The sequence below is a fragment of the Pomacea canaliculata genome, linkage group LG14 (genome assembly GCF_003073045.1).
Source record: "Pomacea canaliculata isolate SZHN2017 linkage group LG14, ASM307304v1, whole genome shotgun sequence".
In the NCBI taxonomy this organism is placed as follows: Eukaryota; Metazoa; Mollusca; class Gastropoda; order Architaenioglossa; family Ampullariidae; genus Pomacea; species Pomacea canaliculata.
The window spans coordinates 9,857,583-9,979,478 of record NC_037603.1 but is presented as its reverse complement, the minus strand read 5'-3'; the positions used below and the strand labels follow the sequence as shown (position 1 = coordinate 9,979,478).

At 44.5% G+C, this 121,896-nt stretch overlaps 10 protein-coding genes across 22 annotated transcripts in view; 7 read left to right on the top strand and 3 right to left on the bottom strand.

Moving 5' to 3' along the window:
* Window positions 1-385: 385 nt before the first annotated feature.
* LOC112555086 (low density lipoprotein receptor adapter protein 1-A-like) lies at window positions 386-6,803 on the top strand. 6 transcript variants are annotated; one of them, XM_025223280.1, is made up of 3 exons: window positions 386-1,324; window positions 2,055-2,171; window positions 5,512-6,803. In XM_025223280.1, exon 3 carries the CDS (start codon window positions 5,564-5,566, stop codon window positions 6,323-6,325), a length of 762 nt encoding a protein of 253 aa, XP_025079065.1. In that variant the 5' UTR covers window positions 386-1,324; window positions 2,055-2,171; window positions 5,512-5,563; the 3' UTR covers window positions 6,326-6,803. The 6 variants fall into 6 exon arrangements, with proteins under 6 accessions (XP_025079065.1, XP_025079066.1, XP_025079064.1 ...); XM_025223279.1 differs by lacking the exons at window positions 386-1,324; window positions 2,055-2,171 and adding exons at window positions 2,221-3,081; window positions 4,570-4,994; XM_025223278.1 differs by lacking the exons at window positions 386-1,324; window positions 2,055-2,171 and adding exons at window positions 3,748-4,071; window positions 4,570-4,994.
* A 1,799-nt stretch (window positions 6,804-8,602) lies between these two features.
* Window positions 8,603-21,887, bottom strand: LOC112555085 (sacsin-like). Its single transcript, XM_025223276.1, has 3 exons — window positions 21,701-21,887; window positions 10,656-19,487; window positions 8,603-10,333 (listed from the first exon to the last, which is right to left on the bottom strand). The coding sequence occupies exons 2-3, from the start codon at window positions 19,455-19,457 to the stop codon at window positions 10,040-10,042; spliced, it is 9,096 nt and encodes a 3,031-aa protein (XP_025079061.1). The 5' UTR covers window positions 19,458-19,487; window positions 21,701-21,887; the 3' UTR covers window positions 8,603-10,039.
* A 3,254-nt stretch (window positions 21,888-25,141) lies between these two features.
* LOC112555275 lies at window positions 25,142-30,009 on the top strand. Of its 3 annotated transcripts, none has more exons than XM_025223606.1 (7): window positions 25,142-25,318; window positions 25,642-25,867; window positions 27,091-27,216; window positions 28,141-28,278; window positions 28,603-28,704; window positions 28,904-28,968; window positions 29,833-30,009. In XM_025223606.1, the coding sequence occupies exons 1-7, from the start codon at window positions 25,168-25,170 to the stop codon at window positions 29,871-29,873; spliced, it is 849 nt and encodes a 282-aa protein (XP_025079391.1). In that variant the 5' UTR covers window positions 25,142-25,167; the 3' UTR covers window positions 29,874-30,009. The 3 variants fall into 3 exon arrangements, with proteins under 3 accessions (XP_025079391.1, XP_025079390.1, XP_025079392.1); XM_025223605.1 differs by having other exon boundaries at window positions 28,883-28,968; XM_025223607.1 differs by lacking the exons at window positions 25,142-25,318; window positions 25,642-25,867 and adding an exon at window positions 25,882-26,306 and having other exon boundaries at window positions 28,883-28,968.
* Window positions 30,010-31,997: 1,988 nt separating this feature from the next.
* Window positions 31,998-43,473, top strand: LOC112555273. Of its 2 annotated transcripts, none has more exons than XM_025223603.1 (6): window positions 31,998-32,147; window positions 40,367-40,786; window positions 41,309-41,366; window positions 41,907-42,023; window positions 42,565-42,758; window positions 42,991-43,473. In XM_025223603.1, exons 2-6 carry the CDS (start codon window positions 40,406-40,408, stop codon window positions 43,231-43,233), a joined length of 993 nt encoding a protein of 330 aa, XP_025079388.1. In that variant the 5' UTR covers window positions 31,998-32,147; window positions 40,367-40,405; the 3' UTR covers window positions 43,234-43,473. The 2 variants fall into 2 exon arrangements, with proteins under 2 accessions (XP_025079388.1, XP_025079387.1); XM_025223602.1 differs by having other exon boundaries at window positions 32,019-32,162.
* Window positions 32,770-34,250, bottom strand: LOC112555274 (alpha-(1,3)-fucosyltransferase C-like; the record flags this gene model as incomplete). Its single annotated transcript, XM_025223604.1, has 2 exons — window positions 32,770-33,244; window positions 33,418-34,250. A coding segment is annotated over one exon (744 nt), but the record flags the coding sequence as incomplete, so codon positions are not given.
* LOC112555272 (alpha-(1,3)-fucosyltransferase C-like) lies at window positions 35,452-39,408 on the bottom strand. Of its 4 annotated transcripts, none has more exons than XM_025223596.1 (5): window positions 39,060-39,408; window positions 38,258-38,456; window positions 37,827-37,975; window positions 36,756-37,320; window positions 35,452-36,381 (listed from the first exon to the last, which is right to left on the bottom strand). In XM_025223596.1, coding segments are annotated over exons 3-5 (1,254 nt in total). In that variant the 5' UTR covers window positions 37,829-37,975; window positions 38,258-38,456; window positions 39,060-39,408; the 3' UTR covers window positions 35,452-35,694. The 4 variants fall into 4 exon arrangements, with proteins under 4 accessions (XP_025079381.1, XP_025079384.1, XP_025079385.1 ...); XM_025223599.1 differs by having other exon boundaries at window positions 38,258-38,356; XM_025223600.1 differs by having other exon boundaries at window positions 38,258-38,356; window positions 39,046-39,064.
* A 2,089-nt stretch (window positions 43,474-45,562) lies between the features above and the next one.
* Window positions 45,563-77,605, top strand: LOC112555603 (myosin-VIIa-like). Its single transcript, XM_025224033.1, has 29 exons — window positions 45,563-46,442; window positions 57,323-57,562; window positions 57,726-58,022; window positions 58,954-59,040; window positions 59,216-59,311; window positions 59,555-59,673; window positions 60,249-60,366; window positions 60,487-60,615; window positions 60,789-60,962; window positions 61,203-61,430; window positions 61,854-62,000; window positions 62,679-62,941; window positions 63,369-63,520; window positions 63,839-64,023; window positions 64,329-64,429; window positions 64,774-64,940; window positions 65,385-65,479; window positions 66,066-66,127; window positions 66,375-66,527; window positions 67,528-67,633; window positions 68,090-68,204; window positions 68,499-68,588; window positions 74,168-74,343; window positions 74,858-74,976; window positions 75,248-75,314; window positions 75,676-75,792; window positions 76,054-76,137; window positions 76,425-76,544; window positions 76,690-77,605. The coding sequence occupies exons 1-29, from the start codon at window positions 46,419-46,421 to the stop codon at window positions 76,795-76,797; spliced, it is 3,939 nt and encodes a 1,312-aa protein (XP_025079818.1). The 5' UTR covers window positions 45,563-46,418; the 3' UTR covers window positions 76,798-77,605.
* Window positions 77,606-89,914: 12,309 nt separating this feature from the next.
* Window positions 89,915-106,928, top strand: LOC112555602. Its single transcript, XM_025224032.1, is given in 9 exon segments — window positions 89,915-90,514; window positions 98,476-99,165; window positions 99,608-99,712; window positions 99,984-100,151; window positions 100,438-100,825; window positions 103,096-103,257; window positions 104,757-104,837; window positions 104,840-104,874; window positions 106,136-106,928. Coding segments are annotated over 9 exon segments (1,842 nt in total). The 5' UTR covers window positions 89,915-90,502; the 3' UTR covers window positions 106,337-106,928.
* Window positions 106,929-113,209: 6,281 nt separating this feature from the next.
* On the top strand, window positions 113,210-117,772 carry LOC112555473. Of its 2 annotated transcripts, XM_025223907.1 has the most exons (5): window positions 113,408-113,439; window positions 113,712-113,843; window positions 115,365-115,575; window positions 115,834-115,856; window positions 117,663-117,772. In XM_025223907.1, the coding sequence occupies exons 2-5, from the start codon at window positions 113,757-113,759 to the stop codon at window positions 117,672-117,674; spliced, it is 333 nt and encodes a 110-aa protein (XP_025079692.1). In that variant the 5' UTR covers window positions 113,408-113,439; window positions 113,712-113,756; the 3' UTR covers window positions 117,675-117,772. The 2 variants fall into 2 exon arrangements, with proteins under 2 accessions (XP_025079691.1, XP_025079692.1); XM_025223906.1 differs by having other exon boundaries at window positions 113,210-113,843.
* A 2,921-nt stretch (window positions 117,773-120,693) lies between these two features.
* Window positions 120,694-121,896, top strand: part of LOC112555601 — a 16,883-nt gene continuing 15,680 nt past the window's right edge. The window contains exons 1-2 of the mRNA XM_025224031.1: window positions 120,694-120,801; window positions 121,222-121,307. The gene's annotated coding sequence lies outside the window, so the exon portion shown is untranslated. The remainder of the gene's footprint in view (window positions 120,802-121,221; window positions 121,308-121,896) is intronic.

The following is a 121,896-nucleotide window of genomic DNA, read 5'->3' as shown; positions in this document are numbered from 1 at the left end:
GGGAAAAAATCAGTGCTGTGACAAAACTGCCAGAAGCACCAAATCAAATCAAACTTTATTGTCTGTGCGAGGAAGTCCAAGACAGAAAATATTTTTGCTGACTAACCCAACCACATACAGACATGATATGAGTTTATGTCTATACACAACTCACTCGGCAGATTTATATATATATACATCCATACAAGACATTCAGCACGCGCCATGAATGTGATGCTTTACTGCCTGTCACTGCCCGAGCACTACTCATCCTTTTTGTCACTCCAAGTCGCCGAGCACGCACTGTACACAGCGAGTCTGACCCCAGTGGCTGACGCCATCTTGCTGACCACTTGTCACGGTTGCCTCCCCTCCCATTCTCTCCCCTTGCACAACACAGTGGTCTCCCCTACAGCTGCAGGACTTGCTTCATCCAGCCAACATGTTTCACTGATCATCGATATTTCTCTAGTGTACTCGAATAACCTGCCAACTGCTGGTTGGAATGTATCAGGGCTTCGTTGGTCAACAAAGTGGAACACTCATAGTGCTGTGCCACATTTACTCATATTATTATTATTGAAAAAGTTTGGAAAGTCATACAACAGAAGTAGAAATCTGTGGCCATGTAACACGACATTCATTTCGCTGTTGGCGTGACCGAGCTCTAGGGAAGGACCAAGATGTATTTTTCATGAAGTTCCCCGGCAACAGATTAGGCGTGCCTCCCTACCGCCAGTCGATAGGACACAGATGGCTGGGCTTGATGAGACACGATCGAGAGGGGTTAAGGTGTTCTTCACACACTCCACCAGTCTCTGACTTCAGCTTTAAGACACACTTCGGTGTCTGGGATTTGAACTTTGACGCTTTGTGCACGGTTTTACTTACTTCAGCTCCTCATCTTCCCTAGTCAACGAGAAAGGGAGATGAACGAAAGATCGAGCTAGAGAAATAACCCGTCCTTTCATCCTCAAACAGTGCAACACCATCTGCCAGTGTGTTGTAGAAAACGTGATGTGCGAATGCCACTTAATGAGAGCTCACGTCCACAACTGTTTCTTTAACTCATGAGCTCGGTAACCTAGTCAGTGGCAGAACACCGGGATATTCTCTCAACTGAATTGTGGGTCGGAGGTTCTCGAAGAGCGAGTGATCTCCTCCTTTCATTGCCCTCGTCACGACGATCAAGCTTCCCCCACACCCACCCATACCATCCCCCACACCCACCCACATTCCACAGGTACGTGCGCCTGAGACGATGGGCTCCAGTCACCTTCTCTTTGCCAGACAAGTGTCACGTGACCATACAGGTGAAAACACTGCCTTGTGAGGACAGCGGGAGGTAAGCAAGCTATGCTCTTCACGTGTGACAAATTATTTATTTGAGATAAGTAGTTTATGTCAGGCAAATGTTCTTTTGATGTGTGGTTCATGTGATGTAAGAGGTTCAGTTGACACAAGTGGTTCATTTGATAGAAGTCGCTGATGTGAGGTAACGGTTCATGGGAAGTAAATTAATAATCGTTAAATGTACAGTCAGTTGCTCGATTGATACAAATGTTAAGTCACTAACAAGTTTAGATGAAGGTCCCTGACCAGTTCACTTCACCAAGCTTCCTGTTGACTCGAGGACTCAGGTCGCGAACATGACACAAGGCCGTTATACAGTGTTCACAGCAAGTCTCCAAGGTGCACCTGGCTCGCGTGCCGTCTCCATGGAAATTCTTCAGACCACAGAGTGTTTACGTTTGAGTTCGATGCCCAACCATCGATGATTGATGTGTTTTTCTCAGATAAAGACTGGTTAAAGCCATTGCCATTACTCGTAGGCTTCGGCTGCTGGCTGTAAACTGTTTTCAGAATGTTGCAACTGTTGACAGAATGTGAACAAAGCCTCATCTACCTGCCTGACAATCAGCAGTTTGAAGTACATCATCTGATGGCACTGTATGACACCTTATATGACACTGTATGACACCTTACATGACACTGTATGACACCTTAGATCACATGACCCTGAAGTTCCATTAACACAGTTCTACTTTCAACGACACAGTTCCACGTGTTTCAAGTTTCAGTTCGTGAGTGTGCATCCATCTGTCATCGTCAGCCACCTACCTGTCGGACCCAACATCTGCACTTTCATTTCAACTGGAAAAATTGATGTTCTGTCATCTGCAACGGTCTAGGTAATGTATGTGTGTAAACTATAACACAATATTCACCTGCCTAATCAGTGTAACAGACGACTAGCCCGGCTAGAACAATTCTCTGCCATGTTAATGCGATGTTTGGAAGGAGAGAGCTGCAAAGCTACTTTCATCAGTCTGTGTGAAGGCCAGATCATCAGTAGAGGAGAAGGACAAGGAAGACATTGTTTCATCAGTCCTTTCTTTTCAACTTGCATCTTTCGGAGTGTGCTTTTTGATGTATAATACGTCTCGAAAACCTTGTTACAGCAACGGGACTTCACCGGTTGTTTTGTCACGTGACGTCCAAAGAGTTGCCACCCTGTGGTGTGACCTACTTGCTACCACGTGGTGAGACCTCGGAGGACAGTGACCTGTGACATTACAGACGCGAGGACTAGGCATGCAGATGACTATACGGTGTGTCTTGTGAATGTTTACCTTGGCAACTTCGTCTGTTGCTGCCCTGATGACTTCCCTCCATCATGTTTCCTGTCAACTTATTGAAGGCATATTTAGAGAGCCTCAGGGCATGGCCACTACTAACCCTGCAACCTCCAGACTGTGTGGACACCAGATGGAGCGTGTTGGCCTCATGAAAACTTTCTCCAGGCCCTGGATAATTGTAGGGTAAACAGGCTGCAGGGAGCACACAGCGGGGTTTCCATGGTTATACAAGGTGATGATGTCTTGCTGTCACTGTCGGTGTGGTGAGAAGGTACTCCGCCTCTTACCCCAACTCACCCCCCTTCGGTCCAGGAGGTGACCACTGAGGTTAGAGCGAGAGGTGTGTTGATGTGCTGATCAGGTAGCAGCCGGTCAGCCGGTCAGCCGGTCAGCCAGTCAGCCAGTGCGCTGGATGAAGATGCGGACTGACGAATGAGGGGCTTGTGGGAACCTGGAGGAACAGGTTTGTAGTTAGAATATATGTCAGAATATTTTATACGATTTTGATGTGAAGGGGTCAATGGTCAAAGGGTTTAATCAACCCACGTAATGTCAGTCAGTTGATTCATTCGGGTTGTCAAGGTGTTGATGAGACATGACAGCAGCCAAAGGGTTAACACGAGGCAAGGCAGCCATCTTTCTTCTCTCGAACTGTTCAGACATTGATGAGACTGGACAAAAGGAAATCATGATTGTTGAAATCGATACCGCAACACGTGTGTGATGTGAGGCAGTCTCACCACCAGGGACTGGAGCAGCTAAAATGTTAATGTTAGCAGGCTTGGGCTGGTGATGTGTCCACGTGACTTGACGAGATTCAAATTAACAGTAGTTTTATATACATATATTATATACAGCACTTTGTCCATCTCGAGGGCGGACTGGGGACGCTTTTACACGCATACAGTCAGACGAACACACTGTTCAGTAGACATCAAATCACCTCACAAACTCATTTCCTATAATTTCAGTCTTAGCTTTCTTCCGTTCTTTCTTTCTCGAGGTCAGAAGCCAAAGGGTTAACGTGACAAAGCTCGTGTCAGCTTTCTTCTCTTGTGTTTTTGAAGTGTTGATGACGAAACCAAAATATGGTCGTTGAGGTTACTAACGAGCTGCGCGTCTCAAGCAAAGTGTATGTGTGTAGGGCGGGTGGCTCGGGGGAGCGAGGGGTGGCTAGTGTACTACGGGGCTTACATTGGCGGGAGTCAAACATCGGCAGCTGCAGAGTGGCAACAGGTGAGGCCTCAGCGTGAGACTCCAGCTGTTGGCTGCTGACTGATCCGTTGTCAGGTAAAAGGTTGGCTGACCAGGTACGACAGGGGGATACGACAGCACCACCAGCTTACACGACTTGGTACCCGTAGTGATGAGCCCTTGTATAATGGGTCGAGAGGTGATGCTGATTACGACGACGATGATGATTAAGTGTCGTTCATCCATCAGTCCATGCATGGTGAGTCTGTGCGGGTGAGACTCGGTACAAAGAGACTGAGGTTATGTAGAAATTCTGTCGATCGACCTGTAACTTGTTTGTGGACCAGTTAATGACGAGCGATGAACTGTTTGGTGTTGTGAATACCAATCTGTGTGTATGTGTGTGTGTGAGAGAGAGAGAAAAAAAGTTGTTGCATGTACACGTAAAAAACTTTTAGCATTTAATTCAAGACAGGAAAGGCACTTTACTACAAATAAATGTAGTTTATAGCTCCAAGAAGTAGCAGAGGAACTCAACATAACCGCGGTTCAAACTGCAGTTTTCGCTCTGTAGGGTGGGTAAACAACTTTATTCTTCTCTCGTCCACTGCCCCACTCCCCGCGACACTTCATTCTTCTCAGGGAAAATGACTTTGTGGAGTCGATTGCATTACCTCCACTGCCCGTAACAAACCGCAGGTCGGAGTGATTGAATGTGGAGGCAGTAAAGTAAACCTTTTGTGGTATGCTCGGTCAGGAAGTTCTCACCTGGTGGCCACAGAGGTGCATTGTTCAGGTGCGGGGTGCAGGTGACACTTTCAGTCATCACACGAGGCACTGGCGTGGGAAAGTCTTGGCGAGGTGCTTGACTGGTGCCCATCAATCGTATGGTTGGAGTATATCACTGAGAGGCGAGTGCACACAAACATCATACTGTGTAGTGACTCTGCAGTGTATATTTTTGATGAGATTCCTTTGTCGCTCATTCAGAAAGATCATTGTGTGCACAGATGTGTGGTGTGTATACTGGAACACAGCTTCGACAGGTATTGTCACGATACGCTGAACTCACAGCGTGTGACATGTGACATATTGGACACACACCCCCTCAGGCTCCTCCTCAACACTACACTCCTATGCTACATCTAAAGCAGACAATGCATTTATAATGATGATAATCAGGTAATTATTTGTACAATTTATGATTTAATAAATGTTAAGTTATGTACTGTAGTTAGTAATTACTTTTAATGATTATGCCCTGAACCTATGGCTTCTAGTGCTGGTAACGAGAGAATTTTCCATAAGACCATAATGTATCTAGAAATACTTATAAAGATAAAGGCTGCTTGCTAGTAATTGCAAAAATATAAAAAACAAGTGCGTGGTGACTTCAAGACGATAAACTGCATCCCATTCTCAGCCTACCCATCCCACCAACCAGTGACTCCCCCCTCGTTCATCTACTCCCTGTCTCACCTTTACCTCATGTTAATTAACGGTAATACGTGTTGATCATGGGCGGAGCATGCAGGCACAGATTAAAAGTCCAGAACTCGCCAGTAAACTTCCACTGGATCTCAAGTCCCAAACCACCCGGCTAAGACAAATTATCTTCTTATTATAAATATTATTTATCTTCTATGTAAAGTGACCGAGAAAGACAAGTGCTCATTTTCACTTTCCTGTTTTGTTCCAGGTCTGACATCAGCAACTTTGACCACAAGCGTAGAAGCTTCTAGCAGGTAGCCATGTTTGGGTGGAGGAAAGATGCAGCCAAGATCTCCGTGAGGTGTCCTCTGTTCCACGTCCGTTACATTGGGTGCACCGAGACCTTTGTAGCCAATGGGAAAGGCTGTTCCTACACCCCGGTTCAGCGGCTGTGGGATAACTCTCCGGGCGAGCGACATCTCAGGAGAGTTACCGTCCAGCTTAGTCAGACTGGCATCAGCATGAGAGACACGGAGAAAAACGATGAGGTGATCACAGACTTCCGAATCGAAGACATTTCCTTTTGTAACACCGACACCCTCGTCAACGAGCGCATCTTCAGCTGGATTTGCCGAGACAGAGACAGCAGCAGCCTGCAGTGCCACGCCGTGCTGTGCAGCACCAAGCAGAAGGCACAGACCATGGCCTTGGTGCTGTCACGTGCCTTCCAGATGGCCTACAGGGACTGGAAGGCCAACAAAAAACACCGAGAGATGGTTAGAAAGCCTCTAGCAGGAGGACAGAACTGGAGGAGCAAAGACCACGTCGACGCCCAAAGTGAAAACAAAGTTCTGTCCCCGGGGACACCACCCAACAGCATAATGACATCCACACTTCATTCTGGACCATCGACAGCAAAAGGTAGTTTCGATAACGATACGACTTCCCTGCCTGACGATGAACCATCCGCGTCTCCTGGATTCGAGAACTGTTGTATTCTGGATCCGGAAGTGGAGGCTGCTCTTGCGGATGTGGCAGATATCAACGACGATTTTGATGAGGCAAGGAGCGAGTTGGAGTGATGTCTCACTGGGAGCATCTTTCATCTCATCGCAAGGAGTATAAAGTATTTCAAAACAACTAAATACATGATGACAACTGTGCAGAATACTAGGACTTGTCTGTTAGAAGGACAAACTTTTGTCAGCTGCAAAGAAAATGTTCTGCTTGCTTTTCTACTTCCATTTTGTAATGTTTTGTTCGCCTGTCATATTCATGTAGCCATGAAACACAAAGGTCAGAACAACGCAGTAAATAAACCGACTGCAGTGTATTTAACAAGAAAAATACCCTGATAAAGGATCTTTACTCAGATAAGAAGCTCGCTTTTCATGCAAAATTTATTTCATTGACATTTTTGTCCCTGGTTTTGAGCTTCTGTAGAGATGTTAGAACTCACTGCGTGACGACTGAACACTTTTCTCTAGCCAAGAGCTGTGTGTGTGTATTTTAATGTGTTTATCCAAGATACATTTCTATTAAACTGTATTGACAATGATAGAAACATTGCTTCTCAGTTGAATACCTTATACACCTTACCCATGAGCATTTAACAGTATTTCTTACCAAGGTAGCCCAATTGGTTGATGTTTTTTTGTGTTTTTTTTCTCTTCTTTTTATACGCAAAGGAAAAGTAAAAATGTAAACAACAAATAGTCAAGTAAATGGTCTGTAACCAACATGATGATAAGTAACCTAAAAACATTGCTGAAAACATTTTAAAAATTTTGTTTTCTTAGCAGCAACCGTTGGTACCGCGGTGAGGGTCGCGAAGGCGGTCATTAAAAAAATGTTCTGATATCTCATATCGGTAGTAGTCAAATTAGTGTGCATTGTAAAATTAAATTATACTAAAACCAAGCATTCCCTTATATTGCTAATTTTGCTAGCAAACGTGGTTCTTTCGACAAATTACCGGGCCTGGGTTCTGTTTACGGACAAACGACAAAAAAACCATTTTGTCAGGAAGATAGATTGGACTGGGTACTGGGGTAGCCCGGCTTTGACTGTCTCTAAACAATTTCCATATTTCAAGACGACAAATCTGGGTTTTTGTATGATTGAATTACATTGACTAGTCAGCTTGTTTCATGTATTTTCACATATGTGGCAATATATCATACATGTGGAGTGTTCGTTTCCTGTTATTTTTAGTTTTCAAGCGACCTCAGAAGGAACATGTCCACTTTCCTTTCGCGGGGCAGTATTGCATTTTGTAAAAACCCTTTTGTTTAATACTTACTCCTATAACTTAAAACTCTTATTAAAACATATTAAAATGATATTTTAGTGTTTACTTTAAGCCTCTACATAGTGAGCTAATTGCATAGCTCCGTTTCCTTAAATTTCTTTCCTCCCAAAATTCACAACAATGTGAGGAGTTTTTTTTATAACTAATAAATGAATCACAGAAATATTCGATCCACATTTTGGTATCACCAGAGAAGTTATCATAGGTTTGTTTAACTGTTTCTGTTATGTGTTTAGTAGAATTTTATAAACTAAAACAACTATTTCAAATCACCCAGAATAATAATAAATGCAAAAGGAGAAGCAAACTATTTTTCTCACGTTTGTAAACTCTCAAAAAACAGAGGATCCTGTAGATGAGCTGTCTCCCTTATTCCTTTCCGTAGAATAATTTCGGTATTTTCCAACTCACAGCTTCTTTCGCTGACACACAACCGTCTTTTCGTATCGACAGGAACATAACCTCCGGGTGGGTAGAGGAGCAAAGGTTCTCGGCGCTTGGTTGGAGATCGCTCTCCGTGACAATGAATACATAAGGGAGGGAACTACTAGACCCTTAAGGAGTTGTTCCACTCTAGATTACTTCCCTTTGACAGCATTTGTCTTTGTTTTTAACGTCGTCTAGCGAGGACTCAGAAGATTAAGAGCTTTGTCAAACGAGCTCAGCTTAAAAAATCAAAACACTAATTAATGAATTTTATAAGCTTTGATTGTCCTCTCGCGTAACGTGTCACTGTAACGTCACATTGTAACATCGTATTGTAACGTCGTGTAGTAACCTTGCACTGGAATGTAGTATGGTTACGTCGTATCGTAACATCATACTGCTATGTCGTACTGTAATGTCACACTGTAACGTCGTACTGTCATCTCGTATTGTGACGTCACACTGTAACGTCACACAGACTGTAACGTACTGTAACGTCGCACGCGTTATTAAGAACAATGAGAACACCATGAAGCCCCATAATCATGTCTACTGCAATAATACTACTTAACTACTCTAAATGAGTCTCAGTCTTACAGTATGAAACACTGAACATGTTACAGATACACGTGTTCTTTTATTTCGATACAGGCTACACGTCCTGAAAACCACACACGTCACACGTCTGTAGCTAAACTACGAAGCGAGTAACATCTACAACTAACACCACGTATAAAGCATAGTTTAAGGAAGACACTATAAACTAAAGGAACTCTAAAGAAAAACACATATACTATAAAATAGTTTGAAGGAAACATTCATGCGGATCAATGTTTTCAGGGTTTTGCCGTTCTGTCACTCAATCGTGAGATGAGTTTTGATATGTAACGGCTTACCTAGAACCAGAAACATAAACGTTGTGAACTAAATTAAACTGGACTAAAATAAACATCAGGAACTACTTGTAACTGGACATTCTATTTCACTTCTTTCTTGTCATAATGGCCTGACGATTGACAGATGAATTTTAATAAACGAAAGTTTATATTTTCAATTAATACTTGAAATATTAGTTTCGATACACTTCATAGAATTGATATAGTTCAAAATGTTTGCTTTACTGTAGTGAAAACCCCACAAATCTGACAATAACATGAGAAAACATTTACAGATAACCAATACAATCGAAACTGAAAGGTTAAGGCAAACCAGAGGAACCAAAAAAAAAAAAACAACAAAAAACAAAAACAAAAACAAAAAAAAAATAAATAAAAGAAGACAATTGTATGCACAGTTACTAATCTACTAATCTATTATTGTAAAAATTAAACGCTGAGTAATGAAGCTTTACCATCGCAACCCACCACCACATAAACTTTTACAAGTAAGAAAACTTTTTGAAAACGAATATAAGCATATAAACGGTTTTATAATTGTCCACATTAATAAAATCGTTTTATGATTTGAGTGATTAAAAATTGAATAAAAATAATAAAAAAACCAGAAAACTATGAACACATGAATCACATTACAAAATTACAGCAAACAAATCTTATTATTTCTGTAAATAACAGTAATAAAAGCTTAGTGGCTAACAGTGTAAAGATAAAATAAAAGGTTTATTTTCAAACATACAGGGAATAAAATAGTAAAAGTAACTGAAAAGTCGGGCGAACTCTTCTAATATCAGTTGTTCATACTCTGATATGATGCAGAAAATTGTATGGTGATTGTTACATCGAAATTATTTCAGAAGTGAATAGTGTATTATTATACGTAAAATAATTCTGTATACTGAAACTTTTAGTTATATTTATATTTGATCAGAAGAAAATGCGTATAACATTAATTGGACATATTCATTTGCTGTCAAAAATACACAAGATATGAGTTATATTCATATTTTATTAGAAGTGAAAACTATAAGTTATTGTGTAGACTTTTACGGATTTTAAAAATGAAATAGATTGTAGTTGTATTTACATATTCGCCCTGTTTTGCTAGTCAGAAACTAAAAATGATTTGCTGTCACACTAATCAAGTCCATCAACTGGGAAGATTATTTGATGAGAGACGCCACCATGGTGAGGATTGTCTCCACTTGACTGTGTGCGGCTCTGGCAGTGTCGGGGGTGTACAGCTGGGCGGGTATCTGTGGTCCCCACTGTACAGACGGGTACAGCATCTTGTGTGCCTCCCCTGTAAGTCCCTCCAAGACCTCAACTGCTCCCATCAACTCCTCGTCGCTCACTGCCATCGCCAGGGTCTTCAGCTCTGCTTTGTCCACAGGATGCAGCAGCTTGTCCTCGGCATCATGGTGGAACAGCACAGCTTTCAGCGCCTTTTCCACTGCCTGGGGAAACAGACAAGTATATTCGAGCATAAAAAGTGTATTCACTGACAGTGACATGACAGTACGAAGACATGCAGGAGAACAAGAGGACGAAAAGATGGTGAGAACGAAATGACAGTAAACTGGCAAAGGGAGGAAAAACAAGGGGTCACAGGTCATGACTGAAACGATATTCTTCCTTACCTTCATGTATGTGACGTACATATATTTATGTGAGGTGCATATTTGACATATATATATATATGTGTGTGATATATTTTTCGTATGCACATATTTTTCCATATCGACCTGTCAAGACATAAGTCACACCAAGCATTCTCACCTGGTGGCACATGAGGCAATGCCAGTTGTTTCCCCCTGAAGTGCTCTTGGCTGTCGTGAGATCTGCGAAAGCTTGACGAAGCCAGCGTCGTGCTTCTCCTGGTTGTGGGTTTTTTCTTTTTTGTTGATCACTAGGGTCTGACTTCTCTCCCATGGAGGCTAGAATCTGTCTGTCATACAACTGGCTCCTATCATGTAGTCGTTGACAGAACGTTGGTGTGGCTTCCAAACTCTTTACAGCCTCAGGACAAACATTCTGGATGTTCAGGCCCAGATGCCACTGCAGACACAGACGCTTCAAAATAACCAACTGTGAACGTCTGTCTCCTAAAAGAGGCCAGGCAACCTCCAGACATCCCTTGACATCACTTACTACAGCCTCATCTGTTGGATCATAAGATGCAGCTTGGCTTGAGGATGTTTCTGTGACAACAGAACTGTCTTCATCGTAATAGGTGGGAATCTTGTACACTCGGATACCCGATGCAATCATAATACGTTCATAACCTATGTCCAGTCGATAGGACAAACAGCATGGAGGACGAACAGTTTGTTCTTCATTGGCATTGACTTTCCCAAGAACCCTTGCATAGACGAAGACCTGCCGCGAGCTCATGGTCTGAACATCGTAGTCACGTTGAGGGTCCTCAAAATGTTTTATCATGTCTTCGTGGTTGACGTTTTCTTCCGGAAGTTCCTGCTTTGAGAATTCCTGTCCTTCACTTGCTCTTAATTTGCTTTCAAAGTCTTTGTTGTCTATCAAAGGGTCGTAGACCTCCACAGCCACGTACTCCCCATCCACATAGACACTGGTGACACTGTTGTTTAGCAAGCAGATGTCATCAGTGTGGACGTAGCAACCAGGTCTGCACGTGTCACTCTGACGGAAGTAGGAAATATTGTGCTGGTCGAGAAGAGCCTGGACATCCTGACATCTCAGCATTTCCTTTAAAAGGGATTTGAACTCACTGAGGTCCTCGTCCAGTGTCTTGATGACGACTTCTGACAGAGTCAGGACAACATCCTGGTCACTGATGCTCGCGCTGCTGTCAACGAACACACGGTGGGCAAACCTCTCGTCCTCGAAAGCTAAGTGCTTAGCTTCGCTACCTGTCACCTCCTGTTTGTCGATGACCAGCACGGTCTGAAAATCTTTAATCTCAAAGATTTCGATGCTTGTCAACATCTTTCCTACCTCTTGACGACTGCGGGGCGCTTGTGGCAAGGCCTTTGTCATGTGTTTGTGGCAGACAAGTCGAGTGATGCCATTCACATAATCTACAGAAGTCAGCTTCCTTTTCAAGGCTTGAGCAAGGGGGCCAATCTCTTTGATCGCCAGACCCCATTCAGGAACTACTTCAGTAGTTATTTCAGACAGCCGGGTCATTTTGTGCCCCTCGGGAAGAAAGGAAATCGTGCGCCAAGGATGGTCACTTTGGATTCCAAGATGCGTTAAGTCGCCAAAAAATCTGTCAGAGCAGCTGTGCAGTCTTTTTTTCAGCAATTCGTCGCTGCTATCGTTGTTACTGAAAATCAGAAACGATGATGGCTTCAGACAGAGCTGTTCATTCGGCAAGTAGATGACCTCTTCATTCAGGTCACGAGAAACCGCAAGGCAGCGAAATAGACATTGGACAGCCTTCTTACAAGCCTGTAACCTGTCGTGGTTCAAGGGAAGGTTCTTCTGTGCCAAATGAAGTTTACTCAGAACTCTGGTGTAGTGATCAGCTGTCACGCTGCAGGCAACTCCAAGAGCTTTAAAAAGGTCATAAAACAGGTCATAGTTCACTGGCGCTCGGAACAGCCAGCCCTCAACAGCTTCTTCTGATCGGAGACCAATAACAACTTGTTCTGGATTCAGAAGACAAGAGTTGTTGCTGTCGAATATCACAGGCATGTTCTTGAAGAAATCGGTATCTGCAAAGTTCTTAGACTGTAAAACTGTAAGAAATTGATAGATTTTGCTAAAGAGCCACTCCACTTGACTTCGACCGTCACTAGAGTGCAGAAGGTCGCAGGGTGATGAGGTCAAAGCCTGACAGATGTTTCGTACATGATTCTTGAATTGTTCTATAGGGACTTTTTGCTCAAACATTAGCTCCCTGACAACGGGCTGAAGCTCTTTTGTCTGAAAATATTTGTCTGGGTCATCATGTGGATGCAAAATGGAGGTCGTACTCCACAGCAACGGCCAGTAACAGGAGGAAAAACTCTCGGAGAAGGACACCAAACGGTTGGTTACAAGTGGAGGACAGATGTTCGCCAATAGTTCATGTCCTTTTGAGTATTCAAAAGACCAAGGTCGTACAAATCGAATATCACGAATGTCATTCAACAGTCCACAAGAACTCAAATCTTTCCTCTCAAACAGATGTTTCACAAGTGTTCGTGATCTTTCCAGCGTTTGCGGGGACAATGTGTTTCTGCCTTCTGCTTCTAGTTTCCTGGCAAACAGGAGGAACATCTGAGCCGTAACCTCCTTCACCATTCCGGATCTCTCCAGGAAATAACTCCACTCAACTTCACAATAGGGTGGAGGTGGAAATCGGCTTCTATCACACATCAGCTTGAAAACGATTTCATGTGGGCTGACAAACTCAGAAGCTTTGCACATTTTATTCGAGTCAACTCTGATGAAGGCTGTTTGTGAAAGAATCTGAAATATATTATCAGCTTCATTTTTCAAGTGATCACGGTATTTTTTTCTTATATATTGGATATGAGGACCAACAGCCTCTTGTGGCAAGCGGTCCAATGTTGTCAGAAGTCTCCTCCAGAAGACCATGTATGGATTAGACGCTTTGTCTAGACGAAGAACCTCATGCAGTTCGTGGGGTAAGAACAGTGGATTGAGGAGAGCTGTCTTTGTTTTTTGAGACCAGACTTCCAAGCCATCTTGTGGAATACCTTCGGGTTGAAGGAGTAGAACCTCAAAAGAATCAAGGGAGATGATGTGACCACTACTGGTGGAGAACATGGGAATCTTAAGTAGATCAGAAGTTTTTATTTCTTTTTTCAAATTATGTGCAAAATAATCCAGCAAGAACTTTGAATCAGATTGGCTAAGTTTAATACTGTCTCTGAAAGCTCTCAGGATATTCAAGATGCTTGTAGGGTTTTTGACGGAGGCTACGAGTTTTTCAGCGAAACTTTGGGAGATAATTAACCTGTCTATGACTGGCAAGGGAAGCTTCTCCAGCACTTTGTTGACTGCTTCATCCTTGTTCTGAGCCGATGTTCTCGAGGACACGTATGGCAAAAACAAAACATTTCCTCTGTCCTGAACTGGATATAGCAGGTTTTCGTTGTCTTTGCCTATTTTGCATGGTATAAGACTCCATTCTTTCAATAAGCGAATAGTATCATTGACAGGATGTTTCTCATCTTCACGGTGAAGACAATTCCGAAGGAAATCCCACAGACGCTGCAGCCACTTGTCATTGGGAAGCAGAGCAGTGTTCAATGAACATGGACGTCCTGTTCTAAAATGTTTGGGATCAAGGCAACAAGACATCCTGTCAGCAAGATCCTTCATGGTAAATTTTCTTAAAACATTTGGAACATCGTCTACTACTCTGACAAAAATTTCCACCAGACTGCCATGAAGGAATTCCTCAGAACGCTTAGGAATCAGGTCGTAGTACGCGGTAACAAAAGTCAGTCGGTCTTTAGAAAAAATGTCCAAGGTGCCGGACTGAAGAAGGCAGAGAGGAAGACCGCCAATCATTGAGGAGAAAGATGGCGACTTGCTAACAAAATCCGCAAGAAGATGAACATGGCTCTCATTGAGTTCAAGATCAGCAAGTGGCTGAGGAAGGTTCTTGAGGCCACAACTGTCAGGTGTTGTTGCCGTACAGGACCTCAGAAACTGAAGGACGGTACTTGGAATGGCCTCTCGCATTTTTGTCTCTCCAAAGCGCCTAAGAGCCTCAAAGACATGGTATGGAGCCTCAACTATTTTCATGTTTATTTGTTTCAATACTTCTTTCAGAGCTGGGTTGGATGCTGTCTGTTCAACAAGCTCCTGTGTCTTCTTGCGCGACTGACCAGGTTGAGTGGGTGGCAAACATACATAGCCAGGGGGTCTTACAAAGTGACCTGCAAAGCCTTTATCTTTCCATGCTGTAGTCCAAGTGATGATGCCTGAACCAGCTCTTGTGACTGGAAACAGCGCCTGATGTCCATTGATGACTTGCTGGTAGATCGCCTCGACCAAGGAGCTCCAGAATATTGAGTCAGGAATGGGAACTTTGGGGAAAAGATCAAAAAAGTTCCTTAGTTTTTCAGCAGTCGTGGCAGGAGAGTCGTTCTCCCTCTGTCTCTGTCCGAACCAAGCAAGCTTGACCTGTTGAAGAGCTTTGACATATGCAGGAGCGATGACCTTAGTACATATTATTCTATTCCAATCCGTCCTGCTGTCTTCCTTTCGATTCCATAAGTCTCTGCGGGACTCGTGTTCAAGAGCGAAATGGCCGTTAATGTGCATCGGTAACTCAGTCTCCACTGGAAGAGGAAGAGTACAGAATACCCGGGAAGGAGTTTTGGGTGGTTCAGGTTGCCTGTAGCTTGTCGCACACTCGGCTGATGGCAAATCTGTTCTTTTCAGTTTCACAGCTACCCCTCCTCGGGGTAGTAAGCGGAAGTGTTCTCTTCTCCAGTCCTCTTGCAGTGTCCACGGCACTTCCGATGGATCCAGAAAACCCGCTCTGCTGACTTGAACCCAGTCCTCTTGAATTCCTTGGCTATCCTTCAGAGTAAAGTTGAGAACAGTTTCCAGAGATTCAACCCCTCGGACATCAGAACCTAAGTTCTCCTCTATCAGCGAATCTCCTTCATTTTTAAGGAATCCGTAATGAGCTTCTTTTTTAAGGGAGTTCTCTCTGTCAATCACCATCTCTACTTCGTACTCTGTCTCAAGAGTACAGCCATCAGTAGAGTATATTCCAATTTTTCGCAAGTTATTTAAGAACAGCAAGCACATGCCTGCGTCTTCCATAAAATCCTTGAGAAGCTTTGAAAGAATGGTTTGTGTCATTTTTTCCTTCTTAATTGCTGATTTCGATGCCATCCGCTGATTTCTCAGAGGCAGTCTGAACAGCGTTGCTGGCTGCGACATGTCGAATGTGTTACCCAGGTAACCATCCACCAAATCAGGGTACTCTTCTTTCAATTTATCGATGTCTTCAAGTTCCATGCCAGGTTGTTGAAAGTCGTTAGGGATGAGTCTGCAAGGGTCACACACGCAGATGACCTGCTCTGTGCCATCTCGTCGGGTCCAGAAGGAGGGGACATCAGTGATGTGGTAGACGGCGTTGAACCCGACTCCAAACTGTCCTGTCTTCATCATTTCCTCCCCCTTGCTGCCCTCCCCCAGGTTCTGAATGCCTTCAATGTCCTTGCTGGTGAAGTCGGCGTTGTTGTACACACACAGTGCTGGGCCCTGCAGGTCCTTGCAGCCGTCCGGCACACTGTCTGTTCCCAACTTTCGGAAATCTTTGATGAAGCGAATCTCTGTCGCCCCAGCATCATCGGCATTCTGTATGAACTCCTTGAAGATGGAAACATCACACGTGTAGCCTTGCAACAGTCGCTTGATGCGGTTAGTCAGCTTTTCTGACTGACCAAAACTCTTGACTTTCATGTGACTCTTGAAAATAGTGTTCTTCTTGGAACTCACTCCAAGAGTCTTTGCTACTTCCGGAGAAAACGTTTCATGGATAAAGAATATGCCAGGCTTCAGCTCCAATTTAGAAGAATCTCGAAGGCAAAGATTTTTCACATGTCGCAGAATGCAGTCTTTGTCAGGCAATGAAACTTGTTGTAGACTGAGAGAGTCAATCTCTGATGACTCCCTGAGTGCGGAGCACAAGAGTTGTGCGCCCCTGCAAAAGAGCTCCACTTGTTCGTCTGATAGCTGCCCATCGCCCACATCATCTTTCATTTCTTCCATCATTCTCAAGATGTCCTGAGGGCCGAACTTCTCCCTAACTCCCAAGAACTGAAAAAGATTCTTGAAAGCAATTCTGTCAACTTCGCTGACCTCCTGCAGGTATGGAGGACATGGTAATCTAACTTTGAATGCCAGCCTTGATGGCTGACAGAAATGCGAACCTGTCCAGATAATCCCTTCACTCTGTAATGTCTCTAAAAGAAGTTTCTCTTCATTTCCAAGTGTATTAGTCTCAATGCACCTCTGGAGAAAGGAATAAACTGCACGGGAAACTTCGTTTATTTTCCCCAGTATGCTCTGGATGTCTTCATGGGATTCCTGGAACTCGGCGACCATTTGTATCTGTTTGACAGCAGCAATCACAGTCTGGTCACGAGCGGCTGTTTCTTGAGTAACGAGCTTTAGAGTGTGAAGGACTTCCCGACGAGACTTTTCAGAGGTCTTTAAACACAGAGGGAGAGGTGGGGCGCTTGCAAATATCTTCTGAGTACAGGCTACGAGGTTTGTCATGTCACTGTGGTACAGATGGCAGGGAGCAGCCAGCTCAGACTGGAGATCATCGTAGAACCATGGGAAAGGCCAGTCATCTGGCTTTGTGAGGATGGGAAGAAACTCGGTCTTGGACAGCTCGTCTATTTCTTCAGAAGAGAACAAGGAGATGCGAGGAGTATTGGTGGAAGACCTGGTGGATGCAAGATAGTCAACAAGAAGGTGAGATCTGGAAAACGACAGATTTTTGTCTTGTTCATGCAGTTCCCTTACAGAACGAGCCCTCGCGAGGACATCTCTTGGCTTGAGGTCGTTGTGCGCCATCCCCATCTGTACCAAACTCTCCAGGCAGTCAGACTGGCAAAAGTCAACAGCTCCATGGTCGTTTCTTGTTTGTGGAAATCGTCCTTCCTCAGGCAAGAACAAAGCAGCCGCCTCGCACTGTGGATGCACAAGTCCACCTGGTGTTCTGAGTTCACGAGAGGCCTGGCAAGGGATGCAGGCGTACATCATCACAAGTTTTTTCACTCGATCTGTCCCCTTTGTTATGGCATGCAGTGTGAGGCTGTCTCTCATCTTCACCTTCTCCGGAGTCTTCCAAAACTCGCTTGTGATGTTAGGAAAGAAAACATCTTCGTAAAACTCGTCTTCAGTCAGACACCTTTTGAGAAAATCCTCTCCCTGTTGCGATTTTTGGAGAATTTGACAGATCTCATAAGGAACATCGCAAAAGAAGTTCCTGTCCTCAGACAACTGCAGGACAACAGGCAGAGCAAGATCCCCAACTGGAGACTGTCGGAAGCTGGGGTCAAAGAATCTTACATCATGAAAAGACAACCAACCTTCCTGACACGGAAACACCTGGAATCGTCCGTTTATCAGACTCGAGTAGAAGCTGTCGAGCAAGGAAAGGATATTGTCAGACCTTGGCCAAAGCTCAAAATAGGATGAGTAGTCGTCACCGACTGTGTCTGTGAGGGACTCAAGCAGGAGGAGGTAAGCACGACAGACAGCATCAGACATGAGAGCAGCATTCCAGTCGCCTCCCTGGTTTTCAGTGCTTTCCTCTGTGTGTATCAGAAGATTTCTCCTGCTGGAATTCAGCGCGAATGTTCCATTCAAATGAACTGGCAGCGAAGGTTGTTCTATCTGCTCTGGGAGGGGCAGGAAGCAAAACAGACGGCCTTGTGTATAAAATCCAAACGGGCAGTTGTTAATATTTAATATTTTGTTGTCATCAAGTGGTACAGCTGCCGCTGCAAGAGGAATGTACCCTTGACCCCTCTTCTTCAAAGCCAGCCTTGCACTTTGATTGGTCCCACTCGCCCACGTGATGCGCCACTCTGTGCTCCATTGACCCTGCTCTACACTACATACTTCTGTAGCCTGGGGCCTGACATCCAGCGATATCAACACAGTCTCAGTCATCTTGATGTCTGGAACACCAGACCCCCTCGTGAAATAGTCCTGAAATTTCGCTGTACACGACTTGAGAATGCTTTCTGTGCGGTCTGGGATGCCCAGAGGAAGGACAGGTGTGGATGTTCTTGTTACTGACATGAGACAAATCATGGAAGTCGGACTTTGTGCTTCTTGTGGCAAGTAAAACACTTCTACTCTCTCAACGTGTTGTGTGAACAGCAGCAGGTTGCCTGCTCTTTCCATCAACATGGCCAAAAGCTTTCTGCGCTTCTCTGGGGAATAATATTCTTGTTTGATGTCACTGGCTGTCGCCTGGGTCTCTGATCGGAATGGCAACCGGAAGAGTGTTGCTGGATATTCTGAAAAAGGCTCTCGTTGTAGTGAGCATCCAAAGACATCTTCGAATGGTTTAAACTGCGATGCCAGTGCCTTAAGACGATTTCGATTTGAAGGTAGACTAAGGTCTATTCTCATTCCAGGATTTCCCCGAGGGAGATGTCTTTGGTGAGGATCGAACAAGGCAATGGCATTCCTGCTGATGAATGAAGGAACGTCTGTAAGGTTGTAGACGGCGTTGAAGCCCAGACCAAACTTCCCCACCTTGGATGCATCTTCTTTTTTTGTGCCTGCTCCAAGCTTGACTAAGTTGGCAAAATCCTGGTCAGAGAATGTTGCATCGTTAAACACCCAGAGTGCAGGCCCCTGAAGGGACGCCATGTTGGGGTGGATGAGATGTTCTCGACAGTCTTCATTCTGTCTTTCATCGAGAAGAAACTTGACCTCCCTGGCGCCAGCATCGTCTGCATTCTGAATGAGTTCTTTCGGGATAGAGAATCCGTCAGTGTAGGAATCTTCTAGAAGGTTGTGGAGGCGTGTAGTGAGTGGTTCAACCTGATGGTAGTGGAAGTCAAAGTCATCTACGTCATCCAGAGAGTTGGCCATCGTTCCTTCAGGCGGAGGGTCAAAGCATTCCTGACAGGCACAGACAGGAACATCATAACAATAGCAGTGCGTGTACAAAATATTGACAATGATACACAAACTTAAAAGATGTAGATATAGAGGGAAGTCAGCCTTGTTCTTATCTGTTGACAGAGTGTGGGACCTGAAATACAGAATTATGTAACAAAGAACACAACAAGACAGGATCAACACAAGCGAGTACACTACACACCTCGACCATCGTCAACATACACAAATAAACTCATAAACCGAAACGAACGGATGATGTTGGACACATGTAGACCTAACACAGCAATGTCGACAATCACTTTTTTATTATACGAGCGTATTGGTTGAAGAAAGCTAAATATACAAACAGCAAATATTAAACCGAAAGTAGTCTACCATTGGCTTTGGATGAAGGTCACGTGTCTGCATCATTCTCCGAAATCGTCCACAAGGGTCAAAGGGCAGTCAGCGACAAATACACGTGTCAATGTGGACCCGCTATACCTTTTTCTGGATGTGACACATATTTACAAGGATAAGACCGTCGGTGGTTTTCGTTGGGTATTCCGGTTTCTTATGTGTGTTTTATGTTGTACTGTGTGTGTAAAACGCTTTGATGGTCTGGCTGCTAATCACCTGTCACTAATAACGACGACTGGAGAGGTGTGCACCTAATCAGTGAACAGAATGACACGTCATGGTGACTGTTAGAAAATCAAACGATGATCACGTGGTTGTCGCCATCTGACCATGGTATACCATGTGACATATGAGTGTCATTGTTTGTAGAGACCACTGGATATTTGCATGCAAAGGAACTACCACATCATTACCATCAATTATTCTCACTGTATCAATAAACATCCGGTTCTAAATTGTTTGTAAATGAACGCATTACATAAACACAACAAGAGTTTTGTCTGGCTTAGAAGTATTTTGAGCTTGAGTACACATCACACTAGGACAAACTTTGTCTATATAATCAATGGAATCTCACTAAATGTGAAGCTTTATGTAATAGTGTGTTTGTGTGTGTGTGTTACAATAAAACAACACGCACAAACATACACACAGGCACACAGAGTGAGAGAGAGAGAGGAAGAGATACTTTGTGAAGTTTTGCCCGAAAAGAAACTGAATACAATTACTAATAATGAAAAGGTACAAACAAATATTGAAATGTTTGAAGAAACGATTTGTCTAGAGAGAGTTGAGAAGCTGTTATGAGATGAAACATACTCAGATGGGTAGCTTGTACTTAAACAATCCTCATTCAATCCTGATACCAGACCTGGAGGGAGGAGGGAAAGGGAGGGGGTCATAAAACATTGTTAGACGAAAGCTGCTAATGACAGTGGCAGCTCTCCTGTGTCACAACAAGGACAGTGACAGCTCTCCTGTGTCACAACAAGGACAGTGACAGCAACACATAAACAACAAACAGACGAGAACGAAAGGGCGGCCGGTCGAGAAAAAAGGGAGAGTAAGAAATGGGAGACAGTGTGAGTCTTTTATAGTGTTATAGACAGTGTTTTCAAGGAGAGACAGGTGAGCTTTGTATAGAAGGTGTTCACAAGGAGAGAGGGGTGGGGTATGTCATAGAAAGTGTTCACAAGGAGAGACAGGTGGGCTTTGTATAGAAAGTGTTCACAAGGAGAGAGGAGTAGGGCTTGTTACCGAAGGTGCTCACAAGGAGAAAGTAGTTGATTGTCTTATAGGCTTTTAGAAGGAGAAAGTGTTTACAAGGAAAGAAGAGTTCTGTTTGTTATAGGAAGTGTTTACAAGACGAAAGTACTGGGGTCTGGTATAGAAGTGTTTACTAGAAGTGAGGTTTCTCACAGATGTCAGATCCACCATCTGTTCCTTCAATGCTCAGAAAGCACTATCTGTTCAGAAGTGGACAAGGAATATGTGGGGCGTGGAAGGACCTCCATGAACTAATCCAACTGATTTAGGGTGTGGCCATAAGTTAGCTAAAATGATTAGGATGTGGACATAAATTAGCTAAAATGATTAGGGTGTGGACATACATTAGCTAAAATGATTAGGGTGTGGACATAAATTAGCTAAAATGATTAGCATATGGACATAAATTAGACGATATGAGTGCAATTTTATCGTGCGCAGCTTTGTAAAATGCTTCGTGATTTTCATAATAAACAGCGCATTATTCCATGTGTGGCAATAAACACTGCTATAGGACTAGCACACGACAGAAATATTGAGTTCCTTACCTTAATCCTCCGTTCTGCTCACCTGGTCAGGTGCGTCTGCTCGTGCGTTGTGCGCGCGGTGTGATCAATCGCTGTATATAAGCCTGACTTCGATTCTCATTCTTCTTGGAAGAGTTTACATGCTTCCACGAAAAAGAAAGTTGAAGTGAGGATTTGTCTTTTCCCCGCGATTTCATTTGCACTTGTCAGCAGTGCAGCTCGAGTTCGATAACCACGCACACACACAGTCTGCTGTGATGAATTAACATATTTTCTAGTTTCGGTTTCTATGATATGTAAAGTAGGCTGCCATGTATCAGCTCACGAGTGGTTAACCAGCGGGAACAAAGATATCGATGATGGCATGGCGACACTGTTTACAGCTTGTAAATAATATTAGAATCACAATAAAACGAACCATTAATGTTAATGTGCTAAGGAAAAGGAGTTCATGGCCGGAGGGATAAAATACAGCTTTGTGCTGATGTGAACTTTGCACTTACAAATTTCTGACAAGAAAAGCTTTAATGATTGTAGTAACAAACCATCGCCACCACCAGCAACAGTAACACGACCTTAATGGTGAGTGTAGTAGTAAGAGTAGAAGAATATTAATGACAATAAAGTAGAGCAATCTCAGTCTACAATCACTTTTTGCTTGTTGCCTTCTAGTTGGGACAGGTGTGACAGGTTTTTCCCTTACGTGTCTTTGTCACGGACTCTCACCAGACCAACACACACCCGACCTCCATACTCGTCCGTTCAACACACACCCGACCTCCACACTCGTTCTTAATGTTCTAGTCTTTGATGTATCCGTTCCCACATATACTGACACACCAACACACCCTAGTTAAGCTTCTCAGTACCTCTTCAAAATACTAGTTGCCTGTAGCTATACTCTAGAGTGGCCGCACTTCACATCTCCAGTCACAATACCAATCACATAAATCACACTTGTCGTCCACTCGAAGCGGTTTCTCCTTCCCCGAGGGGGTACGGACTCTCTGGTCGCCTCGTGTACCAGCTCCGGATGCCACTCCAAGGCAGTACAGTGAGTTCACCATGCTGGCCTTGTCGGGGAGGAGGTTCCCGGGGTCGGCAACGGTACACCACAGTGACGTCACGAGGTCACACACTGCTGGACCGAAGGCGCATCCATCGTGGATGAAGACTACTCTGCTCTACTCTGTAGTCTCACTAGGGAGGTTTACAAATCGTGACTCAGGCACATCTTCCTTCACTGTCTCGAGTCTGAGTCCCGTACCCGTGTGCGGACGTTTCGCCGCCGGACGTTTCGGAGTCGGACGTTTCGCCGCATTATGTCAGAGAGAGAGAGCTTACTTACTTCTCAAAGTAACTACTAGATTACACAATAATTCTTTATTTCAAACAAATTTTACACACAGACTTCACAGACAGTTCACTTTGATTGTCACAGATTATGCGCAACAGCTTTGAGAAAAAACATTGATACAATGACGAGAGAAATGTGTGAGCTAAGGGTTCACATGAGGAGGGATAGTGAGAGAGAGTTCACTGATACATTGATACAATGACGAGAGAAATGTGTGAGCTAAGGGGCGTCACACACTTGACTTCGGCTAAAGGTCCGTGTGAAATGCCGAAATGAAGTGCCCCGCGCCGAAACGTCCGACTCCGAAACGTCCGGCGGCGAAACGTCCGTGTACCTCCCGTACCAGCCTCGGTCCCGCAGAAAATTCTACGGCTGAACAGTTTTCACCAAATAGTCCGTGTCACGGTTAACCCTTTATCCCTCTGACATTCTCATTCACTCTTCATTACATGTTATTTTCCTTTGCAGTTCGTAAGTATGGAAGGGGTTAAAATAACCTACAGACGTGCATGCACGGACAGGTCTGTGACAGTCGGGTGATGTTTCATAGAAACTGAAAGTGAGCGAGCTGGGAAGACCATACTGCTAAACCGAGAGACGATATTCAAAGAGATAAAATTTCGTACACTGAGAGCTGTTGAGACAGGTAATAGTCCAGCTCATTCTTGTCACGTCACAGGAAAAAAAGAGTTCTATGTATAGGGACGACCTCAAAGCATGAAAAAAGTGAAAGAATCTGTGACTAAAAGAAAAAAAAAAGACTTTAAATTAAGAGTTCTACTTTCATTTTGTTTATATACATGTTTAATTCGGTATGTGAACACTTAGACATACAAAAGCAAGCGCAAACGCGTAAAAAAATCATATGAAAACATTCACAAATTGCTGTAGGTCACTGAGCTTGATGAAATACCCTCATTACCTTGGCCTTAATTGTTAATGCTGTGCTGTTTGAATATTAATTGCTTCCCTACAGAGCTGCTCAGTTTATACTTGCCGTCTTGGATTTTAAAAAGTTGTTTTGGAAAGGGTATTGAGTGCAGGTGGTGGCCATGGGTTAGTAAAATGTTGCTTTATATATAGTGCCTTTAATTCCCCACAGAGGGAATACAAGTGATAACGATGGAAACAATTTATGGAACAGGGGACAGGAGAAACACGTTTTATTATGTAAGGTGTGACTGTGAAAATATCAATTAACTGTAAGGTCAGAGACTTAGCTTCAAATTCGGTTGAGACATCAGCTAGTTATCACCTTCACATACTTTTCCAGATAATAGCTCTGGACGTATCACCCGACCAACTTTACGACCGTTACATTGCTCCCGACTCAGAGAATATTAGTCCGGAGCTAGGGCGTAACTTTAGTTCACCCAAGGGGTAGGTGTAGCAACAGACTAGCAAGTGACTAACTAATGAGTGTCCACAGCAACTCAGTTTTGGAGAAGAAGCAAAGGATGACAATGTGATTTTTTTTTCGTAGATGAAAGTTACATCTGTTTTCAAAATGCCTCTTAAACTTGCTGATCGTTCTTGTGAACTACAACAAAATTTACTGCGAAATCGAGCCGCCGGTTCTTCCATTGCCTAAAAGAAACATAACGGTATCTCCTTCTAGATTATATTGGAGTTATAGATTTTGGAGCAGAAAGTATACTGGACATGTTTGGATGTGCTCATATGACGTGTCTCTTCGCTAAAGCTTTTGCATCTATAACACATGCACACCTTTCAAGCCATGTTTTCCCCAAAGAAATATATTAACATAGATTTATATACTAACATGTAAAGTTTTTCTCGTGTATACTGTTCAGCTTTTATGCTAATTTGATCACGGACTATATTAATTGCTGTCTGCCGAGACCAACGGTTAGCCTCTTGCGGAGTTCTCGGCTGTCAGTCTCGGCGAGCCTAAACAAAGACTTGTAGTCTCATCACGAACTTACATCACCGTTCATGATCTCATGCCTTGTTTGAGTTAATTTGAAATGTGAATAAACCGGAAGCTTTGTAGTATGTTTCTTAGCTATTTAATCTCTGTGAACAATGCTTCAGCTTATGAAATAAAGAAATGAAATAAAAGTCGTTTTTTTTACGATCTCGCGTTGTCGAGATTTTACTGTAAACAACAATGGCGGACTTTTTCGGTGACAGTAGTGATGATGAGTTTTTAGCGATAGTTGCTTGTACGATCATTATAATTTCCAGTTCAAAGAGAAAAGCAAAGAGAAAAAAGAGAGCTTCTGTAACCAGAAGACCGTTTGAATCGCACAAATTTCGAGGTATTTGTAAAATTTCGTATTGAAGACTCGCGTCGTAAAAAGGACTAGGAAAATGGTTTTACTAAGTCTTCACCAAATATTGTGTATTCGGTAGTTTGTAAAAGCATTTACTCTACAGAACTCGACCACGAATAGCCATAAAAATCAATCAGTTTGAATACTTGTTCCCTTAGAAATATAGTTTATATAGTATTCGATTTCTCTATTCAAAATTCAGTTTAGTTTTGTTAACTACCAAGCAGTTACGCTAGCTGCGTACGACAGCCACAGCGAACGTTGACCAATGGAGTTTATTATTAAGAGATTTTTTTTCTTTTGAATAGAAAAGCAATTGTCTAGAACTAGTACAAGAACAGAAGTGCAGCCGAATCCTCACAAAATACAGACAAACTCAAAAGAACAGGTGGAGTCCCCCAGTAGCCATGTGTCGGAGACGGAGCAGACTTCCGAACGGGTGTGCATTGCTTCTGAGATTGAGAGATGGAAAGAAGCCAAGACAATCCTTAACATAGATAAAGATGAGCAGTTTGCACACTTATTGATTGACAGGTGGGCAGCATGTTCTTGAGTGCATTCACCAATTGTTTGAAATATAGGGTATTTGAAAGTTTTGCTTAGAGGTATTTTGAGTGTTCTCTTATCTTTTTCGTTAAACTGGTAAATAAAATCAGCATGTTAGTTTCTCCTAAATCACCCCCCACAAAATTTCGTTATTTAGTTTGTCACACGGTCTTCTGGTTCTGTAAAGTTTTTCTCTGGATATCCTCATTATAATTATAGAAAGTCATAGAGGCTAGCAATTTAAAGATGGAAAATGGGAAGGAAGAAATAAATGGATGGATTTAACTGCTCGGATCAACCACAGCCATGAGGCCATCAGACCTCAGCTAGGGTTGTTTTTGTGTGTGGGAACAGATGAGAAAAATGTTTGCTTGCTTAGTTTAATATCTGCAAAAGCAGTGCAGTTGGTTGAGCAACACATCCCATGGTGGGTGCACAGTGGATAGATTCATGCTTCAAGTTTTGGTACAATTTTGCATAATATTTTAATAAAATCATGCAGAAAATCTCAAAAGACTGCAGTAAACCAGTGATAATAATGCAAGGTACCAACCTAAACATGTGACAGCTACAAGAATAAACACAAATGTGATCATCTTATGCCTAAAAGATACAGAAAGCAACAAAGCAAGCTGATCAAAGTTTTGTTATTTTCATCATTATCCCATGGCTTAGTTCAGCGGTTCTCAACCTTTTACTTGTGACGCCCCCCGTACAAAGGTACGTCCGCGCGCCCCCCTTAGCCAGCAATGTAAGCTAATTTCACTGATACCGGTATAAGAAACTTTTAAAAAATGACCACCTTCGCGCCCCCCTTGTAAGCACGTCCCCCCCCAGGGGGGGCGCGCCCCACAGGTTGAGAACCGCTGGCTTAGTTGATAGATGCGTTTGGCGTTTGTTGGTGGTTATATTGACCCTGATGACTAATGGCTGGTGGTGGTGGTGGAAGGGGGATAGGCTGTCATTTGATTTTACACCATGTACATTGAAGCTTTGATTTTGTGCTGAACATGACCTATTACAGCTATAGGTTTTTCTTTTTTTCTTTGAGTGGATGTCTATTTTCAGTAAGATGTTTTATTTTATTGATCAAAGCTGATCCAAGTACTAATTCTGTTTTCAGTTGTGAGGCAACAAACTTAAGCTTTATTATTTTATGTTAAGTTATAAATAAACTTAAGTGTTCTGATTTTCTTCAAAATTTATTTCAGCTTTTATGCTACACGGAGTGCTCAAAGTTCACAGGATGTGCAGTCCATTAGACCAAAAGTACCAGCTGATACAAAAGCACTTTTGCCACAGAACAGGGATGCAAAACTACATTCTACAGTAACTAGGTATGGTGGGGAGTTTGTATCTGTCCTTAGAACTTTAGAATTAAGAGTTTTGACAGTCACTCCAACTTAAAGTGACATTAAGCTCAGAAGATTAATACAGTACCTGCTATTTTCAAAAGGAAGCCCTATTGAAACTGATGTTTAAAACCATTGTTTCATGTTAATATATTTATCATTGAGCAGCTGAAGCCTTTGTGTTTACAGAAGGGAAGGGATCTGTTGCTTACAACATTGATGGTTATTAGACAAAGCAGCACATTGTTTTAAGATGCAGTAAAGAAACAAAAGATGCAACCATTTGTGGTGAAAAAAGAAATTGATTTACTTGTACAGATACAACTGGTTGGTAGATATATCCTAAAGTACTGTAGCTGAGGTTCATTTATTCAGCCTGTGATTTAGCTTTCTTTTCACAGGGTTGGCACTTGCTCTTTCAGAAATGGGAAAATATTTGTGCAAATTAGAGGTGTAATTAGCCTAGTGAAATAATGGCTTCATTTACCTAAAAGTTTTCATGACCCCATTACTACAGGAATTCCCACATTTTGATTATCACTGTGATCATAAATGCGCACATAGTAGTAAAAATCTTCAGCAGGAAAAAACTTTCACAAGCTCACTAAACACATCTAGGAAAAGCAGAAGTTTATGCAAAAATCTTTGTTATATTGTTGCTCAAACTTTATGTAATTTTTTTTTAACATTCTTCTATGGCAAAATGCAATTGGCAGGACAGGCATGTCAAACATGCAGCCCTTTGCAATCATACCTGTGGCCTGCACGAAGGATACATGTATGTGGCCCTCATCACAACGTAAATGTGGCCCATGTGGCCCTCAGGGGACCCTCAGTTTGTCATGCCTGGCCTAGGATATTTATTAATTTATTTGATGTCAGTTATGTTTGTGCATGATGTTTCAACAGGACAGGCGAGCAAATCTTCAAAGTCAAGATAAAGAATGAACCAGTCCAATCAATACAACCAGTCCATGAATTTTATGATGGCGAAGAAATAGTCAGGGTGATCAAGCAAGAGGAGTCAGATTCAGAATCTCTTCCCAGGTAAACAACCAGCAGAGAGAGAAGAGGGGATGCATGTGCTAGAGGGTGGGGAGAATTCTGATGTTGGGATATGAATGACTCTTGCTGTAAAGCTTCAAGCCATCTGTTTGACATTAGTATCTCTGCATGTTTTAAAAGGCACCTCATGTTTTCTCTGCACAAGTGATATTGCTAACAGAGAGACATTCAAAGTAAATTTTTTTTTGTAAACTTGTGTGTTATTTTACCAGCCAGCAATGTTTACTGTAGTCATACAGTGTTCTTGCACTAAGTTACTCATGTCTTGTAGGGAGAAAATTTACATGTCATCTTTGTATTTTGCAGCTACAAAAGTAATGACATAGGAATTGGTATAAAGGAAGAAGCTGATGGTTTTAATCCTTTGGGTGATGAGACAGACATGAAGGCCACAAGTTACTTTCCTAAGTAAGACTAAATGTATATATTGTGAGAGTGTATGTGTGGGTGTGGGTGTGGGTGTGAGGGGTTAATTGAGCTGTCATCATCAAAGCTTTATCGTATGTTTTCTATGGGTAGACTATTTGTAAATCTTCAGATGTCCAGCAGTTATATTAGTGTTTCTTATGGTTGTCTACATTAACAGAATATGTTCCACCTCATCTAGACACCTGCAAGAAACAGATCCAGAACTGGCAAGACCAACATGTAACAGGATTACAAAGTTGAAAGGTAACAGTTATCTAAATCATCTTTTGCAGCATCTAAATCTTCTTCAGGACTTTGCCAACTGTCTTTCTGTCTTTTTTTTCCTGTTTTTCTGCATTTTATTAACTATGTTTCTCTCTCAGATGATCCCATAACTTTGTTACATTTTGCTACCATTGTGTCATTTGTAGAGGATCAAAATTTGATTTTTTATTTACTCTTACTATACAGGGGCGAGGGGGTTTAATGCTCAGCTTCTTTGCTTTGGATTGTGTTACAAAAACTCACTGATCAAATGCAAATGTATTGCAAAAGTGAACTCATATACCAAACTAAAGTAAAATGAGTAAAAATTTATAGTACTAAAAAAAAAAATAAAGCTATAAAATTGAAATATCTTTGACTTAAATATGAATAATTTCTGACATGGTCTAGTGGACTATAAACATTTGACAGGGGAGGTAAAAGGCGACAGGAGTGGTTTGGGGGACTTCCATTTGTCACACCTTTGACATTGTAAACTATTAAAGTTCACAGCCCCTACAGTTGATAGGCTTCTCTTTATCTTTTACGCTTGTTCAGCATGGAATGGACAAGGTCCTTTCTTTTTGAAAATTTGCTTGCTGTTTTACAGAGTTTTAATTTGTACGAATGCTTCGCTCGAAGTAAAAACATATAATTAAAAGAAATCAGTGTGTAATCACACATTTTTATATTTGCTATAATTTCTTAAATTCTTAAAACTGATGAAGTTGGCAACTGTTAGTGATGCTGTAACCTTCAACATTATAATCAGTTGTAGCCAGTTCTGCCACAGTATATCATGCTATTTTATTAGCTTTGAGAATATTTATTTAAATGTCTTACTTGCCCAATTTATATTTGCAGAAGAATACATTCTCCCTGCTTGCGATGCTGGACAGATTTAGGGAGACTGATCAAGGGAAACATGCCGAGAATGCTGAAGTAGCTGAAAACACAGACTAACAGACCAGCAGAGCAGTTGAAATATCTGCAAGGATGCTATCACAATCATGTTATGAATAAATAAAACACTGCCAGGAACGTAAAGTTTGGTTATTTTTCCAGTGTGGAACAGAAAGTATTAAGTTCAGTCAGCCATGAAAGTCTAGAGTAGAAGTAGCATAAAAAAATGCTATGTTATAAATAACATAACAAGATTATCTGATAAGGAGTATAATGATGTAATTAGGGGAGGTGGATTGCTGACTGGTTAGACCATTGGCATCGTAAGTGGGGGCACATTGGTTCAATAGATCAGCAAAGAAAGAAAAATTCACAAACATTTGGTTTGAATACAGAACTTTCTTGCTGAGTGTGCTGATCAGTTGAAGAGTTCACTGAAGAACTTAAACATGTATAATGCACATGCATACATTTTGTGTCAAGATAACTGGAATATTTTTGTGAAGTGTAAGAGTTTGGTTTTTCTCTATAAAGTACTGCTGAATGCCATGAAACAGTATTGAAGCACAGATAGTGAATGCCATCATAAGGCGTCTGCTCTGGAGAGTGACATGCGTGCAGATCTTGAGTCAGATTTTTTTCTTCTTCCTGGCCACCAAGTCTAACTAGTTTCTAGGCACTATTATATCTTTTGCCTCGATGAGGAGCTGATGCCAGTTTAAAGTTATATGAACTTTATTTTGTACTCTGTGTGTGTCGTGTGTGTGTGTGTCTATTGATGCGTGAATCTGTCATTGAACAATCTGAATATTCACATAGGTGTGAGCATTAATAATTTATTACACAACTAGCAACAAGTTGTAGGTTTATTATGTGTACGCCTTTTTAGAGAATCACAAAAGTACAAGTTTTCATAGCCCACAAAAAAAATGCAGGACTTTTCAATCTCATATCACCTCTTTCTTCACTCAACAGTTGTGCAGAGCTTGCAATCATCACAAAAATCATGACTAACATGTTTCTCTGAAACAATTCACATAAATTAGCAGGAGTTCTTTAGCAGCAAAAAGGCTGAGGCAAAGAAATGACACCTGACCTGTTATACTTGTTTGTGTCTGCCTCTAAAGTGATGGACTTATTGCTAAATTCAAAATTCAATAAACTTAGGAGTATTTATCGTAAGTTTACAATAAAGAAAAAATCATATTAACATAAAGTCTGAGGGAAAAAGAAAGTAACATCCATAACAAGACAGGACACATAGAGGCGGAGCAGACACGTATGCTTCTCGTCGACTGCCTGCGACCCGCTTGTCGTGAAATGGATCCGACATCCTGGCTGGGATTTACACGTGTATTAAGATGCTGTGGTGAAACTACTGCTTGACCAAGTGTCACAGACTAGTTTTTAAGTTGATAATTTTGTATGTCCCGCGAATGTTATAACTATGGAGATGGACTTTGGAAGCAATAAAGGCACCCACCTAGAGGTCTAGGACCCATGGTCTGTGGACAATCTCCGACTAAAGCTACTGTCCAGGAAGGTTGACGCCGAGGAGACTAGATGAAGGCAGGAGGCGTGATGGTAGCCACGTGGTCAAGTAAGTGCTTGTTGCTATAGTAACGAGTCAAGGTTCAGATCTCGTCTCGAGACACAGTTGACGCAGCACCAACTGGAAGTGAGGACTTTTTTCCTCACTCTTAACGCATATATCCCTTGAAAATCACCTCCGGGTGGAAGTGCTTTCTCGTCAGGGTTTAACCAGCCATTTAAAAACACGAGGAACAAGGAATATTGAAGAGTGGACAATGAGATGAAGGCAAATTTATTATTTTCATTAAATAATTTATCTGGCAAGCCAGTTCAAGAACATACGAATTCTCTGTTCTATCGAAATTGGTCAATTCCTGTTTTTCAAAAAAAAAAAAAAAAAAATGTTGTTAGCAAGTATTCATCACGCCCGCACACACACACAAAAACACTAAATGATTCATGGTGCAGGCACGAACTAATATATATATACACAGCATATATACGTCCGTGGTGCAAGTAAAGGAAATCTGTCATCTCGAAACCACGCGGTACTTGTCGCCATGGCAACAAGAGAGGTGGATGAGGTCACGAACTAAAAATACACCGGAAACCGAAAGTCGGTGGGTCTCGTGTGTGACTTCAAATCGGGAATTTCCGATTTCCCCGAACACATTTTCCTGTATTTCTGAGAAAGAAAGCAAAGGACAAAATGCTGTAATGGTTCGTCGATCTACAGGTAAACGGTGCGTATCACCTGTGTAAGTACATTGTCTTTCTTGGTTTCTCTTGCTTACGGTAATATGTGATTTAATATGGTGTTTTATATGTTCCACGGATGGCAGTCCGTTGTCAAACCTCCGTTTACTTCAACTTCCCGGTCTCTCACACTTCTCAACAGAGAATGTGCAATATTTTGTTTATTTATTTAAATGATCCACGCGTCAGGCGTTAGAACCAGCTTTTGAATGTCTTTTGCCAGTGATGATTTAACAAGTCAATATGTTGTCCAGTTAGAGAAGCACCTTCACAAGCCTATTTAGTTGATCTAGCTAAGCGTCTGTCTCTCTGTATTATATATATACCGGGTGTGAATGATGCTTCATTATGTAGTAATATTCACATCTCGGGTGGGACTGCGCGACCATCTCCATCTGTTATCGTTTGTGTGAAAACCCAAAGCCTGTTCCCTGTCCCTAGTGTCATTTGTCTGTCGCACGTGTCTGGACCCAATCAATGCGTGAAGATGTAAACTTCCTTTAAACCTATAAACCATGTTTATACGTTAATATTATGTAACCCTAGAAAACTTTGTATTGCCAGATTTCTGAGATTCTTTAATTGAGCAATAGCATCAGAACCTGTATGTTTATTGGATTCATCATGAAACTCTTTTTATTTCTGTCGTGAACCATTATTTGAGCTATCAAACACATAAATAAAAGCAATATTATGATCTCGATCCAAATACGAGGATCGACTGAAAGCCGATGCAGTACTTTATACACAGAGGGAAGAATTGTTCACAACTTCTCTATTTTCGTATAAATTGTCTATCTGGTAGAGAGAAAAATAGAAGAAAAATTTAGGTCGGTGTGAAACAAGGTAATATCTTGAAGCATATTCAAGGTCCTCGAAAAAATAGAATGAGAATTAATATCACCGACAAACCACAATCTTATTGTTGTGTAGAGTTTCAGAAAAATCTTTTAAAAAAAAACTTAGGAAATTATAACGAAACACGTAAGTCAAGGATTATTTGTTCAAGGTAAGAAAAGTTAAACCGCTTCAGTCCTGCGAGAAGCTGCTAAAATTACAGATTATCCGTCTGATAGGTTTGCATTTCTAAGAAACATATTTTCGCTATTAGCCAGAAAAGCAGATCGTCTGCTTGGTAATGTTTGTTAGGTTTCGTAGTTCGAGGATTCTTCTCTCTTAACATCATCGCAATTGCTTTTCTTAGAATAAAAAAAAGCGAAATTAGTTTTATGGTAGCGGTCGAGTTGGATAATGGTTGTCACATGCGTTTACCAGGTGTGTGAATACAAAGTACCGCACACAACACGTGTGTCTGTACCTACAAAGTTGTTATCGCCACAGAGAGGCTATAACTTCTTGGGTGGCCAACATCTCCCCTCGTGGTACCACTCAAAGAGGTCTGGATAGGTCTTGGCATTGTCCTGCAGCCTGTGTAGCTTGTCACACAGCTGGCACCACGAGTAGGTGTAACTGTCATGGTAGATGGCGGTAGTAAAGTGAGCGATCCGCCACAGCATATCAATGTAGGTCCCTTCATCGTTCATGAGCTCTTTCAGGTACTTGCCGAGGTCCTCGGGGCTTCTATAATCGTCGGCGTTGATGAATGTTCCTTCTGGAATATGTTGAGAGTAGTCTAGCCCACCCCGCACAACAGGAACCACATGGACACCCTGGAAAAATGCTCGAGAAAACTTCTCAGTCACGTAATCCTGGCAATAAGAGTTCTCGAAGGAAAGATAGAAGAAGTACTTGGTGGTGAGCATGTCGTCACATTCTTTGGACATTCGAGCGCATTGCATGGTCCCACATCGACCATACACATGCACTGTCAGAATTTTCTGTAGTCTGTTGACGTAGGCTAGTCGTTGAGTTTGGTCCAACTGGCAGTTAGTAACAAACCAAGCTACAGGCGTGTCCTTCCTTTGTACAACTTCGCGGATGACGTTAAGACATGGCAACTGCTTGGAACGTTCCAGAAAGAAATAGGGGACCCAGATATCGGCGTCCTGAGTGTAGGTCCATGTCCAGTTGAAAGCCTGAAAAATGATGATTTGCAGAAGGAAATCCAACGTGTAGAGCTTTACCTGTATTTACGAAGTTTTCAGAATATTTCATATCTTTCTTTGTGGAGAGGGGAGGTTAGTAAAGACACAGTATTTAACTGAGATAACATTGCCTGTACTTGTTACAATGACTGTGGGGGATCGTGGTTTCACCTCTGAGGACGTATACATGCACAGTTATTCTTTCTTTTCGTTTCTCTCTGTCTCTGTGTGTGTGTGTTAGGCAAAAAAAAAGAGAACAAGAAAAATAACACATAATGGTCCAGACTGTTTAGTCATTGCTGCTCAATTGAGACATAGCAACGAGGCTTACCGAGTTCCATGACGTGTTTTGATAATCGGACCCAGCAATCGGTGGCGGTTCTATCATGTGGAACACATACACCTGGTTTCAGAGCAAAATATGTGACTAAGCGAAGTAGAAGACAATACTCGCTTCATATTCCAAGGGAAGTAAACTGGCCATAGTCACGATGAATCGTTATTTCTAGAGTTTTTTCCCTTTGAACAATGCCCACATCATTTTCCCCATGTAAAATGAGTGAAGTAATGAGTGTAGTTTGAAAAGAAATAGAAAAAAGTTCGTGCGCCATCCTTTTGCCCATTTCTTATTAATAGTTTAAAATGTAAAACATTTTCTTTGAAATTCATACTTCAAAACTCTTTCACTCAAACTTTGTAACCAGGTTTAGTTAAGCCATGCATTGCATGATCCGATGAAAAAAAAGGGAACAAAATTCAATAAATTTAGGTAATTACCTCTAGATCTTACTTTTAAATCCCGAGATACTGATAAATTTTTTTTATAACATATGAACTATAAAAGAATAAACAACCGTACTAAACGAAGAATAACATCAAAAAGAGAAAACACAAAAAGGAACCAATAGCAAGAACAAGAGCAGAGAGTAACTGCAAAATGCAGTGTGTGAAAAAGGTCCAAGGAGTGAAGTTTACGAAGATGTGCGTTTTCAATGCACGTTTAGAGGAGAGGTACACAGAGGAAAACACAGAGGTCAAAATCGACACGTCATACGATTTGTAATTAAGATGTATCTATGCATTATCCACACGTTTCTACGCTTGCGCGTTTACGGACCTTGCATCGAGTTTGACACAACCATAATTAACAAAATTGTGCGCTTAATTAGACCTTTGAAATTACTCTTTTTATACTCTCTCTCAACCTCTCTCTCACTCAAGTAATTCATGGTATAAGCAAGCAACAGAAATGTACAACCGTCTAATCTTGCACTTGACATTCACAATCATATTGTTTACTTTGTTTTATTCCACATTTGTCGACAATAGGTGCATCACATGTTTACTGTGATCGGGACGTCACTTGACAATGAAAAGGTCGAGTGTTCCAGCTGCCTGTTGACTCAGAGCAGCCGTCTGAACGAAAAAAAGAAAAAAGTTCTTCCAAAATGGCAAGATCATCCGTGTATGCCACCAACTGTACCAAGCTCTAGAATTCCCTTGGCGGTCGGCATGTCCCATCGTGGTACCATCCAAAGACGTCTGGATACGTCTTGGCATTGTCCTGCAGCCTGTGTAGCTTGTCACACAGCTGGCACCACGAGTAGTAGTATGGGTTTTTGTAAGAGTCCAAGTCGACAAAGTGAGCGATTCGCCACAACATGTCAATGTAGGCGTCTTCGTCGTTCATCAGCTTTTTCAGATACATCCCCAGTTCTTCTGGGCTGCTAAAGTCATCGGCGTTGATAAAAATTCCTTGAGGAAAGTGGTGAGAGTAGTTCAGCCCACCTCGCGCAACAGGAACCACGTACACATCCTTCAAGAAGGCTCGAGAAAACTTCTCTGTCACGTAATCCTGGCAAAAAGAGTTCTCGAAGGAAAGATAGAAAAAGTACTTGGTAAGCATGGTGTCGCATTCTGTGGCCCAGGTTGTGCAGTGCAGAGTCCCACAGTCTCCATATACGTCCACAGGGAGAACTTCCTTCAGTCTCTCAACGTAACGCAGTCGTTGGGCTTGTTCGTAGCAGTTAGAAACAAACCATGCCGCAGGCTTTTCCTTCTTTCGAACTAAATCTTTGAGGAAACTAATACTTGGCAACTGCTTGGAATGTTCCAGATAAAAGTATGTCGTTCTTATATCTGCGTCATGCCTGTAGCCCCATGTCCAGTTAAAAGCCTGCAACAAATATTTTTACAAAGATCTTAGCTGTACAATGATTTAGAGCTCTTTAGAAATGAAAGCCGAGAAATCAGCGAGGCATACAGAAAATTATGTACCATACTCTTCAGAATCAAAATACCTCTATGTCGACCTGGGGGAAAGCGACGACGGTCCTCCAGGGCTTCGTTAAAGGAGGCCGAAGCCGTGGGAAGTGGAAGGAAGAATAGTGACTGACGTGAAGAAGTGGACCTGCTGTCTACTGGGTGGACCTTCTTACGGGTGCGCAAAGGCTCTGCTTAGTGTGAGTTCACCTGTGCTAGGCTCGTACCAGTTACGGTAGGAAAATAAATGAAAGCGATTTTAATACACTATGAAACAAAGAGACTCACTGAGTTCCATGGTGATGTTTTTTGCTCTCCAAACCCAAGTTTCGTCGGCGGTTCTAACATGAAGAAGACGTACACCTGGTCAGGAAAAGCTCGAGGTGGCACTGGTATCTCTAATGGAGCGCCGTGAAACACCACAGCGTCGCCAGCTGCACTATCCGCACTATAGTTTGTGGACAAGTTGCATGTGCTGACTGGACAGTGGCCAAACACCTCAGCATACGACCTTTTCCTAATCCAGTAAGGCATGTTGTACCATACAATCAACTTATTGTTAACAGCAGAGGCTCTACTGTCAGTCCTTACGTCAGAGGAGGATATACTAAGGGGCTTCCCTTGATTATCAAGCGCCAGGTCATGATTTGCAACATCAAGTATAAATATCGAGCGGAAGTGACGTAAGTAATGCGAGGTTGAAAAACTGTGGCTGTGTTGTGGCGCGATTATCATGGGCATTGAACCAAATGTCAGGATGATTAGAGTCACCATGTACAACACAGTCAGGAGTACCAGAAGAACCAAACACATCTTTAGTCTCTGAGTTCTGGTGAACTGCCGAAGGTTCGCCCTGTAAGCACAATTTTTTTAGACAAAATATGTTAATGTTCATTCAGAGATATTTGATCACACACATGAATAGCTAATTATTTTGTTATGGATACAGTTGTGGTTCTCATCACTCCTGGTATCAGCAGGTCATCGCATTTATGGTTTCTGATGGTTATCCAGCTGTCGTGTCGTCTCTTTTCTATTCTTTTATCTCAAGTCCTCCTGTATGGTAAACTGCATGTGAAACGGAACTAGGTACCTGTGTATGTATCTACCAGAGTTGATGAGCTGTCATGATTGGTTTTTAGCAACAACAAGTAAGTAAACACAGTATAATCAGTAACGGAAATATTTCCCCCTGGACTTTTACCATAACAAAAATCAAAGTTAACTGAGATGTGGTAGTGATATTTGGTGATACCTGGATATCTACTGATATTTTTTAACTTTCACAAAGGGATGTCGCTCCGTAGCTATGTAGTTATACTCCACACAATACAATCAAACACTATTTTCTATACATACATCGTTGTTGTTAGGTACACAATTTTGTTCAAACCCGTCGCAGGCCGTGCTTGTGATGAAATGTTGTCCGTAAAGATGTTTCCAAGGAATGTAAACTTTAAACTATCTTTGAAGGAGATAAGCCATACGAAATCCCGCAGTTGTTGTTACTGTAAAGAGAACAATATCGTTAAAACCGATTGGTCTAAACACTAACGAGACTTCGTAAACTGCAGGATGTACTTTTAAAGAAACATTTAACCTTACATACTATAGAACCACGCTTCAAAAACGTTTATTTTGGACATGTTCTGTTTATTAAAAATTATTAATTTAGTAGAATTATCTCTAACTACTATGCACATACTCCCTTTGTTGATTATCATTATCCAACAAAAAGTCTTAATAGCAGAGTGAATACATAGTGATTGCTAGAGGGTCAAGATATTTACTCTGTAAATAAATTTCTCTCTCCATTCACCAATACACTGATCATCCAGTGTGGGTGTCTGTCCTCATCTTCTTCTCCAGGTCTTGAGCTAAAAGGCTTCCTGCAAATGCTTCACAATTTGTTCACTGTTGTTACCAGACCACTGTGCAACAATGTGAACAAACTGGATTCAGACCAGTTTCTTGCCCACGGATCAAATCCTGTAGGACAAGCGAAAATCTACATGATGACGTAGACAATGTCTGCAGTTGTAGATCAAACAGTCGATCTTGAAACAAGGAAAGGAGTTGGAGAGATGCAGTGAAACCAGAATAATTGTTGTGTACAACAAAGACAGTCATGATTAAAATAATTACTCTCTTCAAAGATATTCCAACGAGAAGTTAATGTGGTTTCCGTATGTACGTTAAAACTGATAAAGTAATGGCTGACACTGGCAACGCCCTGAAGAATTGTTGAAGAAGAAAACTCTACATGATTCCTAATGACGCTTACAAAAACAAAGCAGAAAGTAAAACCCAGGCAATGATGAACATACAGGACAAACTGCATATCAAGTGCAGAAATAACCAAATATGTAAAGAAATAGTTGTGGAGCCATAGAGCTGTCATCCCAGTTAGGTGCAGCCTCGTTCTCGTTCTTAAGAAAAGGAGCAGCAGAGGGACAACAGCGACAGCAACTTCACGGCTAACATACTACACCCCCAAATCTTTAATGCACATCGATACTAATCAGTACTAATCATATTAAAATGTATCGAATTCCACACCGTTCATTGGAACACGTACAAACCACAACAAACCTGACAAGTTGCTGGCGCAGATCTCTCCATCTTTCTCTCTCTCTTGCTGCACATCCACCGATCTTTCGAGAACTTTCTGTTTCCTTTGTCCGTCATTGTACCCATCTGTCGTCATTCAAGTTTTACGTCATGAGTAAAATGGCGTCGGAGCGTTCTGCAAGCAAAGCCTGCCCTGCGTATCGCAACGCGTGCGCCCGCGGGCGCCTACGACGGGCGGGCCGGACCGCAGCGAAATTTGAGTGAGCGCACGCGGGCGCACGCGTACTTGCTTGAGAGGTACTACGCCACGGGCGCAAAGATGGCCGCCATGGTTGTAAAGTTTAAGCGTGTAGATGATATTCACGGTGGATCTTCTAATAAATAAGTATTTTGCGATAGATAAATATATACGACGACAAAGAAGTGCATTAAAAGTTCAGATTTCATCGTCATGTCTTTCTAGAGATGGTAGATGAATTTGCCTTCGATCTTGAAACTCCGAATCGGGACGACAACAACAGAAAGTCTGCTCGTCGTTTGTTTTTACGTGATATGCTTGACTACCGCATTGCTCTTTCCACATAATCTTTAATTCTTATGGACTTTTTTTCCTCTTTTAGTTCCCAAATGAATGCCACTAGAAGTATATTGTTTGGCGCTGCAATATATTGCTTCTATTAATTAGTCGTCGTTGTCAAATATGTCCATCAACAAAATTATATTCTCGACTTCGCTGTCAGCCGCCATTTTAACAGGCGCCCACGGTGGGCGAAGGGTATCACAGGCTCTCTAGGGCGTGAGTGAGCGCCCGCGGGTATCCGTGGTGAGCGCCCGCGTTACGGTACGCAGGGCTGTACTCACGACACAATACATCGTCATCGCTTGTGTACCAACAGTTACTTTGTCTGGCGAATGCACGACTTCAACGTTTGACCTGCGCCTAGCGACAGTAGAAGTGAAGACCATGAGTGTATGAGTCTGTTACGTGTATATGAATATATTGTGATATATCGAGCTTCCTTCAATTGCCATAAATAGTCATTTTATCTTATCTTCCACATCTCGCTTAGGCTATGAGTAGAATTTTTTTTTTTTAATGCTAGCATGTGTGTGAGGGTGTCTTAAATTGTACTCCTTGCTACAAGCATCATATGTACGTGGCAGTGACAAATGTCTACACCAGTGGTTCTCAAATTTTTTCGGACCGCGGACCATTTTACCAAGATGATGGGGAAAGATTGTCTTGGAGACTTTGGTCAGTGTAAACATTTTGCTTATACCAGTTAATGACATGACATGACATCAATGAATATGTTGGAATGTTCCAGGATTTTGTCCTGACTGTTAAAGAGCCAGTCGTCAACACAATGCAGACGTCCACATCTGGTCATGTCTCGTGGCCTACCAATGGAGTGGTCCATCGGTCCACGTTCCACAAAGACTTTCGACCTTCCCACGTGATCATCAGTGCTTGCAAACAGTCGTCTGCGAGAGTCATGGTCGTTGTTCTTGTAGTCTTCACGTTCCTGGCCCTCAACGTGCTCAGCGTGGTCCTTCCCTCCATGTTAACCTCCAGGTGCCGGGGGTCGCACGTGTCTGGACTGGAACAGGGGGAGGTGGTGGCGCCACTGTGTATGCCATGTGAGGACAGGATGACCTCAGGGGTTGTGACGTTCGATGATGCTGATAACGGGGGAAAGGTGTGCTGCCCGACAAGCTACTTCGCTCTGGTCGACATGATTGATGAGGTCAGTGTGAGTGTGTGAGACCATGTGGTAGTAGGTGTGGATAGGGTCAGCACACACACATTGTGACGACACACATTGACACGTGTGGATAAAATGGTCGTTTGTTTGTGTGGTCGTGTAAGTGTGTATGGATAAGAGCGTGCATATGGCATCACATGATATGTGGATGAGACAAGACAAGAATAAGACAAGATGAATTCACTCAGACTAGTGACAGTGCACAGGGGACGAGCTTCTGTGAGGGTCATACACTATGGTATATATGTATATGCATCCAAACCACCACCACCAACCCCCCCCCCCCCCCACACACACACATACTTTCCATAACAAATTTAAATTTGTTGTAGAAGACTTTATTAGCTAACGGCATGGATTTGTTGCCATTATCATTTCCGTTAATGAAAAGCACTCATTAGAAAACCCTAAATGTGTTATTCATGCGCGCGTGTGGTGTGCGTGTGTGTGTGTGTGTGTGTGTGTGTGTGTGTGTGTGTGTGTGTGTGTGTTGTAACTCTTTAGCTCTACAGTGACGTACTGAGGGAGAAACTTTCAGAAAAACGAGACGAGTCAGACAATGGTAAGTGCCAGCATTATTATGTATTTTGCCACACCTAGGTTGTCACGTGACAACGCACCACTAGAAGAATTCGTATATCACCCAAAAGACCACAGTTCCCAGACTATATGTGCACACACAAAAAAAAAACAAAACAAAAAAAAAACCCCCCAAAAAAAAAACCAAAAACAAAAACAAAAAGCAAAAGAAAACAAAAACAAAATAGAAAGTACAAAAATCAGTATAAAGTAAGTGTCCACCTTCTGAGCAAATTGATATAGAAACACAAAGTTGATACAGCTTGTTGGACACCTACGGCGGTTGTTGTGAACGGTTTACTGAAAGACGCCCTGTGATGAAAGCAAAACACGATCTGTCAAGCTCAGTGCTTTGTCATCTAACTTTGATACAGTAGTTTTTTAGTCAGCTCCATTACTTGGATGCCAGAGGTTAATAACTTTATTCTACCCAGGGCATTGCTCTCGGCTGTCAGAAGTTCAAAAGCATATTCAGAAGGCGCATTGCTCAGTCTGTAAAGTTCCCTAATGATTTTCTGTATAGAGTGGACCTTCTCTGAGACGACGGAGGAATCAGGGGACGTCAGCGGGCTCATGTTTACAACCAACTCCAGGAAGCCACTGGGGCATGTCACTGGACTTCAAGCAGTGAGCAGCACAGGTAAACAACTTCAACTTGTAACGGCCAGGATTAATCATCGACTTACCTGTTGGGTGAGCTGGGATGATTTTTCGGCTCAAGGCCCTGCAAGCTTCGATCCGGTTACCTTTCACTTCTTACAGAAGGACTAACCGTCAGTTACGGCGGTCTTCTGGCTCTCTGAGACCTCTTAACCTTCTGGCCACTAGGTTCTGCGGCTGTTTACCTTTCTGGTATTTCTTTCGCTGACCACCATTAAGGTCATAACCTTATTCTGTGACTATGACATTCGTCTGTGTGTGAGTGTGTGTGAGAGAGAGAAAGAGAGAACTTTGTGAGGCAGAGAGAAAGAGAGAGTGTGTGAGAAATAAAGTTTGTGGGGAGAGGAAGTGGTCGGCAGACTGTAGTCAAGAAGAGAACATTCCACCAGTAACAGTGACATTCTGGTGTGACTGTAGTGATGTGACCATCAGAAACAGGTGACAAGTTTCTTTCTATGACTAGCAGACTGTAAAACAGTTTTAGTGACCAGATTGTGACAGCTTTCTTTCTCTGTATCCAGGCGACAGAAAGGCGGGCGATGCCTTAGTGCTAGCAGTCAGCAACTCCCCCAGCAGTGAACCATACAGGACTGTCACTGTGGGCGACATCAAAAGACTCACCTGGGGCCTGGAGGCTTCTGTCAACGGAACCTACAGGGTCCACTCGTCGGTGAACTTCTTCTTCCAGCACAACAGATCTCTAACGGACAGCCAGGTGAGAAATGCTCTTTGGATGGTTGGTTAGTTGGTTGGTTCGCTTGTTGGTTTGCTAGCTTATAGATTAGGCGTCAGGCCATAGGGTGGACCATCACACCCTCGAGTGTCGTCAGGGTCACAGTTCATGCTCAGCATATTCCCGGTAATCTGTCTGCTTGTTAGCGTGCCTGGTCAGTTTTATTCCTTCTACCTACTTGTGTGTAACAGCTTTCGTTCCGTCATTCCCGCAGGCAGTGACGGCCATGCCAGTCATCCACCAACTGAGCCGTTATGACGTCATGAATAAGCAGGAGACAACTCTGGCTAAAAGGAATCAAACTGTCAGCAGCAGACACTGCGATGGACTCTCCTCCTTCTTGATGACGTCAGCAAGGCTGAACGCTGGTGACGTCATCTTTGTACAGGTGTCCCACCCGCAGGCGTTAGTAAGTCTGGATCGCTGGCATACACAAGACTTGCTCCTGCTTCACTAGCCTGCCAACACCTGGCGCCACCTGGAGGACTCAACTTGTGTACAGTAGTTGTCTCCCTTGTCAAACGCCTGCCAGGTGTTTCCACAGGAAATAGAAAAACACAAACGCCACCTGGAAAATACTACAGTTTGAGTGTCTTGTCTGGTGCTGAAAACATTTCTTGACTGACCGTTAAGTTATTAACTTTGTTTATTAATGTTTTTGTTCCTGAAAACATACCTAATAAATAAATTAACCAGCCTCCACTTTATGTTTTTATTTCAGTAAAGGACGATCTACATCAGTTGTTGCTTCCCCTCCAACCCAGTGCCCTGGACTTTTACATTTATTTGCGTTTTAAGTTTACGGGTGGGTAGTTGTTGGGAAGTGGGGTTAAGGGGAAAGTTTGCGCTCAGGTAGAGTCCAAGCACTCGAAGCCCCCCATGCCGACTACAATTTGTACAAGTTGTATACAAAGCGGTGTTTTCTAAAATGCTAGAAGAACAATATTGCAAAAAAAGTTCTCTGCAAATTGTTTTCGGAAACTAGTCTTCCAGTCCCTTCATAGAATCAACACAACGGGCATTATTTAATTTGTTTCAATATTTCGGTCTGCTGGACTTTTGGTGGCCGCTTAAAACAGTTCTCACGACTAGAGCAAGTTGTAAAATCCAAACACGGGGAAACAGTTTACCAAAATATCAACGAAACACGCAGTAGTATATCAGGCGAGGGAAAACAATGCTGTTTCAATAAAATCGTGTTTGCCAACATGTACCCTGTAAACAAGTACATTATTAACCAACAGGCGTACAAGGGAAGTAACTTTGAAACAACTGAACGTAAATGACTTATCTCCCTTCCATCATTCGCTTCACTCGAAACATTTGTATTTACTTCTATAATTAGTCTGCGCGCGTCTGTGTACGTTAATGGAAGAGAGAAAGGAGGAGAGTCGAAGCTGTAATTACCTGTGAGGTTAGAAACGGCGAAATGCGGACCTCATCAAGGAGCTAGTGAGATAAAGAAGCGGAAGGAGGTGGCCATCACTCACCTGGCTGGGTGTGCTGCAGGTAAACACCTGTTTGAGCTTGCTACAAGAAAACACTCTCCTGGCCATATGCAGTGATACAGTTGCCGGCTTGTGGGACCCACTGAACCTGTTTGTGTGTCCAGGTCGGGCTGACTTCGTACACAGGCATGAGATCACCCTTGACACCGCCACACCTGCCAGGTGAGCACGGAATACACTAAATGAACCAAATAACTTCATACAGGTTTATTTGTCACCTGTCAGTGATAAACAATATTTGGAAAAATCTATTCTGCTCTACTTTTTTATTAGCGGTACCACAACTTGTAAGTACGAATTCCAAGTAAAAAACATCTTTAGTGCGAAATTCAGAAAACTAGAAACATGAAAATGTTTGTGTCAGTATTGTGTCTGTTATGCTACAGTGAAGGAAGGAATGTGTGAGTGTCGATTGTGTGCGGGGTAGAGTAACGCTTAGTGAAGGAAGGAATGAATGTATGAGTGTGTCGATCGTGTGCGGGGTGGGGTGGGGTGTCTAGCGAGCCCTAATCTCCCGAAGGCCAGAGTTCACTCAGTTCACGCTAGTGACTAACCAGGGAAGCTTTGTAAATAATCTTTGATTTTTCTTAAATGCTTGGCCTTTATTTTCAGTGATTATTGCTAGACCTCAAGGCTCTGCTCCAATGAATGCTTGTAGCTAGAACAGAAATGCAACACTTGCTCACTTGTTCACTTGCTCACCGCCGCCAGGTGTCAGGGCTGTAGGCCAACCGTCTTTACGGCCTTTTAACTGTCTGTCCGTCATACTTCACAGGTATGCTTAATGAGGGGCCGCTGTCTGAACACCTGCTGTCTTTCTACCCTCAGTGTGTGTGTAGCGTGTGTGTGGGACCTGTGTGTCTCTCTGTCTGGGAGAATGTGTGTCACTGAGATGGAGTGTGTTTGTATAACAATGTGTTTAAATGTGTGTGTGTGTGTAAAAGAGAGTAACAGAGAGAGCGGTGCTCCCCACACTCTATCCACAAGCCTTATTCACAATTAACTACTCGGCAAGAGGTCAAAGGCTATTCTATATCATCGCAAACGGCCTAGCATAGAATTAAACATTCATTTTAGTTGGCAGAAATTTCGAGAAAAAAAATTGACCAACTTTGACCAGCTTAGAGCATATTAGTTACAGCAGAAACGAATGGTGAGTCTCGCCCGACCTGGTACTTGCCAGATCACGTGACCTAAGTCAGCGTTCCCATAGAAATGTACCTTTGACCGACAAAGACCCTTCCTAGTGCATTCGCGGTTTTTCTTCGTCGCCGACCAGAGATAGCAGCGCACCACTGCACGGAAATTCTTATCTAGGCCACACTGCCAAGTGTGTCCTCCGGGTAGACTTTTTTCCTGGCATGGAATTTCAATTCCACCCCCAATCCACCCACCCCGATCGCAACATACCCGACTGCAGTGTAGCGGTGCGCGAGCAGCTCACCCACCCTGGCGTGTTGTGCCCAACCCTGGAGGTTGCACGTGTTGCCGTCTGCTGCCTGCTCCGTGACCAGCACGTAGTCCGGTGATTAGCCCCCCGACAGTCCACGTGCAATCAATACCACGCCGCTCTTTGACTGTAAACTGTCCTGGAGTGACGTAGCACCGTGTGGTGTGACCGCCCAGGTGTAAAACCTTGTGCTCACAGGTGTTGCTTCTGGAAGGAATGTGTTCACATACGTTGTAAATCTGCTTTGTTAGGAGTTATCTCCACACGAAGGCACAAAAAAAAAAAAAGCAGGTGAGATACATGTCACACGTCAGAATGCCACACCTTTGGCGAGGAGTCGTGTTGCACACCGTGACAGGCATCAAGTTGCAGGACGTGATCAGCTTGTAAAGTCTCTTGTCTCGGATTGCATGTTGTAGTTGCTGTGTTTCGAGGAACGGATCTTGACTAACAGTTTCATTTTCTTGGGAGTTCATTCTGCCGAAGGTACAATTGATGTGTCTGGGTGTTTGCAGGGAGCAGATCGCCACACACAGGAATAGTCTGTCGTCTTGGATGTCGCTTAGGAGTAATGCAAGGAATTCTGTGACAGTTGGACTGGAGGTACTTGCGTCTGCATGTGTGAAGAAGAATCGCATGGTAAAGGAATAACGAGCCTGGACAGTTGAGAAGGGGAGTTCATCCATGTCTCAGTCATCAGGGGGTAAGGTAAGTCGCTTTTAGAACGAGTAGACGTGGTGCTTGTGGTGCTTGTGTGGTGCACGTGGTGCTTGTGGTGCAAGTGGTGTTTGTGTGCACGTGGTGCACGTGGTGTTCTGTAACAACTATACTTTCGTACATCACACTCCTTACAACACCAAGGTTCGCCATGCACTCGCCGTAGAGGCGTTAGAGTCGTTAGGATTGTTGTTTACATCGTGTGACATTATCTCTTATCTTGGCGCACGTGTGGCTAGTGCAGGCAGTTCACGACCTTGACCTGGGGTCAGGACAACCGTCGGACGGTGTTTGTCCACTCGCTGGCCTGAAGTCTCTGGTCCTTGGACCTTGGCAGTGACCAGTGAGGACCTTCCATAGTTGTAAGTGTGAACACCTTGTGGAGCTTGTAAGGCGGGTGTTATAGGGCTAGGGCAGTACGGGTAGACAGGGTATATCATGAAGTAGGTGTGGTAAGTGTGGCACCAGAGCAACAGACGAGTAGACAAATTAATCAGAAGAGAGCAGGGAGGCGACGAGGAAGTGCCGGGGCTGTCCGTCGGGTTGCGTGCAGGGAGAGGAAGGGTTACCCGAGTGGAAAACAGGGTGGATCGTGTGGGCGTGGCCCCTGCCAACATCGGGGGTAGCCTAGTAGCCTGGAGTGGCTTGCATGAGCACTGAGTGCCCTGGACAGTTGCTCCACTGCACCTTTGTGACCGGCAGTCGTCTGGCACCTGACGACCGTTGGCTTTCAGAATATTGTCTCCACACGGCTAGTCATCGTCAATGGAGAGGACAGATCATTGACCCTATCAGTTCCCTGAAATGAATATTCCTCCAGTTAAAAGGGTAACTGGATCAACTATATGGATTGTAAAACGATCGTTGAACCTCGGGGACGAGCTATTCCTAGAACGCACGCGCACACAAGAGAGGTGTGTAGTCCAGGACAGGTGTCAAACGTTGGCTGCAGCACACATTGACGTCATTATATAAGCAGCAGTCTCTTTCAAATTAACGGTCAACGGTCAGTGGGTGGGCATAGCTTTACCATCGATGACTGACAGATTGACTTACCCCTGTTCTTAGTTAAAAAAAAAAAAAAGCTTATCGTCAACTGAGTTCAACTCACCCCACCTACCAGCTGGCCGGAATCTTCCTGATGTTGGCCCCTGAAGATCGCGGGAACGATAAGGTGATGATAAGGGTGATGAAAACCAGCAGGTCACAAAACATCGGGTGGACCTGACTGGAATGCGGGTGTGGCCGCGGTCCCCCTAATCACTTTTTCTCAAGCGCTGACCCTCCGTCACAAGCCGAGCGAAAGCTGCTCAGTCCCGTCCTTTAATCTTTTTTTAAAATAAGGATTCGCAAATCCTTTGTAACTCCCACGTTTTGCTCGAGGGCATCTTATCGTCCACCCCCGTGGTTTCATGTTTACGAGCTGTTTAGCTCTGGTATCATCATCCACTGTCACTATCATTAAACTCTCGCGCGCAGCTAAACGCGTTTTCCACGTTACTGTCATTATTTGCACGTGAGAGTACAACTTGCTCTCCTTGGTCTTCCATCTGTTATTTTACTGTTATTTTACTGTTATTTTACTGTTATCAGTTGGACAGGACACACACATATCTCTCAATCTCGCTTCCTGGTCTGCGTCATGGCGTGGACAGCTGCTTACAGCTGTGTGTATTGTAACTTGGAAGATAAGATGTCACCAAAGATATTTTGAAGCTATAAATTATTGTCGAGGTTGTAAATTATTATCGAGGCTGTAAATTATTATCGAGGTTGTAAATTATTATCGAGGTTATAAATTATTATCGAGGTTGTAAATTATTATCGAGGCTGTAAATTATTGTCGAGGCTGTAAATTATTGTCGAGGTGTCTGTCTGGCGCAGCTTTCCTTTTCTTGAAAAATCTCTTTAATTTCCGAAGACGACGAGACCGCCAGTCCTGAGATGAGCGGATGATGTGAGGCGACTGGTGCGGTGACGTGCGGGTAGATGAGGCTACCACGTGTCTGGCTCACGTCACGCTCTCCGTCCCACGTCACTCTCACAGGGTCAAGGTTGCAGCCATTGCTGTCACGTGACGTTGACGAGGGCGGCTTGAGGCCTGGAGGCAGCAAACTCATCAATTCTGGCAACTGGATATTTTAGTAATTTGCTTTCTCGTGACTGTGACGCTGGTATTTGTTTACTTACTCTACTAATTTGTTTTCACGTGACTCTGATCAAAACAACTGGAAACTTGATTGATTTATGTTTCATCAGAGAAGCTCGATGATTGAATTTTGTCCGCGTGACTCTGATCGTGTCAACTGAACACCTTTTACTTTTTCTGTCATACTGCGTCTCGCCATGATGTCAGTCCGAGGTCGTGACCTCCTAACATGATAGTGTGACTAGTAATGTTGAGAGAATGCGTGGGTCTCCTCCATTTTCCAGTAGTTTCCAGTAAAGTGAGTCACCACATGTCACATCCACGGTCCAGTCTGCGTGTGACTTCTTGTGAAATCTCTCTTCTGGCATCGTGGGGTGGATGTGTGGACGGTGATGGGTGTCAGACAGGAAATGTGTTGTGAGTGAAAGAACCTCCCAGACTCATTGCACACACGCATGCGAGGACAGTGAAGACGTCAGCCCGCTGCACCACTCACGAGAAGAAAGAAGCCGAGGCGGAAGGTCTCTGTCGGCTGTGATTAGCTTCTCAAGTGGAGAAAGAGCGGCGCCGTGATACAGGCCTTGCGACACGGGGGCGGGTAGACGGGAGGAGGATCAGGGACGAGCAGGAATTATTACTTTTTTGTACAAAGTACAGCTCGCCGCAGCCAGCAGACACGTCAGTTCGTCCTCAAAAAAGAAAAAGAAAAAAAAAAAGAAAAAAGAAAAATCGAAGTGAAGTCTTCTCGTCGGATGTGTGGGTGTGTGTCTGCACGCGAATTTGCGAGATTTTGTGCGCGCATGTGTACAAGCTTGGAAACACAATGGCATGTATTTGTTACAGTATGCAATTTGTATACAAGTACACATTTACACAATAGTCGTGAACTATCAATACACAAGTACACATTTTATTATAGTCATGTTTGCAAAGGAGCAGGAGGATACACAGGGTTTGCGCGATGTACTGAGTGTAATGTAACAAAAACTGTCGTTTGATATCTCTCCTTCCCTCCTTGTCTCTTACTCTGTCGAAGTCGCACTCCCTCTTCCCTGTCTCTCATTTTATCTTTTGTGTTTTGTCTGTGACATTTACAGAACAAAAATGGCCAACCTTTACAAATAAACAAGTGGGGAGGGCTGAGGGGCACGCCTAATGGCGAGATATCTCTCAGACTCTTCCACACATTGTCTCTCGAGAGAAGTGTTACTGTGGTCTCAGCTCTGACTTCATCGTCTTCATCGGTCGATGAGCTGGCAGATGAACGGGCATCCTTAGTGCAGGACCACTACTTGCACGTTGATCTTCCGTCACGTGTTCGTGAGGACTACTTGCACGGGGAGGAGATCTTGTATGTCTGTCCTCACTGTTCTCGGTGTTTCTGTTCGTCTATTTTTATACTTCATTCAATTCGGTTTTCTTTCTGTTTTTCACTTGTCGGCGACTGTGCTTTCCTGTTTTTTCTTTCATACCAGCAGACATGTTCAGCGGCAATTTTTTCCGCTCAGAAGATTCCACCAGTAGACGACTTCCCCAGAAAGCAGTAAATCAGCCAAACACGATTGTGCATGTACCCGAGTTTAAACCCAGGGTGGGGGACACTCCCTGCTACTTTGTTGGGTAACACCAAGCCCTGACCGCACCCTCTACTATCAGTCACACTTTTTTATTATGGAGAGGGGGTGAGTTGAGATGGTTGGCGATTGAGCTACTAAATGTTTAGAGCGGGGTAGGGCATACCGGGTGGTGTTAAGGGTGGCTTAGAAGCGACACAAATAACCTCCAGATAAAAACGGCTCAAACGGCGTCATAACCTTTGTACAGTATGAATGTGCTTTAGACATGAGTTGGTATGTAGGACAGGACGAGTTGTGAATAGAAGACAAGACTAGGTGTGTGTGCGTGCGAGACAGCGAGTTACAGGTGAGGGGTTGGACAAACAATGTGGTAAACATGAAGAGCTGTTTGTATGTATAACAGAACTAGTTTGTTTATGTAACAACACGTGTGTTATGAAGCAAAAGGACATGGTGTGGATATGAAACAACGGAAACGATCATACCACCACATTTTCTTGTCAAATAATCCGAACCTCGCCATCTTCTCTTCATTTCACACAAGCCAGGTCCTCTAACATCCAGCAGGCAGAGTGAGATAACAGTTATTATCAGTTTGGTTGCGCTTGTCAACAACATATGGCAAGACGGATTATCTAGCTGGGAGGTTGAGGAGGCTGACAACAGCTGTGCAGACGACAGGAGGACCACGGGTGCCACTCCACTGGTCATCAGTCGCCAGCAGCTGCCGCATCTCGTGAAGTGCGGGTACCCGGGCAACAACACCCACATCATTGCTCACTTCCTCCCGCATCCTGCTAAAAGCCCGAACTTTTCATTTTTCATTCATAGACTGACGAATGCCCTGGTGATACCCTCTAGACTACTCATTAATGGTTGTGTTCACGCTAAACTGGCTACACAAGTGTTTGCCCACCCGTTCCTGTAATAACACGCTTCTAAACATTGTCAGTTTGTCATGACTTTCTGTTTTGATTGCTGGGGTTAGCAACAAGTCAACATCAACAGAGCGGAACAAAGAGGCTTAGCCAACTGTAAGCTAATGAAGTGACATTTCATCTGTTAGCTTATCTATCAACCTATCCATCGTGGCCCTGTAACCTGTATTTTTGTAATTACTGTTGGCAGTTAGTCGATCGGCACGTGACCTAATGAAAGGTGAGAGTTCAAGTGTGGTTGATGGCGTGACACGCTGCAGGCTGCCTACAGTTGGCAGAGAGAGTTCTCTGGAATGTGTTCAGGTCATCGACACGGAGTCTGACGTCCACCAGGCGCCAGACGTGGACAGCAGGCGTCAGATGGCGGGCACCACAGCTCCATGGAGCTTACAAACGATGTGCCAGAGTCCAAACCACTCATTGTCCCCACTGACCAGCGGCTGTCACAGAGACTGATGGCCTGGGATGCACAGACAGGGGGAGGGATGAGTACAGGGATGCATTATGCGCGTTTAAGCTGACGATGTAGGGAGCGAGGGCGGCACGTGACCTGGCGGGGGATGCTGGTGGTGATGGATACAGCAGACCCTGGGGTCAGGCACAGGTCAACGCTCTCTGCTTTGTGATCGTTCATCTAAAACGGAGCCAAAGCTGGAAACCCGAGTGAAGATGATAAATATTTGAAAGAGACCTGCGGCTTTGATGTTAATTAGGTATTTGGTTGAGCAGTCGCGTGCGCGTGCGATCTCGTGACTGAAGATTGGTTTGCGCGGAAGTGGACGGCGTCTCTGGAGATGGTGAATGAGGTCTTGTACGCATGGCTGGCTCCACAGTTCAGCGGATTTTTTTTTAATCCTATCCAGCTTTTTTCTTTATCTTTGAGTCAAGGAGACAGACACTAACACGAAACATCATCACCCATTATACAGACAAAATATTATGAAGTATGTGAGAAACATTTATTGTGTACAAAGCAGAGCAAATAAAATGTTTCATGTGGAAGTTCAGTGGTGCTAGAGAAGGATTTGTCGACATGCCAGGTATTTGTGGTTAGTAAATACCAACAGGGAGACAGGTGCACCAAAGAAACAATGTGGAGAGCCAGGTGTCGGTCGGCAGCAACTAGAGGCAGCGAGCACAGAGTTATCCTTCTATCCATCCACTACAAGATCAGTTAACTCCCCTGTGTGCAGGTAAATGTCAAGAGGCTAAAATAGTCTCACGGATGAGCGGACTGCTGTATAATTTACTATTCTATCTTGCATTCCTATTCTGCATTTTGCAGTCAGGTTGAACTTGTGATTGTGTTCATGCGTTGCTCGCGTCACAGATGTAAAGTGAGGAGACTACGGAGGTAAGATGAGAGGAGTGTTTATCCCTTGTGACAAAAGGTTTGAAGTGTCTACCAAATCATTAAATGCTACCTGAAGTATGTGGGCCCTGAGCAGACTGTCCTCCAATCCACACCACGTGACATCCGGGTCCCCACTGTATTCCAGGTGCTCGTCAGACTGGCGCCCCGGGTGTCAAAGGGTCTGTACTATACAAACCACATCCGGCAAGTATGAGCACAGTTGTTTTCCCCCCAAAAAAGCAAGAAGTCTGGTTAGAGACAAACCAAGGCCGCGGCAGACCATAAAATCTAGGAAAGGAAATGATAGATTACTGTTAACTTGAACGAGAGAGAGACAAGCCGACGAATTTTTATTCTGTCTTCCATCTGCATTGTCCTGCTTGTCAGAACTAACAGGGTGAGATGGTAGGATTAGGGTTAGCTAAGACTGGCACCGAAAAGTCTTTGAAACGGAAAAAGTAAGCGTTTAAAAAATTTATATCTACTTGACTTTCTTCTGCACTGACCTGTGAGGTATAAATGACAGACTTGATGACATGCAAGAGGAGATAAAGGACAGCCATGAGAACATCTCACAATGCTTAAAATGTCAGAGTGAAATCAGGGAAAGAACTTCGTGAGCTCCTGCAATCTGTGCAGCACACAAGAGAAGATGTTTGAGCACCTGTACACCTGTACACCTGTCTGTACACCTGTACACCTGTCTGCATTCTCAGTCTCGTCTGAAGAAGATGGCGGAGCAGCTTGACCCACGAGACACCGAGGGTAGGTGCGATGATCTCGGAAGAAAGTCCTCGCCAAATGTCGCGTTTACCTGGCAGGTCACGTGACCAGAGACCTGTAAATGTTGTCATCCAATGCCGGCTTTGTGCAGCGGAAGTCTTCTCCTTTCAAAGCTGGAAAAGCAGAGACTGGGGGGACGATGATGGCAAATGGCTGGCAAGCCGGACACAGGTCGCCCTGCTTTTGCTTTCTCAACAACTCTCTCTCCCTAACACAAACCCAAATATATATATATATAATTTCCCTGACGATCTAAAATATAATAAATACTTCTGTAATACTATGTGTAGTTACCCAATGCACTTTTAACATTATCTCATTATTATGTGATACTAAACTGAAACACGCCGGTGACATGTACAAGGGAGGGTTCACTTTCTCAGGTGAGCGAGGAACGGTTGACTATGAAGCACACACCTGTGTGATTGTGTGATTGCAAATGTCAACCGGCATGAAATGGTAAATATGACTGTGGTAAACATGACAGGTAAACATGACAGGTAAATATAACTGAGGTCCCGTCACCTAACGGTATTAGGGAGTCAGGTGTTAGAACCTTCACTGTTCTCTGGGCGCCACACCTGACATCACCTTTAGATGGAAACAAGCCAAACTAACCAGCCAACCAACCAGCCAGCCAGCCAGCCAGCCAAGCATGGAGAAGGTTAATAAGAATGCTGAGAATTGCTCGTCATGCGGAGACAGGTGAAGGCGAGGACGGAGTTGGTCACCTGTATCACTCCCACACGACGGTGATGGCGGATGGTGTTAAGGGGACAGCAGGCAGCTGCTACAAGGTGCTGGTCAATATTAGTCTGTGGACACAACGTGCGGCGCACGCTCCCTGTGTCGTCACGCGAGGACACAAAGTCCACAGGGCGCGAGACTGCCGGGGTCAACGGCTGCTGCCAGACCTTGTGGGAGGGAGAGGTCCATCGGGAAATGAGAGTCAGCAAAGCTAACCACACGCTGACAGCAATTTTCAATGAAAGTGTTTTTTTCTTAAAATAACATTATTTTTTGTTTGTTATATTAAAATGCAATGACTGACCTCAAAAAGGTTGTAGATACATTATTATTGTAGATACATTATTATTTCCGGCTTTTGCCGATGGAATAGTCTCCACTTTTTTGAAGACAGAAAAAGAAATTTTCTTTTTATTTTTAATTCTCTGTTCGTGTCACTTTTGCTCGTTGGTTGTTTTGGTTCCCGAACAAAGTCTCCTGAAGCAAATATTTCATCAGCATCCCTTTGTTTTCTCCCCTCGCTCCCTCCTGTCGTGTGGTTCAGAACTTTACTGACTTCAGTGGACTTCCACAAGTGGTTGCCGCTTGAGGACAGACTTTTCTTTCACGAGTCCATGTGAAGAGTACAATCACAGAAGTGAGACTGTAGCTGTGAAGATTCCCTCCATCTGTAGACACCATGGTCATCATACCGGATACGACTGTTAGTTGTGTGTCACGTGATACTGGCTTCTGCTGTGACTAAATGTCAGTGTCCTATTTATTCTACGACAGGCGTTGAAATAGTGACAGTGACTAACATCAGAGGACCGTTAGTTGCAAGTTTCCACCTTTCCACATGGATACATCACTACATCGTGATGGACGCCCTAGTCGGTGTGTAAAGCAATGTTGACAGCTTGCTGACACTCATCTTCCTGTCACCAAGCCCACTGTCTCCTGACAACACCCGACAGTTGTGTGAGGAGCATGAGAAAACATGTTTTCCACGGGAGTTCCACGCCTGCTGCTGCCCACCCGCACTGACACCCAGCTGACAGTCCGCAAAGTCGGGTGGATGCTGGCCTGGAAAGATCTGTACACTACATACCCTGCTCCAGCTTTGGTGTGTGTTTCTCATCCTATTGCCTTACATTATTTATTGTGTTGACAGGTAGAGAGTTATTCCGCTTTCTTAAAGGTGTGTGACGTCAGCGAGGGACCGGAAGTGTCGCCCATTGTTAGGATTTGAACTCAAGTGATCGGTGGTGGGTGGTTAGTTGGATTAGTTATATATATATTAGTGATAACAATCAAGTTGGCTGTGACCGATGTCCAAGCATGTCATGTGACCAGCTGACACTGGGGTCGTTGACGAGGACAAAAGAGATGAAAGAGTTCCGTGTGATTTCTCTTATTAACTCAACATCCGGTAAAACATTCAACTTTTTCTACCTGAACAGGAAAATAGACTGGATTCAGACTGATAGTCTTTACAAGCTTTAAGCAGTTTTAGTTGCCTTTACACTCCCTTTAAGTGCAGAAAGACATCAGAAGATCGAAGACATTAAAAGATAAAATTACGAAAGGTGCATTTGTTTTGCATGTATCCCAGAGGTCTTCAGGTTGTTCCGTTAAGATTTCAATTTCTCCTTCGCTTAATGTCTTTGACCTTTTTAATTCTACTTTTATTTTTGTTCTAATGAGCCGTTCAGAGAGAAACAATAATAAATTAGCAAATAAAGTTAATTTTTCGCGGGGAGGGGTGGGGATGGTGGATGTGTTTATGGATGTTGTTGTGTGTGTGGCTTGCTGTGAAGTCACGTGAGGAGCCACAAACACAACGGAAGGACACACCCTCGTCTTTATACTCGATGGACAGCCAGCAGTGCGGCCTCATACAGGGAGAGGAGAACAAAGGAAGATTGAAACACCAGTTGAAATATGATTTGTCCCTCGCATTGTTTTCGATATTTTAAACAAAGGTAGAATTAGTTTTCTTGTCTTGTGTAAACTGTTTTATTGCTCGTGTCCTCAGACTTCTAGACACAGCCATTGTGTTCCATCATGCCAACTTCCTTGTCGACTAGAGTTGATAACGACGGTGACGATGTCATCTCAAGTGGTCTGGGGTCTCTTCGAGGAACATCGCTGAGCAGGAAAGTTTATTGTTACCTTAGACCATCCTCTCTGACACCTGCTCCTTTCCTTCATCAAACGACGTTGCCGTCACGTAGTAGAGGGGTTAGTGTTACTAGTCTCGTGTTCAGCTGTCACGTGATGTGCAGTTAGCGCCACCTGTCGACAGTCTTATATCTCACATTATCATTTGGTGAACAATTCACTTCCTCCAATGATTGTGTGGCTGTGACTCCCAGGTGGACTGTGGAGAGTAGGACAAACACTACCACGCCATGCTATCGTCATACACAGTGGATAAAGTCCGGACTTGTTTTTATTTACCGATTAACTTTTAAATTGAAAAGTCAGCGAGGGAACAAATGAGTCTGGCTGATATCATGACCAAAATGGAAGCAGTCTGTCATGTTGAACTTGTCCGACTGCAGTAAGAAGCTAAGGACGAGATTTGAAATCCTTGTATTACAGCGAGTCCGAGGCTGCTCCTGGGATAAAACTGAACTAAACAAATTTCGATTCCGACTTTGACCCTGGGGGTCACTGAATTGACACCTTCCTTCTTTATCTCTATATATGCGTCTGTTAAAAACTCATTGAACTCAAGCAACGAATAAATGAAGTAGAATTAAAAGTACTTTTTAAAACTAAGAGCATTTAGCAAAGTCTTCTGTGGCATTGTGTGTGGTTACTGTGTGGAGGACATGTGAGCATCACTTTGGTACTAAACCTACCTCATTGCTCCTGCTTCCTTAGGATTCGAACTCTTCAGCTTCTGGAGTTGTTTGTTTCCATGACACGACGGTTGGTTTCTGCACAAGACCTACCTGTCTGCACCTTTCAGTCAATGGAGAGGATGCTCGTGGTCCACAAATCTTTACGAGACATTTTGCCATTTGTCTGCGCTGTCGGTCAGCAATGTTTGTCTGTTGTTCCTGTCAGCCATGTTGTATTGTAAGACTACTCTGTCTATTGTGTCTGTCAGCCATGTTTCATTGTCAGCCATGTCTACTGTGTCTACTGTGTCTGTCAGCCATGTTTTGTTCCAAGACATGTCTACTGTGTCTACTGTGTCAGAAATGCTGTATCGTCAGACATGTCTACTCTGTCTACTGTGTCAGTCATGTTGTATTGTAATACATGTCTACACTGTCTACTGTGTCAGAAATGCTGTATCGTCAGACATGTCTACACTGTCTACTGTGCAGGCTCCAGTCATGTCCAGGGACCGTCCCCAGAGCGTGGTCATCGCCGGCACGCACAGCGGCGCCGTGGCCTTTGGCGAGGACATCGCCGACGACCAGTACTCGGTGTCCGAGCTCTCGCACGTGGAGGATGAAAGCCGGGCAAGGAGGGTCAGAGGTCACGCCGGCCTGGGAGCCGCTGGCACCAAAGAGATTTTCCTCCGCACGACCCTGAGCAGGGCGCCCCCTGGCTTGGAGAGGCTGGTGAGTCCTGCCGCCTGTTGTCAGCGGTCACAACTAATTATATCTAATATATAATTACAATCTGACCCTGCCAGAGGTGCCAGCTAATTATAATAACCCACAATTATAATTATCTCTATTATCTGTAATATATAATTACATTGTGACTGCCACCTGTTGCCAGCGGTCCGTGGAGGACTCGGAAGCTCGGACGAGCACCAGCAGCAACTCGCAGATTTCTTCAGGCGAAAACGGACATCCGGGTAGTGCACCTGCCGACCACGCGTCTGACGTGTCACCTGACGCGCCGTTGGACGCGTTCGGCTCTGACGTCAGCACGGAGAGTGACGAGTTAGAGCCCCTGCCCTCCAGCTTCGCGCTGTTCGCCAAGACCAAGTTCCAGCTGAAGACTACTCACGCCTACTGCTGCGCCGCCTTGTCGCAGCCTCTCCTGGCAAAGTCGGAGCGAGCGGACATCTTGGTGAGCAGCTTGTCGCCATCGACATACATGTTTATATGTTTAGACCTGCTTTTATGCCAGCCAATCAGAGGAAAGTTTACTGTCAGTTTCCAAAGTAAGAGTGTATTTATCTTACTAGTGTGAAACTTACAGAAGATCAGATATTTGCTTGCGTGAACAGCAACAGGGTAGGATCCTGCCACATCCCCATCCCCACCTCTATCCCCCAGTTGAGGTGAGGAAAGGTTGAACCACTCACTTTATTGTCAAGTCAGACCGGTTTGCCGGAGGTTAACAGTCTTGTCAGAAAGGAACTGATTGTTCCTCCCACCTTACCTTGAAAATAGCAGGACGATAATTTTGAAGTTAAAAGTTTACCTTTTATAAGACAAACTGAAAAAATCTTTTGTTGCTTCTCCTACAGCCGCCATGAAGCTGCCATGAATGTGGAAAGGGGTACAGAGTGCAGATATAGAAAGAAAAGCTGATGTTTATGTTTATGTTTACATAACATAACCACACATTGTTTAGGACAGTAATAAGGTCGAGAACAGTGGCTCTGCCTGTCTCATGTGATGACATCAAATAGAACAGCTTTACTGATGGACACGTGTACATACGAGTGACCAGACCACATGTCACATAAAAACGAAGTAGACTTGGACTGGACTGTAGGACAGGAGGTAAATGCTAGGTATCCACTCACAATATATAAAAAGCTGGTTGTTGTTGTTGTTGTTGTTGTTGTTGTCATGGACAGCAAGATAGTCCGTGTAGAAAGCTGCAGGGAAGGGGAGAGGGGAGAGAGACTGATTATCTCCTCCTAAGACTGTTTTCTGACTCCCGAACATTCTAAGATTTCATGTCTTTACCGAGGGCGATGGTCCACAGCTTCCCTTGATCCCCGACCTCTCATTTCTAGTCAGCTAACTGTCTCCTTCACACTCCACAGGCCTCCCTTGCTGCCTGGGTTCTGATACTCAGAATCATGGGAGACCTCCCGGATGTGGACATGGGCGACAAATTTCAGTTGTCAGGAGTAAGTGTCCTTGTCATTTACTTGGGTTTAGTGCTGAGCACTACAAATATCTAATCAGACAATTGCATCCATATATTCTATAAATATAATACTGAAAATGACAATCCTTAGTTTATTTTTGCTTTTTTTTTGCAAAATCACTCTAGTCAAAGTTGTTTGTTATTTCCGTTAACAGGACCAACCACTCATCGTGAGTCGAGTCCGCAACAGTTTCCGACAGAAATACAGCAAAAAGGACTTGGAGGAGGCTCAGGCGAAATACTCGGAACTGGTAGGTACATAGACGATGTTGTAGGTACATGTATGATGTAGTAGGTACAGACATACTGTTGTAACCCTCACCCTGACTACAAGACTTTGCTTGATGCCATGAGCTTACTATACCAGTCTATATGTCGGTGACGGTTGTGACAAGTCTTACATGTACACTCGGCTGTCACATGACCCTAGTGTTAGACCAGTTAACGTAGGTCATGGCACAGGACGACATTTAATTCCCACATTTAATGGTCAGTTCAAGGACCCGACAGGAGTGGACACGCGGACCCTGCCCTTCATGCCGGACAGGTCGGACACCATGCTGCACAAGGTGCAGTACGTCTGTAGCCTGGGTATCTACAAGCCAGAGCTCAGGTACCCTGTCTTACCTGTTGACGTGTTCAGGTGCAAAGGTAAACAATGTGTGTACATAGGTACTCAGCCTGGGTATCTACAAGCCAGAGCTCAGGTACCACTGTCTTACCTGTTGACGTGCTCAGGTGCAAAGGTAAACAATGTGTGTACATAGGTACTCAGTCTGGGTATCTACAAGCCAGAGCTCAGGTACCACTGTCTTACCTGTTGACATGTTCAGGTGCAAAGGTAGGCAGTCTTGGGACATAGGTAAACAATGTGTGTACAAAAGTACTCAATCTGGGTACATAGGTAAACAACCTGTGTTTAAAGGTACGCAGTCAGGGTACAAAGGTAAACAGTCTGTTTACAGAGGTACGAAGTCTGGGTACACAGATTTTTGCACCTATGTATGAAATAGTAGCTGAGTGTATACCTAGTACATTGTACACAGTGTGGTAATGTGTACATTTTACATACTGTAATGTGTACTAAACTAAGATACATATCTCTGTAGTCAGGATGTGTCAACATACTATTTTCTGGCGTGTTGGGTGATGTAAACAAAAGCTGAATGTCAACATGTCTGTCCACAGAGACGAGCTGTACTGCCAGCTGTGCAAGCAGCTGACCAACAATCCATCTCGCAACAGCACCGTCAGGGGCTGGGTCCTCATGGCGCTCTTCGCCGGAAGTTTCTGCCCCTCAGAAAGGGTAATCTCCCTTGTCTGAACATTAACAGTTTTATTGTAGTTGTTTCAGACTACTTAGTATCACCTGCAGTACCTTGACCTGTGTGGACCAGTGTGCTGACCCCTGTCCTCCACATTTCAGTTCGCCTCGTGCTTTACCAACTTCCTCCGCGAGGGTCCGCCAGAGTTTTCTCAGAAGGTGGACCTCCTTCTCAGGCGCACGTGCACGGCCGGCACTCGAGGCTACCCTCCCAGCTGGCTGGAGTTCCAGGTCACGAGAATCTTTCAGCCTGTTCATTGTCTTTATTCTACTCTGGGTGGGAACATGTTTGGACTGGTAGAGTATATCGTGACGTGTGTGTTTACACATGAATGTTGACTGATCATGACGTCACCGGAGTATATCGTGACGTCACCAGAGTATATCGTGACGTGTGTTTGCAGGCTGCAAAAAACAACAAACCACTGCTGGTACCCGTGGCCTTCATGAACGGGTACCGGACACTGTGCGAGGTGGATGCCGCCACCACGGTGAAGGAACTCATCATCAACATCTCCGAGAAAATCGGTTTGATGGACGTCACGGGCTACTCCGTCTACATCACGCTCCACACCAAGGTCCGGTCTGGCTGTGTGGTCAATGCTGCAGTCCTTGGAGTTGCTTGATCTTGCCCGTGATTAATGTTGTGTGTCTGTGTGTGTGTGTCTGTGTGTGTGTGTTGTGTGTGTGTCTGTATGTGTGTGTGTCTGTGTGTGTGCGACATTGAGAGTCCACTGCTAACCTGACGATTTTGTTTGCTTGTGTGTCTGTATGCCTTCATGACAAGTCACGTGACAGCTGTGACAACTACGTTGCAGATCTCGTGTCTGGGTCACGGCCTTCACCGGGTCATGGACGCCATCTCGGAGTGCGAGCAGCAGACCAAGAAGATGGGGATGCGAGAGAGCAGCTCCCTGTGGCGCCTCTTCTTCCGGCGCGAGTACTTCACGCCCTGGCCCATGCAGCCTGATGACGTAGTCAACGTTGACCTCATCTACCAGCAGGTCATGAGGGGCGTGGCCCTGGGCGAGTACAAGTGTGAAAAGGTCAGCTGCTTGTAGGCAAGAGAAAGACTCGTAAACAAATAGAAAAATAAAAGATTTGTTCCAAAATACATTTATTCTTGTCGTAAGTGTATGTCAGAACGCATGGCGGCAAAATAAACAAAATGTTTTTATGAGCGTGTGTATGTCTTGAAATTCATTGTTTATTCAAAACATGAACTGTAGGAAACATGAAATGAAATAACATATGTGCATATATACATAATTAGAAAACTTGTGTGCTGACTCCCTCTTGCATGAACTGCTACATACGTTACAAAAAGTAGAAATGGTTAATTTCCTTGTTTACGTGTTTACATGTGTGTATGTGTGTGTGTGCGCGCGTAGTGTGCTTTGTATCTTTTTTAAAATAATATTTGAGCTTTGTCTGATAGTTTCATCTTCACATGTCCTCCGCTGTTTCAGGATGATGTGCTGGTGCTGATGGCGGCTCAGTTCTACTACATCGACCACCAAAGTGACGTCACCTTCCAGAAGCTGGAGCCGTTCGTCCAGAACTTTCTTGCGGAAGACCCCGTGCGAGCGAACCAAGTCGCTTTCTTTGTCGAAAAGGTGAGCTGCACTGACCAGTCCCCCATCCAACCCTGTCTTACAAATGTCGGAGATGATGGAACAGACTGCAGACCATTTCTCTTACCGACACGCTAGGTTTCGCATCCCCTCGGATGGCTTTTCTTTTTGTCCAGCCTCATAAGCAGCTGTGGTGACAGGTTCCATGATCCCTTTCCTCGAGTCTGGCTGGCTGAGGTGACAAATGTCATCAAGGCCACTCTGCTCTCACCCAGGTTCACACCTGTCTCCTGTCGGCAGACGACACTCCGGTGGTTTGTGAAACTCTGTTGTCGCTTGATTAGTCTCTCACCACTTAGGGTCCATGTCCTACACAACTCTCTCTGACAGCTCGTGCATGAGGCCTTCCCTCACATTCTCTGGCTGAGTTCACGTGGTTAATTCAGTCTCGACCTTCATTCCTCGTGTCCCCCAGACCATTCCCACGTGACAAACACTCACATAATGGGAAGATTATATCTCATGCAATCTGTATAATGTTGGTTTATGAAATATCTAACAATAATTTCTTAATGACTACTTACATTGCGAACGTTTACAGTAACTTGAGAGAATTATAATAATTTAACAAATGTTGCTAGTTAAAAATCGTATGTGTGTTCGTCTTATATAGAAATCACAATCGTTTTAGTCTTCCTTTCCTCTCTTCCTTACTTCCAGATAAAGGAGGTCGTTCAGAAAAATCTCCTTGTCACGAGACCGAGGCTGATGTCTCTGAAGGAGGACACGGTGAGCTTGGCCAAGGACAAGTGGTTTCTGCTCTTCTCTCGTTTCTACGACGCCCCCAAGGTGGTGGGGCCGGGTGTGGCGCTGTCCAGCGTGGTCATCGCCGTCAACAACAAAGGACTGTACATCCTGGACGAGGCCGACACCATCCGCATGCACATCGCCTTCTGGGAGATAGTCTCCATCATCAAAGGAAGGTAGCTCCCCTTGTCTCCTTGTTTGCACCCACGTGCGGTTTATTCATTCATTTTTCATCGATTCATTCCATCAGGCTGTCGATCTACCATCCATTATTTACTGTCATTGGTTCTGCTTAATCATTCTTCGTGACAAGTTTCTGAGTTTTGCTGGGTCTTCGCCAGTACCATTCGGGCTCTTTGCTCGTCGATGTTCTAGAGTTTGCTGTCAGGCCGACACTCACTCTGTCGTCCCTAGTTCGTATGTTGTAACTTTATACATCTGTGAATATTGTTCTCAAGCCTGTCTGCTTATTCTCTGCCAGCGAACATCCCTGTGCCCACAGAGGTAGTATTTATCCACCCACCCCAGACACACCCTGTCGCATGCTCAACACATCTGTGATGTCCTGTCTAATGTCAGACACTTATTCTTGTCCTCTGGCAGACAGAATGCTACGATTCGGACGATAAAAGCAGACGACTACCTGGTGTCCACATACCACTCAGACGATTTCTACAACCTACTGACTTCCTTTGTCGACGGCCTGCGCATGCGTTCTCAGTACGCGGTGGTGATTCAAGACGTCACATCGCAAGGTATGGCGCCCGCTCTCCCTTCCATTAAACGGTCATGTTCAGATTTGTCACATCACCATTTGAAGCTACAGAGCTGGTCAAAATAATTTGCGTCCTGAAAAAGGAAAGAAGAAAACTGTCATTCAACAGACACAGAATATTACAATCCACCCCGGTTGGAACACCTAAGGAGTTTATTGTCAGAGGAGTGTCCTGTAGTCCATAGAACTAAAATGACAACAGAGCAAAATATGAACAAAATATTTTACAGCTTCTCTTAGGAAAAGATTAAAAAAAATACAGGTAGAATGTAATGAACTTGACTGTGTTCTCACAAAGGTGGTGGAGGTGGTTCCGTGGCCTTGACCCGAGGCGACCTTTTAACCCTGACCAAGCCTTACTCCGAGTTTAACGGGGAGACGCAGCTGCAGGGCACGTGCAAACGCACCGGAAGTGTCGCCACCGTGTCACGTGACAAGGTTTACGTCATAGCAGCCATGGAAGAACCTACTTCAGACATGTTGGTAAGACTCTGGACAGAACAGGAACGGAGGTAGAAAAGGTAGAGAACTGGAGGGACAGGTGTAAAGTCCACATTAGTTGAAGTCTCGCTAGTGGAGAGTTCAGTCCTCTCCTGCATTCTATGACTAGAGTTCACGGTGATGTCAACACGACAGTTTCTTGTAAAACTTGAAACGAAAAATTTATGTTTTCTGAATCCCCGTCAGAATCATGTCGCACTTAAAATAAGTTATAAATCAATCATCATCTTTGCTATAATAATAATAATAATAATAATAATAATAATATCTCTAATACCTGGGGTCAGGGCTGTGTCATGGTGCAGCTGAAGAAGGACTCCACGACCTTCATGTGTGACGTGGACTTCAAGCCGCAGACACTACAGCTGTACTCCAAACAGTACTTCCGGTAACGTGACAGGCTTTGACTTTTGATATCTGAGTTACATGCAGGTCTATGGACTGATGCTCCTGATAAGAAACACGTGATATGGAATGTTTTAGAGAGCAGAAAACTACTGTGACACTCATGAAATGTCTCAAGACACACACTGGACATTTTATTAAATGTTTTATTAAGTGGATCATAGAACATGGCTGCTAGTGTTTTAAGATGTATCGGAGCATTTTATATGTGCTGCTTACACTGTTTGTGGTGAGTGGAGCTGAGGTCAAGGGTCGTTGTCGGTTCAGTAGGTCAGACCACAAAGCTAAGGTTGAAGTTCATTGACGTTGACCTCACTTCTTTCTCAGTCCACTGTCCGAGAACACGGTGACGAAGTTGCTACAAAAGGCTTCACTCAAACGTGACCGAGGCGACACCTTGTGGCAGTTCACGCGGGAGCCTTTGAAGAAGCCGCTGTTGAAGCGCACCTGTGGTCGCGAGGACCTGAGGCGGCCGGCGTGCAGAGCTTTCTCTGGTATCCTTGGTGATGCTGTGAGACAGGTGGCGCCTCACTTCACACACTACTTATTTTGAAAGAGTTTTCTAAGAAACATTTATTGTCATATCACATATCTCGAGAAGGACTGACTGATGACAAAATGACATGGACTTGTGAGCTGTCCTGCAATGTTGTGATCAAGTCCTGCGGAGGACGACATCTAGCGACTGAGTTTGTGGACATTGTAGACAAAACAATTCTATCTCGGAAGGTCGGAAGGTTTGGTTGTCAGATAGACCGACCTTCTCTAAGGACCTCAGCGGCAGGCAGCTCCAAGGGTCAGGGGTCATGTGGAGAATAGCAGGAAGCTGGCTCAAAACTGTTCGTCCTTCTTGAGTTTTGTCGTCACTTCCTGTATCAGATTATTTGTGTCAGAATGTTGTGAGCGTTGTCTTGGTTACCGCCCTTAACAGGCGCTAGCTATCCAGCAGTACATGAAGGATGTAGCGCCCTCACACGAGCTGACGGACATGGAGCTGGCCAATGAGTGGGTGATAGAGCCAGCTCGCCGTAACGTAAGTTATCTCCCTTTGTCATCAAGAACCAATAATCTTTGTCATCAATAAGTCACCAGGCCGTGGGTAGCCGAGCCTGTAGGGCTTACCGCCGTCCACCCGTTTTGGGAACAGACAGAAATGTAAGAACTGTTATTTCGGGAAGCAGGATCTTGAAACAAATGTGGTCGAAATGAGTTTTGCCATGATGCTATCAACATGCAAGGGCCTGGCCGCCAGCCATGAGTCACGTGATCCCAAGGTACACACGTGACTCTCAACTACCAACAAGACCTCAGGCTTCAAACGGTAACCCACACTGGGGTAGTCTTGTTTATCTTTAAATGAGAACCCACACTGGTATAGTCTTCTTTTTCTGTGAAGCGCCCTTAGCTTGCCTATAGGACCCGGATGTTGCGCTAAGCTCACTTTATTATTATTGTATTATCAATTCCCTCTCGTTTGTCAATGAAGTTGCTGAGAATGCACCGTGCAATGATAAGGCTATGCTGTCTGGAGGCTAGAATGGAAAGCAGTGTGTGTTATGTGAGTAATACCTGAGTTACCTGTAACACCTGTCCACACGTGACCTGCTGTGTCCTTACAGAAATATCTCAGGGAGGAAATCTTTTGCCAGGTGATCAAACAGCTCACCAACAATCCCGACAGGTGAGTGTAACACTGATGTGTGGTGTGATGGTGTGACTTCAGGTGTCCTGGTGTTCTGACATGTGTGAGAGGTGTAACATGTCGTCTGGTGTTACATGTCATAGAGGTCAACACACTTTGTCAATATTCTATTATCAACACACACTGTCAACACACTTGTCATGCCAGACATGCGCACCACGTGTGGTTGTCACACCAGTGCTACACTATGTCACCAGTGCTACATTATGTCACGTGGTGACTGCAGGTCCAGCGAGGACCGTGGCTGGCAGTTGCTGCAGCTGCTGTGCATCACAGTGACACCTGTCGGAGAGCTCTACCACCAGGTGCTCGGCTTTGTCAACGGATCAAAACATCCGCAAGCACGAAGCTGCGCCGACCTGCTGACGAACCAGAAAATGTGAGGACAACTTTCAGTTTTCTTTGTCTTTTCCTAGAATGGCTGTGTATAATATATTAAATGTATAGACATTTCAAAATCAAAGATGTAGACCTTTATAAACCTATTAAATGTATAAACTGTTAGCCACCTAGAGACGAGAGCAGGCGCCAGATTTTGAGGGAAAAAAAGTATCCCGAGACAAGATCTGAACCGACGACCTCGCAATACCTTCATGTTGTGACGCTGGTGTGCTGCCTCATGTTGATATGATTTTCAACTTCCGGTTTCATTTTCCTAATTTTCAACAGCAGAAACATGGATGGATTCAGTCTGGTTTAGCACACCTAATAATATAATAATATTATAATATAATGATATATAACAACAAACAACACATTCATGTACAACTTCTGAACGCTTAGGGCAAACACCATTTCCATTTCCGGTTTCACGAAGAGTGTGAAAATGGCGAAATTATGCGGGAAAAATGCGGCTAAAATGGTTGCCTGGAAATAAACACGAGTCTGATAGGTAAAGTGTTTGACATTTGAGAGTCTTTGGTCAGATGGCAACATGAGCTACAGTAATGATGCATGACAAGATGTTGTTAATGGAGCCGTGGGTTGATTATCTCCTCGCCTTCTGCCACAATTTTATCCTCACTAACATCTTCTCACCTCCCTCTGCCTCCATCTTCTGTCTCCATGGTTACACACTTTAGTGTCTCAACTTTTATAGCCACAAACTTCAGAGTCTCACACAAGTTATTCTAATTCTTTAAAAATAATTTTTGTCCTTTCCGAAGTCATTTTAAAATATTTCGGTGTCTAACCTGAACAGAGGCGGGGTGGAGGTCCCAGTGATGTTTACATCAGTTGTTATTTACACTGTAAACAAGGTAAACAGTTTTAGCCTTATTGAATGTTCTTTATGTTTGAGTAGTCAAACTTTCGCTAAAAAGATTTTTTTCTAAAGATAAATAATGTTGAGCTGGAAGATAGGCTCTTGTACCTGGCAGGTGGGGGAGCCGGCTGTATCCTCCCCATTACCTTGAGCACGACATCGTGGTGAAGCGACAACCCAACGTCCGCGTGCAGCTGCTGTTGCCGTCTGGGACCACGATGGTGAGCTTGTCCCCCGTCCTGCACGGCCCTTGCTTTTGTTTGTTTGTGTGTTTGTGTGTTTGTTTGTTTGTTTGTTTGTGTGTTTGTTTGTTGGTTGGTTGGTTGGTTGGTTGGTTGGTTGGTTGGTTGGTTGGTTGGTTGGTTGGTTGGTTGGTTGGTTTGTGTTAAATGAATAACAAAGTGAATCTAGTCTTAGAGAAAGAGGTAGAAAGATGAAGGACTTTTACGGTGATTGCTAATGAAATACTTTTTGTTGAAAGTGTAGCCAGAGGCTCATGTAGTTGACTAGTGCAGTTCAAGGGTCACACAATGAACACTAAGTGAAGACTTCTTGTTTACTGTAGCTCAAGCTTCGTCTAATGGATTCTAAGTGCCTCGTTGTTCTGTTGTGTAAATACGATTGTGGAGGGACGAGGGCGACACCAGGGAGATGACTGAGCATCACTTGTGTTGCAGACAATAGAAGCTGGCAGCAGGACGAAGGTGGCCAACATCAAACAGGAAGTGACTAATCGCCTCCAAATCAAAACTTCCTCCGAGTACAGCCTCTTCCTGTCGTCTGCGGGCGGAAGTGAGTTTGATCTCGTGTTGGGTGTGTGAGTATGCGAGAAGTGAGCAGCACTTGGTGAGTGCATGCCGGCGTGAGTGATGAGTACTGCTCAGCTTTTGAAGATCAGGTGATTGATGGGGTCATGTCTCTCGTAGTATCTCGCTGTCGCTCGCAGTTTATCACTGTCTCTCGCTATTTCTCGCCATTTCTCGCTGTTTCTCGCTATCTCTCGGAGTTTATCGCTATCTCTCGCAGTTTCTCACTGTTTCTCGCTGTCTCTCGCAGTTTCTCACTGTTTCTCGCTGTCTCTCACAGTGCACAGTTTGCCAGATCGGAGCATGTACTTTGACTGTCTGTCCCACGCCGAGTTCTACTGGCTCCGACAGCACTCTACTAGCAGAGACAGTGAGTAGTGCTCATGCTGCACATATATATATATATCTATATAAATAAAATGTGTGAGTGTTAGAAAAAGATACAAAAACGAAAGAAGAAGGCGGGAAGGAATGATAAAATGAAATAAATAACAAAGATGAAGAGTCACACGTGAAACTGTATGGAAAATTCGGGCTGAACCATTTACACCCTGTGTATGTAGGAACGTGACTGTCACGCAGGGATGGGGAGTAGCTGTAGCCGAGCTACAGCTACTGTAGCTGGCTACAAATTTTGTAGCTTGTAGCTTAGCCGGCTACAAATTTTAAAAAAGTAGCTTGTAGCCGTAGCTACATTTTAGAAAGTAGCCGTAGCTTGGCTACATGTTGGCTACTTTCACGACCATTCGTCGACAGCGTGTCAGCAAGACGACGACAGCCACTGCTCTCACTGCTCGGTGTTGTGACAGCCAGACACCACGTGTCTCGCACGCTCAGTAACCGCAAGTACTGTGTCGTCCAAGTGGCGGAGCGGTATTTTGTTTCATTTGAAAAAACGAAGATGGACGTACCCATCAATTTCCAGCCTTATTTGAAATTTTTTACATTTTGCGAAGCCACAAAATGTGGGTATAGTTTCAAATGCAAGAATTGTTGAGAGATTGTTCAGTCTGGCAGGACTTATCATGACAAAAGCTGCGCACTAGGGTGACAGACAGCAACTTCGAGGCCAAAGTTCTGGTCAAATTCAATTCCATGAAGGACTAAAAGAATGTACATTTGTTTTAAGGTTACCGGTACACTCCAAAAATTAAAATCCATATTATAAATATCTTTAGGGGTTTTTAAATATAGAGTAACAAAATAACATAAATATAGCACTTTAAAACTGTTTTTGAGTACCTAAAGTGAAAATTGTGACTTTAATCAACGTTTTTGTTTCAAAACGTACAAGCATTTTAAAAACAAATTTACACAATACCATAAGTCATATACCAAAGGTTTTGAGTTTTTTTGTAAACTAGAGGCACTGATAAGAAAACTGATGCATAAGCCGTTTTGATATCTCAAGATTTCTAGGAGATATAAGAAATCAGACATGGTACCCCCCGACTCAGTGTGAATGTGGCAATTAAATATTTAGAAAATATTTAGAAAAATGTTAATTTTATCAAAAGTAATGTTTATACCATACTCTCAAATGCATCACTTTGTAGCTTATGCATTTCTAAACAAAATTGCAAAATTTTACTGCTGTAGCACAAGCCAATCTTGAGAAATATGTTTTTATAGTTTAGGACTGGATGTCAAAAACGACAAACAGAGAAATTCAAGCTTAAAGATTTAAAATAAATATATCTTGTATCAGATCATTTTGGAAAAATATATTTCAGTGTTTATATGCTACATTTGACATCCTACTATATAATTAAAGCCTATTCTAGTCAGGCCCGGTTCTACCTATTAGGCGAACTAGGCAATCGCCTAGGGCGCAGCGACCGAGGGGGGCGGAAAAAATGGCCTGCTTTTTTTTTTTTTTTTTTTTTTTTAATGAATAATTTTAGGGAAAAATGTCATTTTCACAAAATGATATTAGCAGGACACTTTTCCTCTGCTTGTAGACTGACCACCACGCTAGTTTCTCAGTACATGTATGACAGGAAAACCCCATTATCGCATTATCCCAGGGCGCACCTGCAGTGACCAGCTAACCGGCAGGCAAGTAGAGGGCGGCAGAGGGGCGGGGAAGGGCGGTGTTGGTGGAGGGCACCTTTTCCTCTGCTTGTAGGTTGACTTCACCACCGAGTGTCTCAGTTCATGTAGTGATGTAGTACAGCAAAACCCATTATTACAGGGCGCACTTGAAGTGACCAGCTAACCAGCGGGGAAGAAGAGGGCGGAGGGCGCGGAGGATAGACAGCGGAGGGGCGGGTTGGTGGATGGGGCCTGGTCAGTGCAGACCCCTACGATGGAGTGGACCGCATTCCACTAATTCCAAGCTCACCTTTCTTTCTTCTATCTTACTATTGAAGAGGTTCCACACTTATGCATTGAAAACACTACAGCTGATATCAGGGACAACAACACAGACTTGAGTTTGCTATGCAAGTTTCTCTGTGGTTATGACAACTGTTTTATGCTCAATATTGTTTACACTTACGAACTTTTAACCCGAAGGAACTTAGCTAATGTCACGAACGCGTTCTTAGTTAATAAGAGTATTAAAGTCTTTAGCAGACAAACATCAAGGTAGAGCCATTTGAAGTTTATAGCATATCTATTTACTGACACTGATGACCTATAGTCTTGTACTTACTGTTGTGACTCATGGTCGTGAATATTTAACTTTCTTATTAATTATTAAATTTCTGTTCGTTTGGTGTATTACGCTTAATTTAGTTGTCAATTTGTAATCTTTATTTTTATTATCTAAGTGGCATCTGTTTGTCTACAGTTTGAATGGCTAGCTTGTTGTTATGCTCCATGGACAGAATATTTGAAATTGGTTATTAAGAGATAATGCGTACTAAGACCTACAGTCGATACACTGTATACTTCTCTTGTTTTCAACAAACCCTATGCTGGACACCACGCAGTGTTGATCACTGGACTGTGTTTGGGGAGCTGCCCTGACACCATGATTTACAACTTTGCATTGTTAGTGTCCAGAAGACTCTCTCTTGACAAACCTTGCTTCCCGCCCACCTGTGAGGTGTGACTGTGGTGTGACTTTGGATGGGAACAAAGTAGCTGCTATCAGGGTGGTCTAGAGGCTGGAAGCTGTGATAGCTTGAGTTTTAGACCACACAGCAAACTAAGACCAGAGCAAGGTGCTACACATTTCTTGTCTCCATCAGTGTGCACTCCATAAAACCTTTTACACGAGTGTTTGAAATGCCTCTACTCATAAGTGTAGGTCTGATTTGGGAGGCATGCAAGCATCCATGTGTGTATGATGCACGCCTGCAATTGAAAAACAGATGTACCTTTTCTTGACAAAAAGTAGTTCTTACTGATAAGTTATTAATCAAATCTGACAGCAAATTCTCGAAAAAGATTTAATTTTAGTAAGCCATTCTTTGACACTTCTGGGTTCTAGTGCATCTGGTCGTAATGAGTTCTTGTAGAAAACCACTTTTCTACTATTTTTAAGCAGCAAACATGTAGACAGTTCGGTTTTACTTGTTAGTTCATCTTTAAGATGAGAAAGGAGAGAACGATTGAAAGCACTTGCCGATGGAGGTGCTATATGTGGACAGGCCACAGGTAGCGATAAATCTGTCACAGTTAATGACCAGTCGGATCAGACTAGAAGACTGGACAAAGAAGGGTGCATGTTACTTGATAGTTGTCCGTGAGAGAAGAAAGAGAGATGAGAAAGATTGAAAGGACCTAAGTGGGGTGGTGGAGAAGGGTAGAGATAAATCTCTACCACTTTAAAGAAAGTCAGATCACATTACCAGGGCTGGACAGCCAGAGACTGGGGAAGAGGTAGTTGTAACTTTGAACTTAAAACCCACTGGACGATGTGAAAACCTTTTCTGAGCGGCTGCAGACATCTCGTGCTGCTGTTTGAATTGACTTTGTAATCGTCTGTTCTGGTGCTTGGAGCTATCATCCTTCCACAGCTGAGTCAGTAAACTAAAGGTTGTGAACTGCATTTAGCCATGCCAGACTGAACAGAGCTACTGTCCTACAGCCACTTTATGAGAGTTTGTAAAGATAAGTTCGCATGAATTTTATACACTGTGACATAGCTGTATATATTTTATTAACACGATTTATGTCTTTCTTTACATTAATTTCATCTCCTTATTTCTTATAGTGCTTATTTTGATTGTGTGGATGCAACGGGCTGCGATAGCGGTGGTGTCACTTTTTGCAAAACTGTTCATTGCACAAACGGGTCCGTTACAGTCTGGTGGTCTTTAGCACATCACACTCGCGTTGAGTTCTGAGACAAACCGCCGCAATCATTACTGGTGATATTTAAGCCTAGCTTTCTTGTTTGAGCTGCGTCCATTGAAGACAGATTTAAACAGATTCAGCAGCACAGTGCATTATTTGGATTTCTTTATGATATCCAAAGCATTTCTGAAAAACCAAGGAAGGACATTCTACTATCTTGCGAGGTCTTGGCAAAGGCACTAATGCACAGAGACAGCAAAGACATTGACGTGGAGGAACTCTGTTCTGAATTACAGGCTGTAGCTAGAAGACTTCCCAAGCCTAACATGAACCCCAAAGAAGTCTTAATATTCATAATCCAACATAAGCTATTTGATATTGTGCCGAATGTTGTAGTGTCTCTCAGAATTTTATTGACCTTCCAATTTCTGTTGCCAGTGCAGAACGGAGTTTCCCAAAATTAAAATTAATTAAAAACTATATGAGATCAACGATGTTGCAAGAGAGACTGACTGGGCTGGCCACCATATCTAATTAGCATGACTTGGCAAAAGCACTCAATCTGAAGGAACTGATAACTCGTTTTGCACAACAAAAAACAAGGACAGTGAGGTTTTAAGCATCAATTTCATGACCAGGACTAAATAAATTGCAAAACAAATGATATAACATGGTTCACTTTTTGTGAGGTGGGGGGGGGGGGCGCAGAATTTTTCTTTCGCCTAGGGCGCAACACAGCCTAGCGCCGGCCCTGATTCTAGTATGCCAGGACTATACTTTTCACCCTATCAGCTTTTGGAAACAATTAGTTTGTGTTCCTTTCTTTGTTTTCAGTGTCAGTGTTAGAAAAAAATGCCTTATGATCTGCTTGCCTAAATTAGATTAAGCAGTGTTTTACTTATATTCCATGCAAACTCATTTATTTCAATGGTCTGTTGTTCATTGTCACAGTATTGATAAGAGGTTGACATTTTTCATCACCACATAACCTAACTTATTGAAAATTCCACCAGGTACCTGATACTTAAGCATCTGTTTAGTTTTCATTTCTAAGTAATAGGAACAAATAGTTATAGAAAACAATGTTTATCGGAAAACTTATATAATTTCTTTGTCACTAAAACAGGATGAGGAAAAAGATCCAGAAATGTTTAATATAATCGTAAAATACGTGTACTTATTGTGTGAAAAAGGCGGGGGAGAAGGTGCAAGGAATGAATGAAAGCATTTATGGATTCACTAATAAAATTGTCGGTATATCGCAGTTCTCCGTTTCATTATTATAATAAAAACTTTGTAAAGCAAGTAATAGTGTTTTGTGTGTATGTTTGATGTTTGTGTATGTTGCTACAGCTAACTTGTTATAACATCACGCTTTTAAAAGTAGCCAAAAGAAGCTGGCTACATTTTAAAAGTAGCCCAAAGTAGCTGGCTACTTTTTGCAAAATTGTAGCTGTAGTGTAGCCGGCTACATTTTGAAAAAAAGTAGCTGTAGCTTAGCCGGCTACAAATTAAAAGTAGCTTGCCCATCCCTACTGTCACGTGCCCTCCTATAGCACGTGACGAGAGAATGTTGTTCTCACTCTTATTGTTTACTCGATACATACAGAATTTCTGTGTTTGAGTCTGTTTATACTGTATTTAAAGTTGGAATATCCGGAAGATGACAGAGATTTTCTGTAATGTCTCCGATTGGCTTGTAATGCAAGCATCACCTAATTGTTTCTGATATTTTCCTTTTTTTCATGTTGTTTACTAAATATCTGGGTGTCGCAGGTAGGGTACAGGCACCCGGTCTTATTATGCTTAAGAAAATTTGGGTAAACGCAAGTCCAGGGGAGGATGAAGAAGCCGACAAATATTTCCACTTTCCACAGGTATGTTACATAATGTCATTGAGCCTTTCTTTAGAAACAACAGGGTTCAGGGTGCTTTAAAGTAATTAACAAAGAAGTGCTTAAATATTGTTTGATTGTTATCACTAGATAAAATTATGTTTATGTACCTTCATAGAAAGATTTTCACATGGTTACATTGCATGGTCATTACTTTTATTACTATACCAAGCAACTTGTAAATAACAACAGGGTTACACTGAACATTACAGTAATGTTGTTTTGTTTCATTAACACCTAGTCAACACCCAGAAACTGCCGGCAAATATAGTTTTGTTTCAAAGCTTAAAAAAAACTAAGGCAATGATCAACACAGAGTTCCTCTTCACACCACATGAAAATGTAACCATAGCAACCTCTTTAAGTCTTCAAAGTAACTGTGGACACAGTGAGACAATAAGTGAATGTGTGATTATTTCACCCTGGAATCACTACTGGTGTTGGACTGTGTGAAGACCCTCACAGTTGCAGACTGTAAACATTTTCTGTTTTTCAGGAGGTCCCCAACTTTCTCCGCGGCTACCACGACTGTGCTGCCCCCCAGGTGGTCCACCTGGCTGCCCTCCTGTACCGAGCCAAGTTCGGTTCTGACGAAAAACATTTCGAAAAATTCAGGTGTGTGCTTATCTACTGGAGTGGTTGGGTGAGAAAGTTGCTGTTGGATGTGGAAGTGGAGCTGATACACACTCTGCAATCTTCTTCTTGTTGTAATCCATTGTCTGGCACCGACAGTACATTTGCTTTCAAACATTTGACTGACAGCAGGCCATCATGGTGGCATTCAAAAGTCGACTGCACATTAGACAGACGGCTACATACTCACCAACATCTCACATAAATGTGATTTCTGCATAAAATGTTGTTGATGTCGGTTTGTAATCCTCAGCTCTGTGGCCCCAAGCATCCTCCCACGCGGCTTTCCGGCCGACCAGTCCCTGGACTACGTCAAGAAGGTGAGTAGTGCGTGAGCAGAGCTCACTGCGGGTGGCTGTGCGCCATGTTTGTAGTCACCTTGGTAACAAACACCAGAGCTGACCACTGACAGGTGTTTGGCTACAGGTCATAGTCGTACAACGATGATAAGTGGTTAGCCAGTGTTTGCTCTCACCTTGCAGATATTGTTTATACTGCGGTCTTCACACCTGTGTGTCACATGTGTGTCACCAAAGCCAGTCCCACACACTTCCATGCCACAGCCAATGACAAGGCTTCTTCACACAGTTCAGTCTCATTAGCAAACGCATTCCTCACAGACATTCTGGACCAGACGAAGGGCTGGCTGCTAGATACATATAAACCATTGTTATTCTACAGGTAGTAGAGGAAGACTACCACAGGTCACGTGGTATGAGTGAAGACGAGGCTCGTCTGCGCTTCCTTCAGATCATCAGCACGTGGCCTACGTACGGCTCCGTCTTCTTCGAGGTGAAGGTCAGTGCCACGAGAACACAGACAATAGAACATTTGTCACGTGATGTGTAGGACTCCAGGTGTTCATGCCTTTGTGTTGTTGTCTTCACACGTGTGAAGAAGTTGTGTTGTTGACCTGTGCTTGGTGATCTTCGTAGGTGTGAACCGGGAGAACAAAAGAGTTCCCAGATGTAAGGGGGTTGGTATATGTCACCGACAGTTACCCTGGGGTTAGAAGCAGAGAGCTGCACCCAGTAACAAGCACATTTCTGTTTGTTGTAGCAAAAAGCCTCCAGGACCTTGCCAAAGTTTTGTCTGCTTGCTGTCAACATTGAAGGTGTCCACATCATGGACCTGATGACCAAAGTAAGTCTTGGTGAAAGTGAATTTATTCTGCACACTCACATCATCCATGTCGACACGAGGAGAGAAAGATAGTCTCATCATGATGATGTATATCTGGCATATCTGTAATCTATAATCTGTATGGAAAGTAGGGACCGCTGAACAAAAACTTGTTTACGAAACGATGCTTCGAACAAGAAAAATTAGTGTTCACGGTGTGCTGCTGGCTTCCTGTATGTGTCCACGCTTGCATCCGGTGAGTGAATGATGAGTGAGTGAGTTACTAACTCTGATACAATCTCTTACAGAGGCTGATAAGAATGTATGAGTTCAGCAAGATTCCCAACTGGGCCTTTGATGACAACTCTTTCACCTTCATCGTCATGGACAACGGAGTAACAACTAAGATTCTCTTGGAGACCACAGTGGTGAGTGTCATCCTCACTTTGTTTACACGAAGCAGTCACTTCACCAGGATGATTTTAGTAAAAGTATAATCACTTTCCCTCTATCTGTTTCTCCTTAATTCATGTCTCAGTGGGGGACTCATTTAGTGATGTGGTTTGTCCTCAGGGTCACAATCTGGACGATGTGGTCATGTCTCACATCTCCTGGGTGATGAACGCTCAGATGAGGCGCAAACATGGCTTCTTCAACAAAGCCGGCGAAAGTGTCTGCTGACGACCTCTGACCTCCCCTTCAACATTTGCATTTACTCTCAAAGATAATGAATGTCTCAAACAGTTTTGTTACTGACCAGAGTGCTGACATTTCAGTTGTTACAAAATGTCTCAGGTCTCAGTCGCGGGAGTTGCGATCACTGTGTACAAACTATACAGTGTTGTACAGTTGTATACAATGTGATTAACAGACCGATCACTGTACAGAAACTTGTTTGAAGACAGATGTTTGATGTACCCGTGTACTTAGTGGCGAACTAACTGTAATTATCTTTATATCTTTAATAAGGATAGCCTGTCGTTTCCGTTCTGTGAATGGGAGTGAGTGAGAAAGAGGAAAAATGAAGAGAGAAATGGAGTGTGAATAGTGTGAAGTTGCTTGTTTGTATCTGCTGATATATTTAGAATCAGTTTTGTAAACTTCACGAGCTTCCCATGCTTCACAGCGCCAATCATCACACAGCTTTTTGTTGGTATGGAGAGAAGATAGGAATGTTCACTCAAGCCTAGGGGTCTGGGGTCAGGGGTTCATGAGCATGGACAATAAATGGACTATACATTATAATGTACAGTGTAATCTTGTACTTTCATACCTACATATATTTCACTTAGACGCTTCCTCGGTTGGTTTTCCAGCCTCACACACCCTGCATGCCACTAGAAAAGCATCTGTGATGGCCTGTAATATAATATTTTTCTATAAATTCTTTTTAGTCTCTGAAAATTTATTTCATGTTGAATCTCATTTTAGTTTGTGGCTGATTATTTTGATTATTATCAATAATATTTTTATTTTAAAGACATTTTGAATACTGCGTGAGTGAGTGTGGAGAATTGCATTCACTTAGCGCCTGTCACCAATACAGTGAAGATTGGCTGTCCTGGGTTCAGATCTCGTCTCGGGCACGTTGTTCCTCTGTGTGTGGCATCTGTTTACATGGCTGGCTGCCTTGTCATTATATAGTCTTAGTTGCTGGCTCGGTGTAAAACAACCCCTACCCACCATAGACCTACACCATAAACATGTTTTTAGTTATTCTTTATTGATACCTTCTTTGCCTCAGGAATATTAAGGACAGCAGCAGCTCATGTCAGTAAAATAATGCAGTTTATAATCAAGCAGTTGCAGGTCTGTTGTAGAGCAGCAACTGTGAGCTGATAGTCATGTTGAGATAGTGTCAAGCTGGTTTAAGTACATGATTATCACTATTTCAGATGCAGACCTCATCAGTGAGATAATTAAATGACAATTATCAAAATATACTTACAGACCCACAGACTTATCTTATTTTAAAACTTGGCGAAACTGATACTTACAATGTTTTTTTTTTTTTTTGCATTAAAGCTGACTGTGCCACCAAGGAGCTTTTCTGTATTTATGTTGCTCTTTTTATGTTCTGTATTTATGTGAGTACAAATATATGTTAGATATTTATGCTCTTAGTGCCTGAGGTCCCTGGAGACATCTTTGATCACTTTGTATGGGCACAGGATTTTTATGTGTAATTTTTGTATAATTTTAGAGCATTGCTTGCCATTTTTGTCTTCCTGTTTGAGTAATATATTAATATCTCAGCAAATGCATGTTTGTCTTTTATCAACGCTCTGTGTGTGTGTGTGTTTGTGTTTGTGTGTGTGTGTGTGTGTGTGTGTGTGTGTTTGTGTGTTTGTGTGTTTGTGTGTGTGTGTGTTTTGTGTGTGTGTGTGTTTGTGTGTGTGTGTTTGTGTTTGTGTGTTTGTGTGTGTGTGTGTTTGTGTGTGTGTGTTTGTGTGTGTGTGTTTGTGTGTGTGTCTCTTTTTATTTCCTTATCTCTTAACGTGCTTCTCTGGGCAAGTCTAAAAATATTGAGCTCTCAAAAACTAAATAATGTAAAACTAAAAAAAGAAGAAAGCTAGAATTTTAAAGTGAAGTAAACCAGGAAAACTGTAGGAAAGTAGTGAAGTACATCAGACACCAAATGTACACACAAACAACAGCACACACTGCATGATACTGTATACTCTTGTACCCACCAGTGAGTATGCAGACTGCTAGTAGTAACTGTTCATCCCCAGGATGGATGAGCTGAGGAAGATAATTGCTCGCCAGACTGAATGTTTAATGAAGTGAGCCGAGTGAAGGATCTGTGTATCATTGTTGCCGATAGTGATTTAGCGAATGGTGGCCTCCTCCAGATGTTTGACAGACAGCACACGATCCTCCATGTCCAGTAGATGAGATAGTGGAACCAATACTCACAAAAAACATTTACCATTCCAGTCAGAGAACTTGTTGTTCATGGCTGAATCTGCTGTGTGAACAGTGAGCAGCGAGGAAAAGTGAGAACGCACTGTGGGTGGGGTCTGGGCCCTCAGAGTGGACCACAGGCCCACAGCAGACAGTGATTGGAATGTAGCCGCGACTTACCGAGTGAATGTCAGGGAAAACACTGGCATTGATTGGATGGAAGTGAGTTAATGTAATAATGGACACTGAGGAAGGATGGAGTTGCAGTCCCAGGTCTGTGTCTGAGTCGCCAGCCGCCCACAACATGATGTGTTTTAAAGGCTAACTCGTGGTACACATGGAATTCATCTCAGACCAAGTGAGAGCTGTGTACGTGTGTACATGTATGGATATGTGTATATATGTGTGCAAGTGTGTATATGTCTACATGTGTGTGTGTACGCATGAATGGCAATCACAAGAAGCATGCAGATGTTGTATGCAAGAAGCGAAAGTAAGCTGCCCTCCATGTTAATCAGTTATATGGTGATCCCAGACTCCTCAGATGCTGATTTACTTCAGAGACCATGGCTATTTCCAGATTTCCTGGGTGAAGAGAAAAATAGAAATGTCAGCGTGGTTGGGACAGTGTGTTGTAATAACAGAGAAAAAACATTTTTCCTTGATTTCCTGTTTGCTCAACGGTAACGACTTACCCTCGCTTCCTGCACCTGGCCTCGGAGCTTAGCTGTGATTTTTTTTTTCGTTTCCTTTTGCTCTATTTGTCATTCGCTTTACATTTCACGAAAATAAAACAGAATGAAACCAGAAAATTTTCATTACTTTGTTCGTTGACGGAGGCACCTAATAACGTCAACACACGCAAGTCCACTGCGCATGTGCGAAAGGTCAAAGGGCACGATGGCCACTTCCGGTTACTGAAATACAGCTTTCTTTTGTCATCAACGATTTTTGTTGGAAAGTATTCTGCTCTCGCAAGATATATTCGTAGACAATGCTTTTGTTACAAATAATGTTTATAGACAAGCAGCTAGAAGAATGCATTACCTTCTGTAAGACATACACACACATATATATGTTACATAGATGGGAGACACAAATACGCTCACTCCATTTGGTTTTATGGAACACCTGGAACTTTTACTGAACAGGTTTCTATTAGGACTGCTATATACTGACACAAAAAACTACACCTCTCCCTCACTCCCTCACTCTCTATCCGAGAAACAGTTGCCAATGCTATATATGTTTATTTAGTAGGAAAGTGCTTCCACCTTGAGGTGACTTGGCGCTTTGGGTGAGAGGGAGGGGAGGAAACAAAAACCCAGAAGAAAACTTCCGATGATCAGCCCTGCAGACACATACAGACAGCGTCTCGAGACGAGATCGGAACCCAGAGTCTCAGACTGCAGTAGTGACAGGCGAGTGTTTTGACCCTTGAACTTTGCACCTGTAGTCTGCTTGTTGTCATTGTGACAGTTGACGATGTCGGTCGATGTAGCGGATGTGGGGTGACTAGCATCATGTGAAAGTGGGGAACACATCATGTGATGTGGACTTCATCAATGACTGACGTCACCATAACACCTGATGCCGGCATCTCTCTACGGTTTTTACTAAACATTTTTTCTCCATCTCTCTCTCTCTCACTCTCACTCTTGCGCTGGATGTGTTTGTCAGCGCGGACGAGTGTAGTTTCGTGATATCCGAGTGTGATCAGAGGGGAGAAGTGATTTGTAATTCTCCAACAGCGTTGTTGCCAACAGAATATTAACACAAGATGTAAACTAATGGGTGAGACCTACCAAAACATCTGATGTCGAGTCATCTGACATATCAAACAACATTCCACACAACTCTGCTGCTAAAAAAGACAATTTTACAGCAAATAAATTATCAGAAGGTTGAATTCTTGACTAATGTCCTCGAATATTAGTAGTACATATTTGATAACTGTGACTGATGTAATAACTAAATATTTTACTAAAATAACTACAAGTAGGAAACGTACACTAAGACAGGTGTCAAGTAATTAAGCAGAGGTCATGAACTTTCCTGAGAAGGTAATTGGAGAAGAGTTGCATGCTGCTTCTTGGCCCCTGTTTTCTCTCTCCCTCTCTGTAAGCTCATGACCACCATTCTTTCCCTCAGTACATCTCTCTCTCTCGTCTGACATCTAAGGTCGGTAGTTACCGCCGACAAGATATTTCTCTGACTTGAAGCGACCCTCACCCGATAAACGATCACGTGACTCAAGTCGTTATCGATGTGCGCCAAGTGCCGCGGACACAGCATTTACCGGACTTTCTGTCGGTGGCCGGGCACAGATGGATAACAAAGAAAACGAAATTTACAAAAAAACTAAATAATTGTGTCGAGCACGCAGTGTTTCTCGTAGACAACCCAGTGAATGATGTTTTGCTGTAAGTGAGCAGTTGAAGCATCGTAGCCTGCAGGTCTGGCAGACGATGTCAGCAACACGACACTCAGTGAGTTGATGATCACTCACATGACACAAGTTGGGTAACAGTGTCCTCCCTTGTCCCCCACATTTTATAAACATCATTCATTCAAACATCCATCGAGTCGTGTGAGCTCTTACACACTTACACCTGTAGAATACTGGAGTGTCCAGATGTTCTCATACCTGTCAGTATGTTTACACCTGTGTGGCTGTACATCACTGACATCAGGGTTGGATGAGTGAATGACCGAGTATTATGGGTAGATGCTACAGTTTGATACAAACCTTTCATTGTGATGTTGTGATGTTGTGGTTGGGCTGCTGACACCGGTGGTGTGTGCATGGGGTGGTTGTGGCTGACGGAGTGGTGTAGGCGCTGTTGTTGCCATCGCACTGCCAACAAGCATCACAGGGTGGTTCAAGCCAGACATCAATCAACCTCAAGCTTTCATTAACTTAAGCAGGCTCCACCTGCACCATAATGCCACGGTAAATCGGTTCTGTCAATAATCACCGGGTGATTCTGGCTTCCGCCGGAAATGACGAAGAGTGCAATGGAGGATGACGGTGCGCCCAGCTCCCTATGACACTGTGTGAAGGGCCGGCAAGACGGGTACCTGCCACACCTACCACACCTACCACACCTCTCAGCACCCCAGGTAGCCATGTCGTCTTCTCGCTACCCGGATGTGGCTACAAAACCACGTGCAGTTCTGGAATGTTGTTGTTACAGGCAGAGTGACCTCCCCCACCAGTCACGCACGCACGTAGACAAAACGTTTTTATCGCACATCAGTGTCCGAGATAGAGATCACGTGATCGTGGGATGCAAGACAACAGTTGTTTGGTTTGTCAATGGCAGGATGCCTTGGCTTCCACACATTATCTCTGTCTGTAAGTGCCTGTGTGGACATGTTTGTCGGTGCGTGCGTGCGTGTGTTACTCTACCCTTAGTGTTCAACTGAAAAATATTTACCCGGATTTTGACCTCACCTAGACCAGAAATACATTTATTTCATGTGCACACCTGACCCTACATCTGAAAAGGTCACGTGATATTTATGTCTACTACTGAAGCTGTATTATGTTTGCCGCTGACCTCCTTCTGTCTGCAATAAAAAGATATGTCTGGAGGTTTTATTTGCAGTGTGGTTGTTATTACAGTCTTGCCCAGGATACCTCCACTCGTAAATATGAGCAGGTGAGCTTGTTTTTGTCGGCAAAACTACAAAGGATAGATTTCAGGAGACAAGCGAGCAGCGAGGAGTCACGACTGACATTTGCACACCTGTGATTACAATACTCACTCCTGGACATAAAGGTGGGTAGCAGAGAACCGTGTAGTTAAACACTTTTAGCTTAGTACTTTTCCATTTTTGTCCTTTGAAAGCATGTGAAACACTTGATCACGTGACTTGTACAGTGGCTGGCAATGAATGAACGAACGAATCAATGAACGAGAATGTGCACAGAGAGGGAAGTTGTTGATTGTTGACAAATACAGAAAGCTTACAAGGCTAGGTATCGGAGGATAATATGGAGGACAGTAAGTAATGACAGTAACGGGTATTCACTACGAGTACATGTGCGTCACACCCCGGGTGGCAAGCCGTACACAGGTGGAGGGAGCGACTGTAAGTCTGAGCTGACAAAGATCACAAACACACATGCACGTCACCCGCCACCCGTACCCGCAGGTAGAGCCCTCAGGCCCCGCATCACTCTGGCGGCATCGTTTCCATGACGACCAAATCAATAGCCAGGAACGTGTTTCTGGGTGCAGCGCCGCCCGCGGGTACCAAGTCAGACCGCGTTCAGAGGAGATGCACGCCCGCGTGTGTGGCGCACACTGGTGACGTAGCGTGAGTGTTACAGCTCTGTGTCAAGGGTCATCCATCATCTGTGATGATGCTGTGGGGTCGACATTGGTGAAATGGTCAACGGAATTAAAGTTCGTTGATGGTTCAACCTGTCTTGTGGACTAATTGCTGCACGGCGAGTAGGATGAGGAGGTCAGAAGGTCAGATCGCTCAGCAAGTACAATGACGAGGATGTGTTATCTCTCCCTGCTGTCTCCTGCTGTGATGTCACTGACAGACACTCCGTTTGTCTTTGTTACAAACCGACAGTCAAGCTGATGCGGGTGTTGTCCACGACAACAGGCCTGTCGCACCCGACACGCGCACAAACAGGAGAGAAACACACTCACACACTCTCACACACACTATCTCTCTCTCTCTCTCTCTCACACACACACGCACACTCTCACACACACGCACACTCTCTCACACACTGGAAAGTGTGTGTAGGGGGAGAGACAGAAGGGAAAGAATGTACTGGAAACAGCTGTGAAGTACTATGCATGGTGTGGTGGGATAGTAGGGAAAGTGTGTTTGTGTGTGCGCACGCTCGCCTGTTTGTGTTTGATCTATATTTATAATTTATTTTAGTATGTTTGATATTTGTGTTAGAGTGTGTGTGGTGTATGATGTATATCACACACACACATATATATATATATAATATGTAAATGAGTGAGTGTGCGGCTGTATGTGTGCGAGTGAGTGAGGGTAAACACACTTCTTTCACTCCTCACCGCCTCTCGTTAATCAAGGATGTCCTGCTACTAGGGATGATTGACATGATTGAAATTTTTACTGCAATTGTCCACCTTCACCTTTCAACTTCCCTCTCGTCTTCACTCTGTCACCTGTCTACCTATGTAAGCCTCAACATGGTCAGTCCCACGCTACTGACATAAACTACTGTAGACACTACTCATCCTGTGTAACAGCCACAATCGGCTTCTTCCATCCTCCCCTGGGATGACCTGCGCACCACTGAGTGGTTACAATGCTCATGAAGCAGGAAGGGTTAAGTGGTGTTAACCACACACCTGACAATGGTGGTGTGGACGAGGTCCCTGGAGGACGAGACTGTTTGCTGGCGGTCATGTCTCGTGCACACTTTTTCTGTAAAAGATGAGGGAGAAGGAATCTTTGCTAGAGGAATTTTTAGGATCATCGATCAGCGAGGGATGCACGTCTGATTTCATCGACCTTCTACATGAAGTATTCCAGACAGAAGTATCATGGCCGCCACACCTGAGACCGGAAGTAGCTAATCTCAACTGAGTCATTAATGATCAGCATCCCTCCTACAATGAAGTTCAAAGTAAACTACTCAAACTAGGTAACCAAACATTTTTAGCTTCTAACTTGTCTTCAAAACATCAACTAATATTGCGAGCTGTTGATGTTTATAGATGTGAGTACACCTGTCCGCTCACCTGAGAGTAATGTGAGCAGCTGACAGAGCATGAGTTCTGCTCACCATGCGTTTGAAATGACGAGGACTGAGTTCAGTCTCTGTGTCTGTCGTGTGTCTGTCAGTCGCTCCCCTCACAGCAGCAGGTGGCAGTGTCGATGGCGGAGATGATGCAGGTGGGTACCTGGCGGCCACGACTACAGTGTTTCTGCTCTGGTTGCTATCGACGGCAAATTATTTAAGAAAAAAAGCTTGTAAGGGTGGAAGCCAAGTATCGCCGATGTAGAACACCCGGACTGGCCCACGCATTGCGTCATCAGGGGTCGGGAGGTCAGGTAGAGGCGTGGGGGGGGGATGCACTAGCCCTGTTGACAGACTGACGGTTGCTGGTGCCAGTGAGGGTAACTAGTGACATTTATAACCAGAAGCCAATATATCTTTGTCTCTGGGTCCAGTCTCGTCACGGGACGATGTATGTGACACCTGTTTAAAGGACCAGCCGTTGGGCTTTTCTCCAGGTACTCTCGTTTCCTCCCGCTCCCTCTCACCTTTTAAACGAAATATTTATTGCAAGAAAATCTTTATTATCAACAACAGTTTTGATGTTCATTTGGGCGACTGCGTGTCTCATGGTGGCGCTAAGGGTGGAGACAGGCTGAAGCAGCCATCGGGGTCTAAGTACCCGTTTATTATTGTCAAGAAACGGTTGCAAGAAGAATAACAGAGACACAGTATCTGAGAGCTTCACGACCACATTCTGGGGGTCATTTCCTGTGACCTCACAGCATGTAATACTCTCGTGACGTCATGCGATGGAGACCAAGTCTCGGGAGGTCAAGGGCTCGATACCAATCATGTGATCTCATCGAAGATGACTTGTTATCCCTTTCCTCGCAGTCTGACTGGATTTAAATGACAATGGCTAGTTGTTGTGGGACCCTGACAGGACTGCGAGACCAGCAAGTGTATTTTGTGATGACAAATAAACATCGAGCGTCCTGTAGATGACAAACACACGCACGAACACCAGTCTGACAAACACGACAGTTATTTCTTTTTATTTGAATTCTTGCTTTTTCTTCATCTGCATGGGAGACTGTGTTTTCACACAGGGGCTAGTGAAATATTGCTGAGCTTGGTCCATGAAATACAAAAGTGTTGTCAACTCATTTGAGACGAGGGCGAATGTTGCACCTGGTGCCAGACTAGCACTGAGGTGACGTCAATCTCCAGGTCCCCTCAGGTGCTCAGAGAATGACTGGAGCTGATGTTTACTAACATCTACACTTACACCCGAGACCTCACATCACAGTAGCTGTGAGCTCACAGGAAAAGAGAGATTTATAGACATTGATAGAGCAGGGAAATAGAGAGCAGACAGACTGGCACGCGCGCACGCACACATACACACAAATATACACACACATACAGACTGCCGCACATACAACTGAGAAAGAAAGTGAGAAGGTTGTTGTGAGAGGGAGAGAGATGTTGGGTGGGTGGGGTGTGGTGTGGAGGATATTGATTGTCGTACAGCGCCGCCGCCGGTCTTGTGGATGTCGGTAGTAACAACAGGCACAACACTCCTGTCAACATCCTCCACTTCGAGTGTCGTCATGTTTACAATGCTGTCAACAACAACAACTACAACACAGCTCCGCATGTTACTACACTGCAGGACCTCACACCTCCTCCACAATGTCCGCAAAACACGCATTCAGACATGTTCCTCTGACAGGACCTGTCATATAAAATACTTTAAATTATACAGACACAATATTGTACAATTAAAAAAAATAAACTACCGATGCGGCGACAAATTGTGTGTATCATACGGGTGTTTGTATACCGGTAGATGAATTGTGAATTGCAGGAAAGGGTCACAGAGGTCGTAGGTCAAAGGTGGACACAGGGCCCAGCAGAGATTTGAACCTCGCGTGTGGTGGTCCCCAGACTCCGGAAACTTGTTATGACTGCGGAGTAAACAGACTGTCGTGTAGGTTTATGGTGGGTGTAAACAGACTGTGGAGGAGGTTTATGGTGGGTGCCACCTCCACAGCACCAAGACGTATTTACGGCAGACAATTAAAGTTCGTTGCCAGAGATTTACGGACTCATTAATGGCAGATTAATGCCCGGAGCACTTACTTACGAGCATGAGTTGAGGGGAAGGACGGGTGAGCCACTCACGGGGAAGTGTGTGGGATGCTGGCGGTAACGAGGGAGAGGATGGAGTGCAGTATTGATGGAGTCTCCTCCCGAGAGTTCTCACCCTCCAGTTTCATCTGCTCGGGTTTGTAATGATTGAAGTCCACGTCTGCTGGCTAAACTTTCTTTGTTTTACACTTGTTGGACTTGTTGTTCTACTTGTTGCTTGAGAGCTGTGGAGGATGCTTCTTGCAACAGTTCGAGATGCTTTACACGCGCCATCTGCTTGGCCGACTATTTTTTTTTTCTCTCTCTCTGTCCGTAGTTTTCAGCTGTCTTGGCATATTGTTTATTTTTATTTATTTATTATTTGTCGTCTTCGCTCAACAGTCCAATCGCATGTTATTGGCCATTAGGGACAGCTGTAATCTTCCTCACAATTCTCTTCTATCATTCGACATCTGTAAAAAAATGTTTTCGCATCTCTCTTACTTTCTCTCTCTCTCATCATCGGGAAACAGTCTTCAACCTGTTTTTCTCAGAAGAGACAGTTGCATCTCGGACTAACCCACGGGTCATCTCGCCATGGCCAAAACCTACAATCACCAGCCTCCCCACAGTGTGGGGGATGCTGTAATGCAATCTGCACCATTGTCATGCAACACGTGACACTCTGTAACACTCGGTCAAATTCCATTGTGGAGGCTGGTGTCTGGTGAGGGCTTGACTGGAGGAGCAGGTGAGTGCGTGCTCGGAGGAACAAACACAAGGAGCAAGAAATGTGTTGTACAGTCATGATCTCTTACAAACACTTCACCATCCCAACATTGCAATGGCTGGCAAATAGTTATCGCCATTTGCATCACGTCAGTCATCGGACACGCACTGGTCTTCCCTTCCTTCTTTTTGTCACGGAGTTGTCTTCTCCTGCTGAAATGGGGACGTCATGAGGAGGTAATAAAGTTATTGATTTCTACAATTATTATTATTATTATGAGGAGGAGGAGGAGGACGAGAAGGAGGAAGACGTTGTTCACTCTCCATTATTCCAGTTTTTAAACAAACTGTAAAAACGGATGACGTCAATGTCTCAGTTTTAGATTGTCTCCCTTTATCTTCCACTCATTCATCCGTTTATTTTTTTTATTAATTATTTTGTTCGTTATTTTTTTTTAGCTTCTGCTTTTTTTAAATTTTTGCCGTTTGTGTGCGAGCAGCCAAAGTGTCTTTGATAACAAGGCGCCGGGGCTGCTAACTGCCGCTTGTTCTCTCACTCCTGCAATGAGAGCAGATGAAAGGAGAAGAAGCGACTGTTGGCCTCCACAAACAATCGCGAGAGAAGAGAGAGCGCGAGACAGAGAGAGAGATGATGATGGAGGGAGGAGATGGTCACAGGAACAGTTGCAAGACAGGGTATCGACCGCAGGCTGGGAGGTCAGGCTGACAGTTGCAGCATTGACAGACTCCGTCTGACAGTCTCAGCGCCGCCATTCCCTCCCGCTCCCTCCCGATAATAGTCAACACCCACTGTAGCATGCACGTGACAACATCTTGTCATCTTGTCACAGGTAGTCACTGCCTCATTAACACCCACTGTAGCATCCCCGTGACACCATCTTGTCATCTTGTCACAGGCAGCCACTGCCTCACCTTGTCAACACCCACTGTAGCATCCATGTCACATCATCTTGTCACATGCTGGAGTGGGCTAGACACTGACTTTGCTAATTTTGTTTACCAACAGTCGTGACAACCGTTAAAAAGGAATTCTTTAATCCTTCTTCTAGTTTTAAATTTAAGGATAAACTACAATATCCGTGTATTAGTTCAACATGTCTGTGGGTGACATCATCACCTTACTAACCCACAAGTCTCTGTTTGTACCCTCGCTAAACTAAAGTCACTGATAAGTCAGTCCACATTGGTTGTTTTTCCCAGTAACACAAACTCCGTGAATTACACATCATTGGCATGTTACACCAGACAGAGGTAAAGCCAGACATTGTCTCCTCAACGACCATCTGCTACCTGAGTTAGTACTGATGACGTCACAATGACGACAGAGTGGCCCACTGGTCCAAGCGGTTTCCTCTGTGAAATGGGCAATTATGTGGGAAGAGTCCTGGGGTCAAACAGCTGGAAGCTTGCAGTGATGGCGGACTAATTCCTGTGGATGAGACTTCCATTCATTTAGCGATGTGAACTGGTCGTCTGGACCTCGGTGTGGGTCTGTGTGTGGGGTGGGTGAGGTGTGGGGGGCGCCACTGTCTGCACGTGGCTCTAAGCAGTGTTGGTTCGCCTCGCCTCCTGTCCACACGCAATTACCGGAACACAGATGACGGGTGGCCGGAGCTACACCGGAAATGACGTGTGTGGGCAACGATGGCGGGTGAGTTCACTGACACCAGTCCTTGCACGGCCCGATGGGAGGCTGTGTACACGTCATGCCACTGCTTTGTCTTCTGGTATTTGTCTCATCCGTCACCCACTGCAGCTTATTGCCCCGGAAGCATTTCGACTAGAACTTCTTGCGCATGCTCACTCGTTCATTTTGGGGCAAAGTTGTACTCCAGCTCCTTCATGAGGCTGCTGTACGGAAATGAGGCACAAGGTCGACACTACATAAATCACACGTTGTTTATTATTATTAGTATTAGCAGTTATTTGTCGACAGTAGACGATTATAAATAATAATAATAATGATTTAAGTAGCATGCTCGCAGCGCTCAAGACAAGCATGCCCTACTTTGTGAAGTATACTTTGTGTTGTTATTTGTAATAAAAGCAAAGCCACGTCAGCAATGTGTTAAGGTGTATTGTGAGTTTGTGGCTTGACTGATGACGGGTGGATGTTTTGTGGCGGATGTCCGTGCTGGGGGTACGGGTGGCCCCAAGCTTGCATCGCCGTGGTCGTCATGCCACACCGCAGCAGACCCAGAAGTCCGGCGGCTCGTGCTGCCAGCAGGCCGTCCATCGGCCGGCGCGGATGTCGGCAGGACTGCAGTGCGCGCCATATAGCGGCTGCTGCTGGAGGCTGCGGCTGACTTGCAATCAGTCGGCACCGAGCGGCACTGCAGCGGCACTGAGAGGCGACTGCGCCACATTCCACCCGACTAGCACCTCGCGGAGACTACTGGCCACCAGTCGCAGAACTGTCGCACTGTGATTGTGTCTGTCTCTTAGTTTCCTGTCTGACTGAGGTTTAGTACAGCGACAGCCAGGCGTCCAGCCATCAGCAACTGTGGAAGGTGAGCGGGGAGTCGACATCTGACCACCTCTCCTCTCCTCTCCTCCAGTCCAGACTCGCAGACTGTCAACGACGCCCAGGGGGCGCGATAACTGCTAGATGAGATGTTGAAGAACCCACATCGCCCTTAATTAACAGGCTTTGCTAATGAGTGTAGGCGGGCTTGAGAACTAATTGACAAGGTTAGCTTGGTGAAGGACCAATTGGGGAGAGTATCAGCCATTTTGCTCCCGCTGTCACGCGCCATTACTGCCATCCACGTCTCGCGGCCACGGGTTCGACACTCGCTGCGGTCTCTGAGAAATAATCAACCTGGCTGGTCACCTGTCCGCCACAAACAACTTTTCTTGCTGATGAAGCTACTGGTGAGTACAGCTGTTTCATCTGTCGATGTGATGTGTATGTTTGCCATCGTGATGCCGTCTGTCCATCCTGTGAAACCACAGACGCTGTGAGTTAGTTGGTAGTCTCCCTTGAGGAGCCTATAAGGCTAAAAGCGAGTTGTTTGTGCGCGTGTCTGTCTGTCTGTCTGCTCCAATCAGTCTGAGTTCTGTAAGTAAATGTTTGTTGTTGGCATGACTGTAATGTAAGGGTGGAAGTAAGCAGGTTACTCAGTTACTCAGACCACACGTGTTGCTGTCTGTCGTGTCCACGGCGCGTGACGCTCGTTGTCAACGGACTTTGTTTGTTCTCACCGCGGACTTTAGTTGTCATGTCTTCATTTATAGTCGTTTACACACTGCTCACACGTGAAATGCTGGACAATCAGTTTTTTTTAAAAACAAAGGATTCTTTCATTTTAGTTTTTCTAAATATCATTAAATTGTAGAAGGGTAATTGCTTTATTTTTGCGTAAAATACTGAATGAACAAATAGGTTTAAACATAAAACATTAATAACCACTGGTTAAGAGCAGGTGACTGAATGAAAGTGAGTGAGAGAGTGTCTATGACAGAAAAAGAAAGCATGTTAGTGTTAGTGTATTAGCGTGTTAGTGTGTGTGTGTGTGAGAGAGAGGGATAGAGAGATAAACTACAACAAAAAGCCGCTTGCTGTTCCATTGAGTTTTCCACGGCAAGTCTCGATTTCATTGATGAGTGTCACCATGTAGATCCCGTGTCACTATTGACTGAGTGACCCTCACGTCGGTGCTGTAACTGTAACTGTCACATTCATACAGTACATCCACAGCAGCGAGTGAGTTCAAGACCTAGACACCTGGTCTGGAACCGCCAGCACTTTCAAATGTCAGCCCCAGAATTCGAGAGGAAAATTCTATGGAACAAACAAGAGCACACCTTCAGTTTTGTTCAACTTTCGCTGCGTTCATGCAGGTGAGAGAGGTCGTGGTGCCTTACCATCGCTGTTATCGCTATTATCGTTATCGCCAACATCATCACCATCACACCGACATAGTTTTAGTTAAAGAGAAAGGAATGGTCTGGTTCACCATGCAACCCGCCACCTCCCAGTGTCCAGGACAGTCATGGTTATTTCACGGGTGGTTGACACCCAGACGGACAGAGGAAGAACAGGCTGACAAACATGAAGGAATGGACATTGCGGGTACTTTGAGACTGGTGTTGATCAGAAAGAGGGCGAAGGTATTTAATACCCGAGTCCTTGTCCAACAAAACACTTTTAACAACATTGTGAAAGTGTCTAAGTCAAACCATCTCCTCATCCTCCCATCAGTAGGTTAGACACTGGTGTCCACAACAGCAATTCGTCAACAACCTCGCCTTCAGAGTGGTAACCAATGGTTACCGCGCTCTTCTCTAAAATTAAAAAATGCGGGTATTAAGGTTGCCAGGAGAAATCTTAGGTCTGCAGGGGACATCATGTCTGGTGTTTAAAAACCAACGGATATGATCAAGGTCGGAAGCCATCGAGGTTTGAGGCCAAAATAATTGTATTTGATGCCAGCGGCGCGAGAGCTTTGTCACGTGCTGCTGGAAAAAGTTAAAATGAAAAAACGAATGTTAGAGATTAGTGTTTGACAATGAGGAGCATTGAACAGTCAACATGATGGCGATAAATCTTGTGACAGAGTGGAATGTTGACACATCAACATGTTCTACTCTTTGTTTTACAATAAACTGTGTTCTGCAAATACACTGCTACCCGCCGGCAAGTCCATTGATCAGACACAGCATCCACCCCGCACCCCGCCATCAGGTGTTTGTCACTGACATTGATGTATTCCACCTACAGGGTATTATTATTACACCTACAGGACACCAGCTCCTGTCAGTGTGTCAGGCAGTCAGGCTGCTGAGCATCACTCGATGAACAAGGGAATATTTTTAGCCGGGAATGTATTTCTGCTCTGAGCTTTCGATTATTTTATAGTCGACACGTGAAGGTTCGAAATAAGAAATGACTTCTCTGGACAGAAAACTTTTAACATCGAAAGTCTTTCCTATTGCATCTTATTCTGTCTGTCTGTCCGTCTGTCTGTCTGTCCGTCTGTCTGTCTGTCTGTCCGTCTGTCTGTCTGTCCGTCTGTCCGTCTGTCCGTCTGTCTGCTAACAGATTCCCACACACCTCTCTGACGCCCACCTGAGGTTATCCGTCGAGTCGTTGAATGGCGGAGGGTTTATTGGATTTGGTGACGTCAGTGGGAAAGATAATAAAGTGACGTCAGATAAGTGGCCGTTAACGCGCAGGGGAGGGAAGCTATAGATCCTCGAAGGAATAGTTTTTAAAAGCAGTTCTTGCTTGGAGTGTGTGTTTGCTGTCGGCGCAGCTGTGAAGGCATCAAGCAACGTGTCAACTGCAATACAACGTGTGACATCGAGAGAGCAGGTGGCGATGGCGATGAAGATGTTTAGAGGGAAGCAGGCGTCGTCCTGCGAGTGGAGTAAGATCGCATTCGTCCTGATGGCGTGGGTTCAATTCTCGGAGTGTCTGCCTCGTCTGTCAGCACGGTGGACATGTAGTCGAGAACAAAGAGACGATCACTGGACGGTCGTCTGGCACATCTGCTGAAAGTCAAGAGGCTGCGGAAGTCATACCGGACGAAAGATGCAGCAAACAGCCATTTACTGCCATAAACAGCAAACGATTAAACATTTTGAAAGACAAAAGATGGCGGGCTATCAGTCGCAAACATCTGTCATCAGCAAACGTCCATCTGCTGTCGACTGATGTCTGGGCAACAAGCAGTCAACTAGCTGAGGTCCTACATAAATACCAAACAAACGCTGATTTATTTATAATGTGAGCAATCTGTAGGATTTTTCAGTGAGTAAAGTGAGTAGTGTTGATTGTGTGGTTATTTGTTTACTGATCTGACGTCTGACAAGTGTCCGAGCTGTGCTGCTGTCTCCTTGGAAACAAACCTTCACACAAAGATCCCTTCAGTGCCCTGGAGTTCTCTCCCCCATCCTAAATCTTCCTCCCTACAACCACCACCTCAACGCTGACAAGACGATGGCTTCAACTTTGTGTCGTGTCTGTGTTCTCTGCACAACTGTAACGGCTGTTTTTCACTTTCACACCTTGCACACAGGACTTTCACAGATTGTAAACAGGACTTTCACATATTGTGTGCTGAATCTGTATTTACTGTGAGCTGGACCTCGACATCCTGCATGCTGGACTTCACATCTCAGCACATCTGCAGTCACGAGCAGCACGTGGCTGGCCAGCTGGCAGGACGGCTGGCAGGATCGATGGCCGAGTGCGGCGGGTGGTCTAACAGCACATTAACGCCCTGCACACCCACAGCTCGCGAGGTCTGAGTGCCATTAGCAGGCCAGTCGCTATGGAGGCTGTGAGATGGCCACGTGTTGACAAATGTCCTGTTTGTTTGTTTGTTTGTTTGTTTTTAATCAATAGATGACTGCAGGCAGACCTCATACTCTTGCTGCGGCGCCACTCAAAGGTCTGTCCCTCCGTCACGTGACTACTGCAAGGAGGCAGCAGTATGTCGGGTACCTCAAGGAACCTGTTGGTTAGTGATGTCTGTGTGGGGTAACCCAACTGTACCAACGCATTGACATGTGGAGGACCTGTGAGAGGCACCTGACATCTTTATTGCTGGATGGACGTTTGTCCACTGATCATAACTCTTGTCTGTGTGTCTGTGTGCGCGCGTGTCTTGCTATTACAAGTGAGAACATCAGATGGTTAAGAGTGCAGACACGAAAAGATTTACAACAGAGAGCAGACAACTACAACGGGCCGACAGTTCACTGTGGTTGCACTGGCTGACCGCTCAGTCAAACCAAAGCTTCAATCAAGGGCAGATAACACAATGATTGTGTTGATTACAATGTCGTTGTAGCTTTCATCACCAGCGTCCTTCAGTCACACATTCCACACACTAAGATTGTATTAGTCTGCATGTTTTTATATTTCCACTGCATCACTCATCAACGACATCATCATCCATCAGCGCCGTTGTTGCCAGCTCGGCAAACGTTGGCACCCTGCAGACGTTGAGCTGTATTGACCAGCGGCAGACAACTCCTGCACCGGCATCCAGCGTGTAATCGATGTGGAGTCTCGCAAGTTGCGGTCCCTGGAGAGTCCGGCAACTCGTGCTCTCGGCAGTTGCCTGGCAGTAACTCTGGCAATGCCAGCAATATTGGCAATGTTGAAATAGTCCAGGAAATGGAGCTTGCATGTCGGCGTCCCACCCTCCAGCCGCCATTTGTCATTTCTCCAGGAAGGCTGCAAGTGCCAGACTGTCAGGCGGCTCTTAATGGCTTCTTGACCCACCCGACCTCGTCACTGGCTTTGACTTGGACACGTGGCTTAAAGTGCTGGGGTGGGCCTGGCACAGTTTGTGGTCATGTGGGGGGCATTGGGTGTACATGGTCACGTGGCTTCGTGAAGTTTGCTGTCACAAACAGGACATTAGGTGCAGTTGTTGACCTCGCACCGAGTTCACTCGCTGACCCTAGCAGTCGTGGTCAAGCTACTGAGCTTGTTGTCCACCACAGCACTGGTCACACACGTGATGTATACTGGTCACGCTGGCAGGTGATGTCAGGTAGTAATGGACACGGAGAAGAGCTCTTGCCATCATCGGCTGACAGGTGGTTGGGGGAACGTTTGCCTTCTACGTGTCCTGTTGGATTCACTGACGACCTCGGCCCTCCACCAAACAACTCTGAGTACACTTAAATCTCGACACTCTCAACTGTCAAAACTCTCACTGGACAAACATGGATCAACGCTTCACCAAGTTTCACAAACGTCTTCCATGACTTTTATATATACACAACGGCTTCCACGGCTTTATACATAGAAATGACGGTGTGCAGGACGTTTGTATCTGGCGACTTCCATGACAGTTACATAACGGTTTATATGAAGGTTTTATATATATACACACATATCTTTATCTATATATATATGTTGTGACTGTAGCGGTATTGTTGTAGTGTTTATTGCTGCTGTTATACGAGTACCCGGGGCTCAGGCACGAGGAAGGGTGCAGTCCACATCACGTGTCCAGGCTTTGTGGACTTGAAGAAGATCGATGACATGGTCGATGGTTACTGGTGTTTACAGGCCGCAGGCTGATCAGTTCTCGCTCAAGGCTCGGGACTATGACGACCAGCACACACACGCACGCACACCAGTACGAACACATAGCTCCTTTCATTTATTTTCATGTATTCTCTCTCTCTCTGATGTACGCTCCACAAATCCACCCGATCCTCTACCGACGAAGGACTTGCCATTGAGTCCCTCCTCTCCATTTGCATATGGATGGCAGCCCGGGGCTGATGGAGATTAGGGGCCTTGACTTGACGACTGAAGTCGGTGTGATTGCGGTTGGCTGGGGCTCAAGGGATGTGTACAACGGGTACAGACCTCTCCCCGTCCCCCTCATTACACTCATTTCCATTTTCTCCCTCCGTCAGATCTTGTGGCCGCGACGCCGCCATGTCTCCTGCACAAGCGCTAGTCCAGGTCAGAGGTTATTTGCTTCTGTAGGCGTCGTCAGAGGGCGTGGCTGGTGCTACCCGTCTTTTGTTTGCCTGTCGGGTGTATTGAGCGGTGCACCCGGAGCTTACTTCAACCGTACATACTATCAGCAGTCTGCGTCCGCGTGCATGGGTTCTGTATTCCATTCGAATGGGTTGTCTGATGTTTAGTGGACTGCTGGACTTGGACTATTCTGTCACTATGCCATGTGACTATCCTGTCACTATGTGTCTGACTATCCTGTCACTATGGCCTCTGACTATTGTGTCACCATGGTATCTGACTATTGTGTGTTCTCACCTTGGCGAGGCTTTTGCTCTTTACTGCTGACAATGTTTGTTTTTGACTGACTCCGTCACTTGCTCCTCCCTGATTGTGTTCTCCACGTGTTATTTACAAAGAAGCTGTTAGCTAAGTTGGAGGTAAATGTGTTACAGTCCTCATTATCGATACCATCATCGCTAGAAATGCACTGGACTTTGTATTGCCTCTGTGAGCTGCTCACATTGTGAGTGGTGAGTGGTGCGATGGACAACTTCACTCGTGCAGCAGGACGACGGCTCTGAGATGAAGGTTTGAGCGAGAACACGACACGTGCAGCTTAAAGAATATAATCTCGTTGTAAACACCCCTTGACCTCCATGACCCCGCTACACGACCTGTAACAGCTACTGCACCCCAACATCTGGCAATTAGTGACGTAGCTCACTCGTCAAATCCCTCCATCGGCCACAGCATCCACCTCGTTATCTGCAGCTTAAGCCTCCAGTTGGAGAAACACGCCGCCGACACGTGATAAGCTGACATCGGGGGCTGTGGTGGTGACCGACGAGCGGTGACGTGCAACTGGTGACGTGCAGTTGGTGACGTGAAGTTGGTGACGTCCGAGCGGTGACGTTAGATCGGCGACGTGTAGTTGGTGACGTTCGAGTGGCGCCTGCGCACAGAGCTTTAGCCAGCCAGAGCTCACGCATGCTCAAGAGAGGCTCCACGATGAAGCAGATATACGGGCACTCAGCGGGTCTCGTTTCCAAACTAACGACAAACGTTATTGACCTCTGACCTCGCCCTCACTTCTCGCCATCAACCAACGCCACCGTCCAGCCTGGCTTCCTGCAGACGCTCAACACTAAAGCCCTTCTTGCCTTCCGTAGTCACGTGCATGTGGAGAGAAAACAGAGACTGGAAACTCCACCCGAGAAATTGTTCACATCTACCCAGTGCTGTTCCTTTTTTTTCTTTTGCCTTGAAGTGCTTTGCTTTGCGAGAAGAGATGAGGTTATGGCCTGCTGCACGTGACACAGACATGCTTCCTCGTGACGTGAACGCGCAAGGTTTTGCATGTCTGAACGCTCACTCCTGTTGCTGAACTAAACCCTGGACACCACCCTTAGTCTACACAATGTAGACCACATTCGGCCATCTCAGCTCCTCCAAAGACACGCTCAGAAAAACAGAGAGAGAGAGAGAGAGAGAGCGATCAATTGTGGAGTAAACTAAATGAATGAAGGACAGAAACATTTGTCTGCCGGCTGACATCGCCAGGCTACCCAGGATGGTCAATACCTGGCGGCCTGCCATCTGTCGGCGCCGTTACATTCAGTCAACCAACGCATTGCTCAAGACTGTGTTACTCCACGCATCACTTCACCGACAGTTAATAACTGCACCGAGGGATGGTTCCACACTTTGGTCACGTCCCACTGCCGCAGTCAATAGCAAAGGAGACTCCCACCCGGCATTGCTGTCTTGTCAGGGTGGAGTCGGCACGTGCGTTGGTCTCATTGTCCTCCACTTGCTGTTCACTGCATGCACACGTGACTTTATTGTAATATGCACGTGCTGTGTCGTGATCTCCTCCACATCTCATCTTTATCAGCTTGCCACTGTATGCTTAGAGAAAAAACAAATCTTTCACTACCCATAGAAGAATGGTTCAGTGGGTGCAATGGATGCTTCACGCCCGAGCCAGCAAATAAACTCCATCACAACAAGTCACTCAGCCTTGTGAAGACAGGCCACTAGCAGAGAAAAAAGTCTAAGTGCCCGAGACGAGATCTGAACCCAGGACAGTCAATCCTTGATTCACTAGCTCACTCCACCATTCGCATCCGACATGTGCACGAAGTCACGATCGGTTGATCATTAACTAAGCATCTGTAAACAGTTACCATCACCGCTGGCTGGGTAGTTACACTGACAGGTCACGTGTTCATCTTGACATTGTTGGTAACATTTGGTTACACTTGACTGTTTACATGTTTACAGACGTAGGCTGTCGTCTCGGCCTGTAAACAATGCCGGCTAACTTTCTTTTGATCTTTCTATCCTATAAAACCTGTCACGTGACGCATGCTTATTTGTTTACTATTGTCTCCAGGTTACAGCAATGGCTCACTCTAAAGGCGTTCTGTGTCTGCTGCTCGTTCTGAGCACCTTGGGTCACGTGACTTCATTCGCTGTCAAGCGGCGGTTTGCGCGCCACGCAGACTTGGCGGACGCTCTGCGCATGCTCGAACGTCAGCGCCGACGCATTGATGACGAAGACAAGTACGTCAGCGACCAGTCCGTTCTCCTGGGCGGCCGCCATTTTCCCGCCAGCGAGTTCGAACCCTGGCTGGAGCTGCCCGCACCTGACGTGCAAAGCCCCGCGGGCGGCAGCGAGGTGAACGCGGCGTGGCTGGCCAAGACCCTCGGGCTTGACGATAACAGGAACGAGGAAATAGTCGATGACACCCCCGGAACCTTCCTGGACGGACCGGTGGAAGGCTTCCCAGTGGTCATGCAGCCGTCTGATGATGAGCTGGACGCCATCTTCGGCGAGAAGGATGGAGCGACGGACAGGAAGGCCGAAGCCGACGCGCAGGTGAAAGAAGAGACGAAGAAAGACAAGGTGTTGCCCGTAGAAACCATCGATGACGTCAGTAAAGTACTCGCCATGGAAGCGAAGGGTCCTGGCGATGCCAGTGGTGTGAAGGCCGCAGTGGAGGAGTCGGTGAAGCTGGACACCCTGACGAAGGACGAGTTCAAAGCGCTGCTGAGGGCGGTGGAGAAACTTCAAACAAGATCGTGACGAACGCCAAGGAGGATCTTGAGAACATCAAGAGGACATCAAAGAGGCGAAAGCCGAGGCCGCCAGCGAGTTGACCCCGAAACCAGAGCCAGTCAGCGAGGAGGAGCTGGACAACCTGTTTGAAGAGAAAACTAAAGAGGTGAGTGAAGGGTGAAAGTTAACCTCTTGGAAGAGTTTGCTGACGTGTAGATGACAGGTGGCTTCCATGACGTCTTGTTCACTTGATTAGCCAATGGGGTACTTACACGTCACATGATCACCAGTTCGTAGATACCCGTACCACGTAAACTCGTTCAGCCAAGGCTTGGTTGATCCAAGGGTTAGTAAGCTGCGTGCAAGTGAAGACGATAGAAGTATACTCTAGTGACGTCAGCTGTGTTCACTGTGAATTAGCTGTCAGTGGGAGCTGGGTATGAGGGTATCTGGTCATTTGTTTCAGGTGATACCCACAGGTACCGGCAGCATTGTGAAGACAGAAGGAGTGCTGAAGGATAGCGAGGGGCGACCTGTAGGTCAGGAGGAAGAGGTCAAGGAGGTGGAGACGGTACCCGGCAAAGCTACCCTCTCGTCCATCGAGAAGTTCTGGTAAGTAGATGTTACTTACAACATCAAAACCCAGATAAACTGCCATGATGTAGACACTGTCACCGTTTAAACAAACTCACTTACATTTGTGTTGTTTACTCAAAGACGTAAACAACCCGAAGACACCCGAGAGGTTGACTGACTTGTCACGTGCCAGTCGACTAGCAGTCGTACCTGCGGTGGGTTGTCAGACGGGTACATGACTCAGTTATTTGTTTGTACATCCACAGGTACCTCAACAACTACATGAACGGCGAAGGGGAGAAGAGGAAGAAGAGGAACTCGAAACGGAACACAGTGGAACCTGTCCCTCCCGCAGCCGCACAGCTCCAACGGTTAATTGCTGGGACAAATCTGGCCAGGTGGGAGGCTGTCTCAACAAGATCAATCAACTACAGGTGAGACAAACGTCACGTGTCTAGTGATGATACTTCTACTAGCAATCAGCTGGGAGTGTATTTGATAAACTGTAAACCACTTTGTGAAATAAACTTCAGCCTTTGTTCCTGACGATGTTTAATATTTGTAACAGCAACACACATTCTAGTCATCTTTAATTATTTTGAATAGCCACCCCTTTCTGAGTGAGCTACCCTGTGATGCTGAGCACTAATTGTCACTTGGGTGGAGTGTGTGGCTGACTGGAGTGTTGTTATTATTATTTGTTATTATTTGTTTATTCAGGCAGAACTGGACAAAGTGAAGCTCGTGGCCTACCTGGAGGACATCGAGAACGACATTTTGACTGACGCGCTCAACAAGGCCACGCTTGCCCGGGTGGACGGACGGGTATCGTCCGACGAGTTGAACTCCCTGCAGGAGGCCATACAGATTGAGGAGGCTCTTCAGGAGGTGAAGGACAATGGCGATGAAAACGATGATAATGCCGAAGAAGACGTGGAGGAGGAGGAGGAGGATGACAAGCGAGGAGAGCCATGGCGGAAGAAGCGGGACCCCTTACAGTCGGAGGTACCCTACTACCTCACCGCCGACAGCGACGACGAGCAAGAGGAGACAGCAGACGACAAGGAGGAGAGCACCGCGCTGGCGCTACAACAACTTCTAGATGAAGGTGAGTAGCTATATATATGGCTTCAAGCTCTAGACACACGTCAGCAATACATTTCACACACCGTTGAGCACACTGGATGAGTTGAGCACGTGACCAGTGCACTGTGGATGTGGTGAGCATACTGCTGATGCCTGACACGTCACGTGACCTGCTTCAATGTTACATGCCTGAATGTGTTGTGGATCATTACTAAGCTCTAATATGTGTTGATGACGCACACATGGCCCAGACTTCAATACATTCATGTCCCACGTGTATTCATGTGTTCACTGCTCTCTTCCGCCCTTCCTTGTATTTCGAGTTTTTACATCGAGGTTCCATAGTAAGTCTGTTGCCTCAAAGAACGATAACACAATATTGAGGTTTTGTTGTTGCTGGCGGACAGCAATGGATGTAGCAAGCTGTCTGTACACAGCGAGAGACAGAGTCCTGTGCGACCACCACAGGGAGAGGTTCCCGACATGACCGACTCCCCAACTAGGGGAGGATCAAAGCAGGAGGTCAAATAGGGAAAATGCAAATCTCCTATGACCAGAAGAGGGAGGGGAAGGGGAGAGACATGGGGAGCGGAGATGGAGGATGCAGAATGGAGGAACGCCTCACTACCTCAGCCAGGGATCGAGCCAAGCCGCTCGGTGGTGGAGTGAGCGGCTGCTCAGTGCCGTCGTTAGCGAGCATTGGTCACTGGCAGGAGGAGGAGATTGTCTCTGGCATCCAATTTCCGCCAGCAGCCGACACCAAATCAGCCTCTCGGGATGCAGACGAGTGCATGCTGCATGCCACTGCGCCGTGACCGTGGTAACCACCCAGCGCCACAGGAACACGGAACTCCACCCCGCGCATGCGCATCGCCGCTAATCTCCGCTTCTCGACGTTAATCGGCCACGTGGTGCTGACGTCAGGTGGGGACTGGGGACGGCCTCGCCTGGCCCTGATGTGCGGAGTGGGTTACAAACGGTGTCTGTGCAACCGTCGTCTCCATGACAACCTCTGGAGGTGTATTTAGGGTGGCAGGCGGCGCGTTTATTCTGAGTAAACAGGTTTTACAAGACATCCATAATGCCGACATTTCCTTGGAGTTAACCGCTGGCTGTCAGTGGGCTAACGGCTTGAAGTTCTGTGATTAGCTACAGAATTGTCACATGTTGAGTCTGTGTGAGGTTCTCACAGATATTGTTTACAAAGATTTTATTAAATAGCAAAATAAAGTTTATTAGTAAACAGATGTGATGATGATAAGGAATGCGGACGTTGAATGTTTTGACCCAGTGCTCCAAGATGCTTGTCCATGATAAGTCACAAAACATAAAACTGTCGGCTGATATATGCACGAAAGAAAAAACTGTCTCCCTCTCTCAATCATACGGACAGAGCCAAACTTTCTCCCTCTCTCCATCATAGGGACCGAGCCAAGGAGGGGGTGGTGTGAATATATTGTGGAACTGTAACCAACCCTTGTCTCAGGATGCAATTATGTTTGGTAGACATCTCCCAGCATCCGCTTTGTCTGTTGTGGAGCTGTCGGAGTGTGTAATTGTCGGGTACATTAGCTGGCTGTAGCAGTGAGGCTGCCTGCCACACACTAACAAGCTAATTTACAGCCGGGTTTTTGGCGCATGCGCACAGCTCAGTCTTGGAATTGTCTGAGATTGATAACTCTCGCCTGCTTCCATTAATGGCGGAGAAGGTAAGCGCACACACAGAGTTATCCATCACACAGGACACCCTGTGATTGCTTCCCGCCTGCCTCAAGGCGCCAGCCACTCGCCAGCAGGAAGACAGAACAAAAAACAAGATTGATTTAATGAGTAGAATGTCACGTGACTCACTTGCCTGTGCGACGCCATTACCTTAGAAGTTTTCCAGACAATGGATGAAATTATCCATTATCCAGGTCTGGTAATGTCGATTTCTCCTGTGGACCGTGAAAATATCTGAGATGAATTTACAAGTTAAATCTCAAAACCATTGTTTTACTTTCACCTCTTCACCACCGAATACTCCTCGGTGCCACAGTAGCAGTAGCCATTAGCAACCTCTGAGGAAAACTAATTGTGTATATATATATAGACACTTGTCTTCGAGATACAGACTGCACTTCACCGTATCTTAGAAATACCAACTACATTCCATCGTAGAAATGCTTACTACACTTCATCACCGGCATAACAAAGCAGAATATTTTGTCGATCCTTGTATAAATGTTTAGTAAGTACTGTAATTTATCTCCCAGAGAGGCTTCACTTACTGGTTGTCTGGCGGTTTTGCAGACAGAAAGAAAGCCAGCTTGCAGGCGTTGCTGAAGGAGATAGAGGAGGCACGAGGCGATGAGGCTGAAGAGGAGAATGAAGGACTTGTGAATGACTTCCCCAGCGTGGTACGGGAGGCACCACCCAGCTCCTACATAGCCAGCCTCTTCTCTGAGAATCCAGGTATGTAGCTAAACATGTAGCTAAACATGCAGCAGGTATGTAGCTAAACAGTATGTAGCTAAACATGTAGCTAAGCATGTAGCTAAGCATGTAGCAGGTAGTTAGCACTACATGAAGCAAGTATTTTACTTCACATTCACTCTGCCGGAAGGTAAGTGTGGCTGAAGAATGACCTCTAACCTCTACACCTCACACTAAGCTAGAGACAGTGAACCAGTTTAGCTGGATTGTCCACGTGTCCCGCTAACTACACAGGTGTTGCATGCATGGAGCTGACAGACCAAAGACTCTCGCTTCAAATGAAGGTGGAAAGTGACAGAGCGATGTAAAGAAATAATTCATAATTTATTAATTTATAATTTCACGAGGAAAACCACTCGTGGACTGACTGTTCTAACTTCTGGCTTTATTTCTGGTATTTTGACAAACTAACAGTTGTTTCTGTCTTTGAGAGTTGAGTTCTCAGTGCTGTGTGTGCAATTACACATTTATTGTGAACAAAGGTTTGCACTCGTTCAACTTCCGGTAGTGGAGGACATGACTTGCTTTGTGAGTTGCCATTGCATGACTTGTTTATTTATTTTATTTGTAGACTGTACTGTTAGTGTAGAGGTCTAGTCAAGATGTTTTGCAGTGGTCAGTGGTAGCAGTGGCGAATGGAGGGAGTCCAGGGCTTCTTCACATTCTGTTTTCACAACAACCTCACTCTGAGAGCTAAATCCACAAATAGTCATTGACATTTGAAAGTTTTACAATTAACAACAGTTGTTTGTCTTTTAAAATCCTCATGTGACCTGTGTTACGGAATAAGTCAGTAGTTTTAAAACATTAACTGGTGAACAAACTGCCCACAACCCTTTGTACGCCACTGACTGAAGCCATCAATACATTGTCACAGTCCACTGACCTGTGCTTCCTGTCTGTCTATCTTTGTCTATCTGTTTGTCTATCTGTCTGTCTATCTCTCTGTCTATCTGTCTAGCTGTCTGTCTATCTGTCTATCTCCCTGTCAGCCACTTGTCGGCAACAAGCAGGCCCCTGGCTGACCACAAAGCCGTAGCAATGAGACACCAGACTGACAGTAAGTCTTGTTGTGACGAGGAGGGCAGTAGTACCACCCCACCCACACACACACAACTCGGTGTAAGCGTTCCAATGGACTCTGGGCTGTGGTCGACTCGACTCGTGCCGTGGTTGAATGATGGTCGAATTGACAAGTGGTCGACAAGCCCTCGCTCTGCATGAGTAAACACGGACTTGACATGGAGAGGGTTACACCTCTCATGCACCAGGTGCTTAGACAAGTACACCTGTAGACACGGGGACATGAGGCTTGGGGAGGGCGGTGAACAGTGAATGTACTGACTGTTGACTGGACTGAACAGTGAATGCACTGACTTGAATGAACAGTGAATGTGTTGACAGGACTGAACACATAATGTACTGACCGTTCACTTGTCTGAAAAGAATGCACTGACCGTTGACTGGGTTTCTTTCAGAGCAGTGCCCCGCCGTTAGAGAGTTCAGCACGAACTGCGAGTTTGCCGACAAGTACGGGCTGCCCATAGACTTTGAGGCGCGAGCCTGTGCAACCTCCATGAGATGTGTTACGCATGCGTAAGTCTGTGTGGACGCTTGCTGCACGTGGCTTTTGTTTGTTGCACGTGCTGTCATGACTGCTTCAACCTTCCTGTGCACTGTTGTCGTTGTCGGTGTTAGTGCTGTTAGTGCTGTGAGCTCTAGTGCATGGTCACGTGACATAAGGATGACAATAAGTGTGTTGTTGTGTGTGTATACTTTGTGTACATGCTATTAACCATGTCTCTAATACTGGAATAGACACGAGTATATTTATCTCATAGCGAGTAGACACAAGTATATTTATAATATTCCGAAGACACACACAGAAACAAACAAGATTTACCAACAACTCCGAAAGACAGAAGGACAGCTCACGACTTTTGACCTCCGTTTACCATTACTAATCAATGGATGACCTTTGCTGAGAGGTCGCAGCCCCTATCAGTGGTTTAATTAAGTGCTGGCGGCCATCAGCATGTGTTCTGTGAATTGTGTGAATCGTGTGAATTGCCTCAGTGTGTCTCGAGTACCTTGACATGTCAGAGACAGAGACACAGCCACCGCTCGCATTGTCACCTTCATCAGCTGAGACAGACAAAATAACTTTACAACAAAGTATGACAAGCGAGGTTCTGACCCCTCCACCTATTACTTTCTCCATTCTCCATCCCTCTCCCAAGCTACCAAGCTAGATTAAGCAAACAAACAATAAATAGCTATGGCTAGAGTAGATTGTTCTGACTATAGTTCACGGTTATCAATACACATATTACTTGGACATAGCTGTCCACATGTCCTACCTCCATGTCCTACCTCCATGTCCTACCTCCATGTCTTACCTCCATGTCTTACCTCCATGTCCTACCTCATGTCCTATCTCATGTGCTATCTCATGTGCTATCTCATGTCCTACCTCATGTGCTATCTCATGTCCTATCTCATGTGCTATCTCATGTCCTACCTCATGTCCTATCTCATGTCCTACCTCATGTCCTATCTCATGTCCTACCTCTATGCCCTAACTCATGTCCTACCTCATGTCCTATCTCATGTCCTACCTCATGTCCTATTTCATGTCCTACCTCATGTCCTATTTCATGTCCTACCTCATGTCCTATCTCATGTCCTATCTCATGTCCTACCTCATGTCTTACCTCATGTGCTATCTCATGTCCTATCTCATGTCCTACCTCCATGTCTTACCTCATGTCCTACCTCATGTCCACGGGCTCATCAGCGCGCACTTTCCCCAGGAGGTGACGGCAGCTAATGACGTATGTGATCACGTGTTTTGCAGGGCCACACTCTGCACGTGCAGCAGCAGCAGTGCGACTTCATCTACCGCGCGGCCTCCATGCTGCTGTGTGAGGAGGACGAGGAGTGCGAGCTGGAGGCGGAAGTCTTCCTCCGCACCATGAAACTCAAGTTCCGCTATGTGCCCTATAGACAGTCCCTCTGTCACTCCCGATGTGCTGCGCAGTTTCTCAGCATCGTGTAGGGTGTGGGGGAGTTGGGGGAGTGTGGGGGAATGTCGGAGCCGCAGCTTAACGGACACGTCAGCGGTGTTTTGACGAGAGAGTCTGTGGTGGAGGATGAGGTTTGGCAACAGTTGCGTGTTGCCGGCCCCCTAACACCGCCGACAGGACCCTGTGCCCGGGGAACACCATGTCCTCGGATGAGAACTGTTCTGGTCACCTGCCTTGCTTAGTCTCATGTCTGTTCTGCGACAGCTGTAGTTGACAGCTGTACTGACAGCTGTAGAAATACTGATGTTTGATGCCGAGTGCGCACCCTGTTCACAGCTCCGTGTCCAGATGGAGTTTTTTCTAAGTCGTGTGGTGTGCGCGTGCATGAAGTGATTGTAGTACCTGTCAACCCTCCCCTCCTGCCGTCAGTGTCCCTTCCCCGCGTGTAGCTCCATGACCTCGTCATGCTGACCCCTCACATCATCAATACATCAAGAACATGCTGGGTCTCAAATATTAAAATCTTTCAAAACTAGTAAATTATTCATAGATATCAAAATAAATACATCCGCTATGATGCCACATGTTTGTTATCAGACTGAACTCTACAAATAAGGACTCATTCCAATAAACAGAGAAGCTGAAATGATCGGCAAACATTCCACACCACATCGAGGGTTTACTGAATGAAACCTCGCACACACCTCGTGATGCTTCATTAATCTGTCGCTCATCAACTTTGCCAGTAGAAACTGTTTGAGATAAACTTGCTGTACTTACAATAAACTGTACTTGTAATCAACATTCCGCAATCACAACATTATTTCTCTAAATGGTTTCAATTAAGTCCATTTTTCTAAAACAACCAAAATCTGTTTGTGCTACAAGAAGAATATTTGTGAAAACTGCATCACTGCTACAGAAAACTAATGTCGGACCAACACTTTGTCTCAACACTTTTCACAAATATATATTATTCTAAACTTCCAGAACTTTCTCTTCTTTGATACTAGGAGAACATAATTTTTTCTGTAAATATAACCTTTTTTATTCATCTCTTTTCGGAGGACTGAAGATACCTGCTGATGTTTCTGTATCATTGACTAAAAAAACAAGATAATAAAGGATGGTCAGTTTTTCCATGGCTACCGTGTAGGCAAGTAAGTTACCTGTCAGAAACTAAACTGCAATAAATATATTTTATTCTTTTTGGAGGAAATGAAATTCTCACCTCCACACACACACACATTGCAGGTAAAACATAAAGAAATCGTGAAAAAGCACAACGCGAAAATTTATAAACTATAAAAAGTGTACTTGAAAATGAATTCAATAGTTTACAGCAATAGAAAGATGAAAAGAAAAGTTAAATAAAAGATTAACAGGATCACAGACAGGTTGACCAGTGCTGTAGTGTTGTTGTTGACATTACACATCACAGTGTACTGTGCTTACAAACAACAACAAAACAAATCTCACTTTTTCTGACACTTGTTTTTGGTCAGGTCCTGATTTGTCTTTTCAAAACAAAAACAACAACAACAAGAAAACATTTTTGTGCAATGGACAATATGTCAGGTATCATCCTCTCAGTAGACATTTAATGTGGTTGAAACAAGTTCATCTGATGACATCCTCTTCTTGCACCTGTGTCCTCACCTGTGTCCTCACCTGTTGCTGAGCTAGACGGAGTGGTATAGCCGCATATCAGCCGTATTTTCTCAGAAAAAGGGATGGCCAGGTGCAAAAGCAGAAGAGTTTATGATGTGAGCAAATGCCCCATTGCTGGTCCTGTGTGCAGACTCCCCCTGTCCCCTGTCCCTGTCCCTGTCCCCTGTCTAGTAGAGCTGTCAAAGAAAGTGTAGATTGTTGTGCGCTCAACCATGTCAACCACTTCCTTCATGGTTGTGACTATGTCTCTGATGTTATTTCACTGTGAAATGTGAACAAGTCCTTGTGTATTGCTGTGAAGACGAAATACATCTCACAAAATCATTTCTTGGTCTCGAGACCATTTTCTGTCAAGTTGACTGGATGTTTGTGTTGATACTGAAGCTGCTTCAGTTGCTAGCCACTGGTGTTACAGTTCTCTCTGTAGGCTCTTCATAGGACATGCTAATGGTTGCCTGCATTTCTCTCAATAATTAACCACCGAGGTAGATTTATTAAGTTTATTTGTCATGTAAAGATAAAGTTCATTTATATTGTACGACAAGTTCTCTTCTCTCACTCCCAAAGTGCAAGCATTGGCTTTAATGAAAAGTTCAAAGTTTTAAATAAAGCTTTAAAGGCAGAAACAATAAAATTGATCTTGTTGAAAAGTGATTTCATACAAAACAGTATTAAACTCAAAGCCATGTCGATTTTTACAGAAGTATCTCAAATATCTGGCACTCAAAGAATTTTATGTACAAATTAATCTGATCCTTGAGTGAAGTGGCGCGAGACAGTTCTGCTTGACTGCCTTCCCTCCCTGCTGCACTGTCAGCAAGTCTGTTGGTGTCATGGCAACCTGTGTGGTCTGTACTCTTCTAGTCGCCACCACAGATTTCAATATCAGCTTTTGTTAACGGCCACTGCTTATGTTTCAAAAATGTCTGTTGACACACAAAGCCTTCACTTGTTGTTATTGTGCAAGGACTGAGAGAGAAAGAAGAGTGTGTGAAGGATGTGAGTGTGGGAGGACGGGATGACAGCCCCATCCTGACAGGGTTTTCAGTGACCTCGTGACCTCTCCTTTCTTAAAAGACGATAGGGATGGTTTCATCTATTTTTTCTGTTCTCTCCTTCCTTCGACACAATGATGACAAAGTAGTATATACATGTTTATACTATACATTCATATAGATGCCATGTGGAATGACATTCAGCAACAAAACCTTTCACAGCGCTTATTCAGAAGACATTTTTCTGTCAGAAGGTTTCTAGGAAGTTATTTTTCGTTCACTGCGCATTTTGATTTCAAAGACTGTAAAACTAATGTGAAGGGAAGACTGCTAACTACCACACCCCTAGCCCCGGGGCTCCCCAACCCTGTAAAAAGAAAGAAGCCGAGGTTCGTGGAAATGCCGACACACTTCCCTGCAGGAAGTCACGTGCACAAGAGGTCAAAGGACGCCAGTGGTCCGTGGACTTAGCCTGAACTTTCTTGTGATTGTCAGTTCACAATGGACTAATGACGAGTACAATTAGGGTTTTCCATTCCATGACAACGGGATTTTTCTGAAGATAATACAATTGCATGTAAATTGCATTATGGGAAGGGCGGTCACACGTGGAGCGAGCTGTAATATTTTTAACATTTTCTTAGCAATTGTTGACCTTTGACCGTCACGTCCAAGCCATGTTGCACAATAATGTTTACCATTTATCTAGGAACACACCTTCTAACTGCCACAGTTTCTAACTAGTGTTAGAACTTTCATGACTACAACATGTTAGCTTTGATATTTAGTTTTTGGATGGACCAGTGTGTGAGGCCGACAGACACGACAGACACCGCACGCTGACTGCCTTTCACCTTTCAAATATCAACCCAAGCATCATTCAGGCTTTTTTTTTAAAAAGGAAAGCCTTGTACCCTGGTAGGACCATAATGCGGTATTTTGAGGATCTTTTGTTTCCATTCCGCCTCAGAAATGTATGTTTGAGATAGTAAAAACTGTGACAGATACATCAGCAAGTTCTCTGTAAAAATTGCCGCCATTGGTGCCAAAGATGCAGCAAGAGACCTTTGGGCTGTTAGAGTAGCATTTGCACGGGTACATGGGGCGGTTATTGCCTCGTGTTTACCAAGGTGCTTTTGCAAATTGACAGTTGCCGGGAAATACTCCCTGTACAGGTTGTAATGCCAAACACAAGCCCCAGTCTCGATGCCGAGTGTTTCTGGAGGACAAAGCAAGAGACCTGTGGTGATGAGGACACCAGATGCTGAGGATCGATGCAGTTATTGATTGCAGCTCTTCTGTCGGCGCATTGCAGTATTTACTGTCAGCTCCTCTTCCGATAACACTCACTTGTCATAATGAGCATTCGCAACACGCGGGAGGACAGGAGCGATGTGTGGAGGACGAGACGTGGAGAAAAGACGACTTTGTGAGGAAAGGCGACAGCAGGAGCGCGAGGACTTACTGACAAGAAGCTTATGGACATGAGTTTACAACAGTTTTTATAGCTTCTGTCGATGTCAGAGAAGTGATTTGTGCGAAGGCGGAGTGGGATTGTTAGGTAACATTAATTTGCTGAGAAGCATGTTCACAGTTGCTTGAGCACTCAGAAATGTTTATCGCAGCAGAAAGAAGTGAGTCGATGAGGGCATTGGTGCTGAGTATGAACTCAAGTCTTTCGTAGTCAGTGTCAACTAGATAAACAACAACAACAGCAGCAGCAGCAGCAGCAGCAGCAGCAGCAACAACAACAATGTAGCTCTTTCTCTCTCGCTTTCCTCTCGTGTATTCAGGATAAATGTCATTTCACAATAATAGCCTGTAACTTGAATGCCATGAATCACGCATCTGAACTTTAAACTGTGAATTAATTTGGAAAAAAACTGGCTTTGCACAGGAAACTCGAACCTTCTTCTCTGAACTCATACATGAGCGTGCGTGGACACATCAATCGTCACTACAGAGGCCGCCACTGACTACCCACCCGCTTCTCATGTACCTAGGGGACAAAGGTTACCTTGTGAACCCTCGCCATTGACCAGCTCGTCTCTGCCTTCAACCTCTTCCCCAACGGCCGAGTGACGTCACGGCAGGACTGATGGGGAGGAAGGATCTTTACCGAGGGCGTGGAGACGTGAGGAGGGGGAGCAGACGACCTGCCTATCCCCCCCCCACACACACTACAAGCTGGTGAGTGGCCTGTCGGTGACTGATTGCACAGCATCATGGGACACCGAGCTGGCCTGTGCACTTGCTTGACACAAGACAGGCTCGCGACCTGCGGAGGTAAACACAGAAAAATTATTGTATCTCCCCGCAGACTATTGAAGGAGGGAAAGAAACCAGCAGACGTCTGGAGGTGTGGAAATGCTCTTAGCACCTTGAGCAGACCTCTTGTCCCCGCCACCCTCTCTGTGATGTAACATTTGGTGATGTTGGTATTTGTCAGGTCAGCCAGTCCACAGAGTACTGGTCCTCCTCTTCACCTTTCTCTCTCTCTCTCTCTCTTCAAGTTTCTTTGTCTTTCTTGTTCTATTGCTCGCTCTAATAAAGAAGAAGATGAAGGCGAAACGTGGGATGTATAAATAAACTGAAACCACTTCTATTTTAGTTGTAAGGTCCGAAGAAGATAATTTAGTTCTGAACACTGAGCTACTGAGTACAAGCTCGGGGTCTTCAAGCTACCCAGTCCACAAGACCCACACCCGGCAAAGACTAGAATGGTAGAGGTTCGTGTGGTGAGAGACAAAATTCCACAGGTTGGAGGATGGAAAGGTTGAGATAACCGCCTGAGGATTCAGCAAGATGAGAGAAAAGATCACACCCTGCTGAGCCTGGGCAGGAAGCCACACTAATGTCATCTTGTCCATGAAGACAGGAAGACAGGAGTTATCACAATCAATACTTCCATTATGCTTCATTTGTGCAGACAGACGACACGAGAGGCCAGGGACTCACACGCAGGCAGACTGAGAAACAGTAATTAGAGGGTAATGAGATATGTTTGAAAAGGACAAGTTGAGTTTGACATGCTTTGTAGATGTGACAGTACACAGGACTTTGTACTTTGCAGCAGCAGCACAACAACAACAAACAACCATATACAAGCCACAACAACAGTTCGCCATCGTGTAACCTTGACATAAAGACATTTTAATTTTAACTTCTTGACAGAAAAATATTTTACTGCTTTTTCTTCAACATTAAAGGTGGACGTTGGCGGTGAGCAGGAAGTAGCGACACTGTTTATGCGTGGATGAGTACAAACATATTTACAAATGATTAAGTTGATACAAAATACTATTGCCACAAAACCGAGCGAATAAGACACTTCATTGATCGAGATACACGTCCATACACAGAAAACAAACAAGTACAACATCATCAGAATTCATATGAAGACATCTACCATCATGAGAGAGAGAGAGACCATACGAGATGTGTGTGTTGTTCTGTAAATGTTTAGTATGGTGATGGGGCTTGAAGGTGAGGCAGATGGGATCTCAGGTAAATGGTGAAAACTTATCAGTTGCATTCCAGTTGCAGTCACCACACGTTTGTTTGTGTAAACATGTGCTGAAGTGCCTGTCACAGCAACAAGGTAAACAAGTCTGAGCAGCAGTACATCGTGACCATACCGTCACACTTCACTGGGTGTCAGAGAACTGTTGATATAAAACACATCCCAGCTCCTGGCTAGCTTTGTGATGTTCTGTACCTCCACAAGATTAAGACACGCTTGGATGGCCGTCACTTTGTCACAGTAAACAACATCGGTAAACAACCTGACAATGACGATTCCACACACTGATGGCAACAATGGCATTGGGAAAATGTTGTAGATCATGTTATGTGAATGATATTACTAAATTGTATTTCCTTCAATAGATGCACTAAAAATGTCGGAATTGCAGATGGTGTACACTGGACATTTGGAACTTCACAGGACATGCATGGCGATGTGAGTGTCTCGATAACAGAGAACTGTCATTGTGCACAGAGCATGTTCAGAAAAGTAATATTGAGAAATAGTATCTTGTGACAGCCTACACATTTCAAACAATACTCTCGCAGTCCACAACAGTTTTAACGGACTCCGGTCATTTCCAAACTCTTTGACACCAAACTTCGACCTTTCATGTGGCAGACGGCCCTCCACCCTTCGTGAAGTAAGGCGAAGGTCTGTGGAAGACCAACTCGTAAAACTCGTTGAATGACGTCTGAGGTCAGAGGCGGGACGAAGGTACATTCCCCATCCCCTACATTCCCCTCCAAGACACTGGCCTCACTCTGTCACGCCTCACCTGCCTGTCACCAGAACCTGTTCAGGCGGAACCTCTACCGTGTTCCAACATGGCGTTTCCCGACCTGCAACTTTGTGGCTGATGGTCCGGTGGCCGGAGGTTGGGTGAGCATCCCGCTCTTTGTCCTGCGGTGGTGAGTCCAAAGTGAGCATCACATCGCTGTCAGTGAGTAACTCACATTGCCCTACTGGCTGACAACCTTTCGCGAGAAAGCCAAGTGTACAGAAAAGGAAGAAGTGATACAAAGATATCCACAGACCGTGGGACACAGTCCTGTTTGTTCTCGGACTTGCCATTTGCCTTTTCATGTTTTGCATTAGGAAAAGTTAAATATTTAAACTTTCTTAAAATAGATCGTGAATTGTGAGAAGACGGCGTCAGTGCCGTTGTGTGATCCGATGGATTAAAACTTCTCCATCATTGAACACATTGCACAGACTGGATCCTGAGGGACAAGGGAAGTGAGAAGAGCGTTGACGACGATGGAGAAGTCTGGCAGACCCAAGTGGGTTACAAGCTTCCAGGAATCGCCGTTAGTCTCTGCACCAGACTTCTGGAACTCGTCCCTGGTAAGTAATTGTACATTTCTTAACAGTTCATCTTGCTTACATGCATATTTGTTACAATAAATACACATTGGGTTGTAAGACTGCTGCCCTCTAGGTTGGACTAGTCAGCAGTGTGGATGAGTTATCTTCCTACCATCATGTGGTTGTCTTCCTATCATCATGTGGATGTCTGGACTGGCGCCTGTCTACCCGCCTGCTGTTGTCTACACGTGTGGAGGCCGTGTATCGACCTCGTGTCCTTGTGTCCTGTCCACGTCTGCAGCAGTTTCCTCCGCTGCACGTGCGCCGCGCGTGCCTCCTGCCTCCCCCTGGCCTTGAAACTTGTTTTGGAAGGAAACAGATCGGCTTCTTCGCTGGCATCGAGTATTAGGTTGATGCTGACTAAACGAAGACAGGGAGGACAGAGTCACCTGGGATACTCTTCCCCTTGGCAGCTGTTTGTTTGAGGGGTAGGGGGGAGAGGATGAGGCAAGAAAAGCATCTGTCATAATCTCGCACAAGTAAACATAAAATTCACGTAGGCACCAAACTAACAAATGACAATGCAATTTGTCAAAAGAGAAACTAAAAAAAAAACTATTTGTGTGTTTGTGTGTCTGTGTCGGCTTGGACTTGTAAGTTCTCTCAAAAGTCCTGGGCGACTGAGATGAAGGCAAGTAGAGGATGTGTGACACCAGCAGCACACAGGACTGACAGACATCAGAACAACCAACCACACACTCAAAGTTTAGTACAATAACTTACCACATTACATAATGTGTTAAACAAGAAGCAAAGAAATTGCAATTCTATTCTTTTGCCTATCTTCAGAAATGACTGTAATTTTCTCTCCTCTCTATTTAAATGTTTTGTACGTATTGTACAGCAGGATGAGATATATATATATACACACACAAGCTCAATCTCTCTCTACCTCACACACACACACAAGGTCCCGCACACACTAACACACACTAACACACACTAACACCTGTTCATATAAACACATTCACTCATCACATTATTGGTCATCTTGTAAAATCCACTTTACACGGAGTAGACATGACAACAAACAATATACAATATACAATCTCTGGATCGTTTTTGACATTACCAACAGTAAAGAAACAAATAATGATGATAATAATATAACTCTTAAAAACTCATTTCGGTTAGTTGAGAATTGTGCAGCTCGAGCCAAGACAAAGCTGATTCAGTTCTCATTAAAAGTCAGTCTGGACATTGGCAGGCAGCACGTGCAGGCCCTGACCGCCATGTTGGTTGATGCCAACAGTTACTGACCAAGTCTTTTCCCTGTGAAGACAGTGTCACGTGGTTTTGGCATGTCTGGTGACACAGTAATCCATCTACACTTCCCCAATCACATTACCCGTGGTGCTCTCAGTTCAGCCTCCTAGACACCTCCACACAGCTTCCCTCCCTCCCTGCATCTTGATGTGAATTGTTGAAGTTGTTGTTGTGGCTAGAGTTGAACACCTGTCGTGCAAGTTATACATGTGTATGTGTGTGTGTTTCTCACAGAACACCAGAAAGCACCCGTCTGACCCAGCAGGGTACAAGGGGACAGCCCAGCACGAGACATCGAGCACGGCCAGCCACTCATCCTCAACATCAACGGTTTCTTCAGAGCGCATGCGCGCCAGACGAGTCGTCCTTTTCATTATCCTCGTCATTGCCGCCTTTCTCGTGGCCATCCTCGTGGGACTTCTCGTCTACTTCCTCTTCATGACAGGTGCCAAGTTCTCTCCCTTCTCGGAGCAGACAGGGATCTGCTCTCAGGCTTTACCGACTGACCTCTTCCCCTCTTCCTCCTAACTCTGCTCCGTCATTTAATTAATTAATTTGCTTGAAAGAGAATGAACAAGATTAGAGAAAGTTTGCAAGAATGCCCTGAGAGAGCTTGTGAAGAATGGACTAAATGACAAGGAACATGGTCTGGCTGCTGTTACTAATTATTGTGGGCGTTACTAACTTGTTGTTCTTATTTCAGATAGACCACGCCACAGGACAGAGGTAAGGTCATTGTAAACATTTCTTAATTTTACTGAGATAGACATAATAAAACATGAAAAACCTTTTGACAGTACACTTGGGTCATACTTTCAACATCTCTATAACTGCTTCCTTCAGTGAATCCAGAACTGTGAAACAAGGAGCTGTGTTAGAACCCTGTCAAAATGTCCTCGCTACTGTAATAGTTGTGTCTAACCCTCTAATAAATATGTCAACAATGCAAACATCTCTATCAATATTCTGTGAGACCTAAACAAAACAGCATGTGACTCGTCATTGAACTACAGCCACGAGAAAAACAAACACAGCAATCAATCACAGGAAGCGGGTGTGCTCTCCTCTCCTCACCAAACCTTGTCTTCCTCATGGCAAGACGATCGAGCCATCCATCAAGTCCGCCACGAACTTGCATGACTGGACTGCTTGCTGACGATTTTTTTCCAGTTAACTACTAGAACGAGGCTGGTGTATACAAAGCTTCCGGTTTAGTCACATTCATTGTTTAGGCTCGCCGAGACTAACAGCGGAGAGCTTGGCAAGAGGCTAAGCGTTGGTCTCGGCTGACAGACAGCCGTCCACCTCTACACACAGCATGCGCGCGCACTTTGTGAAGGGGGTGGGGGACGAATTACCATCAGTACATGTAGGAAGGACTCACGGCCAAAAGTACATCCACAGGAAAGTCGCATTACCAACAGTATAAGTGCACGGGCTGGATCATTGCCATCAGATTAGCTGTAGGAACTCTCGCTACAGGTCTGTAGCCAGTGGAACACCAGATGATAGACATGGCCTGAAAGGTCCAGCAGACGTGACAGTTGCGTTGCCTGGTAACTAAGCGGAGCCAGGCGCATGTGCCTGACAATGTGAAGGGTGTAATGGCATGCTAAACTTGCCAAAACACCCAGACATCCAGCACACGTGATCCCACACAGGATTGCGCATGTCCGGCGCTCGCAAAGCCATCTCATTTCCATGGCAACAAAGAACACGTCTCCACAAAACTGCGATCCACCATTTTTTTTTCTCTGCAGAATCCCTGGTCTCCAGCGAAAAATAATTTCCTTGTCCCCCAATTCAATTCCCGCAAAAAAGTGGTATTCATGAAGCGGAGGTAAGTTGTTATCCAGGGGCGACTTGGGGAAACCAAGGAAACAATTTGTGTTTCGATTAGACAGAGAATATTTGTTTCTGTTACTTTACCCCAGGGAATCTTTGCCACTGTTTTAGTGGTGCAACCCCAGGGGCAAAGCAGCATCCACGAAGTCTTGACACCCTGATAACTCTGAAGTCTCTTGGAGACCTACTCCTGGTCCATGAAACTGCCCCAAGGTCCAGAGCTGAGGTGGTTTGCTGGGCCACTCATCAGTGGCTCCACTAGGATTGAGCCACACTCCCCTTCTTCAAGCCTGCATTTCAAAATATTTAATTTTAAAATGTGAAATCATGAACAGCTACACTCAGCACATTGGATTGAATTGTGTGACTTCAGTATTCTGACTGTTGATCATTGAGACAAAGAAAAGACGAAACCCGAGTTCACATCTGTCTGACCGCATCACTGCCTCAGTGTAACACACTTTCTGTCTGCAACACAGCTACAACACATTGTTTCGCCAGGATACATTGACTAACTGGTCAACAGTTGGTGTTGTCTAAACTGTAAATGTTGTGAGCGATCACACAAACATCAGGCCTTCACAATAAGACTAAAGTCTGTTCATTATCATGACAACATTTACTTGATGCTTTGTGTTTATTTGATGTTTAACCTCATTCTTTCATTACAACTAACCGCCATCTCAGTGGCTGGAGTGACAGGGTCTGTGCGGCTTCTGAATGTCACCTACAGCGACTCCATGGCCAACGTGTCCTCAGGCGCCTTCTTTGATGTCGCCGACCCCTTCTGTCGCGAGGTGAGTCAGTCATTGAGCCTCAAGACTGTCACTGACATGACACAAAGTACATCAACTCTAGTGTTTAGTCACACATTATTGTACTTGCTGATTGGTTGATTACTCATAATGTATATCAACTGCAACTGTGGGGACTGAGTGGGACTCACTAGAGCACAGACGTGGGGAGGACAAACACTGTAACCTCGGTGTACTCTCCACACCACACGTGATGTACGTGCTACGCCCGCGTGATGCTTCATGTCTGAGAGTTGTCAGCAGCTGAATTCGCAAGAGAAACATTTTAGCTTCGGCAGCTTTTATTATTTTTTACATTACTCCCCGCGGAGGAAAAGCCACTTGTCCTTTCACTCTGGTAGCACGCGTTTCTCATCTTAATCCAGTTGATTGCATATTATCTCCCCCTGGCAACGAGCTGCAACCCTGTCTCCTCCTGTCTCCTCCTCCCTCCTCCTCCCTACCAGAGGCGAGAGCCGAGTTTTTTGTTCTCGGAAATCACTCGTGGATTTACACGTGAATCTCTTCTGCGTCATTTGTTTTCTTCTTGTTTATTGCCCAGTTTTTCTCTTGTGTCTTGTAAATATTAAATATTTATTGTATCCGTATTTTTTTCCACGTGTACGAATAGCTCGGAAAGCAGAGTTGAAGCCCCTGCTGCCGACATTTTAACTTTTCTAACGGAATTTTTCTATTTCAGCTTGATTTCTTGATGAGGTCGAGCGACTACAGACATAACTACGACGGTTGCCGGGTGTCGCACTCAGGTGAGAGAGTCTGGCAACAGTCGGAGGTTAGAAAGTTGGAATAAAATGTCCACACACTGCCCCCCCCTGCCCGCACGTGCACCAACGCACGTCTGTCGATTCGCGTGTTTATTTGTTTTTCAATTTCCGTGCAATTAGAAGAGTGCATGTCCGCGCCGTGTGTCGTCTGCTGCTGTAAGGCCGTTGGCCGAGGTCCTGCCAAAGGTGGATTGCAAGACACAAGTGTTGGTGTGTTGTTTGTCTCAAGACCTTTGTCACCGCAGTCTCCTCCTTCTGGGAAGCTCGCTAGCAAGATACAAATCTTGGAATAAATCACACTTCGAAATAACAGACTGTGGCTTCTTAACTTCAACATTTTATCTAAGAAAATTCATATTACATAGTCTTTCCGTTGTGTAGTCTGAATGTTGTCTTTACGCCATTTTGCGTTAGTAATTACTAAAGTCCGTTATGTGTCTTTGATATAATCATTCCTTTCTTTGGACAACAGAAATGTGGCAGACGCTTCCGACTGTGTGTGTCTCGGGGTCACGTGAGTAAACAAAAACAACACACGATAAGCATCATTTGCCTTAAATAACTCAGAACATTATCTAAAGGAGACTTAATCATCATCGAAATGACATTTAGACTTTACAAAAGCTTTAACTTCTACTGACAAATTTGAACAACAACTGTGACAAATGTCGTGCATCCCTCTGTGCAGGAAAGGAACTGTCATGGTGGACTTTCAGCTTCATGTCAACGGTTCTCAGAGCGAGAGAATAACTCAGGAAATACACGACATCATCGAAAATGGCGCGAGCAAAGTCAAAGTTGGTGACGTCACCTATGTCCACATTAAGCCCTTTCTTGTGGATATAAGGTTGGACTGGACGATGCCTTACGGTAAGTGACAGGTTGGCCACCAACCACTTAGTGTAGCCTGACCAATCAGAAAACACCTTTGAGTAGTTGGTGACTATTGTCAGGCGTCGCCGCCATGCTTCTGGGTGGTTGATGATGACGACACTGCACAGTCCTTGACGTCACGCATGGCCAGCTGATGACGTCGAAACCAATGGCTGGCATGTTGGAGATGTCTGCCTGTTTGTTGTTTGTCGCGGCACAAATGTTTATTCCTAGTTTTCGAGTTTTTTGATGAAGGAAACAATAAATTCCTCACAGGTCAAAGGTCGTTTGTAAGAAAGACAATGGCAGATGCTCAGGATGTTGTGTGCTGGACTTTTACTCGTCGCCCTCTGCACTCTTTCATTCGTCTGCACACCTGACAAACTCGCGAGAGGAAAGAAATAAACAGCATGTTGTCTGGCACCGACTGAGCTGCCAGCCTCTCAATTAGTTGTCGGACATAAGTCACAGCGGCGGCCTCAGGACTGACATCAGGTCGCCATGACAGTTGCAGGAGCTGAGGTACTGGGCACTGAAGTACAGGCCGTCTGCAGCCACACAGGGTCTGCGCATGTCAGAGTTTCTAGGAGTTCTTTCAGTAATTCAGAGAAGGGAGATGGGTTTAGAGAGATTGTGTATGTCTGAGAGGTTTATCTTCTGTTCCAGCTAATTAACAACCTCTGATTGTTTAATATTGACATTGTTTCCCAGTGAGTGGCAAGAGGTGTCAGGAAGGCCTGCTGCAGGAAAAACTAATTCCTGACTTGTAATTCCCTGCATAAAAGTTGCCGCCCTCCTCCCTTCGTTCTCGAAATTGTTTTGTATAATATTCCTCCTCTTGTTTATTTTCCCCTATCGGCCATAAATTATTTTACAATAACCGCCAGTGGCGAGAGATATGGACTCGAGGTAAGGAGGCTCCAGAGGGCAGTAACCGACCAGAGGAAATACAGGGTTCTCTGTTGCAAACAGTCAGATACCTCCGAGGTTAGCAGATCCCCTCTGTTGTCAAATGTCACAAATTAATTAGACCTCGGAGTTCTGGTAGCCATTCAGAGGTCTGAATATCTTCTGAAGCAAAATGTAATAGAGTTGTAAATACTTTCACATTGCTCACCTAAACGTTTCCTGGTCACGTGACTGAGAGACGGCAGCAGGTGAGTCAAGCCGACAAACATTTGACCTCTTCTCTCGGTTCTCGAGATACCCGCCGACAAACATCATATTCAATACCTAACCCGGGTACAACTGTATTCTGCAGAAGCCGTCGAGGCTGACGTCACACTGGCGGTGTACAACCTGAACGACACGTCAGCACTAACCAATGACCAATCGCCGGAGTTTCGGAAGCTGGCCACGCCCTTTTGCAGTGACGTAAGTGGGGCACTGACGGTTGTAGTGATGTGCGAATGTTATGGAGTTGTGATGAAAGAATAAGATGCATGTACTAATCAAGAATGATTAAAATATGACTGGCACATTGGTGATAGATAGCTACTTATAAATAGAAATAAAGGTAATAACACTTGTCACGTGAGATAATGACGTAGTTACTTATAAACAGAAATAAAGGTAATAACACTTGTCACGTGAGATAATGACGTAGTTACTAATAAACAGATATAAAGGTAATAACACTTGTCACGTGAGATAATGACGTAGTTACTAATAAATACAAATAAAGGTAACAATGCTTGTCACGTGAGATAATGACGTAGTTGCTAATAAATACAAATAAAGGTAATACCACTTGTCACGTGAGATAATGACGACTCCATTTTATTGTTTTCTTAGGTAGACGCCATCCTGACGAGCAAGACTACTAGTTGGCTGGCACATCGCTACCTGTCGTGCAGAGTTACTGGCTTCCATAAACACCAGTGAGTAGCCAGTGAGTCAGTGAGTCCGTGAGTGAGTCAGTCAGCAAGTCAGTGAGTCAGTCAGTCAGTGAGTCAAAAGTCAGTGCGTGTCCGCGATTTATCGGCTGCAGATTTAATCTTGGTTTATCCGCTTCATCTTGGTTTTACTGAAAAAAATTAACACCATCAGGTGAGCCTTGACCTCTCATCAACTAATCCCAGCTTCCCAACGCACTTTCGCAGACTTTGTGCCGGTAACTAATCATGCCAGAGACTTCATCACCAACTCGCCAAAGAAATATTGTGCACTGGATATTGTTGCAACCACCATCTTGTTTGAGTGCCTTGACACATTCATTCCGGTCATCACAGACATCGTCAATCATCTCCTGTCTACTGGCTGCGCTCCTCCCACTTGCAAGCACACCACTATCATTACACTAGTCTGACCTCCAGCCTCATGATCTAACGGACTACCGCCCAGTCTGCAACCTCCCTTTCTTATCCAATATCATGAAAAAATTTCTTAATCAGGTGCATTTCGAAACCTATAATCTGGCAACATTTCCATAAACATCGTCAGCACCTCTGGACAAAGACTGCTCTGGTC

Coding starts and splice junctions, on each gene's coding strand:
- LOC112555086 (XM_025223281.1), top strand. CDS start 5,564: ATGTTTGGGTGGAGGAAAGATGCAGCCAAGATCTCCGTGAGGTGTCCT.
- LOC112555085 (XM_025223276.1), bottom strand. CDS start 19,457: ATGGCCAACTCTCTGGATGACGTAGATGACTTTGACTTCCACTACCAT. Junction 10,334..10,655: donor ATTGCCTCATGTGCCACCAG/GTGAGAATGCTT, acceptor CTGTTTCCCCAG/GCAGTGGAAAAGGCGCTGAA.
- LOC112555275 (XM_025223605.1), top strand. CDS start 25,168: ATGGCGGACTTTTTCGGTGACAGTAGTGATGATGAGTTTTTAGCGATA. Junction 28,705..28,882: donor GCCACAAGTTACTTTCCTAA/GTAAGACTAAAT, acceptor CTACATTAACAG/AATATGTTCCACCTCATCTA. Junction 28,969..29,832: donor CAGGATTACAAAGTTGAAAG/GTAACAGTTATC, acceptor TTATATTTGCAG/AAGAATACATTCTCCCTGCT.
- LOC112555272 (XM_025223596.1), bottom strand. Junction 36,382..36,755: donor AAACATCACCATGGAACTCA/GTGAGTCTCTTT, acceptor TATTTGTTGCAG/GCTTTTAACTGGACATGGGG.
- LOC112555273 (XM_025223603.1), top strand. CDS start 40,406: ATGCAGACGTCCACATCTGGTCATGTCTCGTGGCCTACCAATGGAGTG. Junction 40,787..41,308: donor TGGTCGACATGATTGATGAG/GTCAGTGTGAGT, acceptor GTAACTCTTTAG/CTCTACAGTGACGTACTGAG. Junction 42,759..42,990: donor GATCTCTAACGGACAGCCAG/GTGAGAAATGCT, acceptor TCATTCCCGCAG/GCAGTGACGGCCATGCCAGT.
- LOC112555603 (XM_025224033.1), top strand. CDS start 46,419: ATGTCTCAGTCATCAGGGGGTAAG. Junction 58,023..58,953: donor CGGAGCGAGCGGACATCTTG/GTGAGCAGCTTG, acceptor CACACTCCACAG/GCCTCCCTTGCTGCCTGGGT. Junction 60,367..60,486: donor GTTTCTGCCCCTCAGAAAGG/GTAATCTCCCTT, acceptor TCCACATTTCAG/TTCGCCTCGTGCTTTACCAA.
- LOC112555473 (XM_025223906.1), top strand. CDS start 113,757: ATGGAGAAGTCTGGCAGACCCAAGTGGGTTACAAGCTTCCAGGAATCG. Junction 113,844..115,364: donor ACTTCTGGAACTCGTCCCTG/GTAAGTAATTGT, acceptor TGTTTCTCACAG/AACACCAGAAAGCACCCGTC. Junction 115,576..115,833: donor CTACTTCCTCTTCATGACAG/GTGCCAAGTTCT, acceptor TTCTTATTTCAG/ATAGACCACGCCACAGGACA.